The sequence below is a fragment of the Mus caroli genome, unplaced genomic scaffold, assembly GCF_978045245.1.
Source record: "Mus caroli unplaced genomic scaffold, Mus_caroli_1 scaffold_8, whole genome shotgun sequence".
Classification (NCBI taxonomy): Eukaryota; Metazoa; Chordata; class Mammalia; order Rodentia; family Muridae; genus Mus; species Mus caroli.
This window is the reverse complement of record NW_028227263.1, coordinates 128,151,468-128,295,646: the sequence shown is the minus strand read 5'-3', so window position 1 is coordinate 128,295,646 and position 144,179 is coordinate 128,151,468. Positions and strand designations below refer to the sequence as shown.

Sequence of the window (144,179 nt, the reverse complement as noted above, 5' to 3'; positions counted from 1 at the left end):
ATTTTTGGGCAAATGGATGTATTTGGAGGATATCATCCTCAGTGATGTAACCCAATCACAAAAGAACCCACATGATATGCCAACTCAATTCCAACAAATTAGAAAGAGTAATCTGCAAATTCATCTGGAATAACAAAAAACCTAGGATAGAAAAAACTCTTCTCAAGGTTAAAAGAACCTCTGGTGGAATCACCATGCTTGACCCAAAGCTGTACTACAGAGCAATTGTGATAAAAACTGCATGGTACTGGTATAGTAAGAATTGGGTTCTGATGATGCCAAATAACCATGACTTCAGTTGCTTATGTATTTTAGCTTGCCTCCCGCCATCTGATTATCTCTAATGCTCCCTGCCCTCGCTATATCTGCCTGTCCTTCCGGTAATCCTGGTTGAGTCAGAACTCCTCAGAGTCCAGCTGTTTCTGTGATCCTGTAATTCCAGGATTCTGTGATCCTGAGAATCTGGGTGTGTTATTGTTCCTGGGAGGCAAGCTGCTTCTGAGACCCTGAGATTCTGGTTTGACCAAGCTCCTGTGATCCTGGGAACCTGTGATCCTTGGTGTGCTAGGCACCTGGGATTGGGGCCTCCTCTAGGGGCTGTGTGAGTGGCTGCTGAGTTTGTGGCAGACAAGAAGGAACCCAAACCACTGGTTGGGCATGGTTCCTGCATCCCTGGATCCTGCTGGTCCAAGTTACTCTGGGTGGTGTTGGAATAGATATTGTGTTCTACTCATTCCTTATCCTAAGATCCTGGGCATGCTAAAGCACCTGGGAGTGGAGACTTTTCTGTATTCTGTGGGAATGGCCAAGGAGTTCAAGCCCAAGAAAATCAACTGTGTTTAGATTCATATTGTCCAGGATGCCCTTAACATTCTCACCATCTTCTAGCTTCTCCTGAGTTTTGAGTGCCCAGGTGAGTTAGTACACCTGTCTTCAGTATGACCTCTCAACCATTCATGAGTTGCTCCCATTTGTTTGCATTTATTTAAATTAATAAACTGATTCTAATCAAATTCTACATTTCCTTCTTACTAATTGACAATGTTCCACAGCATCAAGGAAATAAAAAAATCTTGGGTTCATAATGGCTCAAATGTAGTGAGCTCTTAATTAAGCACCCCATTCAGTTCCCAGCTTCTCTGTTCCATGACTCCCAAATTCCTGAGCCTCCAATGCAGGGATGCATCTTCTATCCTCTTCTGGACTTCATGGTCACACAGAGTTACATTATGCATACTGATTTCATATGCTCAATAATAATTTGGAAAGCTGAGCTGGCCTTTCATCAATATAAAGAGTGATGCATGCTGGTTGTTTTCCTATACCTTAATCACAGAATTCAGAAGAGGAAGGCAGGGAGATCTCTGTAATTTCCAAGCTAGTTGGTACTATATAGTGAGATATAGCAGTGTCAGAACTATGTGGACAGGACAAACTCTGGTTGAATCAAAAAGAAAGAATAGCAACAAAGAACCAAGATGTGTCTTCTAAAGGAACAAAATGAGCAGAACCTACGGACTGCAGATCCAGTAAAGACCATTTTTTAAGGTGATCGCTTACCAAATCTGCCTTTTTCTCTATGGAGCACAAAAAGACAGTTCCAATCTCTGTTAGTTTTTTAACTCCCAAGGAAACTGTCACTGTGTATCTGTGCTCATTGAAGAAAGATGTCCTCAATGTGGCCATGATTCCATATGCTTTGTGCAGCAGAGTCTATGGGGTTACATGGTTGGAGGGTAAGCTGGATGTAAAGAAATAAAACATGGGAAGGCTGCACCTGACTTGATCCTCAACTCCTAATATACGTATTTTCTGCCTAGATACAGGGCATATTTTAGAATTTACCAATCAAACAGCCATAGAAGCCATAGAATGTGATCAAATTCCCCCTCCACTTCCTCCCAGTATTCCTTACCATGATACTCCCTTCACACAACAACCTGAAACATTTCATGCAGCCCACTAACTCAACAAGTTTTCAGTGGGCTGCTGTATCTTGGCCAATCTGCTGTTTGAATTCTATTCAGAGAATCTGCACTTACATATCTCTCCAAACTCACTCTTTGGCTTCTTTGCACCCTACAAATTTCCAAATCCATTGTCCACATCCACATTTGGTGCCACACTGGTTTCAGAGTAACTGCTTAGAGCCCTACTATTATGGGTATAATTCTACTTGTTTTGTTGCCTTTTGAGTCAGAGTGTCTCTACTAGTGTAGGCTGTTCTAGACTTACTGAACATCAAAGGGCTCAGGTCTCTTCTTGGCTGGTACACAAAAGCACAGTAGCTGGGTCGGCAACATGGGGTCTTACCAGCCCTCTTGTTCTGCTATCCATGAGCCCTGCTTGCTTATGTTTTCCAGTGTTAACATCTATGGGGAAACATCTGCACTGCTCCTGCCTTTTCTCCACACTGCCTACTCAACTCTGGGGATGTGTTGGACCTCAACTTCCAAACATGTACACAAGCTGCAGAATGATCACAAAAAGCTTTTCATCTGATAGCTCCCTCTCTCCTCCATGAGAATAGCCACCCACAACACATCCATCTTATACAAAATATATTCAGGACACACACTCACCTGACAAACACTAGGTCTCTTTATCTTGTTCAGATTTCTCTCTATTTGAACAGTTCTTAAGGGAACACACCTTGTATACCTTGTCCAGGCAGGAACCTCAAAGCTCCACCCACACTTTGGTTCCTCCCATTCTGTGGATCTTCAAATTTAGTAGATAAACACACCCTTCAGTGAAAGTGGGATTTTGGCCCCACCCTAGAGAGTCCTTGTCTTATTGATTGAATTATTATTTTTTTTTAATTTGTAAGTCGGTGTCTGTCAGTGCAGAAAGCTCTGTCTTCACCATCTATAAGTGGTCTAGTTCTCCCAAGAAAATAAATTCCTGGCTACTTAGAGTAAAACTTCCTACAATACATTGCATCAGCCTTGCTGGCTATAAACCTTAATTCAAAGGACTCCGGAATCAGAAGCAGGTCATCTCTGTGAGTTCTAAGCTGCCTTTCTCTACATACCACTTTACAGGACAAATACAGCTACACAGAATAAAACAACCTCAAAATTACAAATATGAATCTATAGATATGAATATTTATGTAATCACATTCTTTGTCCTCCCCCAAGCTCTTATTTATATCTATGCCCATCATACTTCAAAAGCATTCTCTTTCATAAAAAAAAATTAAAAGGAAATTTAAGTTTCAATTTTTAATCTCCATATTAAGAGCACAAACCACACCAAATAATGGAGTATGCTCAAATCAAAAAGTATTCATCTGACCACATGTCCTACCTAAGTGTTATATTGCTATTCCCAGAGTATAACAACCTCTAAGTAACCATCAATAAAACTCATAGTTTAGCTAGGCACCTTATATCCTTTATCTGTCCATGAGTTCTAACACGAAGGGGAGTTGGGTTTTGTCAAAGGATTTTTCAGCATCTAAAGACATGATCATGTGATTTTTTTCTTTACTATTGTTGACATGGTGAAATACAAGTATGGTTTTTCCTGTATTGCAGCAACCTCATATCTCTGGAATGAAGGCTACTTGATCATGATGAGTGATTTCTTTGATGTGTTCTGTGATTGTTTGCCTGAGCATTTTGCTGAGTACTTTTTTTTTTTTTTTTGGTTTTTTCGAGACAGGGTTTCTCTGTGTAGCCCTGGCTGTCCAGGCACTCACTTTGTAGACCAGGCTGGCCTCGAACTCAGAAATCCGCCTGCCTCTGCCTCCCGAGTGCTGGGATTAAAGGCGTGTGCCACCACGCCCGGCTGCTGAGTACTTTTGCATTCATGTTCATACGGGAAATTTGTCTGAAACTCTATTTCTTTGTTGAATCTGAGTATGGTTTAGGAATCATGGTGACTGGGGGCTCATAGGATGAGTTTGACATTGTATCTTTTCTTTCCTTTTTGTGCAATAGTTTTAGGAATATCGGTATCAGCCCTTCTTTGAAAATCTGGTAGACATCTGTGCATAAACTATCTTACCCTGACGTTTTGTTACATATGGGTGACTTTTAAGGTGTGCTTCTATTTAATAGTGGTTATAGGACTGTTTATATAGTTTACATGATCTTGACTTATCTTTGGTAAATACTCTATCTAGAAAATCATTCTCTGTATTTAGATTTTCCTGTGATGTGGAGCATAGGCTTTTGAAGCAGGATCTAATGACTCTGAAAATTTCCTCAGTGTCCATTACTTCCCTGTTTCATTTCTGATTTTGTTGATTTGTGTGTTATCTAGTTTGGCAAAGAATTTGTTTACCTTCTCTATTTGCTGAAAGAACCTGATTATTCTTGATTTGTTGTATTGGTTTTTTTGTTTGTTTGTTTGTTTCTGATTGATTGATAGAAACAGTCCTGAGAGTGACTATATCCTGCCAACTACTTCCCTTGGGTGTCTTTCTTTTCTTACTAGTGCTTTCACATACACATTTAAATTATTGGTATTTCAACTCTCTAATTTCTTTATTAAGGCACTTAGTTCTATGAAATTTTCTCTTAGCACTGTTTTAATGTTTCTTCTAAATTTGAGGATATTGTGAGCTCATTTTCATTGAATTATAGAAAGTCTTCAATTTCTTTACTTCTTGCCTGACTCAGTGACCATTTAATAGACTTTTTTTTCAGTTTCCATGAGTATGTAAGTTGTCTTTTGTTTCTGTTGTTCAAGTTCAGCTTTAATCTATAGAAGTCTGATAGGATACAAAGTTATTATTTCTCTATGCTGAGGCTTGCTTTATGATAAAGCATGTGTTTAGAGAGGGTTCCATGCAGTGCTTAAAATAAGACATAGTCTTTGTGTTTGATTGAAATGTTCTTTAGAACTGTTAAGTTCATTTGTTTCATAACCTCTGTTAGTTTCATTATTTCTGTTTATTTTATTATTATTATTATTATTATTATAACTATTATTATTATTTATTATTATTATTCCTGTCTGGATAAACTGTTTGATGGGATTGGGGTTTTGATGTCTGCCACTGTTAATGCTTGAGGTTCGTTGTATGAGTTGATCTTTAGTATAGTTTCAATGAGACATGTTTAGTAATGTTTCACTTAGAAATGTGGGTGCACAAGAAGAAGGAAAACCAAACTGTAGATGTTTCAGTCTTTCTTAGAAGGGTAAACTAAATGCTCATGGGAGACAAATTGTGGAGCAGAGACTGAAGGAAAGGCTATCCAGAGACTGCCCTACCTGGCGATCCATCCTATATACAGTCATCAAACCCAGACAATATTGTGGATGCCAAGAAGTGCATGCTGACAGGAGCCTGATATATTTGTCTCCTGAGAGGCTCTGCCAGAGCCTGATAATTACAGAGGCCAATTCTCACAGCGCACCATTGAACTGAGGATGGGATTCCCAATGGAAGATTTAGGAATGAAGGAGCTGCGGGGGTTTGTAGCCACATAGGAAGAACAACAATATCAATCAACCAGGCCCCCCAGATCTCCAAGGGACTAAACCACCAACCAAAGAGTACACATGGAGAATCCCAAGGCTTGAGCCACATATGAGACAAAGGATGGTGTTGTTCTGTATCAATGGTAGTAGAGGCCCTTGATCCTGTGCAGGCTCATAGCTCCAGTATACAGAAATGCCAGCATGGGAAGGTGGGAGTCGGTTGGGGAACCCCCCTCATAGAAGCAGGGGGAGGAGGAAGGGATAGAGTGTTTTTAGAGGAGAAACTTGGAAACGGGATAACTTTTTAAATGTAAATAAAGAAATGTTGAATAGAAATATACAAAAAAGAAAGGAAGAAAGAAAGAATGAGAGAGAGAGAGGAAGGAAGGAAGGAAGGAAGGAAGGAAGGAAGGAAGGAAGAAGGGAAGGAAGGAAGGAAGGAAGGAAGGAAGGAAGGAAGGAAGGAAGGAAGGAAGGAAGGAAGGAAGGGAGGGAGGGGGGGAGGGAGGGAGGGAGGGAGGGAAGGAGGGAGGGAGAGGGATGGGGAGAGGGACAGGAGGAGGAGGGAGAGGGAGAGGGACAGAGAGAGAGAGAGAGAGAGAAATCTTGGATTTTTTCTTTGAGGTGTACAAGGTTTAATTCCCCATCTCTTTTGAGTACTTATGGCTGGAAGTCTATTTTACTAGTTATTAGTATGGTGACTCAAGCTTTTGGGGTCCATTTGCTTGCATAACCTTTTCTATTTTTTTTTTTTTTTTACTCTGAGATAGTCTATCTTTGTTGCTTAAAAACTAAAGAAGATCCCCATTGATATTGAAAGTCTACTGCTAAGACTTGGCTGTAATTTAATCTCCACCCAGGAAAATCTCAGCAGCTCCAATTTCATCCCCAAATATCCAGTGGATACTCTCCCTGTCCCACTGTGTGGCCCCCTACCCACCTCTGATTCTCCAGAACTGGGATTAAAGGTGTGATCCACCACACCTGATTTTGAGGACATCATTATTACTTCAGCAGACATATTCAATTCAGATTTGATAGTGTCTGAGAAAATATCATAGCCTTTGCCCCATCATTGGGTGTTTCCAGCTCAGTAGAAATTAGGCCTACCCTAATCAATAACCACATCGAGAAATGGGTGCCATCTTATTCTGTCATGCAGGGGTTTCTTGCCCACTGGGGTCACCTCTTAATTGTCACCTCCTTTCTAAACAATTCATGTAGTCGTCAACTCACCAGGAACCAAGTGGGATGCTGCAGCTTCCCCGGTCCTGTCTGTTTGACCTCTACTCAAAGGACCTGCACTTAAATATCTCTACAAGTTTGAAACTCAGTTTCCCTCCCAATATTTCCATCCACCCACTCCACAGAACTTCAGATGCATCATGCTTACCCACACTTTGGTGCCACTCAGGTTTCAACCTTACATCATGTAGGCCTAGTCTTTTTTTTTTTTTAATATTTTTTATTAGGTATTTTCCTCAATTACATTTCCAATGCTATCCCAAAAGTCCCCCATACCCTTCCCCCAACTCCCCTACTGACCCATTCCGACTTTTTGGCCCTGGCATTCTCCTGTACTGGGGCATATAATGTTTGCATGTCCAATGGGCCTCTCTTTCCAGTGATGGCTGACTAGGCCATCTTTTGATACATAGGCAGCTAGAGTCAAGAGCTCTGGGTTACTGGTTAGTTCATAATGTTGTTGCACCTACAGGGTTGAAGATCTCTTTAGCTCCTTGGATACTTTCTCTAGCTCCTCCATTGGGGGCCCTATGATCCATCCAATAGCTGACTGTGAGCATCCACTTATGTGTTTGCTAGGCCCCGACCTAGTCTCACAAGAGACAGCTATATCAGGGTCCTTTCAGCCAATGCTTGCTAGTGTATGCAATGGTGTCATCGTTTGGAGGCTGATTATGGGATGGATCCCTGGATATGGCAGTCTCTAGATGGTCCATCCTTTTGTCTCAGCTCCAAACTTTGCCTCTGTAACTCCTTCCATGGGTGTTTTGTTCCCAATTCTAAGGAAGGGCAAAGTGTCCACACTTTGGTCTTCGTTCTTCTTCAGTTTCATGTATTTTGCAAATTGTATCTTATATCTCAGGTATACTAGATTTAATTACTCCTGCTTATTGTCTTTTGTTTTTGTTTTGAGACAGTCTTTCTATTAGTTTAGCCTGTTCTACAGATGACCTTGGGTCAGCCTCAGGACAATGTTCAAGACTTAATCATTGTTCTATAGCAAATATAGGGTGACAATAGGTTAGTGTAGAAACTGAAAATTAAGGGAAAATTGGCCTTTGTCTCATGAAGCTCCAGCCTGGTAGACATTGGGGCTGCATCTCTAGTTACTTTCTCAGGAAATAGATTTCTACATAGTCTACTTTCTTGGTTCCTACCCATTATTTCTCATAGTAAGCACCTATCCTTAGAGGCCAACATCCTGTTCAGTTTTCAACCACCTTGCTTGCCCCCTTATTCAAGCACCCTCTCTATCTTAGGCCATCTCCAATATCTAAATGGCCTTTGGAGATCTCTTTAAACATTGTAGTATCTATGCAGATGCTCCAAGGCTCCTCAACAGACTGCTGAGGATTTTGAGGTTTTGGTGCAGAGGTCTCTGCTCCCAGATTGTCCCTAGGCTAGATAGTATTAACTGGAAAATGCTGGTGTCTTTTTGTGAAGGAATAAACTGTTTTTAAAGCAATGCCTAGGAAACTCAGCTTGTTTCCCAGGAGTCCTGCCACTCACAAATGAAGGAATACAGAATCTCCAGCTGATCATTGACTTATTCTCAAAACCTGTCTTTGGGATGACCTCACATTACTAGGCCAAACCCTGAGAAGCCTTCTTGACATCTCTCACACGCACTATTGTCTCGCCAGCAAGAACACAGGCGTGAGAAACCAGATCCTTCTGCAGCAACTTTATTACATCAGTTTCAACATGAAGAGGAAGACCCCAAGCACCAAAGAGGTGCTGCTTATATACACCTTACTGTGACATGTCCACACCTGATTGGCTGCTCTCCCAGAGCCTCATCACCATGCCCTGGGATGGGCCGTGACTTGGCACGAAAACACTCTTGCACATGAGCACATTGCGTGTTTACCAATTAGGCCACGCAGGCACAGCAGAAACTGCTTCCCACATCTCCCCCTTTTTGTTTTATTAAAACGAGGCTGGTCTAGGCCTCTGCAGTTACGCCCATCTGCTGTGGACCCTGTTTTAGGTCGTTCCTCTAATGTCACAGCCTTACCTATACACCTGTGCAGCTCTTATGTTAGTTGTGGCTTATTTTTTGGCAGAGAGAATGTCTGTCTTAGATTGCCCCCTGCAGCAATGCCCCTTACCCGTCCTTGGGAGACAAACGGCATTGGTTTGATCCCTGTCTTAGGTTGGTGACATGCCCAGGGAGTCTTATCTGTCACTGACTACTTCTCTATCATGCCAAGCCACACTTGGGAAGATTGTCCTGTCTGCATGCGGCAGGTGCATCAAAAGGCCAGGATGTTAATTAATCTATGGCCAGATTTTGATTGCTGCAAACAAGCCTCATGGGTGAAGGTAGAGGTCTGATCCCCAGTGTGCAAGCATAGGGGCCCTACACAAAACCATTCCTTGGGCTCATCACCCAGAGAGGTCTTGGCCAGCTCCCGTGTCGTTTTTCCTGGGGGAAGGAAACTAGGACACTGAACCTTCATGCAATCAGACGTGCCTTCCACAGGATGCCAACAGCAAGCTATCCTCTGTGCAGTGCTTAGCCTTGCAACCCATGGCATAACGCAGCATTATAGGTTGGTCTGTGCACGAGGAAAGTTGCCCGTCTCTGGATACCACAGTGCTGTGTGACAATAACTGCTAGATGGCCTAGGGTGAACTCTACGAGCAAGGCCATCCAGGTTTTAAAGAAAAATTTTAGTGGAGAAATCATGATCACCCTGTCACATGCAATGAGGAAACCTCAGCAATGTACAAGGGCTGATCAATGATCATTGAGTCTCTCTCATCCCAGTGCAATGGATCCGCAGATCCATGGGATGCAAGAGCAGAGAACTCAGATGCCGAACCAAATTTTAGGGGAGGCCCCTTATTCAATGGCCACAAGTGCTCGAGTGATAATGACTTTGTCACGTTTCTGTTGAGATCTGAGTTTGCAAACCAACCATAGCATAAACACTATCCCACAACATAAGGCTGCGCCAAACAATATAGCCCCCACCCACTCCTTAAAATAATAAATTACAAAGACAAGCCAAGAGGTAAAATCTTCAAGAGTCACTGGTTCCACTCTGGTCCCATTGAGGTTCAGGATATGTATCTGCAGCCGCATCTGCAACCTTTCCAGCTCCTGCGACCAGTTCCCCTTCAGGTGATTCGATAGGTCTGTACTCCCTAGTCTCAATCATCAGGAGCAAGATGATCATCTTGGGGTTCATCTTGCTCTTTCACAGTCCTTGTCAGTCGCGTCCAGACCTGCAGCTGTTGTCGATAATCCTGAGGAAATACAAACAGACCCTCTCTCCCAAACCAATTGAGAGCGCTCCTCTCTTACCTGATTCAGTGCCTCATTGTCTCTCTGGAGTTCTGCAACACTGTCAACACTGGTGGGCAATGATTTCCATGCCCTTATGGCAGCAGCTGAAACCTGAGCATATGCTCCCCAATTATAATTTGTCTGATTAGCTGCATATGGTCCCTGACCTGTCAGCAGATCAAATGTCCAATCTCTCTGATCACCTTCAACTGTGGCATTAGCCCTTGCTTGCGTTTGAGAGGCATCATACCATAAGGTTTTCCATTCTAAATACTGCCCCATATTGGTGAGCACAGCCTTTGCCACCATTTGCCAGTCTCCCGGAGTCATGGCCAAAGTAGCAAGTCTTTCGACTTGAGATAAAGTAAAATTGACCCTAACTCCATAATTATGGACCGACTCAGCAAGTTCTTTGATCTGTATGTGCTCCACAGACGTGTGAACGCGTCCTCCATCTGCTGCCTCAAAGATAGAAAACATCTGTTATAATTTTTGCCGCTCGTCTCGAGGGATAAAAGAATCTGAGCAAAAATTTTCTGCATAAGGTGGAGGGGCGCTAGGGCCCGGAGACCAAACCATACCCTGACTTAAGCCACCATTTCCTTTTAACTTCCTCCTTGGCTCGCTATTTCTACCCTCATCAGGGTGGTATCTTTCTTCCCCATAGTGGGCTGCTTCTTCCTCTAAGTCTTCTTCCTCCGAGGGACTAAGTTCTTCACTTGAGCTTGAGCTATCAAGTCCTAAACCCTCAAGTTCTTTTAATGAATAAAGGTTCTTCCTCTCGGGGGACTCCTTCCCCTTCTCTTTTCTCTTTTCCCCTTTATCTTTCCTCCTCTTTCTCTCTCCCTTCTTTTTCTCTCCCAGGGCGTCCTTTCCATTTTCTCTCTCTTCCTCGGATCCAGAATCCTTGGAAGGGCCTTGTTTCTTAGATATACCTTTTTTTCTTTGAGCTCTCAATCTTTTACCCTGCTCTGTTTCTGACATGCTGTCATGAACCTCCTCCAGCACTCCCTGTCCTGCTTTCACTATAAGGAAAAGGATTAGTGCTATAAGAACAATTACAAAGGTTTCCATTACCCCTTCTAATTGTAGAGAAAGACCAGAACCAAACATGCCTCTCAGAACCTTAAAAAAACCAACCTGACTGCAGTTCTGAATCCGCCCCGCGAATGGAGGGTCTCCGATGGTAAGGCAATTCCCGGGTTTCAGAGCCAATTCTCACATGCAGTATTGTCTCGCCAGCAAGAACACACGCGTGAGAAACCAGATCCTTCTGCAGCAACTTTATTACATCAGTTTCAACATGAAGAGGAAGACCCCAAGCACCAAAGAGGTGCTGCTTATATACACCTTACTGTGACATGTCCACACCTGATTGGCTGCTCTCCCAGAGCCTCATCACCATGCCCTGGGATGGGCCGTGACTTGGCACGAAAACACTCTTGCACATGCGCACATTGCTTGCTTACCAATTAGGCCACGCAGGCACAGCAGAAACCGCTTCCCACAGACATCTACAAAGTATTACAATTAATCATAAAAACAACTGCAAATTCTTCAAAAAAAGGATGAGGTGAGGTCTTTGTCAGGGTATTGGCCAACACCTTTGAGATTCTAAAAACAAACATCAATATTTTGAGGGAACAAAAGAAAAAATAGGAAGCTATACTTTTCTTATGTTATGCCTTATTTTGTGTATGACTTTGGTCTTTATCTTACCAGGGTCCACGTGTGGATATTAGAAAAGATCACATGGAAACTTGTTTGCCATTCCACTATGTGGACATAAACCTCGGGGTTGATGGCTCAGTCTTTGATTGTGTTATCACACCAGTTTCAGTTTTTTTGTTTTGTTTTGTTTTGTTTCTATTTTCAGGATGAGCTCAAACTCACTGTATGACTGAATTTCTCATTTAACTCCTGAACAAATGTTGCCATTAGAGGTCAAGATCTCTTTTTTGAGCCTTTATAATACCCTTTCCCCCTTATATTGAATATTTCATGGTAACACTCTGCCCTATATGAATAGTTCATCCCTTTTTTCTTGGAAAACTTCTGTCTTCAGGGGACAATTTGCCCTGTATACTTTTATTGTCACTATATCTTCGTCTCTGTCCCTGTATCTGTCCCTGCCCCATTCTGTGTGTGTGTCTATCTCTGTCTCTCTCTGTCACTCTCACTATCTCTCTGCCTCTGTCTCTGTCTCTCTCTCTAATTTTTTGAGAAAGTGTTTCTCTGTGTATGCCTTGCTCACCTAGAACTTGCTCTGAAGAACATGCTGGTCTCAGACTCACAGAGACAGAACTGACTCTGCCTCTCAAGTGCTGGGAATAAAGTCCTCAGCCTCCCCTTCCCAGTCTTTATCCAGATTCTTTGGCTTCTACAAAGACACTGGTCCTACAGCTGATCATTTTATAAGCCAGAGCATTTATATTGTAGATGACTTGACCAGTGCACTTTCTATTGAAAAAAATTCTTACCTATACTTTTATTTCATATCATGCCTTTTGTATCCTAAATGGGCCTCAAAATTTCTGGGTAGTTGATGATGACCCTGAGAAACTGGGATTATCAGCATGTCCCACCACTCAGTAGACTTCCTAGTAAAGATGGTGCTATTTTACACACAGAGTTCCAACACAATAATTTTTTGGTTGATTTGCTGAGAGACCACAATGGAGGAATAAGGACATTAACCAACCCATACAATTTTTGACCCATAATTTGTCAGGTCTAAAAGAAATTCAGGACAAAGATTGACCAGAGAGCAAAAAACAGCCCAATTTGAGACTCATTCCATGGGAAAGGATTAAATCCCTAACAACATTATGCTTGCACACAGGATCTTAGCATAACTGTCTTCTGAGAGGCTCCATCCAGTAGCTGAAACAGAGGTAGAGAACCAGAACCAAACACTCAATAGAGCTCAGGGACTCTTTTAGAAAAGCTGGTGAAAGATTGAAGGCTCTGAAGGAAAACAAACAGAGTCAATAACCTGAATATTTGAGGGCTTCCAGAAGACTGAAGCACAAATCCAGAGCTACCTTAGGATAGACCTAAACTGCACATATGTAACAGATAGGCAGCTTGGATTTCATGCATGTCCCCAAACAACTGGAGGGGAGACTGTCCCTCAATATGTGTTGCGTCTGTGGATTTCGTTTTCCTAGCTGGGATATCTTACTTGACCTCAGTGGGAAAGGATAAGCCTACTCCTGCAGAAATTTGATGACCAGAGTGTAGTGATCCTCATGACTAGAAAGAGAGAATGCGGTGAGAAGTTGTGGGGTATGTGGAGACTCGGAGGAGAAAGGGGTGATACTTAGGTGAAAAGAGAATAAATAATTAACAATAAAAGAAAGAAAATATCACATTAGAACCAATCGACAGTTCTCCCCACATTGTACCCATGCAATGTCAGGTGCTTTCTCTCTCTTTCTCTCTCTCTCCCTCTCTCACTCTATCTCTCTTTCTTAAATCATTTTATTTATTTACATTCCAAATGTTGCCCCCCAACCTGATTCCCCCTTCTGGATTGCTTCAGTTCATCACCCCTCACCTTTGGCTCTGAGATGGTGCTCCTCTATCTTTACTCCCTATATGATCCCAACCCTCACTCCTCCATTCGTCATGACACTACACACCCCTCCCATATTCCCCTTACCTGGGGCATCAATGATCTACAGATTAGGCAGATCCTCTCCCACTGAAGCCAGACAAGGCAGGCCTCTGCTACTATATGCCAGGAGATATGGAGCAGCCCAAGTATGCTTTCTGGTTGATGATTTAGTCTCTGGGTCAGGGTTAGTTGACACTGTTGATCTTTCTATGGGGTTACCATTCCCTTTGATTCCTCATGCATTCCCCTAGTTCTTCAATGGGGGGCCCTGTTCTCAGTCCAGTAGTTGGCTGTTTGTATCTACACGTGTCTGAATCAGCTACTGGTAGATCCTCTCAGAGGACAGCCATGCTAGGCTCCTGTCTGCAAGCACAAGGAGACATCAGTAATAGTAATCATAGTATTAGGGTTTTGTGCCTGCCCATGGGATAGATGCCAAGTTGGGCTAGTCACTTGATGGCCTTTCCTTCAGTCTCTGTTCCAATTGTGCCTCTTCATTTTTTAGACAGGAAAAATTCCATGTCAAAATTTTAGAAGGTAGGTTGGTGGCTCCATCCCTTCACTGAGGACCCTGGCTGTAGGTGATCTCTTCCGGTCCCATCTCACAATTATTGAGCATTTCTGCAAAGATCATCTGCCTTGAATGTGGGAGCCTCTCACATTCTAGGTCTCTGGTACATTCTAGAGGTTCCAGCCAACTCCTGCAGCTGAATATTTCCATTCATTCTCCTCACCCACAGAGGAATGGATACAAAAAATGTGGTACATTTACACAATGAAGTACTACTCAGCTATTAAAAAGAATGAATTTATGAAATTCCTAGGCAAATGATTGGACCTTGAAGGCATCATCCTGAGTGAGGTAACCCAATCACAAAAGAAGTCAAATGATATGTACTCACTGATAAGTGGATATTAGTCCAGAAACTTAGTATAGCGAGATATAAGATACAATTTGCAAAACACATGAAACTGAAGAAGAAGGAAGACCAAAGTGTGGACACTTTGCCCCTTCTTAGAATTGGAAACAATCACCCATGGAAGGAGTTACAGAGACAAAGTTTGGAGCTGAGACAAAAGGATGGGCCATCTAGAGACTGCCATATCCAGGGATCCATCCCATAATTAGCCTCCAAACGATGACACCATTGCATACACTAGCAAGCATTGGCTGAAAGGACCCTGATATAGCTGTCTCTTGTGAGACTAGGCCGGGGCCTAGCAAACACATAAGTGGATACTCGCAGTCAGCTATTGGATGGATCACAGGGCCCCCAATGGAGGAGCTAGAGAAAGTATCCAAGGAGCTAAAGAGATCTGCAACCCTGTAGGTGCAACATTATGAACTAACCAGTACCCCGGAGCTCTTGACTCCAGCTGCATATGTATCTAAAGATGACCTAGTCGGCCATCACTGGAAAGAGAGGCCCATTGGACATGCAAACTTTATATGCCCCAGTTTAGGGAAATGCCAGGGCCAAAAAGTGGGAGTGGGTCGTTAGGGGGGTTGGTTGGGGGTACGGGGGACTTTTGGGATAACATTGGAAATGTAAATGAGGAAAATACCTAATAAAAAGTAAAAATTAAAAAAAAAAGAAAAAGAAAAAAAAAGAAAAAGGAAAAGGAAAAGGAAAAGAAAAAGAAAAAGAAAAAGAAAAAGAAAAAGAAAAAGAAAAAGAAAAAGAAAAAGAAAAAGAAAAAGAAAAAGAAAAAGAAAAAGAAAAAAAAAGCTGAAGTGGAGGGCAACCACATAGGAAGGACAGCAGTTTCAAATAACCTAGTTGCCTAAGAGTTCCCAGAGACTGGGCCACCAATCATGTAGCAGACATGGGCTGGTTTGAGTCCCCCAGCACATAAGTAGTAGAGGACTGCCTGGACTGGCCTCACTCGATGAAAATTAGTCAGATCCTTTGGAGACTAGAGGCCCCGGGGAAGAAGCATGCATTATTTAGCTTTTTGAAATTTAACTTCTAGAATTCTTTATATACTTTGAATATTGGTCCTCTAACATATGTAAGGTTAGTGAAGATCTTTTATCAATAATTATGTTGCCATTTTGTCCTATTGGCACTATCCTTTACCTTACAGAAGCTTTTAAATTTCATGAGATTCCATTTGTCTGTTTTTGATATTAGAGTCTGAGCCATTGGTGTTCTATTCAGGAAATTTTCCCATGTGCCAATATCTTCAAGGCTATTTTCCATTTTCTCTTCTATTGGATTCAGTGTATCTGGTTGTATGTTGAAGTCCATGATCCATTTGGACTTGTAGTTTGTATAAGATGAGAAATAAGATAAGATGTATAAATATGGATCAATTTGCATTCATGTACAGGCAGAACTCCAATAAGGCCAGCACCACTTGTTGGAGATGCTTCCTATTTTCCCCACTGTATGTCTTTGGGTTCTTTGTCAAAGATCAAGTATGCACAGCAGTGTAGGTATATTCAAGACCTTCAATTGTATTTGATTTATCAACAGGTCTGTGTCTATACCAATACCATGAGGTCTAATCACTACTGCTCTGTAGTACAGCCTGAGATCTGGGATGATGATTTCCCCAGAAATTCTTTTATAGTTGAGATAACTTTTGGGTACATTAGGTCTTTTGATTTGCCATATTAAGTTGAAATTTGTTCTTTTCATGTTTGTTAAGAATTTTGTTGGAAGCTGGGCATGGTGGTGCATGCCTTTAATCCCAGCACCTTAGGAGACAGAGGCAGGTGGATTTCTGAGTTCAAGGCCAGCCTGGTCTACAGGCTGAGTTCCAGGACAGCCAGGGCTACACTGAGAAACCCTGTCTCGAAAAACCAAAAAAAAAAAAGTAAATAAAATTTTTAAAATTAAAAAGTAAAAATAAAAAAAAATAATTTTGTTGGAATTTTGATATGGATTACTTTAAATCTGTACATTGCTGTTGGCTGTGTTCACCATGTTAATCCTCCCTATCCCTGAGCATGGTAGATCTTTACATGTTCTGAGATTTTCTTCAGTTTCTTTCTTCAGGGATGTGTAGTTCCTGTCATATAGATCTTTCACTTGCATTGTTAGAGTTACACCAAGATATTTTATATTACTGTGGCTATTCTGAAAGAATGTAGATTCCTTAAGTTCTTTCTCAGCACATTTATTATTTGGATAAAGGAACACTACTGATTTGTTTGAATTAATTTTATAATGAGCTACTTTCCTGAATTTATTTTTCATCTGTAGATGTTCTCTGGTAGAACTTTGGGGTTTGCTTTTTCATCCTATCATATCATATCAGCTACAAATAATGATATTTTGCCTTATTCCTTTCCAATATGTTTCCCCTTTACCTCTTATTGTTCTCTAACTTCTCTTGCAAGAACTGTGGATTCTATACTGAATAGATTGGCAGAGTTTGGGTAGCCTTGCCTTGTCCCTGATTTTAGTGTGACTGCTTCATGTGTCTATTTAATTTTATGTTGACTGTTGGCTTCCATATAATTGCTTTATGTTTAGGTATGTGCAATGAATTCCTAATATCTGTATGACTTATAACAGGAAGGGGTGTTGCACATTTTCAAAGGCTTTTACAGCATCTAAAAATATGAGCATATCATTTTTTCTAGTTTATTTATATAATAGATTGTTTTGATGGATTTTTGTATACTGAACCATGCCTTCCATCCTGGGATGAGGCCTACTTGATCACAGTGAATAATGTTTTTAATGTGTTCTTAAATTTGTTCTGAGAGAATTTTATTGAATAGTTTTGCATTGCTATTCCTAAGCAAATTTGGTCTGAAGTTTTCTGTTTGTTGGGTCTTTGTATCATTTAGGTATCAGAGTCACTGTGGCTTCATTCAATGAATTGGGTCGTATTCTTTCTGTTTCTGTTTTGTAGAATAGTTTGAGGAGTGTTGGTATTAGTTCTTTTTTGAAGGTCTGGTAGAATTCTGCAATAAAACCATCTGGTCCTGGGATTTCTTTAGCTGACAGGCTTTGAATTTCTACTTCTGTTTCCTCAGGAGTTGTGGGACTCTTTAGATAGTTTACCTGATGTTGATTAATATTGGTAAGTTGTGTCAGTCTAGAAAATGATCCCATTTCTTCTAGATTTTTCAGTTTTGTTGCATTTAGGCTTTAGTAGCAAAATCTCATGATTTATTGAATTTCCTCAGTTTCTGTAATGTCTCATCTTTATGATTTTCTTAACTTGGATACTGTCTCTCTGCTCTTTAGTCAGTTTTGGCAAAAGGTGTATTTATCTGTGAATTTTCTCCCAGAATCAGTTCCTGATTTTGTTGATTCTTTGTATCTTTCCCTTTCTTTCTTATTGGTTGATTACAGTCCTGAGGTTGGCCATTTTCTTCCCTTTACTGCTCTTAGATTTTTTCCATAAATATAGGTAAATAGAGAATTAAATAAATCATTCCCCGACACATACAAAGGCACATACACACACACACACACACACACACAAATAGAGAGAGAGGGAGACAGACAAACAGAAAGACAGAAACAGAGACTGATATTGTGTCCATTAAACCAACAATTAATGACCTGACTGTGATGCTTACACTAGAGGATGTTTCTTATATTCAGTGTTGAACAATCTCTAAGTAACCCTATAGGTGGAACAACAATATGAACTAACCTGTACTCCAGAGATCATGTCTCTAGATGTATATGTAGAAGAAAATGGCCTAGTTGGCCATCATTGGGAAGAGAGGTCCCTTGGTCTTGCAAATATTATATTCCCCAGTAGAAGGGAACGCCAGGACCAAGAAGCCAGAGTGGGTGGGTAGGGGCGCAGGGTGGAGGAGGGTATAGAGGACTTCCGGGATAGCATTTGAAATGTAAATGAAGAAAATATCTAATATTTTTTTAATTAAAAAGAAAAAGTTATTCAATAAAATCCTCACAAACAAAATCCAAAAACACATCAAAATGATGATCCCTCATGATCAAGTAGGCTTCATTCCAGGGATGCAGAGATGGTTTACTATAAGGAAATCCATAAATATAATCCACTATATAAACAAACTCAAAGACAAAAACCACATGATTATCTCTTTAGATGATGAGAAAGCATAAGACAAAACCTAACACCCATTCATGATAAAAAGTCTTGGAAAGTTCAGGAATTCAAGGTTCATACCTAAACATAATAAAATCAATATACAGCAAACCAGTAGCTGTAAAATCCAAAATGAACTCAAGACCACCCAGTACTTTCCCCCTTTGAAAAGGACTTTCCAAACTGTACTAGCAGGCCAACTGCAGAGCTAGATAAGGAAGCTGGCTGACTAAACAAATGTAAACACATAGTTTTAGTGGTCAAAATGATTAAGCCTGCAGCTACCAAAACAATATTAGCTCTTCTCAGAGAAATAACCATAACAAGATTAGCAATTCTCCTGCCTCCCACTGCCCAACTCTGAATTCTGATGAAGACCACAAACCACCCTGACCTTGTTGCAAGAATTCACCTGACATTAATAGCTGTGACATTAATAGCTGATCCATAAGTTCAAAATGCACTATTGCTTTGCTGACCAAATCATAATAACCCACCATGGGGGCAAGCAAAGTGAGTCACTAGGCCAAAGGGTTACTTAGTCACTATACAAACCAACCAATTCCTGAAAGGGTTAAATGCTACACCAATGAAAACCCTGTTACCTAAATCTGCCCCTTACAAAGATATAAAAAGCATGTTCTTCCTTTGTTCTTGGTCTTGTAAGACCCCAACTCAATATGTCTCCCAGGTCCCTAGAAACAAAGCCAACATGAAGCTCTTTGTTCTCTTACCTGGCAGCCTGAGAAGCTGATAACCACTTTGGTGAGCCACCCAGGCGCCTGCCTTATTATGTAAGGGACCTACCAGGAATGATTGCCAAAGATAGCCTGTAACCCCTCCGCCAGAGATGAGCTATAACTCATCACCCCCATTCTTATGATGTTTACTCAGCTTCCCCATCCCTTGTGGAATGTTTGCCAAAGAAAGCTTATAACCCTTACGTCAAAGATGAGCTGAAACTCATCATCCTCATTCTTGCAGTGTTTACTCAGCTTCCCCTTTCTCTGTGGTTTCTTTCCTTAAATACGCCCCCTTCCAGCTACACGGGGCACCACGGTTCTCTATCTCTGTGGGGTGCACAGGGTGCATGAATGTGGGCCTGAGAGTTCTTGAAATAAAAATCCTCATGCTGTTTGCATCAAGACTGTTTCTCGTGAGTGATTTGGGGTGTCCCCTTTCGTGAGTCAGAACATGGGGGAGTCTTCACGTTGTGGGTCTTTCGGTCTCTCCTCTGGCCTGTGTGCTGAGAAGGGAGACCCCAACATGTTGGATCAATAAAATCCTCATGTGTTTGCAGCAATGGCGGGGGTCCCTGGATCTCTGTGATCCTTGTAAGGGTCTTTTGACAAACTCCAACATACCTGACATCAAACTAAATGAAAAGAAACTTGAAGTAATCCCACTAAAATCAGAGACTAGACAAGGTTGCCCACTTTCTCCCTACCTCTTCAATATAGTACTTGAAGTTTTTGCCAGAGCAATAAGACAATACAAGGAGATCGAGGGGATACAAATTGGAAAGGAAGAAGTCAAAATATCACTATTTGCAGATGATATGATAGTATATATAAGTGACTGTAACCACCCCCAGCCTGAAGCAGGCTGATCCAGACATTGATCTTGCTGCCACTAAGAAGATTACCTAGGGTGGAGCCTTCCTCCCTAGATCACTCTATTGTTCAGCCACTGCCACTGTTCTCCTTCAAGACACTGCTACCTGCTGAGAGGCCTTTGATTCTGGAGACTACACCCTATCCTGCACATCATCACCTGCAGCTGGTTCCAGGCTCCAAGAATGGATTAGTGGGGGATGGGCCCCCCCTTTATAAGCACATTTGGCATTAAACATTTGAGCTTTGAACATAAATCTTGACTTAGCTCCATTTTTCTCTTGACCACCTAGTTCCCCTCTCTTTTCAGTCCTAGCTTGCCTCCCAGGTGAAACCCAGTCCATGTGAGCTGCAGGTCGGAATCCAACATTCTGGTGCCTGGGCCAGGGACCTGAGGAATGGCAGAAAAAGCTGGAGGAACGCTGCTTGGTATGGAGCTCCATGGGAAGAAAAAGAAAAGGATCATATCGGGCACTGAAGCAACAGGTACACATGCTAGCACTAGCTTAAAACTTCATATTTTAAAGTGTTGCTAGAGGTGTGGGAGGATATGGGCTAAGTTTGGAATCAATGCTAACCCAACGCTGGTTTCCACTTAGGTGCAGCAAATTATATGGAACTAGGAACTGATTAGGCGATTGTCTGCAGTTTTCAAAAACAGCTTTAGGTGAGAGGAAAAGGGGTTTAAAATAAATAATCAGGCAGATGTCCGCAGTCAGGAGCTGCATCAGGCATCAGGAACAGGGTTTGTAATAATAAAATAATAGAGAGGAAAATAGATTTTGAAACTCTCCCAGAGGCAGAGAAATATTCAGGGGATGCCCAGCCTTTTGCTTTTCTGGCCCTTACAGCAGAAGTTCTCTGCCCTCTTTGTGTTGTCTAATGTTTAGTCTATTGTCTGGTGCACCTCGTGTCAATCCATGTGTGTTTTTGACTAGTTGTCTGAATGACTGAATGTTCTGTGTTTCATGTTGGAAAATAAAGATGACTAAAATTTTATCTGCTGGTTCAACAAAGTGACCACATGCTTTAGCCAAGGATCAGGCACAGCAGGGGAGCCACTGCTGGAAATGCTGCTTTCAAAGAAAGGGAGTCTGCAGCCTATTTTTGACACAAAAAAGCTGATAGATGGTTTTTTCCTGGAGGGTTCTCTGCAATCGTGATTATTGTGTTTGGCAAGTGACAAAGTGCTTTTTTTTAATCTTATAATTATAGCTAGAAAAATTGAAATTCTTTGATTTGTCTAAATTTATTAGACTTGTGTAGCCGCTTCATTTGTTTTTTTACTGGTCTTAGAGATGTAATATGCTCTGAGTGTCTTCATCATAGAGTATTAGCTTATAAATTTTTGGGTATAATCAAATAGGTGTAACACTGGTTACTAGAAATTTAGCTTTAAATTAGTAATTCAGATATGGAGTCTTTTCAACTCGTGGCATAAGGCAGGCCAAGAGACTGGGTCTCTAAGGATACTTCTAGTTGAGATAATATTTAATGTGATTCTTATCCTAGAAAGTAGAATTAAAGGTAAGATTTAAAGCAATGTCTCTTTAATGAAGCATTAAAATTTGCACTGTCACGCATTCATAGGTATAAATTGGCAGCCAATTTTTGTAACATGATAATGAAGTTGTAATGTTTATTCTAAGGTGATAAATTGTTTTGAAATTGGGTTTTGCTTTCCCAAAGTTGTAGTTATAGTCTAATATTGCAAAAGAAACTTAAAAATTCTAAAATCTGTTCTCACAGCAAGAGGAAGATTAGTTCATCAACTGGACACACATCCTGATTCTTCCAGTAAGTATGACTCTGACATTGATTATACCTAAATATCCTCTTTAGCCAAAAAGTTAATTTGGAGCACAACCTCCTCGCCCAGAAAAGATACAGCATTTCTGTGATTCTCAGTCACCTCCCCCACACCTGGAGTTCTAAGTCTAATCTTGATCATGGCTAATTTGGAATTGAATGGAGTACCAGGACTTCCCCAAAGAAGATTTGTACTGTTGCTTTTCACTGTCTCAACTTTGTTTTTCAAACAGGTTAGTCAACGCCCTTCAGCCTAACTGCAGCAGGTGTGCAGCCTCACCTCCAGCCACACAGGTGACAGATATTAATCAATATGAAGAAGCATTTTAAGTACATATTGTGGCTTTGGTCTGAATTGGAAATAAGATGTGCTAATGAGAGCTGGACAGTCAAAGATGGGCACCCAGATTTCAGAAACATACCAATCTAAGACAGAGGTACATGGTAAAAGGCCACAGCTGTTGATAACACACCACAGACCCATGTTTTGTGTGAAATAAACACAAACAAGCTGCACATAGCCTCCAAGAAGGAATTTGGATAGTTCAGGAAGATCTAAGATTTCCTAAGACAGGCAGGACCGCCAGCCACCATAACTCAGGCAGGACTATAGAGCATAAATAAATTTTATGCCTCAGTCCAGCTTTTTTTAATATTAATAACAGGGGAGAAATTTTAACCCACCCACCCCCAGCCTGAAGCAGGCTGATCCAGACATTGATCTTGCTTCCACTAAGGAGATTACCTAGAGTGGAGCCTTCCTCCCTAGATCACTCTATTGTTCAGCCACTGCCACTGTTCTCCTTCGAGACACTGCTACCTGCTGAGAGGCCTATGATTCTGGAGACTACACCCTATCCTGCACATCATCACCTGCAGCTGGTTACAGGCTCCAAGAATGGATTAGTTGGGGGATGGGCCTCCCCTCCTTTATAAGCACATTTGGCATTGAAAATTTGAGCTTTGATCATGAATCTTGACTTAGCTCCATTTTTCTCTCGACTACCTAGTTCCCCTCTCTTTTCAGCCCTGGCTTTCCTTCCAGGTGAAACCCAGTCCATGTGAGCCTCGGGTCAGCTTCTGACAAGTGACCTTAAAAATTTCAACAAAGAACCCCTAAACCTGATAAACAGCTTCAGTACAGTAGCTGGATATAAAATTAACTCAAAGAAATAAGTGTCCTTTCTTTACACAAAGGATAAAGAGGCTGAGAAAGAAATTAGAGAAACAACACCCTTCACAATAGTCAAAAAATATAAAATACCTTTGTGTGACACTAACTAAGGAAGTGAAGGATATGTATGATAAGAACTTCAAGTCCCTGAAGATAGAAATCGAAGATCTCAGAAGATGGAAAGATCTCCAATGCTCGTGGATTGGCAGCATCAATATAGTAAAAATGGCTATCTTGCTGAAAGCAATCTACAGATTCAATGCAATCCCTATCAAAATTCCAACTCAATTCTTCACAGAGTTAGAAAGGGAAATTTGCAAATCCATCTGTAATAAGAAAAAACTTAGGATAGCAAAAACTATTCTCAACAATAGAAGAACCTCTGGTGGAATCACCATGCCTGACCTCAAGCAGTCCTACAGAGAAACTGTGGTAAAAACTGCATGGTACTGGTACAGCAACAGGCAGGTAGATCAATGGAATAGAATTGAAGACCCAGAAATGAATCCATATACCCATGGTCACTTATCTTTGACAAAGGAGCTAAAACTATCCAGTGGAAAAAAGACAGTATTTTCAAGGATTGGTGCTGGCTTAACTTACTGTTATCATGTAGCAGAATGTGAATTTACCCATTCTTATCTTTTCGTACAAAGCTCAAGTCTAAGTAGAACAAGGAACTCCACCTAAAATCAAAGACATGGAAACTTATAGAGGAGAATGTGGAAGGAAACCTTGAAGATAGGGGCACAAGGTGAAAATTCCTGAACAGAAGAATGGCTCTGGCTGGTGCCATAAGATCAGAAATTGACAAATGAGATCTCAGAAAATTTCAAAGCTTATGTAAGGCAAAAGACACTGTCATTAAGACAAAAAGGCCACCAACAGATTGAGAAAGGATTTTTAACAATCCTAAATCCAATAGGGAACTAATATCCAATATATACAAAAATTCAAGAAGCTGAACTCCAGAAAATCAAATAACCCCATTTAAAAATGGGGCAGAGAGCTAAACAAAGAATTTTCAACTGAGGAATACCGAATTGCTGAGAAGCACCTGAAATAATGTTCAACATCCTTAATCATCAGGCAAACACAAAACAAAACAACCCTGAGATTCCACCTCACACCAGTCAGAATGGCTAAGATCAAATATTCAGGTGACAGCAGATGCTGGCAAGGATGTAGAGAAAAAGATACACTCCTCCATTGCTGGTGGGATTGCAAGCTTGTACAACCACTCTTGAAATCAGCCAAGGGGTTCCTCCAAAAGTTGGATATAATACTACCAGAAGATCCAACAATACCTCTCCTGTGCATATACACAGAAGATGTTCCAACTGATAATAAGGACACATGCTCCACTATGTTCATAGCAGCCTTATTTATTTATTTATTTATTTATTTATTTATTTATTTATTTATTTTTAGTATTTTTATTAGGTATTTTCCTCAATTACATTTCCAATGCTATCCCAAAGGTCCCCCATACCCTACCCCCCAATCCCCTACCCACCCATTCCCACTTTTTGGCCCTGGTGTACCCCTGAACTGGGGCATATAAAGTTTGCGTGTCCAATGGGCCTCTCTTTCCAGTGATGGCCGACTAGGCCATCTTTTGATACATATGCAATTGGAGTCAAGAGCTCCGGGGTACTGGTATGTTCATAATATTGTTGCACCTACAGGGTTGCAGATCTCTTTAGCTCCTTGGATACTTTCTCTAGCTCCTCCATTGAGGGCACTGTGATCTGTCCAATAGTTGACTATGAGCATCCACTTATGTGTTTGCTAGGCCCCGGCCTAGTCTCACAAGAGACAGCTATATAAGGGTCCTTTCAGCAAATGCTTGCTAGTGTATGCAATGGTGTCATCAGTTGGAGGCTAATTATGGGGTGGATCCCTGGATATGGCAGTCTCTAGAAAGTCCATCATTTTGTCTCAGCTCCAAACTTTGTCTCTGTAACTCCTTCCATGGGTGATTGTTTCCAATCTAAGAAGGGGCAAAGTGTCCACACTTTGGTCTTTGTTCTTCTTTAGTTTCATGTGTTTTACAAATTGTCTCTTATATCTCGATATACTAAGTTTCTGGACTAATATCCACTTATCAGTGGGTAAATATCATTTGCGGTTTTTTGTGATTGTGTTACCTCACTCAGGATGATGCCCTCTATTTCCAACCATTTGCCTAGGAATTTCATAAATTCATTCTTTTTAATAGCTGAGTAGTACTCCATTGTGTAAATGTACCACATTTTGTATCCATTCCTCTGTTGAGGGGCATCTGGGTTCTTTCCAGCTTCTGGCTATTATCAATATGGCTGTTATGAACATAGTGGAACATGTTTCCTTCTTACCGGTTGGGACGTCTTCTGGATATATGCCCAGGAGAGGTATTGCGGGATCCTCCGGTAGTACTATGTCCAATTTTCTGAGGAACCGCCAGACTGATTTCCAGAGTGGTTGTACAAGCTTTCAATCCCACCAACAATGAAGGAGTGTTCCTCTTTCTCCACATCCTCGCCAGCATAGCAGCCTTATTTATAATAGCCAAAAGCTGGAAAGAACCAAGAGATCCCTCAAGAGAGGAATGCATACAGAAAATGTGGTACATTTACACAATATAGTACTACTCAGCTATTAAAAACAATGAATTTAGGAAATTCTTATGCAAATGGATGTGTCTGGAGGATATCATTTTGAGTGAGGTAATCCAAGCACAAATGAACTCACATGATATGCACTCACTGATAAGTGGATATTAACCCAGAAACTTAGACCACCCAAGATACAATTTGCAAAACACATGAAATTCAAGAAGAAGGAAGACCAAAGTGTAGATATTTTGTTCCTTCTTAGAATGTGGAACAAAATACCCATGGAAGGAGTTACAGAAACAAAGTTCGGAGCTGAGATGGAAGAAAGGACCATGCAGAGACTGCCCAACCCTGGAATTCATCTAATAAACAACCAGCAAACCAAGACACTATTGCATATGTGAGCAAGATTTTGCTGACAGGACCCTGATTTAACTGTCTCATGTGAGGCTATGCCAGTGCTTTGCAAATCCACAGAAGTGGATTCTCACAGTCATCTATTGGATAGAACACAGGGCCCCCAATGAAGGAGATAAAGTACCCAAGGAGCTAAAGGGGTCTGGAACCCTATAGGAGGAACAACAATATGAACTAACCAGTGCCCCCAAGAGCTCTGTTGCTAGTTGCATATATAGCAGAGGATGGCCTAGTTGGCCATCAATGGGAAAAGAGGCCTTTGGTCTTGTGAAGATTATATGCCCCAGGACAGAGGGATGCCAGGACCAGGAAGTAGTAGGGGGTAGGTTGGGGAGCAGAACTTGGGGGTATAGGGAACTTTCAGGATAGCATTTGAAATGTAAAATAAGAAAATATCTAATAAAAAATATTGGAAATGTCAAGAATTGAAGGCCCATTCCTAAACATACTAGAAGCAAATTAATGCAAACCAATATCCAATATCAAATTAACTCTAGAGACACTTGAAGCAATCCCACTAAAATCAGGGACAAGACAAGGATGCACACTCTCCATATATATTCAATATAGTACTCAAAGTTCTAACTAGAGCAATAAGACAATAAAAAAGATTTAAGTGGATACAAACTAGCAAAAAAATATTAAAGGTATCACTAATTGCAGATGATATAATAGTGTACATTAGTGACCCAAAAATACTACCAGAGAACTTCTACATCTGATAAACAGCAAAGTGACTGAATGTGAAATCAACTCAAATAAATCATTAGCTTTCCTTTATACCAATGATAAACAGGCTGAGAAAAAATTAGTGAAACAACACCCTTCACACTAGGCACAAAAAATATAAAATATCTTGGGGCAGTTCTAACCAAAAAATGAAAGATCTATATGACATTAACTTCAAGTCTCTCAAAAAAGAAATCAAAGAAGATCTCAGAAAATGGAGAGATCTCCCAATCTCATAGATTGGCAGAATTAATATACTAAAAATGGCCATCCTACTAAAAGCAATCTACACATTCAATGCAATCCCCCCAAAACATTCTGACACAATTCTTCAAAGACATGGTGAAGAACACCTTTAATTCCAGCACTCAGGGGCCAGAGGCAGGCAGATTTCTGAGTTCGAGGCCAGACTAGTCTAGACAGTATGTTCCACCACAGCCAGAGCTACAGAGAGAAACTCTGTCAAAAAACAAACAAACAAACAAGCAAAAAAGAATAACAGTAATAACTCTCTTTTTGTATCCATTCCTCTGTTGAGGGGCATCTGGGTTCTCTCCAGCTTCTGGCTATTATAAATAAGGCTGCTATGAACATAGTGGAGCATATGTCCTACTTACCATTTGGGACATCTTCTGGATATATGCCCAGGAAAGGTATTGCACGATCCTCTGGTAGTACTACGTCCAATTTTCTGAGGAACCACCAGATTGATTTCCATAGTGGTTGTACAAGCTTGCAATCCCACCAACAATGGAGGAGTCTTCCTCTTTCTCCACATCCTCACCAGCATCTGCTGTCACCTGAATTTTTGATCTTAGCCATACTGAATGGTGTGAGATAGAATCTCAGGGTTGTTTTGATTTGCATTTCTCTTATGATTAGGGATGTTGAACATTTTTTCAGGTGCTTCTCAGCCATTCGGTATTCCTCAGGTGAGAATTCTTTGTTTAGCTCTGAGCACTAATTTTTAATGGGGTTATTTGATTTTCTGGAGTCCACCCTCTTGAGTTCTTTATATATATTGGATATTAGTCCCCTATATGATTTAAGATAAGTAAAGATCCTTTCCCAATCTGTTGGTGGCCTTTGTGTTTTATTGACAGTGTCTTTTGCTTTGCAGAAGCTTTGCAGTTTCATGAGGTCCCATTTGTCAATCCTCGATCTTATAGCACAAGCCATTGCTGTTCTATTCAGGAATTTTTCCCCTGTGCCCATATCTTCGAGGGTTTTCACCACTTTCTCCTCTATAAGTTTCAGTGTCTCTGGTTTTATGTGAAGTTCCTTAATCCACTTAGATTTGACCTTAGTACAAGGAGATAGGAATGGATCGATTTGCATTCTTCTACATGATAACAACCACTTCTGCCAGCACCATTTGTTGAAAATGCTGTCTTTCTTCCACTGGATGGTTTTAGCACCCTTGTCGAAGATCAAGTGACCATAGGTGTGTGGGTTCATTACATTTACACAATGGAGTACTACTCAGCTATTAAAAAGAATGAATTTATGAAATTCCTAGGCAAATGGTTGGACCTGGAGGGCATCATCCTGAGTGAGGTAACACAATCACAAAACAACTCAAATGATATGTACTCACTGATAAGTGGATATTAGCCCAGAAACTTAGTATATTGAGATATAAGATACAATTTGCAAAACACATGAAACTAAAGAAGAACAAAGACCAAAGTGTGGACACTTTGCCCCTTCTTAGAATTGGAAACAATCACCCATGGAAGGAGTTAGAGAGACAAAGTTTGGAGCTGAGACAAAAGGATGGACCATCTAGAGACTGCCATATCCAGGGATCCATTCCATAATTAGCCTCCAAACGATGACACCATTGCATATACTAGCAAGCATTGGCTGAAAGGACCCTGATATAGCTGTCTCTTGTGAGACTAGGCCGGGGCCTAGCAAACACAGAAGTAGATGCTCACAGTCAGCTATTGTATGGATCATAGGGCCCCCAGTCGAGGAGCTAGAGAAAGTATCCAAGGAGCTAAAGAGATCTGCAAACCCGTAGGTGCAACATTATGAACTAACCAGTACCCCGGAGCTCTTGACTCCAATTGCATATGTATCAAAAGATGGCCTAGTCGGCCATCACTGGAAAGAGAGGCCCATTGGACATGCAAACTTTATATGCCCCAGTACAGGGGAACGCCAGGGCCAAAGAAATGGGAATGGGTGGGTAGAGAAGGGGGGGAGGGTGTGGGGGACTTTTGGGATAGCATTGGAAATGTAATTGAGGAAAATATGTAATAAAAAAAACTCTTTTTTTCGGGTTTTTTTTTTTCAAGACAGGGTTTCTCTGTGTAGCCCTGACTTTCCTGTAACTTACTCTGTAGACAGGATGGCCTCAAACTTAGAAATCAGACTGCCTCTGCCTCCCAAGTGCTGGGATTAAAGATGTGCACCACCACTCCCAGCTGCAAAAATAATTCTTAGAAATTAATGAACTTCTGGAGGAATCAACATCCCTTTCTTCAAGATAGACTACATCGAAATAGTAATTAAAAACTGTATCGTATTGGAAAAGAGATAGGCATGTTGATGAATGAAATAGAATTGAAGATGCAGAAATAAAACCACACACTTATGTTCACTTGATCTTTGTAGCCTGATGCAGTTCTCGACTGCCTGAATCAGGCTGATCTGGATTTTGACCTTGCTGCCACTAAGAAGGAAATTACCTAGGGTGGAGCCTTCTGACCTAGATGGCTGTTTTGTTCTGCCACCTGTCACTGTTCTCTCCAAGACACTGCTACCTGCTGAGAAGCACCTGTTACATTCCAGAGGAACATCCTATTCTGCACATAACCTACAGGCTGGTTCCAGACACCAAGAATGGACTGGCAGGGAATGGGCCTTCCCCTTTTATAATTAGACTCTCGTAGTAAACTTGAGGGCCTTGAACAGAATCCTGTCTTAGCTCCATTAACCTCTCACCTTTTAAGTCTCTTTCAGCCCCAGTCTGCCTCCCTGGTGTACCCAGTCCTTGTAAACCGCAGGCTGGCATACAACATTTGACAAGGAACCCAAAAATATACAATGGATAAAAGAAAGCATCTTCAATAAATGGCCCTGGCAGTCTATACACTTAAAAATGAATATAGAGACATATTTGTCACAGTACACAAATCTCAAGTCCAAGAGGATGAAGGACCTAAACATAAAACCAGACACATGAAATCTAATAGAAAAGAAAGTGAGAAGGAGCCTTGAACTCGTTGACACAGGAGGAAATTTTCCAAACAGAAATTCAAAATGGGACCTCTTGAAACTGGAAAGCTTCTGTAAGTCAAAGGACATAGTCAATAGGACAAATCGGAAACCTACAGACTTGGAAAAAAATCTTCACTAACCCTACATCCAATAGAAAAATAATATTCAAAATATATAAAGAACTCAAGAAGCTAACCACAAAAAAATAAATAAATAAAAAATGGGATATAGGATTAAAATGTTGAAAAAATGTTCAAAGTCTTCATTGGTCAGGGAAATGCAACTCAAATAGGTCTTGAGATTCTACCTTACAATAACAAGAATAGGTAAGATCAAAGCCTCAGGTGACAGCACATGTTTGAGAAGATGAGAAGAGAGGGGAAGACTCATCATTTGCAAGTGGGATTGCAAACTGGTACAACCACTCTGGAAGTCAATCTGGAGATTTCTCAAAAAATTGGAAATAGATCTACATGTAGACCAGCTATACCACTCTTGCAAATATACCAAGAAGATGCCACACCATGCCACAGAGGCACATGTTGCCCTATGTTCATAGTTTCCTTATTTGTGATAGCCAGATGGTGGAATCAATCCAGATGTCCCACAACAGAAGAATAGATACAGAAAATATGGTTCATTTACACAATGATATACTACTCATCTATTAAGAACAAGGATATCCTGAGTTTTGCAGGGGCTAAAGGAGGGAACTGAAAAGTATCATCCTGAATGCCATAACTCAAACCCCAAAGGATATGCATGGTATGTACTCACTAATAATTGGATGTTAGCCAAAAAAGGTACAGACTACCCAGGATACAGTCCACAGAACTCACAGTTTAACAAGCCAAAGTTCTAAAGTGAGTATAATTCAATCCCACTAGGGAAACAAAAGCTAGCAATCACAGGAGCTAGGACAAAGGGACCTGGGACAGAGGGACCTGGGTGGGAAAGGAGCCAGACAGAGGATGACGGGTACATGATCAGGTATTGGGTGGGGAGAACAGAAATGAAGCCCTGAGGGCCAAAAAAATGGAAACTAGCAACTTTGGGAGGTAGGAGGTAGGGGGACACTCCAGAAAGTAGCCACGTCCTGGCGGGGGTGGGGGGCAGTGAGAGACTCTCAGGTCTCAAAGGAGGAATCTGAGATAAAATGACCTACAGTGAGGTGAGGGAACTTGTAAAGCCCACTTCAAGCAGAAAGATAGGACATCAAGTGAGGGATGGGGTTAGAATCCCACAGCAATAAACTCTGACCCAGAATTGTTCCTGTCTGAAAGAACTGCAGGGACAAAAAATGGAAAAGATCCTGAGGAGAAGGAGGTCCAGTGACAGGGCCAAATTGGAATACAGCTCAAGGGGAGGCACCAGAGACTGACACTATTACTAAGGTAATGGTGTACCCACAAAAGGAGGCCTATCATAACTGCACTGGAAAAGACTAAACAAGCACTTGAAAGCATCAGATACAGATATTTATGCCCAATAATTGACAAAAACTACTGACACTTGTGGTTGAATTGGGAAAAAGCTGGAAGAAGCTGAGAAGGAGGTTGACCCTATAGGAAGGCAGCAGTCTCAACTAACCTGGATCCCCAAGATCTCTCAAAAACCGGGCCACCAACAAGGCAGCATACACCAGCTGATATGAGGCCTTCAACACATATACAGCACAAGACTGCTGGGTCTACACTCAGTCAGAGAACATGCATCGAATTCTCAAGAGACTGGAGGAATTAGGGAGTAGGGATGTCTTCTATGATCGGAGGGGGTGAGGTGGGGACATCCTCATGGAGATAGACAGAGGAAGGATGAGATGTGGAACAGTCAGTGGGGTGATTAGGAGGGATAAAAAATCTGGACTGTAAAAAGGATTACATAAAGTTTACATTAAAAAGGAATATTATCATAAATGTAAAGAAAGAGTCCAAGATTCTCCTTCTTTCTGCTGGACAATCTGTCTAAAAACAACTACTAAAGGGCAATGAAACAAGCAAGATCCAATGGACCCCATTCCACCATCTTCTAAACAAGAAGATTGATGATTTAATTATCCTGGATATCAGAAGGCTCTTACACCTAACACATATGCCCCCTGTTATTGAATTTCTATACCAAGGACTTAGCCTTAATTGAATCTCCCTATACAGGACCATCCCACAGGCTCCTCTTTGCATCCTCTCACAGCCAGTAGACATTCACACCCTGTGGCCACACCCAGTCTGTAGCCACACCTTAACACCTAATGGAAACCTAGCCAAATGGGAGAGAATTTTTTGTTTGCTTTTCTTTCTTTTTTTCTCTTCTCTTCTTTTCTTCTGAGACAGAGTTTTTATGTATGAACTGTGCTGTGTGTAAGTCAAACTGAAGACAAGGCTGAACTAGAATTCATAGGGATGCACCTGCCTGTTCCTTCCCACACAGGGCTAGGATTAAAGGTGTGTAATAAACAACTGATCTATCCTTTGGGATTTCCTCCCATCTTGGGCTCCATCCAGAAAAAAAAAATGTCCCTACTCTCTAGTCACCATCTCAAGAAATGGGTCTCTTCACATGCTGCTGCCCAGAGGACATGCACAATCCTGCCCACTGTGGTCACCTCTATATTTCTACACTCTTTCTCTTTTTAGACAGGGCAAGATCCATGTACATGTAACTGACTTCCTGGATCTCACTATACAGATAAGTGAGGCCTCATTATCACAAAGCTCCACATGCCACTGGTTCTTAAATCCTGGGATTAAAGGTGTGGTCCACAAACCAATATGGTTACAAGTTCTAGATGAAGGAGGGCCTGCTCAGCCAAAAACCATCCTGAATGCTACACTTTTGAGCCAGCACACCACCACTATACCTGATCTAGGCAATCTGGAGCCTCAATTGGTCCCAAGGTTTCTCGATATCTCATTGTTAGTTCGTTCTAGTCCTGCATGTATGTTTAAATGGAGAATGCCTACAGTCCCTTCATCCTATGATCAGGCCTCTCCATCTGTTGATACAGGATTTCTGTACAACCCTGTATCTAGAATGAAGAATAGAGCACCTAGAGGTCTCCTGAAGCTCATTCATAGACTTCCCCTATCTGTGCGTGTCACTGGTCCTCCATGTTCACATATGGGATAGACATGAAATATACTAATTTTAAATAATACCTTCTGCCTAGTATAGGGCATAGGTTAAACTTCACCAATCAAACACCCATACAAGCTACAAAAAGTTACCAATACTCCTCCTCCACTGTCTCACAAACTTCCCCACCATGATATCTCCTTCACACAGCAACCTAACATATTTCATGCAGCCCACAACCTGACTAGGAATCCAGAGGGTTGCTGCAATTGCTCAATCCTCTGCTTGAACTCTACTCAGAATATCTGCCTTTAAACATCTTTCCAAACTTGGAATTCAATGCCTCACCAAAACTTTGATGCTCCTCTGGTTGGAGCCTCATCTTATAGAGCCAAATTTTTTTCCCTTGGTAATCTTTCATTTTATTTTATATTTTATTACTTTAGTTCACAGTCCAACATTTTCTTTCCTCTCAGTCCTCCCTTCCACAGTTCCTCATCCCATTCCTCATCCCCTATGTCCAAAAGGATGCCCTCCCCACCATACCTTTCCACCCCTTGGATCTCTCTAGGTTTAGGCTTCTCTTCTCCCATTGAAGCTAGACTAGGCAGTCCTCTACTATATATGTGTCGGGGCCTTGGACCTGCTCATGTATGCTCCCTGATTGGTGGTTCAGTGTCTGAGAGATCTCAGGTGTCTGGGTTTGGTGAGACTGCTCATCTTCCTATAGGGTTGGCCTCCTCCTCTGATTCTTCGAGCATTTCTCTAATTCAACCACAGGGGTCCCAGGTTTCTGCCCAATGCTTGGGTGTAAATACCTACATCTGTCTCAGTCAGCTGCTTGATGGGCCTCTCAAAGGACAGCGATGATAGGCTGCTGTCTATATGGGCATCATAGCATCAATAATAGTGTCAGGCCTTGGAGACTCCTCTTGACATGGATCCCAAGATGGGCCAGTCACTGGAACTCCACTTACTCAGTCCCTTCTCCATTTTTTGTCCCTGCAGTTTTTTTTTTTTTTTTTTTTTTTTTTTTAGACAGAAACAATTCTGGGTCAGAGTTTTTGACTGTGGGATAGCAATACCATCCCTCCACTGGATGACCTGACTTTCTACTGGAGGTGGACTCTATGACTTCCCTCTCTCCACTGGTGAGGATTTTATATAAGATAAAAATATTCCCTCCCTTTGAGTCTTGAAAGTCTCTCACCTCCAAGGTATTTTGTACTGTCTACAAGGTCCACCACCTCCCACCCTCAGAGGTTGCATATTTCCATTTATTCTGCTGGGCCTCAGGGCTTTTCTCCTGTCTCCCCCAAACCACTGCCTATACCAGATCATGGTTCACTTTTTCCCTCCCCTTATCCTCTCACACCCAGATCCTGCCTTTGTCTCCTGAATGCTGAGATTAAAGGTGTGGTAAAACCCAACCAACTTTCTACACTCTTTATACTATACAAATGTCTGCTTCTGCATTCTGTCTTCTCAATTGAGTGTATGATAGCAGTATGTGCATTTGTAAATGTATGAACATATAAGCCTAGAAGAGTGTGGAAGAGGCTGCAATGGATGTCCTGAAAGTGGAGAGACAAAGAACAGGAATATTGGGAACTGAAATCTGCTCTCTGAACTGGTACCCAAGATTTTAATTTTCTTGATATTGTGACACTGTGTAAAGTAGAATGGGAGAGAAGTGGAGTTGTATTCAAATCACATTATTGATTTAAGGATAAAATATAAATAACATAAAAGGAGATTACTTCAATTCATTAATTGACTATAGATGATAGTGAAACTAGTGATTTAGTACACATTTTGAATCTCCACACTTAGGAGAAGAAAGAAAAAAAGATAGAATGGTAAGGCCATGCAGTGGTCAGCAGGCCTTGCTGTAATTGGAAGACCATATTGATATGAGTGGCTTGTACTTTCTTCTAAGTCAATGCTAATGGTTCTGCCTGCCTCTGTGGGCCTTGTCTGGGTCCATCATTCTCCTCCTGCTGGGGGCCATGTTCCTGTTCTGTGTTTTCTTAAGGAACCATGTGGTTGCCAATGATATATGCTCACATTGACTGTGAAGAGTAACAAGGATATTGCTGTGATATCAATATCTGCATCCTTAGAGTTGAGAGGGAATGACATTGAAATATTCTTTGCAAACAATAACCACATCCCAACAAAATCCACCCCTTAAAAATAACAAACTAGACAGTAAGTCAACAAAAAATAACTTTTAAAATGTGGTAGGATAATGAAGTGTAGCTCTCCACAGTTGATGGCTTCTGGCAAGGGTGATAGATGTCCAGTACTCTGTTCTACTTAAGGAGCAGTTCATGAAGACTATGACCATGCTCCAGTGAGTATGTACCTGAAAAAAAATACACTGAGCATTTTTTTCTGCAGCCTACATCTTGTATTCCTTGGATAGTGCTCCGTACAGACTTGACCAATGCTGGAGAAGATACATTGCTGGTCTGAGGAATTAATCTAAGTGCTGAATTCAGGAAGAAGGCTCAAAAGAGATGGTCTCTGACACATGACGAAGGTGGATTCTGATTTTGTAGCAAGAGTTGAATAACTGAGCAGGGGAGGAGTGCTGATACCCAATGGTCTCTCATACATAGAAACTGAACTGGCTGACACAGTAAGGGGGACACAAAATTTGGGAAATCCAGAACTGCAACTAGATAGTTGATCTTGCTTTGCAGACAGTTTCCTACCATGATCTTGCTTTGCAGACAGTTTCCTACCCTTCTCCTGTGTGGCTGACCCCTAATATGGCTCTTCCTGTAGCAGTTCTTTTTCAAGAATTGATCAATGGGGAGAAGTTTGATTTCTAGTCTGAAGAGGTAAACAGTGAACAGATTATCAGAGGACCGGTGAGGTCCAATTGCATCTTGTACACAGAAAATGTGCTTGCAGAGAAAACAGGAAGTTCAGAGTCTTTAGTGTAGGCCTATCTTAAGTTTCACATACAGGATTTCAATAGTTTTTGCTCCAGGTCTAATAGGAAAAAAATACAGAATAAAATCAAGGCCTTGTACACCATTTGGGTCCCCAAGATTCTGGATGAAAAGCCTGGTACTGGTGATAACCCAGACATTATTGTGAATGCGAACAAGTTCTTGGTGACAGGAGCCTTATATAGCTGTCTCCTGAGAGGTACTAGCAGTGCATGACAAATACGGAGGAGGAGGCTCTCAGTCAGTCACTGGACTGAGCACAGGGAACCCAAAGGAGGAGCTGGAGAAAGAACCCACGGAACTGAAGATGTTTGCATTCTCACCAAATGGTGCTGGCACAACTGGCGGCTATCATGAGAAATGATCCATTCCTATCTCCTTGTACTAAGGTCAACTCTATGTGGAGCAAGGAACTCCACATAAAACCAGAGACAGTGAGATGTATAGAGGAGAAATTGGGGAAAAGCTTCTAAGATATGGCCACAGGGGGAAAATTCCTGAATAGAACAGCAATGGCTTCTGCTGTAAGATCAAGAATCGACAAATGGAACCTCATAAAATTTCAAAGCTTCTGCAAGGCAAAAGACACCATCAATAAGACAAAAAGGCCACCAACAGACTGGGAAAGGATCTTTACCTATCCTAAATCAGATAAGGGACTAATATCCAATATATATAAGGAACTCAAGAAGGTGGACTCCAGAAAAGCAAGTAACCCCATTAAAAATGGGGCTCAGAGCTAAACAAAGAATTCTCACATGAGGAATACGAATGGCTGTGAAGCACTTGAAAAAATGTTCAACATCCTTAATCATCAGGGAAATTCAAATCAAAGCAACCCTGAGATTCCACCTCACACCAGTCAGAATGGCAAAGATCAAAAAATCAGGTGACAGCAGATGCTGGCAAGGATGTGGAGAAAGAGGGACACTCCTCCATTGTTGGTGGGATTGCAAGATTGTACAACCACTCTGGAAATCAGTCTGGAGTTTCCTCAGAAAATTGGACATTGTACTAAAGGAGGATCCTGCAATACTTAAGGACACATGCTCCACTATATTCATAGCAGCCTTATTTATAATAGCCAGAAGCTGGAAAGACCCAGATGTCCCTCAACAGAGGAATGGATACAGAAAATATGGTACATTTACACAATGGAGTACTACTCAGCTATTAAAAAGAATCAATTTATGAAATTTATGAAATTTCTAGGCAAATGGATCATCCTGAGTGAGGTAACCCAATCACAAAAGAACTCACATCATTTGTTCTCATTGATAAGTGGATATTAGCCAAGAAACTTAGAATACCCAAGATACAATTTGCAAAACAGAAGAAACTCAAGAAGAATGAAGACCAAAGTGTGGACAGTTTGCCCCTTCGTAGAATTGGCCACAAAACACCCATGGAAGGAGTTACAGAGACAAAGTTTGAAGCTGAGATGAAAGCATGGACCATCTAGAGACTGCCATACCTAGGGATCCATCCCATAATAAGCCTCCAAACGCTGACACCATTGCACACACTAGTAAGATTTTGCTGAAAGGACCCAGATATAGCTGTCTCTTGTGAGGCTATGCCAGGGCCTAGCAAACACAGAAGTGGATGCTCACAGTCAGCTATTGGATGGATCACAGGGCCCCCAATTAGGGGAGCTAGAGAAATTACCCAAGGAGCTAAAGGGGTCTGTAACCCTATAGGTGGAACAACAATATGAACTAACCAGTACCCTCCAGAGATCGTGTTTCTAGCTGCATATGTATCAGAAGATGGCCTAGTTCGCCATAATTGGAAAGAGAGGCCCATGGGTCTTGCAAACTTTATATGCCTCAGTACAGGGGAACGTAAGGGCCAAGAAGTGGGAGTGGGGGGTAGGGGGGTGGGGTGGGAGGGTATGGGGGACTTTTGGGGTAGCATTGAAAATGTAAATGAAGAAAATACCTAATAAAAAAAAAGTTCCATAAAAAAAAAAGAAAGAAATACAACGTGGAAACTGAACAACACTCTACTCAACGATACCTTGGTGAATGAAGAAATAAAGAAAGAAATTAAAGACTTTTTAGAGTTTAATGAAAAAATTAAGCCACAACATACTCAAACTTATGGGACACAATGAAAGTAGTCCTAAGAATAAAACTCTTAGCCCTGCCTGAGTGCCTGCAAAAAGAAACTAAAGAGAGCATACACTAGCACCCTGACAGCAAACCTAGAAGCTCTAGAACAAACAGAAGCAAATTCACACAAGAGTAGACACCAGGAAACAAACTTAGGGCAGAAATCAACCAACTGGGAACAAAAAGAACTATACAAAGAATCAACCAAACCAGGAAATGGTGCTTTTAGTAAATCAACAAGATAGATAAACCCTTACCAGAGTAAATAGAGGGCACAGGGACAGTATCCTAATTAACAAAATCAGAAATGAAAATGGAGACATAACAACCGAATCTGAGGAAATCCAAAACATCATCAGACCCTACTACAAAAGGCTATACTCAACAAAACCGGAAAACATGTACAAAAATGTACAACTTCCTAGACAAATACCAGGAACCAAAGTTAAATCAGGAACAGATTAATGATCTTAACACTCCCATTTCCCCTAAAGATATAGAAGCGCTCATTAATAGTATCCCAACCAAAAAATGCCCAAGAGTAGATGTGTTAAGTGCAGAGATCAGACATTAAAAGACCTATTTCCAGCTCTCCTCAAGCTATTACACAAAAGAAACAAATGGTACACTACAAAATTCATGCTATGAAGCCACATTTAATCTGATACCTAAGCCACACAAATATCCAATAAAGAAAGAGGACTTCGGACCAATTTCCCTTATGTATATAGATACAAAAATACTCAAAAAAATCCTCACAAACTGAATCCAAGAACATATCAAAATGATCATCCATCATGACTAAGTAGGCTTCATCCCAGGAAGTCTGGGAATTGATTTAATTTATGAAAATCCATCAATGTAATCCACTATATAAATAAACTCAAAGAAAGAAAATCACATGATCATCTCATTAGATGCCGAGAAAGCATTTGAGATAATCCAACACCCCTTAATGATAAAAGTCATGAAAAGATCAGAATAAAGAAAACCCAAATTGAGACAACGCTGGAGATAGAAACCCTAGGAAAGAAATCTGGAACCATAGACGCGAGCATCAGCAACAGAATACAAGAGATGGAAGAGAAAATCTCAGGTGCAGAAGACTCCATAGAGAACATCGGAACAACAATCAAAAATAAATAAATAAATAAATAAAAAATCCAAAAAGATCCTAACTCAAAACATCCAGGAAATCCAGGACACAATGAGAAGACCAAACCTACGGATAATAGGAGTAGATGAGAATAAAGATTTTCAACTCAAAGTACCAGCAAATATCTTCAACAAAATTATAAAAGAAAACTTCCCAAATCTAAAGAAAGAGATGCCCATGAACATACAAGAAGCCTACAGAACTCCAAATAGACTTGACCAGAAAAGAAATTCCTCCCAACACAAAATAATCAGAACAACAAATGCAGTAAATAAAGATAGAATACTAAAAGCAGTAAGGGAAAAAGGTCAAGTAACATATAAAGGCAAACCTATCAGAATTGCAACAGATTTTTCACCAGAGACTATGAAAGCCAGAAGGGCCTGGACAGATGTTATACAGAAACTAAGAGAACACAAATTCCAGCCCAGGCTACTATACCCAGCCAAACTCTCAATTACCATAGATGGAGAAACCAAATTATTCCACGACAAAACCAAATTCACACATTATCTTTCCACGAATCCAGCCCGTCAAAGATAATAACAGAAAAAAAAAAAAATACAAGGACAGAAACCAAGTCCTAGAAAAAGCAAGAAGGTAATCCTTCAACAAACTTAAAGAAGACAGCCACAAGAACAGAATGCCAACTATAACAACAAAAATAAAAGAAAGCAACAATTACTTTTCCTTAATATCAATGGACTCAAGTCCCCAATAACAAGACATAGACTGACAGACTGGCTACACAAACAGGACCCAACATTTTGCTGCTTACAGGAAACTCATCTCAGAGAAAAAGATAGACACTACCTCAGAATGAAAGGCTGGAAAACAATTTTCCAAGCAAATGGTAGGAAGAAATAAGCTGAAGTATCCATCCTAATATCTAATAAAATCGACTTCCAACCCAAAGTTATCAAAAAAGGCAAGGAAAGGGCACTTCATACTCATCAAGTTAAAATCCTCCAAGAGGAACTATCAATTCTGAATATCTATGCTCCAAATACAAGGGCAGCCACATTCATTAAAGATACTTTAGTAAAGCTCAAAGCACACATTGAACCTCATACAATAATACTGGGAGACTTCAACACACCACTTTCACCAATGGACAGATAATGGAAGCAGAAACTAATCAGGGACACAGTGAAACTAACAGAGGTTATGAAACAAATGGATCTGACAGATATCTACAGAACATTTTATCCTAAAACAAAAGAATATATCTTCTTCTCAGCACCTTCCGGTACCTTCTCCAAAATTGAACACATAATTGGTCACAAAACAAGCCTCAACATATACAAAAATATTGAAATTGTCCCATGCATCCTATCAGATCACCATGGACTAAGGATGATCTTCAATAACAAAATAAATAATAGAGAGCCAACACACACGTGGAAACTAAACAACACTCTTCTCAATGATACCTTGGTCAAGGAAGGAATAAAGAAAGAAATTAAGGACTTTTTGGAGATTAATTAAAATGAAGCCACAACATACCCAAATTTATGGGACACAATGAAAGCATTTCTAAGAATAAAACTCATAGCTCTGAGTTCCTCCCAAAAGAAACTAGAGAGAGCACATATTAGCAGCTTAACAACACACTTAAAGCTCTAGAACAAAAGGAAGCAAATTCACCCAAGAGGAGTAGACAGCAGGAAATAATCAAACTCAGGGGTGAAATCAACCAGGTGGAAACGAGAACTATTCAAAGAATCAACCAATCAAAGAGCTGGTTCTTTGAGAAAATCAACAAGATAGATCAACCCTTAGCCAAACTCACTAGAGGGCACAGGGAAAGTATTCTAATTAACAAAATCAGAAATGAAAAGGGAGACATAACAACAGATCCTGAAGAAATCCAAAACACCATCAGATCCTTCTACAAAAGGCTATACTCAACAAAACTGGAGAACCTGGATGAAATGGACAAGTTTCTAGACAGATACTAGGTACCAAAGTTAAATCAAGATCAAGTTAATGATCTAAACGGTCCTATATCCCCTAAAGAAATAGAAAAAGTCATTAATAGTCTCCCACCAAAAAAGCCCAGGACCAGATGGGTTTAGTGCAGAGTTCTATCAGACCTTCAAAGAAGATCTAATCCCAGTTCTTCACAAATTATTCCACAAAATAGAAACAGAAGGTACTCTACCCAACTCATTCTTTGAAGCCACAATTACTCTGATACTTAAACCACAAAAAGACCCAACAAAGATAGAGAACTTCAGACCAAATTCCCTTATGAATATAGATGCAAAAATCCTCAATAAAGTTCTCGCTGACCGAATCCAAGAACACATCAAAACAATCATCCATCCTGACCAAGTAGGTTTCATCCCAGGGATGCAGGGATGGTTCAATATACGGAAATCCATCAACGTAATCCAGTATATAAACAAACTCAAAGACAAAAACCACATGATCATCTCGTTAGATACTGAGCAAGCCTTTGACAAAATCCAACACCCATTCATGATAAAAGTCTTGGAAAGTTCAGGAATTCAAGGCTCATACCTAACCATGATAAAAGCAATCTACAGCAAACCAATAGACAACATCAAAGTAAATGGTGAGAAGCTGGAAAAAATCCCACTAAAATCAGGGACTAAACAAGGCTCTCCACTCTCTCCATACCTATTCAACATTGTACTTGAAGTCCTAGGAAGAGCAATGAGACAACAAAGGAGATCAAGGGGATACAAATTGGAAAAGAAGAAGTCAAAATATCACTCTTTGCAGATGATATGATAGTATACATAAGTGACCCTAAAAATTCCACCAGAGAACTCCTAAGCCTGATAAACAGCTTTGGTGATGTAGCTGGATATAAAATTAACTCAAGCAAGTCAATGCCCTTTCTGTACACAAAGGATAAACAGGCTGAGAAAGAAATTAGGGAAACAACACCCTTCTCAATAGTCAAAAAGAATATAAAATACCTTGGACTTTAACTAAGAAAGTGAAAGATCTGTATGACAAGAACTTCAAGTCTCTGAAGTAAGAAATTAAAGAAGATCTCAGAAGATGGAAAGATCTCCCATGCTCATGGATTGGCAGGATCAACATTGTAAAAATGGCTATCTTGCCAAAAGCAATCTACAGTTACAATGCAATCACCATTAAAATTCCAACTCAATTCTTCAAGAAATTAGAAAGGGCAATCTGCAAATTCATCTGGAACAACAAAAAAACTAGGATAGCAAAAACTCTTCTCAAGGATAAAAGAACCTCTGGTGGATTCGCCATACCTGACCTAAAGCTGTACTACAGAGCAATTGTGATAAAAATCTGCATGGTACTGGTACAACGACAGACAGGTAGACCAATGGAATAGAATTGAAGACTCACAAATGAACCCACACACCTATGGTCACTTGATCTTTGACAAGTGAGCAAAAACCATCCAGTGGAAAAAAGACAGCATTTTCAAAAAATGGTGCTGGCACAACTGGCAGTTATCATGTAGAAGAATGCGAATTGATCCATTCCTATCTCCTTGTACTAAGGTCAAATCTAAGTGGATTGAGGAACTCCACATAAAACCAGAGACACTGAAACTTATAGAGGAGAAATTAGGGAAAAGCCTCGAAGATATGGGTACAGGGGAAAAATTCCTGAATAGAACAGCAAAGGCTTGTGCTGTAAGATCGAGAATCGATAAATGGGACCTCATAAAGTTGCAAAGGTTCTGCAAGGCAAAAGAAACCATCAATAAGATAAAAAGGCCACCAATAGATTGGGAAAGGGTCTTTACCTATCCTAAATCAGATAGGGGACTAATATCCAATATATATAAAGAACTCAAGAAGGTGGACTCCAGAAAATCAAATAATCCCATTAAAAAATGGGGCTCAGAACTGAACAAAGAATTCTCACCTGTGGAATACAGAATGGCAGAGAAGCACCTGAAAAAATGTTCAACATCCTTAATCATCAGGGAAATGCAACTCAAAACAACCCTGAGATTCCACCTCACACCAGTCAGAATGGCTAAGTTCAATAATTCAGGTGACAGCAGATGCTGGCGAGGATGTGGAGAAAGAGGAACACTCCTTCATTGTTGGTGGGATTGTAAGGTGGTACAACCACTCTGGAAATCAGTTTGGCAGTTCCTCAGAAAATTGGACATAATACTACCAGAGGATCCAGCAATACTTCTCCTGGGCATATATCCAGAAGATGTTCCAACCAGTAAGATGGACACATGCTCCACTATGTTAATAGCAGCCTTATTTATAATACCCAGAAGGTGGAAAGAACCCAGATGCCCCTCAACAGAGGAATGGATACAGAAACTGTGGTACATTTACACAATGGAGTACTACTTGGCTCTTAAAAGGAATGAATTTATGAAATTCCTAGGCAAATATATGGACCTGGAGGGCATCATCCTGAGTGAGGTAACACAATCACAAAGGAACTCACACAATATGTACTTCCTGATAAGTGGATATTCGCCCAAAAACTTACGATACCCAAGATATAATATAGATTTTGTTAAATGCATGAATCTCAAGAAGAACGAAGACCAAAGTGTGGACACTTTGTCCCTTCTTAGAATTGAGAACAAAACACCCATGGAAAGATTTACAGAGATAAAGCTTGGAGTTGTGACGAAAGGATGGACCATCTAAAGACTGCCATATCCAGGGATCCATCCCATAATCAGCCTCCAAACGCTGACACCATTGCATACACTAGCAATCGTTTGCTGAAAGGACCCTTATATAGCTGTCTCTTGTGAGACAATGCCGGGGACTAGCAAAAACATAAGTGGATGCTCACAGTCAGCTATTGGATGGATCACAGGGCCCCCAGTGGAGGAGCTACAGAAAGTACCCAAGGAGCTAAAGGGATCTGCAACCCTATAGGTGGAACAACATTATAAACTAACCAGTACCCAAGAGCTCTTGACTCTAGCTGCCTATGTATCAAAAGATGGCCTAGTCGGCCATCACTGCAAAGAGAGGCCCATTGGACTTGCAAACTTTATATGCCCCAGTACAGGGGAACGCCAGGGCCAAAAAGTGGGAGTGGGTGGGTAGGGGAGTGGGGGGTGTATTGGGGACTTTTTGGATAGCATTGGAAATGTAAATGAGGAAAATACCTAATTAAAAAAAAAAAGAAGATGGAAAGATCTCCCATGCTCATGGATTGGCAGGATTAATGTAGACAAAGGCTATCCTGCCAAAAACAATCTACAGATTCAATGCAATCCCCATTAAAATTCGAACTCAATTCTTCACTGAGTTAGAAAGGGCAATTTGAAAATTCGTCTGGAATAACAAAAAATCTAGGTTAGCGAAAACTATTCTCAACAATAAAAGAACCTCTGGGTGAGCCTGCCTCACCATGCCTGTCCTAAAGCTGTACTACAGAGCAATTGTTATAAAAATTGCATGGTACTGGTACAGCGACAGACAGGTTGATCAATGGAATGGAATTGAAGACTCAGAAAGAAACCCATATACCTATGATCACTTGATCATTGACAAGGAAGCTAAAACCATCCAGTGGAAAAAAGAAAGCATTTTCAACAAATGATGATGGCAAAACTGGTGGTTATCTTGTAGAAGAATGCAAATTGATCCTTTCTTATATACTTGTACATCCCTCTGCCCAAGAATTTCGCAAATTCATTGTTTTTAAAAGCTGAGTAGTTCTCCATTGTGTAAATGTACCACATTTTCTGTACCTATTCCTCTGTTGAGGGACATCTTGGTTCTTGCCAGATTCTGGCTATTATAAATAAGGCTGCTATGAACATAGTAGCTAGAGAAAGTACCCAAGGAGCTGACGGGGTCTACAACCCTATAGGTTGGACAACATTATGAACTAACCAGTACCCACAGAGTTTGTGTCTATAGCTACATATGTAGCAGAAGATGGCCTAGTTGGCCATCTTTGGGAAGAGAGGTCCCTTGGCCTTGCTAACTTTATATACCCCAGTACAGGTGAATGCCATGGCCAAGAAGTGGGGGTGTGTGGGTAGGGGATCAGGGCAGGGGGGAGGGTATTGGGGACTTTCAGGATAGCATTTGAAATGTAAAGGATGGAAATATCTAATATAAAATTGAAAACAAAAAACAAACCAACAAAATCCTTAATTGAAATGCTGGTGGGATGGTATTAGTGGGTAGATGTGCTTGCAGTTAAGCCTCTCTATATAAATTTAATCCTGGGGATCTACATGGTAAACATGCCATTCAACTACTGGAGTTATTTGCTCACATTTACATGAATGTTCTGGCACATGTACCATTATCATAATAATGAGTGTAATTTTTTAGTGGAAGAGAAGGGAGTGAAGGAGGAGGAGAAGAAATGTAGGAGGAGGAGAGAAAATTGAAGAGAGAATATGTGAGTTGTGAGAGAATAAGTGTAAAATGATCTATGTATGCATACATGTTGATAGAAACTAATGGGGAAATGAGACTTTATTACACAAGCAGCAGATGAAATGCATGCAGGGTCTGCTGGAAACTCTAGGCAATATAGCCAGGGACATGGGATAACAACTTGACCCGTCTAGCAGGTCCAGTTTTTTGAGGGTCTCGAGGGGACCTTCTCTTAAGAACCAAATTGGGGGGTAGAGAGAGACGAGAACCTTGTGCAAATAACCACACACGGAAGCAGTCTGAGTAGCATCAAGGTCCCAGTGTATTAGCCAGGCCCAAGGTTAAGTGCACAAGCAAAAGGGGAAGTGCCTTTCAGCAGGAGGGGTGGGGCAGTAGAATTGCACAAGCAAAAGGGGAAGTACAGGTACTTATCAGCGGGAGAGGTGGGGCAATAGAAATCTTTTCTTTTGGCAGCTACATGGGGAAGCAGGAACTTGGTGGTATCAGGGTGTGGTCAGGACATTGGCGATGACTTAGGGATGGAACATTCTGTGGTTGTTTTCGGAATGGTGTGTTGGGGGCCCACTTTTGACACCCTTTTCTTCTGGGGGGGGGTGGAGAGGCCCAATTCAGAGATCAGGACAATAGCGTTGTCTTAATAGCTCCCAACAACAACTGGTAGAAGATAGAATGACAAGTGACCATTAATAATTTCAAGAGCAAAGAAAAATAGGAAACTTGGCATAGCCTAAAAGAATATGAGATCACTTTATATCTTCCATAGTTTTGGAGTTCTTATGTTCTCTTGGAATATTTAAGAATATGAACTAAAAATCACCTGTACCATTTGTGTATGTGGCCAACATAATATTTTTCCAACCATGACAAAGTGTAAAAAAAAGTGTTTGGGAAAGACAACAAAGATGAATGCATTCTGAGGATTATATTTTTCAAAGGTAATACAGTTAGGAGTCACAAGCTATTGCCATGGATCTAGGTGTATGTGGCCAACATAATATTTTTCCAACCATGACAAAGTGTAAAAAAAAAGTGTTTGGGAAAGACAACAAAGATGAATGCATTCTGAGGATTATATTTTTCAAAGGTAATACAGTTAGGAGTCACAAGCTATTGCCATGGATCTAGTAAAGAAATGAACTCTGACCATGTAAATGAGTTTGCAAAGCTCCTTTTGTTTCAGGAATATTGTTACCAAATAGAAAACTTCCATGTAATCAACAGAGAATGTGGCTCAATGTGTGAGCTACATATTATCACATTACGTTCTAACCTTGTTTCTCATTTTTATGTTGATAGCTACTAAGACAATACAATAGGGTGTGACATGCTATAGTTCACATGGAATTATCATACCATTTGTAAATAGTCTATGAATTGTCCAACAACAACTCTAAAATACCAGACTTTTGAACCCACATTACACTGTTAAAACAAATATAATTTTTGCATGTTTTAACATTGTTAACTTAAATCATAAATATTAAAAAGAGAGAAGATTCTAAAACAATAAATAAAACCCAATCATGAAAACAGGCAGAAGAAATTCAAAAAGACAAATGGGTAAAATATAACATAGTAAACTGTTCTGCTTTTTAATGTTGAAAAGTTAAAACTAAAGATTAGAAAAAGAGATTTATTTTATGTGTATATTTATTGTTAGCCAAGTGACTCAGTGCACCTCATGTGTGCAGTGTTCATGAAATTCAGACAGGAGAGTCAGATCCCCTAAATCTGCAGTTATAGATATTTGTAAGCTGCCAAAAAGGAGCTTATAGATTGGTCATGTAACTTGGTCCTTGTGCATGAACAAAAATTGATCTTAACTATTAAATTATTTTCCAAGTAATTAATATCAAGGCTATATGAGGTAATTATCTCCTTCTTCCCCAGGGTTCTCTGATCATCACCTAATGTTGTCTCTGTGTCTGTGCCTCTGCACCCATCATCAATTGGTGTAAACTCATCTAATGATGACTTGGCTAGGCACCAATCTAGGAATATAGTAGAATATCATTAGGAATTATTTCAATAAGGTCTTGCTAGCAGTGTCTGTATCTCCGGACTATCTGGTATCCCTTTCATGGTCACACAGGCAGTGTGAGACATAGGCTGCTTCTTGTGTGAGCATCAAATTAGACCAGTCATTGGATGTGATAGCTGTAAGCTGTGAGCATCCACTGCCCCCAGCACACCTTGAAGCAAGACAGATTGTAGATGGAAAATTTTGGGGCTGGGTTGGTGATACAGTTCCACTACTAGAAGACTTGCCTGGTTACAGAAGAAGGAGAGAATCCTTCATAACCTGGATTCCTAACTAGGGACACCCTCACAAATTCAGAAAGTTTCCACTGCACTACATTTCCACTCCACACTTCAAATGCCCCCAAATCCCTGCCATCTCTCTTCCACACTTTCTCTCTCTCTCCATCCCACCCTACCTTGCCTGATAATTTACTCATCCATTCCCTACTAATGCCTATTTCACATCTGAAATCTATTCCTGTCCCCATCTACCCTAAGTACATTTGTGCATCCCTGGTAAAACCATTCTTGTTTCTTAGCCTGTTTGGGTTTCTGCATTGTAGCATGATTATCTGTTACTAAACAGCTAATAACCACTTATAAGTGAACACATATCCTACTAATCATTCTGGGTCTTGGTTACCTCCTTCAGGTTGATTTTTTCTAGTATAACCTTTTTCTGAACATTTTAGATATTTTCTTTCTTTGCATGTCAAATTTCATCCCCATTCCAGATTTCCCCTCTGAAAACCCCTTATCCTCTCCCCCTCCAGCCCCCGATCACAAACACAGCCACTTTCAATTCCTGGCCCTGGCATTCCCCTACACTGGGGCACAGAACCTTAACAGGACTAAGGTTCTCTCCTCCCATGGATGACTGATTACACCATCCTCTGCTTTATATGCCGCTGGAGCCATGAGTCTCACCGTGTGTACTCTATGATTAGTGGTTTAGGCCCTGGGAACTCTATGAGTACTGGTTGGTTTATATTGTTGTTCCTCATATGGGGCTCCAAACCCCTTCAGCTCCTTTGGTCCTTTCTCTAGCTCCTTCACTGGGAATCATGTGCTTTGTCCAATGGATAGAAGTGAGCATCCAGTTCTGTATTTGTCAGGTACTGGCAGAGCCTCTCAGGAGAGAGCTATATCAGGCTCCTGTCAGCAAGCACTTGTTGGCATCTGCAATAGTGTCTGGGTTTGGTGATTTTATATGGAATGGATGCCCAGGTGGAGCAATCTGTGGGTGGCCTTTCCTTCAGTCTCTACTCCACACTTTGTCTCTGTAACTCCTTCCATGGGTATTTTGTTCCCTCTTCTAAGAAGGATCAAAGAATCCACATTTTGGTCTTCCTTCATCTTGAGTTTCATATGGTGTATGAATTGCATCTTGGGTATTCCAAGTTTCTGGGCTAATATCCTCTTATCAGTGAGCACATGTTCTTTTGTGATTGGGTTACCTCACTTAGGATGCTATACTGTAGATCCATCCTTTTGCCTAAGAATTTCATAAATTCATTGTCTTTAATAGGTGAGTAGTACTCCATGCTTTGTAGCATGATTATATTTTATTTAGCATCTAATAACCACTTATAAGTGAACGCATACCATGCTTAACTTTTTGGGTCTGGGTTACCTCCTTCAGATTGATTTATTTTTGCTTATAACCTGGTTCTGAAATTTTATTTTTTATTAGATATTTTCTTTATTTACATTTCAAATGTTATCCCCATTCCTGGTTTCACCTCTAAAACACCACTTTCCCCTCCCCTTAACCCTCCCTCCTGATCACCAACCCACCCACTGGCCCTTGCATCCCCCTACATTGGGAAATAGAGCCTTCACAAGACCAAGGGCCTCTCCCACCATTGATGACTGACAAGGCCATCATCTGCTACATATGCAGCTGGAGCCATGAATTCTACCATGTGTACTCTATGGTTAGTGGTTTAGTCCCTGGGAGCTCTGGGGGTACTGGTTAGTTCATATGGTTGTTCCTTCTATGGGACTGCAAACCCTTCTGCTACTTAGGTCCTTTCTCTAGCTCCTAGCTCCTTCATTAAGGAGCCTGTGCTCTGTCCAATGGATGGCTGTGAGTATACACCATATATATATATATATATATATATATATATATATATATATATATATACACACACACATGTATATATGTATGTATATATATATATACTACATACACTATATATATATATTAGATATTTTCTTTATTTATATTTAAATGCTATCCTGAAAGTTCCCTATACCCTCCCCATGCCCTGCTCCTCTACCCACCCACTCCCACTTCTTAGCCCTGGCACTCCCCTGTACCCGGGCATGTAAAGTTTGCAAGACCAACAAGAGCATACACTCCTGCATTTGTCAGAAGCTGAAAGAGCTTCTATGGAGACTATATAAGCTCCTGTCAGCAAGCACTTTTTGGCATTCAAAATAGTGTCTGGGTTTGGTGATTGTATATGGGATGGATCCCCAGATGGATCAATCTCTGGATGGTCATTCCCTCAGTCTCTGGTCCATACTTTGTCTTGTAACTCCTTCCATGGATATTTTGTTCGCCCTTCTAAGAAGTATCAAAGTATCCACAGTTTGGTCTTCCTTCATCTTGAGTTTCATGTGATTTGTGAATTGTATCTTGGGTATTCCAAGATACTGGGCTAATATTCTATTATCAGTGAGTGCATATCATGTGTGCTCTTTTGTGAATGTGTTACATCACTCCGGATGATATCATACAGATCCATCAATTTGCCTAAGCATTTTATATAGTCATTGTTTTTCATAGGTGAGTAGTACTCCCTTGTGCAAATGTATCACATTTTCTGTATCCAGTCCTCAGTTGAGGTACATCTGGGTTTTTTCCAGCTTCTGGCTATTATTAAAAAGGCTGCTATTAACATAATGGAGCATGTGTCCTTATAAAATGTTGAAGCATCTTCTGGGTATATGCACATATTGCTGTATCCTCAGGTAGTACCATTTCCAATTTTCTGAGGAACTGCCAAACTGGTTTCCAGAGTGGTTGTACAGCTTGCAATCCCACCTACAGAGCAATTGTGATAAAAACTGCATTACATTGTTACACTGACAGGCAGGTAGATCAATGGAATAGATTTGAAGACCCAGAAATGAACCAACACACCTGTTGTCACTTGATCTTTGAAAAAAGAACTAAAACTATCCAGTGGAAAAAAGAAAGCATTTGCAACAAGTGGTGCTGGCTCAACTGGTGGTAAGCATGTAAAAGAATGCAAATTGATCCATTCTTATCTCCTTGTACAAAGCTCAAGTCCAAGTGAATCAAGGATATCCATATAAAACCAGATTCACTGAAACCAATAGAAAAGTAAGTGGGGAAGAGCCTCAAACACATAGGTACAGGGGAAATTTTCCTAAAGAGAACACCAATACCCTATGCTCTAAGATCAAGAATTGGCAAATGCGACCTCATAAAATTGCAAAGCTTCTCTAAGGCAAAGGACACTGACAATAGGACAAATGGGCAACCAACAGATTTGGAAAAGATCTTTACCAATCCTACATCCAATTGAGGGCTAATATCCAGAGAACCAAATAGCCCTATTAAAAATGGGGTACAGCACTAAACAATGAATTCTCAACTGTGGAATACTGAATGGATGAGAAGCACCTAAAGAAATGTTCAACATCCTTAGTCATCAGGGACATGAAAATCAAAACAACCCTAGATGACACCTCACACCAGTCAGAATGGCTAAGATCAAAAACTAAGGTGACATCAGATGCTGTCGAGGCTGTGGAGAAAGAGAAACACTCCTCCATTGCTAGTGGTATTGCAAGCTGGTAAAACCACTTTGGAAATCAGATTGGTAGTTGTTCAGAGAAATGAAAATTTCATTATGTCTTCTTGTAACAGCTGAGTAATACTCTATTGTGTATATGTACCATATTTTCTTCATCCATTCTTCAACTGAGAGATCTAAGAAAATGTGGTGCATTGGAAAATTCATGGCATTTATGGGAGATATGAGGGATATTGTCTCCAGCTTCTGGTAGTGTGACTAAAGCCACTGTGAGCATACTTGAGCAGGTGATTTGATAGAACTTTCACAAGAGTTATACAGCTGAGATTTAGTACATCTTTTCACATTTCTCTTTGGAAATACCCCATTAATTTCCATTATGACTGTACACGCTTGAAATTTCACCAACAATAGACTACTTACCTTCTTCACATTCCTGGCACAATGAACTCTTCTTTAGTTACTGATCTTAGCCATTTTTACAGATGCAAGATAGAGTATCATAGTAATTTTGGTTTATATTTTTCTGATGGTTAAAGATGTCAAACATTTCTTAGAGTGTTTCTCAGCCATTTAACATTCCTATATTGAGAATTTTCAGTTTATATTCGCATATGTAATTGGGTTGTTTGTTTTAATACCTAGTTTTAGATTTCTTTACTTATTTTGGAAATGATACCTCTATCAGATGTGGTATTGGTGAAATTTTTCACATTCTCTCACTGCCTATTTATCTATAACACATCTTAATTACCATTCATAAGAAAATTTTTCTTAAGCTGTTCAAAGAAAGTCATCAGTTTGCATGAGAAATAATACACTGCAATATATTTTTTTCTTGATCAGCATAACAGGATTTAGGATGAATGAAACTAGACCAAAGAAGAGGTAAAAAGATACTTTTTTGCTTTGGTATTGCATATTGGTCTATGTGAAGTATAAATGCATTTTTTCTACAATAAAATTCAGAATAGAAATATGACAATTATGTGCTAATACATCTGCATTGTTATACTCACACAGAGGAGATTAAATGTATAAAAACAAGTCAAATAATAACAAACATGGTTTTGTTTAGACAGCTCAGAAGGTACTGGCCAGAGTTTATTAGGAGAGTAGAACCCATTCAGCATATTTGCTTCATATATCAAAAGTGAGAAATTGACTTTATAAGATAATTGTGAATATTCTTTGGCTGGTGTAAGAGGAGAGGTCAGGGGCAAGGGCTCTGTGTCACGGGTTGGACATGAGCTCCCTCTTTACTCAGTGCTATGATTGATTACATAGCAATTGTACTACCCCAGCTTACCTAGTGCTGGACTTATAGCAGGGAGACACCATACATTGTTCATAAAGACACGTTAAACATATATTTACTGAGTAGAGTTTTTCAAAAATATTAATAAGTTGTCTTCAGTGCTTGGTATTTTAAATAACTGGCTTTCTATAGTTGAAGATCAGAGAACAAGGATAACTAGGATCCCTAAAGATCAACAGCAAGGGAGAAATAGTGGGGAAGCTTGAAGATAAAAATTCACCTACATGCCTCAGCCACAGACGAGAGTCTACAAAAACAACGTGAAGAATAAAGCAAATACAGTGTAGAAGATAAAAGCTTACAAATGTGACCACAAGCATCGCAATGCTATGGGCTGCTCTGATCTCAGCATAGCCCCTGGTGCCTTGATGGTGAGAGAAAATGTACTGCAGTCTCTCATAGTGTCTATACAGGATAATTACCATGGAAACACTGGTCCAGACCATGATGCTGATAAATATGGCATCATGGACAAACCACAAGAACAAAATGCCTACACTGAAGCCAGATGTAAAACATAACCACTTATATTTAATGCCAGTTTTATTATGTGTGTTCTGTGGACCACTGACTTTCATTGGAATGTAGACATTATATAAGACACCAAACAACCAACAACTACAACAGGAATAGCTTATGACCTTGGACCTTCTTCCTCTGACCATCAGCTCACCAAAATTGCCAGGAAGAAGAGTCACAAACTGATAGGTGCTCAAGACACAGGTGGAACACAAGTTTATGCTTCTTGCTACCATGTGTAGGAAGTATTCAAGTTTACATTGAAGGTCATTCATTAGATTCCTTTGAGCAACAAACACATTGTTTGAAAACACAGCCATGAATAGAATTAAGATGCTGGACACAGCCATGTTAGTACAAATCACTTGCTTGGGTCTCAGCTGACATCCAGTCAAAAGTGGAGAGAAATTATGGACAAACAGAAGGATGTTAGCCATAGTCCCTATCCCAAACTGACAAAACAACACGATCTGAAGTGCCACTTCCTCAGTGGTTTTCATGGCTTCATTCTGAGAAAACATTGAAAGACTTCTGTGCCAACTGGAGGGGTGACCATGAAGAACACTGCTGTCCTCAGGACTCTGGTCTACTGTCCACACTTATCAGTTGATCTGAGATGATTTATTCTAGTCAGAAGGGAGAAACTACTACATTCCATTAGAGAATCTTTGCTTGCGAATACTGCATGGACATTAACTCAAAATACGATTTTCTGCAATTGAATTCCTCTTATTTTGAGAAGAAATTTATACATATGTTGTAACTATTTCTCTATTGATCAAAAACATAATGACATTTTGACACAATACAGACTTTGAAGGTGAATTTGTGAAAAGTAAAACATTGAAGTACACTGTTCAATCATTAGAATGCAATCATTCCTCATAATACGATTATATATGAAAAAATATGTATATGTTACCAATAAAAAGTTGCATAAATGAATAAAGTAGCAAGAAAACAAAGTATCAAAATTTCAGAAAATCAAACTTGGAAAATATAAAATATTTCAAAAGAGTCACTAGTATTCTTATCCTGTACATAAGCCTCAATTTATACATAGAGTCTGTATATCGGAAACATTCCTGAGGACTAAATAATTTTATTTATTCATAACTCCATGCATCTTGCCTCTTTTACTATGGAATCAGATGCTGGAGATATGTGTGAATCATTCTCAGCTTCCCTCAGCTACTCTGAAATACATTAACACTGTCACACTTTAACCCATGTACACACAGATTATTTTGGAACTCAGATTTGAAAGCTTGTGTTTGTTTTCCATAGGAGGAATCAGTTTCAATCCATCCACTGAAGTCTACAAACATATATATAGCCATCACATTGAATGCTGTTTTCACCTGAGCATTAAGACATGAAACACATTTTGGAAGAAAACAAAGGGCTGACCTATTCGAATTGAACTGTGGAGTTCCAAAGGAAAAAATGATTAGTGTTGCCTTTAGATGACAGTGAACATCGTGAAATAGAAAAGAGACTTTTAAACAGAAGTCATTGGTTCCCACTTGCCCAGTCACATCAACAGTGTGGATACTCAAAGAAAGAAGGCCAGCCCCTGATCTCAGTTAGGTAGAAGCATACATTAAATACCTATCTATATATCTCTTTGTCTGATGAAATAATGCAAGGAAATGCTTACCTGCCCCTTAGTTTCTTCTTAATGCTATGAAGGTTAATGCAGGTGAGCCCAGGTTGCCAGACCCTATAAAATGACAATATAGATGTATTTAACAGCCTAGAGAGGGTCAATTACTTTGTCATTTGTGGTGTCACTGGAATTGTCTGCATGGAGACTTTGGGATACCTAAGATGAAGGGATAAACATTTATCCCCAAGACAATTCATCACTTTCACCTTCTAATGGTTAATGATGATATTTGCCAGTTGGCTAGATACTAATAAGTAGCTGAGCAGAAGATAGGAAAAGTTTTCCAAGTTTCCTAGGGGAGAACTTTTGAAAGTTCTGTACTCTGTTGCAGTCAGAAATTGAAGAATGTACTCCAGAGTACAATGTATTTGTTTATTGCATTTTCATCAGGTACATTCTACAGCACTGTGGCACTCTTCTAAAATCCCCCTGACAACAAGTAATTTCATAACTATTATCAACACCTGATCTAGAGTGTAGTGTTTGCTATGGAGTTATTTCACTCCACCTATTCCCTCATGTTGCACAAGAATGTTTAATATGTCAAATTACCCCCTGACACCAAGGTTTCCCTCATGAATCCTATGGTTATGGCAGTATGGTTTTGTCTGGAGGTAGATTGTGGCTTGTTTTCTGATAAACCAAACTATAGAGCCTTGGGTACATGCAAAGCCTACTAGCTGCTGCTGATTTCTAGAAAATCTGCTATCTAAGAAGCAGTTCTGATCACAGAGAACAGGCGATGGATAGAACAAGTCATTAAGAGATAAATATAACCATCAATATTTATTGCAACTCTAGTTAGAATAGACAAGAAGTAAAAATAGCCCAGGTGCTTATCAACTGATGAACTATGAAATGTGGGGCACTTACAGATCAGAATAGCATTCAGCTGTAAAGAATAATGTACAAAATCAGGAGGTAAATAGTAGCACAAGAAATAACAACTGTGTGAGATTTTCCGGAAACAGAAAGATAATTATCTTTCCTAGGGAAGGGATAAGGACATCAACCCACCCCCAAAATTTTGACAAAAATTTACCCTCTCTACAAGAAATGCACAGACAATGTTGGAACAGTGGTTGAGGGAAAGGCCAACCAACAACTGGCCCAACTTGAGATCTATCCCATGGGCAAGCACCAACCCCTGACACTATCAATGACACTCTGTTAGGCTTGTAGAACGCAGTCTTGCATAACTGTATTCTGAAAGACTCCACCTGCAGGTAATTGAAACAGAATCAGAAAACTGGAGTCAAACATTGGATGAGGCTTGGGGAGCTTATGGAGGAGTTGACAAGAGATTGAGGGACCCAGAATGAATAGGAAATCCACAGGAAGACCAACTGAATCAATTAACCTGGACACTTAGGTGCTCTCAGATGCTGAGCCACCAAAAAAAAAAAAAAAAGAGTATTTCTTCATGGGATGACCTAGTATCACCGCATATGTGTAGCAGATATTCAGCTTGGTCTTCACTTGGGTCCTGAACCAAAGCAGAGGCTATCTGTAAAGATGTTGCCTGTCTATAGAATACATTGTTCTAGATGGGCTGCATTAGTAGGAGGGGTAGGGAGAGACTGAAGAGAGGTAACTGGGAGGCAGGACAATGATCAGGATGTAAAGAAAGTACATAAATGAAAATAAAATAATTTAAGAAAATAGATACCAAAAAACCAAACAAACAAACAAAAAGATTTCTCAACAGAGGAATCTCTAATGACCAAAAAGCACTTAAGGGGTTCAACATCCTTAGTCATCAAGGAAATACAAGTCGAAATAACTCTGAGATTCTATACTCTGCTTGTCATAATGGCTTACATTAAGAAGCTCAAGGAACAGCTTGTGCTGTGAGGTTCAGGAGCAAAAAGAACACTCCTTTCCTGCTAGAGGGTGAGAAAACTTGGGTAACTGTGAATATCATTAGCAAAGTTCCTCAGAAAAATTGAAAGCAATCTACCTGAAAGCCCACTTCCACCTGGTTGTATTCACAAAGGACTCTCAGTCCTACCAGTATGATGCTCACTCAGCTATGTTCACTGCACCCTATTCATAAAAGCCAGAATCCTAAACTAAGCAGGTGTCCCAAACAGAAGAATGGATAAATAAAATGTGGTACATTCATACTCAGAACATTATTCACCCATTAAATCCATGGATTTTGCTGGAAAATGAATGGAAATAGAAAGTATCCTGATTGATGTAACCCAAGCCCCAAGGACACACATGGTGTTTGGTTTTTTTTTTTCTCATAAGTACATAGAAGCCATAAAGTAGAGAATGTCCATGCTACAATTCACAGACCGAAAGAGGCTGAGTAGCAAGGAAGACCTAAGGGAAGATGTTTGAAACTCATTGAGGAAGAAAAGTAAAATAGATATTGGAAGTTAATGGAGAGGGGGAACTGTGTGGGAGAGAGTATGGGAGGGGAGCATAAGCAACCAAGTTTGGGGAGGAGAGAAGCAGAGAGAATTGGGACTGGTGAGGAGGGGAATCTTTGGATGAAACCAGGACAAAGGAAACACCTAAGAACTTATAAGGGTGACCACAGATAAGACTCTTATCAATAGGAAATGTGAAACCTGAAACAGACACCTGCAGTAACCAGGACAGGTTGTCCTTGTTGGACACAAACGTACCCACAAAAAACCTCTACCCACTCTTTGTTCAGTCTCCAGATGTCCAGACAAATACTTCTATACTGTAGTTTTCCATGGTGGTGATGGGGGCGGGGGGGGACAGTCCACCTTAGTTTGTAATATTAACTATGTGGTTGGGCTTCAAATGCCCTGATAGAGGTGCTAGCACACCTCCCAAGCTGATATCCCACCCTCTTTGTCCAACTTGTTTCTCCTTTTCTATTTCCCACCCTGCAGTCACAATTATCCAAATGTGAAACCATTACTTCCTAGCCTGCAGGCCTGGCCCTCCCATCCTGATTGGGTTTCAGGTGCCATTTGTGTTGTGCTTCTCCTTGCACCCCTAACTTTGGCCATCTATATCTTTGGTCAGTAGGCCTTCATGAGGGCCTGGTAGACTTAGGCATTGGTCTGTCGGTCCAGAGAAAGGCTGGCAGAGACAACACCCACTCAAAAGGAGAACAAGTATTAGGGAAATGGGTTATGAACACAGAAATACTTGAAATGCCTGAGTGGTCCGTGTTCCATGGGATAAGGTGTACTAGGTATGCATTGGTACAACCCAGCAGTCCCCAGGTTGGAGGAACTCTGAAAGGATGAGCTTCCCTGGGCCACTCACTAAGCTGGAATCCATTGGCAGCCTGTGCATGGATGTTCCTTGTGGGTTTGCCACCTCTTACTTGCCTCCTCCTTCCCTCTTGCTTTGCAGTGGACATCCTCATCATGGATGATGACAATGTTTCCAACTGCTCCCCCCATCAAGCTGTCCCCAGCCCAGTCTGCACATCTTCCTTGGCCCCTGCCCCAATCATAGCCACCAGCACCCTACATTTGCACTGACTGTGGGAAAAGGCTCAGATTCACAGGTTACGGCAACAATGCATGCACACAGACAAGTGACCCAACTCCTTTACCAACTGCATCAAGACCATCTTGCAGAGTTCGCACCTGGTGCAGCACAGGAGCATCCACACAGGCAAGAAATCATATGCCTGTTCAGAGTGCTGCAAGTGCTTTAGCTGGAGCTCCAAACTCGCACAGCACCAGTACATCCATGAGGGCAAGAAGCCTTATACTTAACCCAACTGAGGTCTCAGCTTCACACAGAGCAACAGCCTGGCCAAGCACCATCACTTCCATGGTGGTCTAAAGCTCTTCATGTGCCTGAGTTGCAGCTATGACTTCAGCCAGCCCAAGAGCCTGGCACTGTAGGAACAAAATAAAGAGGGGGGGGGACTGGGGAGAAGTGAGGGCAGAAAGGGGGCCCAAGTCCGGCCAGAGTTCCTGTGCTCTGGACAGGCGGACGCAGGCAGAGATGCCTGCACTTTCCACTAGACCCTGGGTGAGTATCTAAGGTTGACCATACTCGGCAGGAGGTGGAAAAGGGGCAGCCCCTGACCGGGACCCAGAGCTACCTTGCTAAAGCCCTGGGGTTGTAGGTGAGAGGGATGAGGGAAGGAGTTTCCCAACACTGACCAGAGTGGCGCAGCAGATCTTGATGGAGCAGACTCTCTATGGTTTAAGAGCTTTATTGTAGAAATGCAGGGGAAAGAGAGAAGGTGAGAGGGGAGAGAAGAAGGGGAGAGAAGGGGGGAGAAGGAGGAGGAGGAGACAAAGAGGAAGGGAAAGAGAGAGAGAAGTGAGAGAAGTGAGAGGTAAAGGGACAAAAGACTAAGAGCAAGAGAGTGAGGTGGAAGCCTAACAGCTCCCTTTATGGTCTTTACTGTTGCTAGGTAACTAGGGAGAAGTTTAGCCTGAAGGTCAAAAGCTTGGGCCATTGCTTACATGACTACTGACCATGCTTCTCTTGTGGGGGCTGTGGGAGGTTGTACCTTAGGCAGGGGCCAGAGTTCCAGGAGCATGAGGGAATGCCTACCATGTCATGTAGGTGAATTATGACCATTGGGGTTCAGACCTCAGCTTGACTGGAGACCAGCCTGCAATTCCCCACATGGCACCCCACATGGCACCCCACCTGCGGTTACACCCAGAGCTGTCAGGGCCAGGTGTAGCAGCTAAGATGCTGGAGGCCAGCGTGCAAAGTGCCAGAGCACCTGATAAGGCCACAGCAGCAGAAGGTAAAATTACGATCCCAAGTAGGCAATGGCGAGGACATCATCTTGGTGGGCCGGCCATGGGATGGTGCTGCAGCACTCTGGCCAAGGTGGAGACACAGGCAACAGGGACACAGTGCAGGGCACTGGTGCCTAAGCCATAACTGTGCATGGAGTGCAGGAAGGGCTTTGGGTACAGGGCTGGGCTCCTGGCCCAGCTTATTCAGCACGAGGACAGGGTAGAGTTAATGGGTGCTGAGGAACTTGCAGGCATCTTTATGGAATGTGGTGAAGGATTCCTGTACCATGCTGCAGAGACACAAGAGGATTCATGCAGTTGAATTGCCTTCAGTTTGCAGCAATGGTAGACAGAGGACCAGGTGGCTGGTGTGCTGTGTGCAGAGAGTCAGGGTGGGGAGACCTGTTAGGGATGGAGATATCCAGGGAGGAGGATAGACAGGACTCCTCGGGTTTTCAGGAGACTACCAGTCAGCAAGACCACAAGGGAGGCCCAGAAAGAACCAGACTGAAAGGAGCAGTGGTATTGTCTCTCTTTCCTTCATTCATACTGTTCTGGGTGTAAGGGGACCCACAGCTATCAGGTTCTCAGGACTGCCTTACTGCCCAGGGGACCTGCCTTTTGTAGGTTCCTAGTCTGAGAGCCAGAGACTGAGAGAACTGCAAGATCAATTGGCACTAGATGCTTAAGGGAAAGTCCACCCCTACTACAGTTGTCAAGCTGTTGTGTCCTAAGGAATGGAGGGATCCTGGCTTTATACATTGAGAGGGTCTTCCTTCCCTTCTAGAATTTTCTTTTAATCATACCGTTTTGACCCCTCTCATTTAATATATCTTTCTGCCCCATAGGTCCTTATTAATTTTCTAGCCGAAGCCTTTGCTCTTTCTCCTGGATTTGCAGTAGCAGAGGCGTGAAGTAGCCTCCTCTTCCTAGCATGGTCTTATTGGGAGGATGGGTTCCTTTTTTCCCTGTCCTGGCAGTGGAAGAAGGGATGTTGGGCAATAAATAACATTATTCAGTTGTCCCAGCACTGCCTGTTTCTTGAGTTTGGGATGGAGAAGAAAGAATGGTTAAATGGAGCCGTGTTCACTTTGGTGCACACAAGTGACAAACGCCAGATGAGGGGTGAGCATGTTGGGCCCAGGATGTCCCAAACCAGTTCCAGAAAGAGACATGTTTACCAAGGAGTCCCTTGCTGACCTGGTAAAAGGTCACTGTTGAGAAGGTTGTTTGTTCCTGCTGGAAAAGTGATGGCTTATGGAGGACATAGAAATAGCACACCTTGTCATCTAGTAGCACCCACCATCTGTTACCTGGCATCCACATATGAACTGTATGTCTCCATTACTGGGGATCCAACCCAGGACCTGAGGCAAGCACACTACCTCTGAGCCACATCCTTAGTCTCCATTTTCCTTTTACAATCATCTAAGTTTCCATAAACTGCATTTATATGTTATTGTCTAGAGGGTACGCATCTCTTAATCTCTGTTCCTCTTATCCCCCTTCTCCCCTCTCCTTTTCCTTTCCCCACTCTAGCCCTCAAACTTGCTACATAGCAGTGGGTAACCTTGAACTTCTGATCATCCTGCCTCCCCCTGCTGAGTGCTGGGATCACAAAATTTGCCACTAGGCTGGGTTTTAAGTGATGTTAGGGATAATATCCACATCTTTCCACATGCTAGGCATGTACTCTACCAACTAAGCCACAAGCTCTGCTCTCATCAGTTCTTTTTAATAGCCCCCAAACATCTGTGTGGATTTAAGTGGTTCAGTTCTTATTCGTTTCTGACTCTCTTCTGCTTACCAATGCCACTGCAGGAACCCATCCCCATGAAAGGAACATGTACATGCATGTTCCGCTCCCAGAAACAAGCTTTTCATTCTCACTGTGAGACTTGTGGGGGAGTCAGGCCAGTCACCTGACTTTAAGGCCCTCTTCTTTTCAAAACAGGGTCTCATTATGCAGGCTCTCCTGTCCTGGAACCCACTTTATGTGCCACCAAGTTATACTGCCACCCAAGTGCTTGGAATAAAGATGTGTTCCTCTACACCGGGAAACTTTTGTGCTTCCACAAGTAACACGCCTAGAACATTATCTGGCTTCAGAAATGCTATTTGCATTATGAGGTTCAAAAAAAAAAATCAGTCTGAGTCCCATGGGAATGGCTGAATGTTTTCCTGGTGCTCCAGGCATAACAATGGTATCCAGAGTAGATTTCCTGTTTTTTAATGGTGATGGCTTTTCCATCTACTCTATGGGAATGCTCTGGTACCCCATGCCTCAAAATCCTTGTAAGATGGGCAGAAGCTACCCACATCTTAGGTGTCATGAAGGTCTGTACATGCGTGCATCACAGGAGCACAGCAAGGAGACAGTCCAGAGGGGTAAAGAGTTCATTTTTCATGTGTAGTGTCTATGTGTGTATATGCATATTTTTAGACACATGTATACATGTGTGTGGGTCTCCATGCTTCTGTGTGAATGTGCACATGGAACTATTTCTCCCTTTAGTTGATTCTATGAGAATATTTTCTTTCTCAATCTCCCAGCACTGGGATTACAAGCATATACCTACACCTGGCTTTTTATATGGGTTGTGTGTATCAAGTTCAGATGCTCATGCTTCCATGATAAGCCCTTTACCAACTGAGTCACTGCACCCCATCTCATCTCTGCCCTTACACCACACCCACACAGATTGATATGACCCCGATGCTTTTCTAAATGCTGTGTTTATTTCATTCTTGATACATCCTCCAATGTGAGACAAACATTTCACAGATACTGCAGTCCTAGGACATGAAGGAGAGGGACCTCATGTCTTCAGTTTTTCCACCAGTTTCGGTCATCTTCATCAATAGCATACCAATCACCATCAATCACCACATGGGGCTTGACAAACTGAACTTCCTTCAGCTGTCTTCTCACTCGGGCATAGTACTCCTGCTTCCACAGACTGGGAAGAAAGGGATTTCATGCTAGGACCTACTGTCCTGGAAGCCATATCAAGACTACAACCCTTTTTGAGAACTCTCAATGTGCAGAGTACATCACTCCACCCCCATAGATTAAAAAGTCTAGGGAAGGGACTTCCAAGGCCCCAGCCCTAATGGAAGAAGGAGAATCACTTTCATTTCTTTGAAGATCTGGTAGGTTTCTCATGCTCCAGTGAATGACACCACACCCCTGTGCCTATGAACTTCAATAGTTGGAGGCAGTGGGTTACTAAACTAATTTAAAAAATAATAAAGTTGGGAGAAAGACATATTGGAGTACCATGAGAAGATCTTGTGGAAGTAGTGGCAGGTGTATATCATCAAAAGATGTTATATGGATGTATAAAAGTTTCAAAGAGTAAGCACATTATTTTGGTATTTGCAAACTTTATATGCGAGTCTGAGGCTAGCCTGATGCCAGGGCAGCCAGGACTATACAGTGAGATCCTGTCTTAGACAAAACAAAAAACAAACCCACCATGCAAAGTCCAAGATGGATAGCTACTCTAAGACCTCTCAGGTTACACGAAATGCCAGGGCCAAGAAGGAGTAGGATAGGAGAGCAGGGCAGGGGGGAGGGTATAGGGAACTTTCAGGATAGCATTTGAAATGTATATAAAGAAAATATCTAATAAAAATAAGTAAATTAATGTAAAAAAGAACAGTGAGGGACTGTTTGGGAAGGAAGACAATGGTGGGGTTGTATATGAGCTAAGAATATGAGAGAAAACAATGAATTCTTCATAAGAAAGCCATTCTTTTGCATGATAACATTCTAATTAAAAAAGAAAATTTAAAAAAAAACCTAAGATGGGCCAGGTGTTGTTGCACACAGGCTTAATACCTCAGGTAGATCTCTACGAGTCTGAGGCTAGCCTGATGCCAGCACAGCCAGGACTATACAGTGAGATCCTGTCTTAGTCAAAACAAAAAACAAACCCACCATGCAAAGTCCAAGATGGATAGCTACTCTGAGACCTCTCAGGTTAACCCTTTGGCCTTCATATATACAGGCACACATATTCATGTAAGCCACAGAATCCACACATATAATAGTAGGTCCTAAATGCACTGGGATCTACTCTGTCTTGGGCCTTGCCCCCAGATTTGAGGCACAGTGATGGGCAATGGCAAGGACAAGGGTAAGGCAAAGTCTCACCCATTCTAGTCAAGGAAAAGGGTATGCAAGGAAGGGGGAATGAGGAGAGAAGGGGGCACATGTGTAGGGGTAAGGAGTTGGAGGGGGAAGAAGGGAGGAAAAGGGAGAGAAAAGGGAAAGAGAAGGAGAGAAGGAAGGAGAGGGAGAGGGAAAGAGAGAGAAGGCGGGAGAGGAAAAAGGGGAGAGGGAGAACAAGCACAAACAGAGGCCAGCATTGGGTGCCTTTTCCCCATCGCTCTTCACTTTGACACAAACTCACCAAATCCAAGGCTTGCAGATAGGCTAGGCAGGATGGTTAACCTACAAACTCCAGCATCTTCTGGTCTCCACATCCCTAGTGCTAGGACTGCAGGTAAGTGCACCACCACAGCTGGCTTTTATATGGGTTCTAGAGACTAGCTTGTCTGGGAAACACTTTACAGGAGGAACAATCCCCCTCAAGACTGTACCAATTGCTAAGCCCATTCTCACCACTCTGCCTTGTAGCTCATTGTTAGATCTGGCTCTTTTAAACAACATTCTGCCTTTTGGTCTTGTTTGTGCATGTACCTTGTAATGTACTTATGTAAAGATTGCCAACCTCACTCAGCCAGAATTCCAAACTCTTTATTCCTTCCTGTGTGTCTTCAATGACACTCCATCCCTATAAGTCACTCCTGGGTCTTTTGCACTTAATCCATGTGCTGAAAATTCCACGTTGGATAAATCATAGCTATTATTTGGAGAACTTCCTCACCAGAGTCATTTCACCATCAGCCTCCTGGGCTGCTCACCCAATCTTCTCCAACCAAATTCTTTGTTTTTATTTTTTGAAACTGAGTCTTGTTACACAGGAATACCTGGCCCAGAATGTACTAGGTATAAGTGACCTTAAATTTGAAGCAATCTTCCTGCCTCTGCTTTCTTAGAGGTGGCACTAAAGACATGCACCACCTTGCTCAGCACTTCACCCAAATTATTTTCTTGGATTATAAGTATACTTGGGCATGTGAAACGGTTGCCAATCCTGACAACCTGAGTTTTATCCCAAGAATCAACATGATGAAAAGAGAAAACTAACTTTTGCAAGTTGTTCTGTCTCCAAAAACACACATAAATAAATGTTAGTATTTTAAAATGTATGTGTATGTATTTGTGTCTGCCTGTGCCTATTTCTACTATGCACTTGCAGTGCCCAGAGGCCTGGAGAGGGTATTAAAACACCAAAACTAGGATATAGGCTGTTATGAGCCACCAAGTGTGCTCTGGGAACTCAACTCAGTTCCCCTGCAATATCAGCAAATCTTTAAAGTTATCTACTCATTTTTCCAACCCCATTTTAACCCACTCCATTTAATAATGAGTGGGAGACATTATTTTCAGGACACAGGAACTCATCAGTGGCTATTTTCAATATTTAACATGCAAGACAAACTTGTCTATTTTTGATTGAGGTGGGGTCTGAGACTTATGCTGTCATAGAACTTACTATATGTAGTCAAAGATGACCCCTTATTTGTGGCCATTATCTTGATTAAGAGACTGACAACGGAGGGTCACAAGTCCCCTCTGGTCCACGACAGTACCTGAGTAACTTGGGCACGGAGTCTGCGGACACCCCTCAAGGTCACCACAGGATTCTCCATGGGACCTGAGGACCTCTGGTGAGTGGAACACAACTTCTGCTCCAATCCAATCATGCAGGACCTGAGACTGCATTAATTAGGGAAGCAGAAAACCCAGCCTGACCAGGGTACAAGTCCCCTCCAGCTGGCGCCAGCACCAAGGCACCTTGGGCGTGGAGTCTGAGGACACCACCAAGCTCCTCACAGGACACTCCACAGGATCTTAGGACCTCTGGTGAGTGGATCACAACTTCTGCCAGGAGGCAGGTTCGAACACCAGATATCTGGTCACCTTCCCTACAAGAGGAGAACTTGCCTGCAGAAAGTACTCTGACCACTGAAACTCAGGAGAGAGCTAGTCTCCCATGTCTGCTGATAGAGGCTAACAGAATCACCTGAGGAACAAGGTCTAACCAGACACAACTATAACAACTAACTCCAGAGATAACCAGAGGGCGAAAGACAAACATAAGAATCTTATTAACAGAAACCAAGACAACTCACCATCATCAGAATGCAGCATTCCCACCCCATCCAGTCCTGGGCACCCCAACACACACGAAAAGATAGACCCAGATTTAAAAGCATATCTCATGATGATTGTAGAGGATATCAAGAAGGACTTTAATAACTCAAAGAAATACAGGAGAGCACTGTTAAGCAGGTAAAAGACCTTAAAGAGGGAACACAAGAATCCCTTAAATAATTGCAGGAAAACAAGACCAAACAGGTGATGGAATTGAATAAAACCATCCAAGACATAAAAAGGGAAGTAGACACAATAAAGAAAACCCAAAGTGAGGCAATTCTTGAGACAGGAAACCTAGGAAAGGAATCTGGAACTATAGATGCGAGCATCAACAACAGAATACAAGAGATGGAAGAGAGAATCTCAGGTGCAGAAGATCTCATAGACAACATCTGCACAACAATCAAAGAAAATACAAAATGCAAAAATATCCTAACTCAAAATATCAAAAAAAAATCCAGGACACAATGAGAAGACCAAACCTATGGATAAAAGGAGTAGATGAGGATGAAGATTTTCAACTTAATGGGCCAGCAAGTATCTTCAACAAAATTATAGAAGAAAACTTCCCAAACCTAAAGAAAGAGATGCCAATGAACAAACAAGAAACCTACAGAACTCCAAATAGACTGGACCAGAAAAGAAATTGTGCCTGACACATAATAATCAGAACAACAAATGCACTAAAGAAAGATAGAATATTAAAAGCAGTAAGGGGAAAAGGTCAAGTAACATATACAGGGAAGCCTATCAGAATTACACCAGACTTTTCACCAGAGACTATGAAAGTCAGAAGATCCTAGACAGATGTTATATACACACTAAGAGAACACAAATGCCAGCCCAGTCTACTATACCCAGCCAAACTCTCAATAACCATAGATGGAGAAATCCAAGTATTCCATGCCAAAACCAAATTCACACATTATCTTTCCATGAATCCAGCCCTTCAAAGGATAACAGAAAAAAAAAATACAAGGACAGAAACCACACCCTAGAAAATGCAAGAATGTAATAGTTCAACAAACCAAAAAGAAGACAGCCACAAGAACAGAATGCCAACTCTAACAACAAAAATATTAAGAAGCAACAATTACTTTTTCTTAATATCTCTTAATATCGATGGACTCAATTCCCCCAAAAATGGCATATACTAACAGGCTGGCTACACAAACAGGACCCGACATTTTACTGCTTACAGGAAACCCAACTTAGGGAAAAAGACAGACACAACCTCAGAGTGAAAGACTGGAAAACAATCTGCCAAGCAAATGGTCTGAAGAAACAAGCTGGAGTAGCCATTCTAAAATCAAATAAAATCCACTTCCAACCCAAACTTATCAAAAAAGATGAGGAAGGACACTTTATACTCATCATAGATAAAATCTTCCAAGAGGAACTCTCAATTCTGAATATCTATGCTCCAAATGCAAGGGCAGCCACATTCATTAAAGAAACTTTAGTAAAGCTCAAAGCACACATTCCATCTCACACAATAATAGTGAGAGACTTCAACACACCACTTTCATCAATGGAAAGATCGTGGAAACAGAAACTAAGCAGGGACACAGTGAAACTAACAGAAGTTATGAAAAAATGGACTTAACAGATATCTACAGAACATTTTATCCTAAAATAAAAGGACATACCTTTTCTCAGCACCTCATGGTACCTTCTCCAAAATTGACCATATACTTGGTCACAAAACTATTGAAATTGTCCCATGCATCCTATCAGACCACCATGAACTAAGGCTGATCTTCAATAACAACATAAATAATGGAAAGCCAACATTCACGAGGAAACTGAACAACATTCTCCTAAATGATACCTTGGTCAAGGAAAGAATAAAGAAAGAAATTAAAGGCTTTTTAGAGTTTAATGAAAATGAAGCCAAAACATAAACAAACCTATGGGACACAATGAAAGCATTTCTAAGAGGGAAACTAATAGCTCTGAGTGCCTCCAAAAAGAAACTAGAGAGAGCACACAATAGCAGCTTGACAACATGCCTAAAAGCTCTAGAAAAAAGGAAGCAAATTCACCCAAGAGGAGTAGACAGCAGGAAATAATCAAACTCAGGGGCAAAATCAACCAAGTGGAAACAAGAAGAACTATTCAAAGAATAAACCAAACGAGGAGCTGGTTCTTTGTGAAAATCTACAAGATAGATAAACCCTTAGCCAGACTCACTAAAGGGCACAGCTACAGCTTCCTAATTAACAAAATCAGAAATGAAAAGGGAGACATAACAACAGATCCTGAAGAAATCCAAAATACCATCAGATCCTTTTACAAAAGGCTATAGTCAACAAAACTGGAAAACCTGGATGAAATGGAAAAAGTTCTACACAGATACCAGGTACCAAAGTTAAATCAGGATCAAGTTAACGATCTAAACAGTCCCATATCCCCTAAATAAATAGAAGCCATCATTAATAGTCTCCCAACCAAAAAAGCCCAGGACCACATGGGTTTAGTGCAGAGTTCTATCAGACCTTCAAAGATCTAATCCCAGTTCTCAAACTATTCCACAAAATAGAATCAGAATGTATTCTACTCAATTCATTCTATGAAGCCACAATTACTCTGTTACATAAAGCACAGAAAGATCCAACAAAGTTAGAGAACTTCAGACCAATTTCCCTTATGAATATTGATGCAAAAATACTCAATAAAATTCTCACTAACCGAATCCAAGAACACATTAAAACAATCATCCATCCTGACCAAGTAGGTTTTATTCCAGGCATGCAAGGATGCTTTAATATGTGGAAATTCATCAACATAATCCATTATATAAACAAACTCAAAGACAAAAACCACATGATCATCTCCTTAGCCGCGGAGAAAGCATTTAACAAAATCCAACAGCCATTCATTATAAAAGTCTTGGAAAGATCAGGAATTCAAGGCCCATACCTAAACATGATTAAAGCAATATACATCGAACCAGTAGCCAACATCAAAGTAAATGGTGAGAACCTGGAAGCAATGCCACTAAAATCAGGGACTAGACAAGGCTGCCCACTTTCTCCCTACCTCTTCAACATTGTACTTGGAAGTCCTAGACAGAGCAATTCAACAACAAAAGGATATCCAGGGGATACAAATTGGAAAAGAAGAAGTCAAAATATCAGTTTTTGCAGATGATATGATAGTATATATAAGTGACCCTAAAAATTCCACCAGAGAATTCCTAAAGCTGATAAACAGCTTCAGTGAAGTAGCTCGATATAAAATTAACTCAAACAAGCCAATGGCCCTTTTCTACACAAAGAATAAACAGGCTGAGAAAGAAATTATGGAAAAAAACACCCTTCTCAATTGTCACAAATAATATAAAATACCTTGGCATGACTCTAACTAAGGAAGTGAAAGATCTGTATGATAAGAACTTCAAGTCTCTGAAGAAAGAAATTAAAGAAGATCTCAGAAGATGGAAATCTCTCCCATACTCATGGATTGGCATGATCAACATTGTAAAAATGGCTATATTGCCAAAATCAATCTACAGATTCAAAGCAATCACATCAAACTCCAACTCAATTCTTCAACGAATTAGCAAGGGCAACCTGAAAATTCATCTGGAATAACAAAAAACCTAGGATAGCAAAAAAATCTGTTACGGATTAAAAAAAAAAAAAAAAAAAAAACCTCCAGTGGAATCACCATGCCTGACCTAAAGCTTTACTACAGATCAATTGTGATAAAATCTGCATGGTACTGGTACAACGACAGACAGGTAGACCAATGGAATAGAATTGAAGACTCACAAATGAACCCACACACCTATGGTCACTTGATCTTTGACAAGTGAGCAAAAACCATCCAGTGGAAAAAAGACAGCATTTTCAAAAAATGGTGTTGGCACAACTGGCAGTTATCATGTAGAAGAATGTGAATTGATCCATTCCTATCTCCTTGTACTAAGGTCAAATCTAAGTGGATTGAGGAACTCCACATAAAACCAGAGACACTGAAACTTATAGAGGAGAAATTAGGGAAAAGCCTCGAAGATATGGGTACAGGGGAAAAATTCCTGAATAGAACAGCAAAGGCTTGTGCTGTAAGATCGAGAATCGATAAATGGGACCTCATAAAGTTGTAAAGGTTCTGCAAGGCAAAAGAAACCATCAATAAGATAAAAAGGCCACCAATAGATTGGGAAAGGGTCTTTACCTATCCTAAATCAGATAAGGGACTAATATCCAATATATATGAACTCATATATATTCAATATATAAAGAACTCAAGAAGGTGGACTCCAGAAAATCAAATATAAAATACCTTGGCATGACTCTAACTAAGGAAGTGAAAGATCTGTATGATAAGAACTTCAAGTCTCTGAAGAAAGAAATTAAAGAAGATCTCAGAAGATGGAAATCTCTCCCATACTCATGGATTGGCATGATCAACATTGTAAAAATGGCTATATTGCCAAAAGCAATCTACAGATTCAAAGCAATCACATCAAACTCCAACTCAATTCTTCAACGAATTAGCAAGGGCAACCTGCAAATTCATCTGGAATAACAAAAAACCTAGGATAGCAAAAAAATCTGTTACGGATAAAAAAACCTCCAGTGGAATCACCATGCCTGACCTAAAGCTGTACTACAGAGCAATTGTGATAAAAAAAAAAACAAAAACTACATGGTACTGGTATAGCAACAGACAAGTAGACCAATAGAATAGAATTGAAGACCCAGAAATGAAACCACACACCTATGGTGACTTGATTTTTGACAAGGGAGCTAAAACCATCCAGTTGAAAAAAGGACAGCATTTTCAACAAATGGTGCTGGCACAACTGGTGGTTATCATGTAGAAGAATGCAAATTGATCCATTCCTATCTCCTTGTACTAAGTACTCTAAGTGGATCAAGGAACTCCACATAAAACCAGAGACACTGAAACTTATAGAGGAGAAAGTGGGGAAAAGCCTCGAAGATATGGGTACAGGAGAAAAATTCCTGAATAGAAGAGTAATGGCTTGTGTTGTAAAATTGAGAATCGAGAAATGGGACCTCATAAAATTGCAAAGCTTCTGCAAGCCAAAAGACACCATCAATAAGACAAAAAGGCCACCAACAGATTGGGAAAGGATCTTTACCTATCCTAAATCAGATACGGGAGTAATATCCAATATATATAAAGAACTCAAAAATCTGGACTCCAGAAAATCAAATAACCCCATTAAAAATGGGGCTCAGAGCTAAACAAAGAATTCTCACCTGAGGAATAACGAATGGCTGAGAAGCACCTGAAAAAACGTTCATCATCCGTAATCATCAGGGAAATGCAAATCAAAACAACCCTGAGATTCCATCTCACACCAGTCAGAATGGCTAAGATCAAAAATTCAGGCGACAGCAGATGCTGTGGAGGATATGGAAAAAAGAGGAGCACTCCTCCATTGTTGGTGGGATTGCAAGCTTGTACAACCACTCTGGAAATCAGTCTGGGGTTCCTCAGAAAATTGGATATAGTACTACTGGAGGATCCTACAATACCTCTCCTGGGCATATATCCAGAAGATGTTCCAACTAATAAGAAAGACACAAGTTCCACTATGTTCATAGCAGCCTTATTTATAATAGCCAGAAGCTGGAAAGAACCCAGATGCCCCTCAACAGAGGAACAGATAGCAAAAATGTGGTACATTTACACAGTGAAGTACTAGTTAGATATTTTAAAAAAATGAATTTATGAAATTCTTAGGCAAATGCTTGAACCTGGAGGGCATCATCCTGAGTGAGGTAACCCAATCACAAAAGAACTCATACAATATGTACTCACTGATAACTGGATATTAGTCTAGAAACTTAGAATACCTAAGATATAAGATACAATTTTCGAAACACATGAAACTCAAGAAGAATGAAGACCAAAGTGCTCCTTCTTAGAATTGGGAACAAAACACCCATGGATGAAGTTACAGAGACAAAGTTTGGAGCTGAGACAAAAGGATGGACCATCTAGAGACTGCCACATCCAGGGATCCATCCCAAAATCAGCCTCCAAACACTGACACCATTGCATATACTAGCAAGATTTTGCTGAAAGGACCCTGATATAGCTGTCTCTTGTGGGACTAGGCCGGGGCCTAGCAAACACATAAGTGGATGCTCACAGTCAGCTATTGGATGGATCACAGGGCCCCCAATGGAGTAGCTAGAGAAAGTACCCAAGGAGCTAAAGGGATCTGTAACCCTATAGGTGGAACAACATTATGAACTAACCAGTAGCATGGAGCTCTTGTCTCTAGCTGCATATGTATCAAAAGATGGTCTAGTCTCCCATCACTGGAAAGAGAGACCCATTGGTCATGCAAACTTTATATACCCCAGTACAGGGGAACGCCACGGTCAAAAATTGAGAGTCGGTAGGTAGAGGTGTGGGGAGGAGGTTATGGGGGACTTTTGGGATAGCATTGGAAATGTAAATGACAAAAATAACTAATAAAAATATCAAAAAGAAAAAAGAAAAAAAGAAAAGAGCCTGACAACAGCTACTGTTGTAGATGTGAGTCACAACTGTTGGCAAAATTAACCATCTTAACCATTTGGATATATTAGTGGCATTACACACATGTAGTGCAACCACTGCTACCACCTTCTTCATAACTCTCCCATCATCCCATATTGAAAAGCCTGTAGATGATGTCAACTCTAAATTTTCCTTTCCCTTTTAAATTTTTTTGGCAGTGCTACAGAAGGAACCCGGGACTTTGCATATGCAAAAAGGGGGGGGGGCTCTTCTCTGGAGTTTTAAGCCTCTAACCTTCTTTGTTGTATCCTTTAGCAACTTCCAGTCTTTCTATCATGATGAGTCTACCAACACCTAGAAATTTTATATGAAGAGTGTCACACAATATTTGCCTTTTATGAGTACTGATTTCACTTAAAGTCATTGTGTCTTAATCATGTAGGAGCAAGCATCAAACTCCCTTTTTTGAAAACTGCCACTAAGAACATGGATGTACACATGTCTTTTTTTTGAGATAGGGTCTCACTGTGTAACCTTGGCTGTCCTGGAACTTTCTCTGACAGTGGTTATCACCCTGTGGATCCAGAGCCTCCCACCTTGGGTCTCACATACCATAATAGTAGCAAAATAACAGTTATGAAGTAGCAACAAAATAATTTTATGGTTGGGGGTCACCACAACACAAGGAGGTGTATTAAAGGGTCACATTTAACATCACATTAGGATGGTTGAAAGCCACTGTTCCGGATAAAGACAGTTTCCAAGCCATGGTCTCGCCTCAACTATTTTCAATTGCTTCTGTTTCTCCAATTAACTTGTCAGAGTGTCTGGGTTTACGTCTCAGGAGACAATTTGGAACTTACCCAATTATCTACAGGTTAGAGACAGGGCTTTGGAACGCAGAGCACAGCTTCAACTTCCCTGATGTACTGAAGTCATTCTTCACCAGGTTTAGACTGTTCAGGTGAGGGTTGCAAGAGAGGGCCAATGACAATGCCTCACAGCATTTGGAAGTCAACCTACATGCCCCCAACCTACCAGAAGACCAAGAAGGAACCCATTAATGATGGACCCTCCACTTGCCTGGCCTGTAAGAGTTCAACCCAATGCTTACAGGTGAGAGGGACTCCATGCAGAGCCTAACTTAATTGCTCTTGGAGAGAGCCCAAACATTCTCATTTCTAAGTTCTGGTTCTGGCTCGGATTGCTGCTGGGTACCTCAAAGTGCCTTTGTGAAACAGCCCAGCTACACTGAAATTGGGAATATGACAAGAAATACAGAAATACTTGCTGATACTGCGCCAAATACTCAGTAGGGTGGGGAGCTGCATGAAGTCTGGACATGCTCATGGTACAAAGTTGCATGGGTACTGCTCTTGTTGAGGGCGCTCTTAAGAGATTATCACACCTAGGAGATCAGAGCTTAGTCAGAGACCATGACATAGGAGATAAAGCTGAAGACTTTAAAGGTTTAGGGTTTTAGGAAAATGGATGAAACTGGCAGTTAGCATAGTAAGTGAAGTCAGTCAGATCTGGAAAGTCAAATATTGCATTGTTTTTCTCTTGTTTGTGGAACCCAAATTGTAAGTAGATACATAAAGTCATATGTAGATGTGATATACTAGATACATAAATATGTGCCACTAAAGAAGATGTGAAGGTGATTCTAGGGGAATGAAAGCAAACTAATAGGGTGGGAGGGGAGGGGTATGAGAGGGGTATGGGGGGAGAGAGAGGGGGGCGGGGGGGAGAGAGAGAGCAAGGGAGGGAGGGAAGGAGGGAGGGAGGGAAGGAGGGAGAGAGGGAGGGAGGGAGGAAGGAAGGAAGGAAGGAAGGAAGGAAGGAAGGAAGGAAGGAAGGAAGGAAGGAAGGAAGGAAGGAAGGAAGGAAGGAAGGAATCCTGAGCTTTTGTCCCCACCGGCAAGAACACGCTCAGGACAACCGGAATCTTCTGTGGCAAAAGCTTTATTGCTCACTTCTTCAGGAGCCAGTGGAGAAGAGAGAGGAAAATGGCGGAGCCCCATCCCTTTTATGGAGGATTGTCCTCTGCCTCGGACGTATCGCTCCCTGATTGGCTGCAGCCCATCGACTGGAGTTGTCGTCACGGGGAAGGCAGAGAACATGGAGTGGAAAGCTACCCCAGCACATGCGCAGCTTGCTTGTTTACTACTTAGAATACGGGTGTCAGCGCCATCTTATAATGGCGAATGTGAGGGCGGCTCCTCACAGGAAGGAAGGAAGGGAGGGAGGGAGGGAGGGAGGGAGAGAGGGAGGGAGGGAGGGAGGGAGGGAGGGAGGGAGGGAGGGAGAGAGAGAGAGAGAGAGAGAGAGAGAGAGAGAGAGAGAGAGAGAGAGAGAGAGAGAGAGAGGAAGAAACAAACAAACAAAAAAACTTGGTCAATGTACATTATATACTTGTGTGAAAGTGTACTTGTGAAACCCAATACTATGTAGGATGAATGTATGTAGTAAAAATTTAGGACTTTATCCTAAGAGCAGCATGCCAGAGAGAATATGATCAACAAGGGGCACTGGAGCAATTAATCAGTGACTAAAAGCATCTGCTGCTCTTGCACAGGACTTGGTTTGGCTCTCAGCCCCACACCAGATGGCTTACAGTTACCCATTAACTTTGGCTCCAGGAGATCTGCTGCCTTCTCCTGACCTCTCCTGTGGGTACAAGCATGCATGTGATGCAACTAGAGATGCAGCCAGGTGTGCATGCATGCACACACACACTTATACAATAAGCTTTAAATGAAAAGATCAAGTGACCATGGAGCTGGGAACGGCAGCACACTCCCATAATCCTTACACTGAAGAGGCTGGGACACAAGGATCGTAAGCTTGGCCTGCATGGAGAGACTCCACTTCAAAGGGGCGAGGGCAAATCAGATGATAATGATATATCAGATACTTTAAAGGTTACGATTATTTGTTCTGTGTATATATATGCATGTGGAGGGGGTCAGATGAGAACTTATTATAGCTTGTTCTCTCCTTCATCCATTTGTATTCTAGTGATGGAATTCACATTGTTGGATGCCTGCTGAGCCATCTCACTGGCCCATAGTCTAGTAATTACATAAATTAGTTTTATTTCTATTTTTGTGTGTTGTATGTGTGGGAGTGTATGAGTGCATGTGTGATTGTGTATGCATGCACACTCACGTATTAGATCTCACAGAACTCAATGTAGCCCAGGCATCAGACCGAAGATGATCCTTCTACTTCATCCTCTTGTGTGCTGGAATTACATGTGTGAGCCACCATACTTTGGTAGGACTCTGGTCTAACAGACTCCCAGGTGGATGACATGATGACTAAAGACTTAAGAACCACCACTGTTCCTAGTTGTTCTGTATTCATTCTTCCTGCTCAATTAAATGTGCTGGACCACCAAAGTATTAGTTTCTGTATTTCCAGCACCAAGGGCGAAGTTCAATGAGCATCTATCTGAAGGTTCCCCACTTGAAGATCTGGGACACCCAGACCCATGACTCCGAGGTAAATACTGTATGACTTTATGAAGTCATTAACATGACAGCATCACCCTGGTTTCATGTTCAGGTCCTCTCAACTCCACTGAACTCATCCCCTAAAAGAGGTTACCCCAGGAAGCTACCCAAGTCTCCTCAGGGAGCTGATACTTTGCTTCAGTCCCTCACACAGGGTTATGACTCCTTTGTCACCCAGGGTGTTGTTACCAAGATCCAAACTTTTTAAGTGCTTGGTTGTTGTGATCATACAGGCCAGGTCCTCACAGCAGTTCTGTGTAAGTTGGCAGTCCACTAGTCTGCAAGAGACACAGAAGACCCACATACTTTTGCAGGAGTAACAACTATAGCAGGAGTAAGATTTACAAATACTCAGAACATATGGCTTTATTTCCTTTTAACAGAATGTCTTGGGGTCAGTGAGATGGCTCAGTAGATAGAGGTACTTGCCACCAATACTGCTGACTCTAGTTTGATACCCTGGATCCACATATGGTCGAAGGGGAGAACTGTTTCCTGCAAACTGTCCTCTGACCTTGTTGCAATAAAAGTTCTCACCCAAAATTAAACAAATATAATTTAAATAGAGATGGTCTTTATTCTCTCTGTGGTCTACACATGGGTGCATATGTGTATGGGAGTGTAGGGGTAGTCACATCTGTGCACATGTATTTGAAGGCCTGAGATTGGCATCAATACAATCAACAAAAACACTTCATTTCTGAGTACCTTAAGCTTGCCATTTTAAAGAGACTTGCTGGCCAGTGAGCCACTGGGATCTTTTTGGCCATCCTTCACTAATACTGGGTTTACAGGCACAGGTTGGAGGCTTTTACAGGGATTCTGTGACTCTAAATGTAGGTCTTTATGCTTACTCAGCACGTTCTGTATCCATGAAGCTAACTCTGCAGCCTCAAGAGGTAGCCTTTCTAACCTATTCTCATGAATGGTACAGAGTAGATGTTATGTTATCCTGGGAGAGGGATAGCAGTGGGAAAGAAAATGCAGTGGTTGAACGGAGGCATCTTTGGAAAAATAACTTGTATACCAATTGAGTCTCAGCTACAGAAGGGGCCAAAGTTATCCACAGGCTGAGAGACAGGCAATGACTGAAGAAGTTGTTAACAGAATGCCAGGACAGAGAGTAAAGGACACAGAAACTCATTTTATTATACCAACAGAAGCTGGGATTTCCCAAACGGGTTGAATCTTATGCTTCTGTTGCAGAGTGGGGTGAATGGGGAGTGACCACACAAGAACAGCTGAATGGTTTTGGGGGGGATGGGTCAGAGTCTATTTTATATAGCCCTGCCTGTCCTGGAACTCACCATGTAGAAATCATGCTGGCCTCTTAACACACAGAGGTCCTCCTGCCTCTGCCTCCTGAGTGTTGGGATTAAAGGCATGTGCTAACATGCCTGGCTGCTTACTTGAGTTTGATATTTCAAAGATTCTCAAAATTTTTGTACATCTGAAACCCAGAAACCTCTGAATATGAAATTTAGTATCACAATGATGCCCACAAGGGAAAAGTCTCACATCAAACTTCATATGACAGCTCATGGCTATAACATATCTGCACTTGAAGCTCTGTGTGAAACCACTTTTACACTCTCTGTTTAAGGAATGTATGAAATATAAATCCTCTTTACATTTAGATTTGGGCCCTAGTCCCTAGGTTTTGGGGTGTGACTCAGTAATAGAGCACCTGCCTAGAGTCCCTCAGTGAGGGCCTGGGAAGTGTCACTCAGTGATAGTGTATATGCAATGATCTTGGTTCCACTCCTGGAGTACCTCAAACAGCACCCCACTCAAAAAAATTTCTGAAGTCATGAACAGATTTTAGGGATCAAGGATGACAACTCATAATTTTGCCTTGGGGTCCCTGTTCATAGTAATTCCTTCTTTCCTTCAACTCTGTGAACTCAGCTCCTCACTTTATCTACTGTGATTGCCAGGAAGATGAGTACTTGACCTTAGAGTTGGTTTTTGATTCTCACATCTCCTTATCCATCTCTTGCTCTCCAAAATCCTGGTAGCAGAGATGACCCTTAACCCCCACTGTTCACTCACTCCAGTTCTTGAAGGTAACAAGTAGGTTCCTTTAAAGCTTCACACAGTAGCTTCATTGCACTATACCCTATGGGGTTCATGGTCAGTCTCAGGTGGGTCAGCTTTGTGTTGTTTTCAAGTCTCAATGCCAGGAAGCTGTAAGCATCATCTACAATGTTGCAGTGATTCAGTCTGTGGAGACAAATAGAAGAGAAAGATGACCACTGTTCTTTCCCATGGCCTTGGATAAGAGACTCCTCTTGGCCTCAGTTTACCCTTCTGTAGGATGGGACTCCTATTTATATTGCCCATTGCTGTCAGCCTCAAGTGGAGGATGATTAAAGAAGTTGGTCGTTACTGGGATAGTTACTAGCCTTAGGCCATACTGGAAGAGTCTCAAACTGACCAGGCTGGCAAGATGGCTTAGCAGGTTAAGAGTGCTTGCTGTCAAGCCTGAGACTGTCAGCCTGAGTTCGTTCTCTGGGAACTACATGGTGGAAGAAAATAACTGACTCCTATCATCTTTGCCACCCATATACATGCTGTGCAGGCACACACACAGGCACAGGCACATGCATGTACACACCCTCTGACCCTCTAGTCCTCCTGTATTTTTAATAGGATGAAAATATTAAATTATTATTTTATTGTATATATGTGGGGCTGTACTTATGCTATGGTGCATGAAGGGAGGTCAGAGGATAATTGGTTCAAGTTAGTTCTCTCCATCCACTGTGCAATCACAGGGATCACATTCAGACTGTCAAACTTGGCAGCAAGTGCCTTTACCTAATGACCCATCTTGCCAGCCCCTATTTTTATATTTTTTGAGACAGGATCTTTGGTAGACTAGGCTGGCTGGGAACTCATTTTGTTGATGAGGATAACCTAGAATTCCTACCTCCACATCCTGAATATTGTCATTACAAGTAAGTGTGACCCCATGCAGCTAAGCTTATATCCTTTAACAGACTTCCTGGATTACTCGGACATGCTGAACACATATATGTGTTTTCAATTGAAGGTATGTGCATCAGCAAGGATGTGCCACAGGACCATTTGTGAGACCCAGGTCTCCTTCCATCATATGGGTCCTGGGGATTGAACTCAGGTCATCAAGCTTGGCTGCTACTTCCTTCACCAGCTGCCTCATATCATATGTTTTGTTCACAAGAAGTTATTAGTGGGCTAATTGTTCAAAGGGAATGAACAAGAAGAAGCACCCCATACCCCCAACCAGAATAAACAGCTTGCATTAATCCGAGTTAGCAAAAAATTCGTTCTTTATCAGACTTAAGATTTATGGTTGAAGTTTTTAAAATATTTACATGGGACAATTGTTACACAGCAGCTGAGGAGAATGTCTTCCTACTGTGGCCAGGACGAGTGGTGCTTCTAGGAGCCTCCAACACCATGTATCTGTGGTCTTAGCCCTGAGTCAACTGCTGCCTCCTAAAAAATCTTTTCCTAGGTCCATGTGTGCATGTGTGTGCAGGCCCTTGACAGTTGTTCCTCAAATGAGATCACAAGTCTCATGAGGTTACATAAGATCCTGCTCTCAGAAATCTCAGACTGGAATGATGGCTCAGTGGGTAGACTGCCTTAGACAGTTGTCTAACCTGTGTCTGGATCCCTAGAGTCCAGCACATATCTGCATCCCTGTACCACTAATGGCAGATGGGAGTGCCTTAAAGCTAGAAGGTTGGCTGCTGTTGTCTTCCTTGATGGATCTCCACCATCTAATTACACTGAGGCAGAGTATCTTCCTTGAACATAGCTAGAGCTTGCCAATCTAGTCTGGCATATGCAGTGGCTAACAACAGAGACCCCCAACTCAAGAAGGTGGAAGGAGAGACACAGTGGCCGAGGGTATCCTCAGTGTAGCATGCACATGTCTATACTCACATGGATGGGTGTCTCACACATGAATGGTCACCCCCTCCTTGATACACCAACAGCCCAACTAGAAAGTGACTGAAGTATTGCTAATCACCAGGAGACTAGGACATTCCTAGTGATGTTCTAGAGAACACTTGTCAGGCGCAAGCCACTGTAGCTGGATCCACAGTAGACGTGAAGAAAAGCATTGTTCCATGGAAAAACACAAAGTCAGAGTTGAGTGGCTGATGAAATAACAATCTAAGACCCTAGGAAGAAAAGCCTGTGTCACCAGGAATAACAACTTCGGACTGGGCAGACAACGATACTTAGGGAATACAGCTCCACTATATTTGAAGGAAACCTTTTCCGCTACAAGAAAACAAAGACAGATAGGATTTACAAGGACAGAGCAAAACACAGAAACAGAGAGGGACAGGACTCAACCCAGATGGCTACCCACAGGCACAGGCTATATGCCTGTGCATTCAACAATATCTGTATCAAACATTACAAAAAATGCTGTGCCTGAAATGAACATATAAAGCAGTTTTTTTGGTCCATATTCAGTAATATGACTACATACCATATATACTTCACTATGTCATTAGAAGACATAGTGTGTGCAGAAAAATGCGTACAGGATATTGCAAATACACCATCTTATATTTTTGTAAAACACTGTAAATCTTGAGATTACTGGGTAAAGTTGTTTGCAGGAGGACCTGAGTTCACATCCTAGGAATCCATAGACATGCAGGTCAGACTTAGGGACCTCCTATAATCTCAGTGGTTCTGAGGCAGAGATAGGTCCACTGAGCTAGCTAGCTGGTATAGATGAATTAACAAGCTGGGTTCAAGCTGGACTCTAAACAGAAAGCGACTGAAAACAACAGCAAACATTCAGCCTCCACATACACATGCACATACATCTGTACACACACGTACACATCCTCTTAACCACCTCTCCCCATAAATATACACATGCAAATTAAAAAACAAAGGTTGCATTGGGAAAGAATCTTGAGGGCTAGTAAAATGACATAGTGGGTAAAGGGGCTTGCGGCCAAGCCCAATAATTTGAGTTTGACCCCAGAGACCCACATGGTAGGAAGGAGAGAACCAACTCCTGCAAGTAGTCCTCCCAACCTACATGTGAGTGCTGTGGCATTTTTACTCATCCCCATATATAATCATGTAATAAAAGCCCAGAATCATCTTCAAAACATATACACAAGTAGCAATATCAAAAATGTTTCATACTAATGAGGGTCAAAGAACCAGAGCCCTAAACATACTGGGAGTGCTGAGAGGAATATGAGCCTACGAACCGCCCCCAACTTGAACAATTGGTTCCCCGTTAGTAGTGCCCCCTAGGGAGACTGTGGAACCATTAGGAGGTAGAGCCTTACTGGAGGAAGCACACAGCTGGACTTGGACTGTGAGGGTTACAGCCTCATCTCACTTCCTGTTCTGCTTCCTACCATGTATTTTAAAAAAAAAAAAAAATGTGCTCACCAGCTTCCTGCTCCTGCCATTTTGTTTTTCCTGACTGCTGCCACGCCATCCCCATGGAGCTGGAATCCCTCTCTCTGGAACCACGAGCTAAGACAAACCACAACCCCCTTTCTTCTTAAAGTTACTTTTTGTCAGGGTGTTGCATCACAGCAATACAAAAGTATCCAATACACTGGGGGAAGCTGCTTCCAATGCACCGCATAGCATCACTACCGTCACTCTAACTCCCACACACCAACCTCCCACCCACATCTTTCCCTTGTAGAACACACACACCTATTCATCTGAAAGCTGTGATGGCCTCCCAAAGAAACTAACCAGACTCACATCAGCCGCTGGAGAGCACATTCTGGATTCCTCAGGAACTGACACAGCAGTTGCACTCCTTCAGTCCCCAGGCTGTTGTTTGACAGGCACAGGTGAGTCAAGTTCTGGTTGCTGAAAAGGGATGAGACCAGAAGGTGGCAGCTGGCATGTGTGAGGCCATAGCTGTCCAGTCTGCAAGGAGAGCCCCCATACCCACAACAGAGAAAACAATGAGGTCCATTCTTAAATGTCCCTCCTCCAAACTCGCATTCCAACATTTATTATGATACTATTCACAACAGTTAAACTATGGAGCCAACCGAAGTGTCCAGCAACAGAAGAATTTATATGGAAACTGTATATATAGTTAATGGAATATTAATGGAATATTTTTCCAGCCATCACGAGTATGATAGTTGCCATTTGTAGAGAAATGGAGACAACAAGAGACAAACATATTAAGGGAATCAAGCCAATTTCATTTGTGGTTCCTAGACTTAATGTTTTATTATTTAAAAATGTTTACGTGTATTTGTGCAAGTCTGTATGTATCTATATGCATGTTATATGGGTGGCCGAAGGGGGCACTAAATTCTCTGGAGCTGGAGTTACAGGTGATTGTGAGATGGCCAATGTGGGAACTTCAGAACTCTGGAAGAGCATCAAGTGTTCATAACTGCTGAGCCATCTCTCCAGCCTCACACTTTTAAAAAGTGAATTTATTATGTGCCTGCATGGGGCACAGTGTGAGGGTGAGTTCAGGAGTACATGAGCATGTTCACGCACACGTGCACATAGAGAACAACTGAAAGGAGTCACTTTTCACTATGTGGGTTCAAGAACTAAGCTAAGATTGCCAAGGCCTGGTACTGATCCCGCCAGCCAGCCCATGATTTTATGTGCACATACAATTGTATACATATAAACATCAGAAAAATACAAAAGAATGTGTCTGGAGAATAAAAGGAGATAGTGGGTGGGCACATGGGTGAGAGAAAGGAGAATATCTGTGCATGAGTGTTATGTTAACATACAGGATGTGCATGTATAGGGGCTGGATGGATAGCTCAATGGTAAAGAGAGCTTGCTGTTCTTCCAAAGGGCTTGAGAGTTCAGTCCCCATAACCTATACTGAGTGGTTCACAACTACCTGTAACTCCAGCTCCTAAGGATCTTATACCCTCTTCTGTCCTCCCCAAGTACTGCACTAACACACAGACACCAACAAAATAGAGATCTTAGTAAGCACACACACAAAAACATTCATTGAAACTTTCCCTCAGCAGCAGGCATCTGTACCTACTGAGTCATCTCACTGGCCTAAGATTTCTTTGTTCCTGTCCATCTCACTGAACACCACTATGAATCTATGGGAGGAAACTCCTCTATGTGTGACAATAGATTATGTAAACTGTTTGATTACATATTTGAAGTAATTGACATATTTACTAATGTGAAATCTATTTTATTACCTCATACTTAGCCATTCAAAGGAAAGCTGCCAGACTAGAAAACAAAGCTTTATAGACCCCTTCTCATAGGGCTGTGGCCAAACTAACCACTCCAACAAACCTAAATTCTTAAGATGGCCTGTTGCGTGTACCTGTTTTTCAGTATCACTAATAATGGTGAATAAAGAAATCAGCTGGATTGGTCCAATGTCCAGAAACCACGTTGACATTGTCATTTCTTCTGTTTCTGGCCTGTAAGATTTTATTTATGTGTGTATATGTATGCAGGTGCAGTGCCTGCAGAGGCCAGAGGAGGGCACTGGAGCCCCTTGAAGCTGGAGTAACAGGTAGTTGTGAGCCATCTAATATGGGTGCTTGGAATCCAATCCAGTGGTGAGTGCCCTTAAGTCAGAGCCATCTTTTCAGCATTGTCTCTGGCCTCTAAAGGGCGACTTGTACTGTGTGTTTTCAGTGACATTAATTAGAGCTATGACAGGTGCCACCACACAGCTCTGAATGGTGACTGTGGATCAGAGTTTCTGTTTTGCCCATTGATAATAGTTCATCCATGAATGAGTGACTTATCCTAAACCTGCCTCCTTGCTTACCAGTGAGACTAAAGATGGTGGCCACTCCATAGCTGTTTAGAGAAGGAAGGCAGGCAGGCACTGATGAGAGCTGATAAATCTCATTTCAATTTCAGTGGTGGTTTCTACAATTATTACCTCTTCACTCTCCTCTCTGCACACAGGACAAATGGACAGTAACAACTGCCCCAAATTTCCATGTAGAAGCATGTCTATAAAACAACATTCTTAGACTTGTCTCTTCTCTGTTGGCTCCTTTGTCTCCCCAGGTCAGAATTATTTGGCATTCAAGATGATCCCTCTGTTAGGACCCCTCCTCATCTTTTGGGCATGTGGAGTGTGTGTATGTATGAATGTGTGTGTGTGTGTCTGTGATTGCACATGTATGTGCAGGTGCAAATGTCTCTGCACGCATGCTTGAAGCTCAAAGTTGACATTGGGTATCTTCCTTGCTCAATCTCCATCTTTTTATCGAGGCAGGGTCTCTCTGACTGAACCCAAGGCTCATCAGTTTGTCTAGTCTGAGAAGCCAGATTGCGCTGGAGATCCCCTCTTCCTCCTCAGTGCTGTATGTAACCCACCAAGCCCATCTAGCATTTACAGGGATTCTGGTGATCTGAATTCTGGTCCTCATGCTTGTACAGGGCTTCTTCAACAGTCACCTCCCCAACACTTCTTTCTGGTTTGTACTATGTGTAATAGAAAGGAAGGGGAAGAGTGAGGGAGAGCATGAGAGAGTGCGAGAATGAGAGAGATCTTATTGTGTAGCCCAGGCTGACCTCAGACTTGCTATGATCCTTCTATTTTAGCCTGGGTTCTAGTCATATACAACTATACCCTGTTGGGTATTCTAATTATATAACTGTGCCAACCATGTACATGCTCTGCTTTGGGCTTGAGCAACCAAGAAGAAAGTCATTGGTCACTGAACAAGTGGATAACTATAACTGTGGAGTCAAGTGTGAACTAACCCACTTAGCTCATATAGGTATCACACTCTAAAAGAGCTTTGTTAAGACATAGGTCTTTGACTGACACCCACTAGGCTCCATTTCAACAGAAGGGCTGCCATGATTGAGTGAATGGGGTTTCTTGTATGTCCCAACACCAGGACATTCCCATGAGGCCATAGCTACCATCCTCATTCTGGAGAAACACTCCCCAGCCCCACCCACCTCTGGGGCATCTCAGATGCAATAGAGTCATGGGATGAGAGGAAGGGAAACTCACATCAACTTTTGCAGTGGACACGTTGAGCTACTCAAGGCATTCCCAAGGGATATCATGCTTTTTACTCCCACTGTATTTTTGGCCAGGCTGAGACACTTTAGGCTGGAGGATGAAATAAGAAGCGTGGAGATCATCTCATAGCCAATGAGGGTTAACTCACAGGAATCCAACCTGTAGAGAGAGGCAGCACAAGATTATTTTCTTGTCCCTCTTTGGTAACCCTCTCTCTACTTAGCTCCTTAGGAACTAGAAGAGACTGTTCACACAAATAGTTTTACTTCTTTCTCTCTTCCTTATAGCAGCCTGTCAACACTGTCAACCAGCACATCACACCCCCATAGATGCATTACACCATCTATATTTGCCAAATGGAAAAGAAAAGCATGGGCTGTCAAGTTCTCAGCGAATGAAGGGGTCTCATCACACATACTGAAAACCTGAGTATGAACCAGGACCCATGTGGTACAAGGAGAGAACACATTGCTCTGAGTTGTTCTCTTAACCACACATGCTATATGAACACACACACACACACACACACACACAAATCTAATTTAAAAAATAAGCAAACCAAAGTGTCAGCTCCTTAACGTGTCTTGATAGGGAACACTTCACAAGATGGCCTGTGTCAGCTCTCATTGAGAAAGTTCACCATAGTTACATAACCATTCAAAAAAATGCCTGAGGTTACCTGTGACCTTCTTTTTGAGACAAGGCCTTGTGTTAGCCCAGGTTAGCCTCCATATTGCTAAAAAGCTGAGGCTGACCCCCTCCTTCTGCCCTAACCTCTGGAGCACTGGGATTACAGGTTTAAGAACTATGCTTGGGTTTGTGCACCTATGAGGACTGAACCCTGTACTTCTTGTATACTCTATGAGCCTGTTACCAGCTGAGCTTTTCTACCCCTACCACTTTACCACCCTCCACCACCTTTTCTAAAAACAGGCTATCTAACTAGACAAAGTAGATTGGCTTCAAACTTGCCATCCCCATGACTCAGCAACAACAGTGTTAGGTTACAGGTATATACTCGGTTTTTTTGTTTGTTTGTTTTTTGTTTTGTTGTTTTTGTTTTTCGAGACAGGGTTTCTCTGTGTAGCCCTGGCTGTCCTGGAACTTACTTTGTAGACCAGGCTGGCCTTGAACTCGAAAATCCGCCTGCTTCTGCCTCCCTAGTGCTGGGATTAAAGGTGTGTGCCACTACACCCAGCTTTATATTTTTTAATGTGTATGTGGGCACACACACACACGTGCCATAAAGGGCATGCAGTCAAAGGACAACTTTTAGGAGTTCCTGTTTTCTCTTTCTTCCCTCCCTACCCCCCCCTCCCTCCATCATGGGGGGGGGGGGTCTGGGAATTAAACCCAGGTCATCAGGCTTGGTGGCAAAATCCTTTATCCCCTGGTCCTGTTTTAAATGCTCACAAAACACCGGATTCTTATAAACATGGATGCAATATTTATACCTTAAAATGTGTTTGAAATGTTCAATTTGCTTGCATGTAGCACATTCTTTTGTCCTGTCTCCCATCCCTAACTATAGCATTGCCAAATCACTATTGCCCCTGCCTCTAGAACTTCTCCATTTCTAACTCCCTAGAGCAGTGGTTTTCAACCTTCCTAATGCTGTGACCCTTTAATACAGTTCGTGTTGTGATGATCCCCAACCATAGTTATTTTGTCACTACTTCATAACTGTAAATTTTCTACTGTTATGAGCCATAATGTAAGTATCTGATACACAGGATATCTGATAAATGAGCCCCAAAGGGTTCACTGTGGGACCATGGAAGGCAGTCTGGTTTCTGGTTGAGATAGGTTTGAAAGATAGGACCCCACAGGTGACCCCTCAGGAGATAACCCTGGAAGGGACAGTAAGCATTTTGGCATGCTCCTGACATGAGGCTGCAGCTCTCTGTAATAATTCTGTGGCCATCAGTTACATAAGGTCAACACCCCAAGCCAATCCACAGATAGAGGACATGACCACAGACCACGTAGCCTCCAGACAGATCTCCATTTTAATGAGGCACCTAAAGGTCTGAGGGCTTAGACAATAAACTCCCCTTCCCAGACACTCCTCCCTGGAAAAGGTATTTAACCTCAGGCCTGCCCTGAGAAAGTGGGGTACAGTTTTTACTCATTGCCACTCTCCACCATGACAATAAATGTCTTTAAAACATGGACTGTCTCATTGGAATCCACTGTGAGAAGCAATGGAGCAGGCCTTTGTCTAAAGTGCCAGCCACCTAGTCTCTTGCACAAAGCCTCTCAGTGCTTCCAGCCATGACTTCTACCAAGCAAGCCCCCATTGAGCAAGCCAAGGACTCTCCTCCCCACAGTACTCAACCAGAGCTCTCCCCTCTCTTCCTTTTTGGCCCTGGGCTAGATCCAGCCCATGAGTCCCCAACTCCATTCTCAGCTCTTCTGCAGCTCCCAGCAGTGTCTGGGTGCCCAAGAGTCTGAGAACCTGATGGCTCCAACCTCTGTGCAGGCCTTGGGACCCCCTAGCTAGCTCCAGCAGTCCCCAAGGCTTCAGAATGCGCTCCTCCACCTTTGGAGCAGTGTCCAGCATCTTCACATAGCCAATACTAGCCCAGCACCAGCAAGGGGTAAGTGTAGCTAAGACTCTTGCCTCCCACTTCCACTAGTAGCCAGAGCCCTGGGGCAGAGTGGTTGCAGGTCACCTTTTAACCCACAGTTCACCACCCACAAGTTCCTATATTTTTCAACTTCCTGGAAATTATTCCAAATTTCAAAGTAAAAAGTCACACACTCACCTCAGAGTCTCCAGGGAGCACTTTGGATGTTTCAGTGCTTCACAGGCTAACTTCATGTCATCATCCTTCATGGGAGTGTTCCCTAGATTGAGGTAAAGTTCTGATTGCTAAAAAGGAGCTTCCAGAGATGTTTCAGGCCAGACACTACCTCTGCACTCTTAAACCTGCAGAAGTGGGAGGAGGTGAGAGAGAGAATGGTCATATTTAATTGTTCATTTAGTTATTAATCACATTTAATCAATAACACTCTTTTGTTTACCCATCTAGCCAGCTCTCAAAGCTGTAGCTCTTTGCATACAGTTTTTTTTTTCTGAGACAGAGTTTCTGAGACATAGCCTATACTGTGTGAAACTCTGTTATTCGAATGCTGGGACTGCATCCCTGTGTGAACACTCCTGTCAGTTAAGTTTCCGTTTTCTGAGATGGGCTCTAATTTATCCTAAGCTTGTCTCATACTCACTGTGTAGCTGTGGATGATGCTGAACAGGTTTTTAACAATCGTAAGGTTTTTGTGCGCATGTGCATCCGGTACCCATGGAGGCCAGCAGAGGGCACTAGCTCACCAGAGCTGGATTTAAGACTAGGAACCCAATTCTGGTCTTCTGCAAGACGCTACTGACCTTGGACTTCAGGTCCACCTTCCAGCACTGCCCAAGTGCTAGGATTATAGGCTTGTGCTCTCATGTATATTTTACGTGATTTTGGTGGTTGAAGTCTGCCTTATTGCATGCCAGACAAGAATTCTACTTACTAAGCCACTCCCCTCAGCTCTATTTGCCTTTAATTGTACAGCACTCCACAAAGTGCCAGAGGCCCTAGGAACAGGACATTAAGCAATCCTGTTTTTGGAGAGCTCTCTCCAGAGTGCTGGTTCTCACCTTTCCTAGTGCTGTGACCCTTTCATAATTCCTCATGTTGTAGTGACCCCCAACCATAAAATTATTTTCACTGATACTCATTGCTGCAATGTTACTATTGTTATGAACTGTAATGTAACTATCTGATATGCAGAGTACCTGATATGTGACCCTCATGAATGGGCCATTTGATCCCCAAAGGATCACAACCCACAAACAAATGAGAACCATTTGTTTACAGGGATACCATATAGCATCAAACACAAGACTTTGCTTCATTACTGGGTGTGGCCACACCTACCTGCTGTATCCATTTTTGTGTTTGTTTGTTTGTTTGTTTGTGTTTTGTCAACATGATAAAGCTAGACTCTGGGGAGAATGGCCCTCAATTGAGAAAATGCCTTAATCAAACTGTCGTCTAGGCACACCTGAAGGGCATTTTTGGTTAATTAATGATTTATGTATGAGGGACCAGAGCACTGTGGGCAGTGCCACCCCTGGACAGGTAGTCCTGTGTGCATAACAGGCTGAGAATAAAATGGGGAGCAAGCCAGTTAAGTAGCATTCCTCCACGACTTCTGCAGTTTGTGCTCTGACTTACCTCAAAGACACAATATGACCTGAGAGTTATGAAAGAAAACTTTCGCCCATGTAGCTTTTAGTCATTGTCTCAGATGGGGTTTCTATCCCTGTGATAAAACTCCATCACTTCAGCTTGTAGTCTATCATCTAGGGAATTCAGGGCAGGAACCCAATGTGCATTAGCAACTGAGAACTTGACCAGCCCCAAGCTGGATGCCATGTGGATTTTCCCTGGCTTGGGAGGGCAAGTTAAAGAGTGGGGTTCTTGTCTAAAGTAGAGCTGGGATTTATTCTCCTTCCCCAAGATATCTGGCATCTGTAGCAGGCTCAGATTTGTATTAGTGTTACAGCGTGAGGCTGACTCTCAAGGTTAGTGTTTCTTACAACAGGTAAGATCCCATAGCCTGAGGCAAACAGGCCATGTCCCTTCCTGTAGCTCTCACTGGGACAGAGGTAAGTGGTCTATGCTGTGACTTGACAGCTCTCAATTGGGTCCTTCATGCTCTTTGTCACATATGCTATCTGTACTAAATCATGTGTTGGGAAACTTCTTACTACTCCTAAAAGCCAAATTTCTCCTTTGTTTTGGGGATTTGGTCCAGAGGGACTCCTCAGTAGGATTTGCTGAGATGTGTTAATGAAGGGATGCCTCTGGAGAGGCTCCTTTGACTCAAGCCCAACATCCTTCTTGGGATGACTTGAGTATACTCTCTCATTAATGTGTATGTGTGTGAATGACTGTACATGCACCACATACATGCCAGGGCCCATGGAGGTGGCAAGAGGAAACTTGATTTCCTGAAGCTAGAGTTAGAGAGGCTGTGAGCTACCATGTGGGGGCAGGGAACAGTGCCTGAGTCCTCTGCAAAAGCAGCTGATGTGCTAACCACTTAGCTATCCCCTCCCACCCCTCTACCTCCTTTTCTCTCTTAATAAAGCTGCTCTCCAGTGTTTAAGAGGAAACCTTTCCATTTTAAAGGCCTCATTATGTTTGGATCTCTCTCCATTGTATTGTTCCTGTAAACTCTGCTCTTCCTTCCATCGAACATCCTCTTCTGAAGGGAATCACGTCAGCTTCTTCCCAGACTGACTGCTGTTACCCCTGTTGTATTTAACCATTAGCTGGTCACATATTTGTACAGTTTTAGAGTTATCAAAGAGTGATCAAGGAACAATATAAATCATATAACTTGAACAATTACCTCATGTTATATTATTGGCCTCAAAGTCCTCCTCTCCTGTTCTTCCTTTCTAACCAATTCCTACTTATATTTCAAAATCCACAGTAATTAAACTTGCCTCAAACCCATGTATCTCTTTTTATAAGGTCTTTTGCTCAGCTCCCATTTCATGCTTCTGGAGACTTGGTTCATGCAATAGATCTTTTATAGCATATCCTTTCAGAATAAATCTCCTCAGGGTTTATAGAAGAACCTTGTCTTGGCAGGATAAGCTCCAGCAAAGACTGCTTTCCCCAGGCTGGGTGGCACTTAGGTCATCTTCTGTATTCTGCAGGACTGATTCTACAGCTCAAGGCACAGTATCTTCATGGCCCATTGACTCAGGATGCTGTTACCCAAGTCCAGCTCCTTCAAGTTCCAGTGGCTGCCAAGCACAGAGCAGAAGTTTCCCCACCACTCCATGAGGAGGGGCTTACATTGTGTCCTGTGTCAATGAGGGGAAGAAGTGAGAGAAAATATGATTGAACAGGTAGATTTGAACATGAGTGACTGCCACAGCAAGGCCAGCCACAGGTTGTAGACTAGACTGTAAGGGAGCACCGGACAGCTGAGGAAATAAAGCCAGCTCAGTGGATGCTACCTGGTATGTGCTCTACAGGATCAGCCCTACAGTCAGACTCCTTTGATAGTTCAATATTCCCTGGGGATATGCTAGACCAATTAGAGGAGCCTCCAGTCCTCCAGTCACCTGTTGACTTAAATTCTGGCTCACTAATGGTGAAATGGTATGGTTATGTTATATGGCACTAAAAAATGATTGTATTTTTAAAATTGTGTAACAATGTGCATGAGTCTGTGCATGTATGTGTCTGTATGTGTGTGTGTCTGTGTGTTGTCTTCATGTCTCTGTATCTCTATATATGTGTTTATGGGGGCCAGAAAAAGGCATCAAATCTCCCTGGAGCTGGAGTTATTGGCTACTATGAGCCACCCAAAGTGATGCTAGGAACCAAATCCCCATCCTCTGGAAGAACAGTAAGTGCTCTTAACTACGGAGCCATCTCTTTAGCTTGGATTTTATTTTTACTCTGGAGATATGATCATTCCATTTCCATCTTCGAGTTGAGATTACCACTTCCTGTTAGTGATGACAGCTACCTGGACAAAAACAGTACAGGAAAAGCCAAGTATATGGTAAGGGAAGTGTGTCTAATTTCTAGTAGTGGCAAGAGGAAGGTTACAGGACCCCTGACATGAGACTCCAACTCTGATTCCTTGTCCTCCCTCAGCTGCAAGTGATCTTGGAGGATGCTAGAATATACATGGAAGTGGATAATTGAAAACATGTCTCCATGACAGCTCCCATGAGGACATTATCTGTGTGAGGTGGGACTTTGCTGTGAGGCCTGAGTACCTGAGATCAAACCCAGAGAACTCTGCGGTGGAAAGATCTATTACTGCTAGTTGTTCTCTGATCTCCACGCATGTCATGACATGCACACACCTGTGCACACACACAGAATAGACAGCAGACACACACACACACACACACACACACACACTAAAATGGAACCTTGTTTAAAAACAAAATTCTCTAGAAGTGGACAGTGGAATGGTCATGCCACCTGAGACTGGGAAGAGGGGAAGGGAAAGTTAGTCAAAGACTACAAAATTAATCAAAAGGAACAAGCTTAAATCTGCACATTGTTGTTTTAATTATTATATTGTGATTAATGAGGATATTAACATGTTACATATATACTTAAAAATTGCTAAGTGGTCTTAAAACTTGAACATTAATCCTTTCTCTGTAACCTGCTTACAGAGATGAAGGTATTTTATTATAAAATATTAAATATTGGGCTGGAGAGATGACTCAGCAATTAAGAACACTGACTGCTCTTCCAGAGGTCCTGAATTCAGATCCCAGCAACCACATGGTAGCTCACAACCATCTGTAATGGGATCTGATGCCCTCTCTTTTGGTGTGTCTGAAGACAGCTACAGTGTACTTGTGTATAATAAATACATCCTAAAATATTTAATATTAATTTTTATATATGTGTATTGCAAGCCTAGGACTATGTGCACAAAATGCAAGTGCCTGTGGAGGCCAGAAGAGGGCACTGGAGCACCTAGGCATGGAGTTGTAGGTGGTGAGACACTCCACTGGGTGCTGAGAACCAAAATCTCTATCTCTGGAACAGCAGTACATGCTCATAATCACTGAGTCCTCTTCTGCCTACTTTTGTCAATCTGTCCATCATTCTGACTATCAAATTTTGGAAATGATGGGCCCCAAAGCTGCTGCCAATCTTCAGAAATCAACTTTTAGAAGGGAAAGGCTGGAGCCTGGTGTCATCCAGAGGAGAACTTGTCCCCCCAGAAAGCAATTCCACACAGGGCAGACCACCTTGATGGAGAGACTGGAGGCCAGATGGCAATGATGGGCAGGGCTCATGCACTTTTCTTAGAACTACTTAAGACATGTAAGTCCCTGAAATTTTAACTTCACTTCAGGATCCAAAAGATAGGCTATGGGAAGGGGAGTCAAGGTAGACCTATTGACCTTTGATCTCTGACCCTCTTTCTACTGTGGCCTCATTGAATGATTCTTCTATTTCTGCATTTATTAATTTGGCTGTTCTAATAGGCTTAGTGGTGGAACCTAGCTTGACACCTCTGTCACCTGGAGTTCTGGGATTGCAGGTATGTACACAGTCTATGTGGTGCTAGGATTGAACCCCAGGCTTCATTCATGCTAGGCAACCACTCAACTGGATGAAATATATATCAGCTGAGCTATATCCCCAGCATGGTACTGTTTTAAAAGGGTTTTTTTTCTCTAGATAATGACAAACTGGACTCAGGTCAAGTCCCATTAGTAAACAAGTCATCTTTTAAGTACCATCTAGTATCCCAAATATTTCCAAAGGTCATGTTTAAGCATAGTAATATACAAAAATTATTAACTGGCTTTGGATAAAAATCATCCGATACTCACTCTTGGAGAGCAACAACAGGGCACAGCTCATGAGTGTTATCCACTGAGAAGAGGTCTCTGATATCCACCCAGATTGCCTTCAAGTTCTAACAATGCTTGAGACAGTAGGAAGATACCTTAAAGTCCATCTTCTGGTTAATCAGCAGCCACACTTCTTGGAAGCTGTTGAGAGCCATGTGAACAAAGTCCTGAGACTCAATAGATAATAGAAGGCATCCAGGGTGTCCACCGGGCTGGTGCCATTGACCTGCTGACCTATCAGAGAGACCCAGTGTTGGAGCTCCTGCTCAACAGTTGGAATCATGGGACATTCAAACAGAACCTCCAGAGCTTCAAGATATCCTTGTTCATGAGGCCAAATAAGAAACGCTTCATCCTGAGGAAGTGAGTATTGTCGGTTCTCTTCACCTCCATGATGCTCCTTTGGTTTTTAATGAAGCAAAGATGCTGATTCCATTCCCCTAGCCCTTCTAAAACATAATATAAGGCAGCAAAGAAATCCTGCAGGCTGAGGTGGAAGAAAATATAACACTGCTCACTGTTGTGGCCAACCTGGAGAAGGATGTTCATGTGAAAGAGGGTCAAGATCTCAGACTTCTTTAGGCTATAGGTCTTCAGGTCATCATCTTAGAACACCGACCTTATGGCCCACACTCCTTCAGCTGCCATCGTGCACAAACCCACTAGAGTAATTTGTTCTTCCTGACTGAGAGCGCTCTGGGAAGGCCTTCTCAAGGTGAGTTGGTGGAACACCAACATGGCATACAAACCAGTGAGAGTCTGGCAGGGTAGGGTGCATCTCTTTCCCAAATTCTTCTGTAGCTGTAGAGCATCACAGACCAGGGAGCATTCAGAGGGGACCTGGCATTGGTCAAACAGCTGGTGATTTTCTATCAGAGAGTGGAAGACTTGCATTCTCTCATACTCATTCGAGATGTTCTCGAGGACCAGCTGAGATCTCCTTGATGCAGACAGTGCTTCAACCAGTATATAGAGGGGGGACACAACCATTGACTTGAGTTTTTCTAAGCCTGTGTTTCTGGTGGTACCGATGAGAAAGGACTGGGGTAGGAGGGCCTTCCTCAGGAGGCTGTACATCAGGATATATATGGGCTATTCATCCTTCCAGTCTCTGGATAGTGTCATATCATCATGTTGGAGGACAGAGTCCATATCATCCAAGCCATCTATGACAAGCAAGAGTCTTTCTGGTTGAGACATGATGTTTGTCACTGGAGCCCAGGAGTCTGGCCACTCCTTGGCAATCAACTGTACCAAACTGCTCTTCTCTGTCCACTTTATTTCTCTAACAGAGAAATTAACTGTACCAAACTGCTCTTCTCTGTCCACTTTATTTCTCTAACAGAGAAAAGACATAGGACATTTTTTGGAAGAGTTTATCCTGTGCCCAGTCCAGAACAATACTTCTGGCTAAAACTGACTTTCCAACTCCTGGTCTTCCATGTAGGATAATGGTGTGAGGCTGGAAGGTTTTCTGGTATGGTTTAAAAGCATCAGACAATAATTTCACCTCTGGGCTGTCATAGTATAGATCCACACTTGTGTCGAACTTAGCTATCATATGGGTCTTGTAGTCTTGTAGGTAACCTCCATTATCTGAAGTCAGATAAGAGGACAGAAGCAAAAATGTGAACAAAGTCTTATTTTTAGTGAAACTGACATGTATATCTACACCGTGAGCATAAGTAATATGGCTTAAAACATCTCAAGACAGATGGGAGGAAATCTGAATGGATTTATCATAAAGAGATAGTGGAAGTTTAAGGTGATTAATATGCTAATTGCTTTTAATTGACCACAAATATATTTATAATGAATCAAAATATGTTGTACTGAATACATACAAATATGAGTTGACACACACTCTCTTTGGTTTTAAGTCAGATAGCTATATATAATGTTCTTGCTACTTCATTACCTGTTTTGAAAGAAGAGGTTCATAACTCAAGTTGGCCTCAACTTTGCTATGTAGACAACAATGGCTTTGAACTTCTGATCCTCCTGTCTATGTCCCAACTCCCAGGACTACGGGTGTGAACCACCATGCTTAGTTTTATGTTGCACTGAGGACTGAACCCCATGGCTTTATTCATGTTCACCCCGCCAACTTATTTATATCCATAGTTCAGTCTAGGTTATTCTGAGCCATGTTTTTCTTATGAGATCCATGTAGACTGGGCTCTCTTTGGCTAGTGAGCTGTAGCGATTTGACTTTCTCTCCAGCCCATCTGTGACTATAAGTACACTGCCATCATACCCAACTTTTTATGTTACTCTGGGGTCCTAAAATCAGTACCTCATGCATGCAAGTTCTTAATCTCTATTTGCTTAATCAGACCAATGCATTATCTTTATATTGAACATTAGCCATGCTAACAGATTTAGGTTTGAATGGAGTGTCCGAAGGCAGCCTACAGTTGAACCTAAGATTATCTGGCTTTGCCCCCACCCCACCTATAGACTTAACTATTACACCTATGCTCCAGACTGCCAAATAAATCCTTTCTTCCCCAACTTACTTTTTAGTTATGGTGTTTCGTTGTAGCAATAAAAACCCTGATGATGACAGATATAAATTTCTTTAACAAGGTAGTTATTGAACAAGTGACATGACAATGATACTATGTGCACCATAGTGCCTGGCCCATAGTGAATGGCTCAAGATGCCATCAATATTTATATCTAATAGTATGGATTCCAGTCAGGGAGAGGTGGTGCACAACTGTAATCCTAGCATTCAGGAGGTAGAGGCAGGTGGATCTCTGCAAGTTTGAGGACAGCTTAGTCTACAGAGCAGTTTCCAGTACAGAAACAGTCTTGAAGCCTTACTCATACAAAATAGCATCCAGGGATCCATCCCATAATTAGCCTCCAAACGATGACACCATTGCATACACTAGCAAGTGTTTGCTGAAAGAACCCTGATATAGCAGTCTCTGGTGAGACTAGGCCGGGGCCTAGCAAACACATAAGTGGATGCTCACAGTCAGCTATTGGATGGATCACAGGGCCTCCAATTGAGGAGCTATAGAAACTATCCAAGGAGCTAAAGAGATATGCAACCCTGTAGGTGCAACAACATTATGAACTAACCAGTACCCGAGCTCTTGACTCTAGCTGCATATGTATCAAAAGATGACCTAGTCGGCCATCACTGGAAAGAGAGGCCCATTGGACAAGCAAACTTTATATGCCCCAGTACAGGGGAACGCCAGGGCCAAAAAATGGGAATGGGTGAGTAGGGAAGTGGGGAGGTGGGGAGGTGGGGAGGGTATGGGAGACTTTTGGGATAGCATTGGAAATGTAATTGGGGAAAATATGTAATTAAAAAAAAAAAAACAACAACAACAAAAAAAACACCCCAAAATATCAGTTCTTCAACATGGCTGAATACAGGCCCAACCTGCAGTCTAGACCAGTGGTTCTCAACATTTCCCAAGCTTTGATTCTTCAATCATGTTGTAGTAGCCCCCAACCAGTTATTGCTACCTCATAACTATACTTTTGCTACTCTTGTAAGGCACAATATAAACATCTGATATCTGATATGTGACCCCTGTGAAAGGGTTGTCTGACCCCCAAAAGGGTCGTGACCTACAGGCCTACAGTCATGACTCCCAGCATTGCCTCCCATCAGGATCTTGAAGCAAAGTGGGATGCATCTTGGACTCTCTTGTCCAAGGTGGTCAGATTCTCAGTTCTATTAAGCATACAATGTAAATATCTCATCCAAGTCCCATCACTGCTTTTAATCAGTGCCTCAGTGGACATCATATGCTTAGGGCTAGATTAACCACTAACGAAGAAGAAAGAGCAAAGAAAAAAAATCCCACCAGTGAGGGAATAGAGAAAGAGCAGCTTGCTCATGCAATGCATTAGGCTTCTTGGTCTTGCAAAGATCATATGCCCCGGTACAGGGGAATGCCAGGGCCAGGAACCAGGATTGGGTTGGTTGGGGAGCAGGGCAGGGGGAGTAGAGGGGGCTTTGGGATAGCATTTGAAATGTAAATGAAGAAAATATCTAATATAAAATAAATTGAGAAAAAATTTAGGTGTAGGGAGCATTTTCCACGTATGTATGTATGTATGTATGTATGTATGTATGTATGTATGTATGTATAGGATATGTATGCCTGGTGTCTGAAAAGGTCAGAAGTAGCCTGAAATTTCTAGGAACTGGAGTTATAGATAGTTGCAAGCTGCTCAATGAGTGCTATGAATTGTACCCCAGACCTCTACAAGAGCAGCAATTACTCTAACAATTGTACTATCTCTCCAGCTCTACAATGGAATGAATTTACTTATATTTCACTATGTAAACTTGAATGGCCTGGGACTTATATAGATCCACTTTCCTTTGCCTCTTGAGAGCTGTGATTAACGATAGAATATTGCAAGGCAACACAAGGAATGAAACAATAATGACATTTACAATGGATATTTTTTCTGAGACAGGGTTTCTCCATGTAGCTCTGGCTGTCCTGGAAGTTGCTCTGTAGACCAGGCTGGCTTCAAACTCACAGAGATCAACCCATCTCTGCCTCCTGAGTGCCAAGATTGAAGGAGTGAGCTACTACCATCTGGCTATACTAATGGAATTCTATTTATTCAGTAAAATGGATGGAACTGGCAAGTGCCATTAGGCAAAATGCGCAAGGCGCATGCTCCCCTCACCAGAATATTTTGAGGATTGAACTTTGGTTCTAGTGCAGGAAACATTTCTTTGACTATTTTATTGTCTTTTCAATATTCAACCTTATTGACAACAGCAATGTACCCAAACACATATGCAATTTGATGCAGTCAATATCAAGAGCCTTGCTGATCATTCCTCAAAAAGAAATTGTCAAGGTGCTATTAAATTCATGATAGTATCAATGGAACCAAGAAATCCCTCACCCACAATCTTGTAGACCAATATAAAGAGTCATATACCCTGAAAGAAACAACATTAAAGCCAGTGGGGATAGTGGTAAGAGGATAGACACAGATAACATTCAACTGGGGCTGAAGCACTCAACATTACTATCAGGTAAATTTGAAAGGTTTGTGCATATACAGTATGAGATATGTCATAGGTGTCAAGAACATGTGTGCATATTGATATGGATATGAAAGATAAACCTTAGGTTTCCATCCTCAAAAAATCATTCACTATTAATAACTTATTTTTAACTTGTAATTACATGTCTATGTGTGGGTATGAATGAGAGCCTTGTGCCAGTAGAGGACAAAGGTGTTGGATTTCTTGGATCCAGAATTACACATAGTTCTGAGAACATGATGAGGATGCTGGAAACCAAACTCCAAACCTTCATGCACATACATAAGAAATCAAAGGTCTAATTCTTAAGATCAAAACCTATAGAGCATGTGGCTTTAAATGTGGCCATCTTTACACCCCACCCTATTGGCAAACCTAATGTCTGCTCTTGCTCTGATCTTTTGTCTTTCAGGATGATTTAGTGTCATATTCTGAAGGAGACATTGTGCTTTTTGCAACAAGGAGAGTGAATAAGTCAGTCTAATTGTCACAGCTTGGTATGAGAATACTTCATGTCCAAACTACATAAAGGATTAAGGCACATAATTCTCTGCTCAGATTACGTTCCATGTAGTCTGTGATGTCAGGTCCCTTGCCTCACAAGTTCAGTAAAACAGCCTACATAGGCAGGCAAAGGTGCTCCCATTTGCAATCTAACTACATGTTAGATTGTGCATTCTACATGTGCATTCTACACTAGTTCTTCTGAGTGCCTTAGGATAGCTGTGACTATGAGGTGTTGGGTTATAGGCATTAAGGGTTATCCTTGGTTAGTCATCTCAATGCCTTCAAATTTCAGACCTGTTCTAACAGCTTGCTATTCGAATGTAATGAGCTTGTAAATAAAACTTATAATTGCAGGTGTGTTCGGCTTTGTGTGTGCCAGCAGAGGACATATGTGTGAGATTTCTTGGAGCCTGAATTACATGTAGCTCTGAGAACCTGATGTGGATAATCAAACTCCAATCCTGCATGCATACATATTAGAATTCTGTGGTCTTCTTGTGAGGCTATGCCAGTGCCTGGAAAATACAGAAGTGAATGCTCACAGTCATCTATTGGATGGAACACAGGGCCCCCAACGGAGGAGCTACAGAAATTACCGAAGGAGCTGAAGGTGTCTGTAACCCTATAGGAGGAACAGCAATATGAACTAACCTGTACCCTCTGAACTCATGTCTCTAGCTGCATATGTAGCAGAAGATGCCCTAGTTCTCCATCATTGGGAAGAGAGGCCCCTTGGTCTTGCAAAGATTATATATCCCAGTACAGGGAAATGCCAGGGCCAGGAAGCAGGAGTGGGTAGGTTGGGGAGCAGGGCAGGTGGGGCGGGGGGGGTATAGGGGACTTTCAGGATAGCATTTGAAATGTAAATGAACAAAATATCTAATAAAAATTGTTTAAAAGTAATTCTGGAGCCGGGCATGGAGGCGCACTTGGGAGGCAGAGGCAGGCAGATTTCTAAGTTCAAGGCCAGCCTGGTCTACAAAATGAGTTCCAGGACAGCCAAGGCTACACAGAGAAACCCTGTTTCAAAAAAAAATAAATAAAATAAATAAATAAATAATAAATAATTCTGGAATATAATTCCTCAGATCAAAACCAATAAAATATGCATTTAAGTATAACCATCTCTACACCCTAACCCAGCCTGCAAACCTGACATCTGTTCCACTTCTTCTGATCCATGGTCTTTCAGGATTGTTTTACTGTCATTTTCTGAAGGAGATATTGTGCTTTCTACAACAGAGAAGGAGAATGAATAAGTCAGTCTAATTGTCACAGCTTGGTATGAGAATACTTCATGTCCAAACTACATAAAGAGTTAAGGCAAGTAAGTCCCTGCTCAGATTATGTTCCATGTAGTCTGTGATGTCAGGTCCTTTGTATCACAAGTTCATTAAAACAGCCGACATAGGCAGGCAAAGGTGTTCCCATTTTCAACCTATAACATGTGCATTCTACACTAGTTCTTCTGAGTGCCTTAGGATAGGTGTGACTATGAGGTGCTGGGTTATAGGCATTAAGGGTTATTCTTACTCATCCTCAATGCCTTCAAATTTCAGACCTGTTCTAGCATCTTGCTATTATAATGTAATGAGCTTGTAAATAAAACTTATAATTGCAGGTGTCTTCGGTTTTGTGTGTGCCAACAGAGGACAGATGTGTGGGATTTCTTGGAGCCTGAATTACATGTAGCTCTGAGAACCCTATGTGGATAACCAAACTCCAATCCTGCATGCACACATATTAGAATTCTTGGGTCTAATTTCTCAAATCAAAACCAATAAAATGTATATTTAAGTATACCCATCTGTACACCCCTACCCAGCCTGAAAACCTGAAGTCTGTTCCACTTCTTCTGATCCATTGTCTTTCAGGATTGCTCTACTGTCATTTTCTGAAGGAGACATTGTGCTTTCTGCAACAGAGAGGAAGAGTTAATAAGTCAGTCAGTCTAATTACTCGATCTGTCTAATCTACAAAGGGGTTTAAAGCAAGCCTCTACTTAGTTCATGCCCCTAGTTGTCTGTGATGTCAAGCCCTTGCCTCAGAAGTACAAAAAAGCAGCAGACATAGGCAAAGATACACACCATTTGGAACATAACATGTACATTCTGCACTAGTTTTCTGTGTGGCATAGCTTAGGTGACACAATGAGGTATTGGTCACAGGATTTAAGGGTTAGTTCATCTTCATTAGTCTACCTTAATGCCACCCAATTTCAGAACTGTGTACATACCTATTCGCTTAATACTTGTAATTAGAGCTATCTTCTCCCTTTGTGTGTGTTCATGTGCATGCACGTGGTCTCTTTCCTCTGTAGGCACCTACTTGTTTTTGTTTTGTTTTGTTGAAAAAAATTTGTACATGTCTGTGTATGTGTACATGTGCCCTTTCAGGCCAGAAGAGGACAGCAAACTATATGGAACCATTTTTAAGGGAAGTTCTGAGCCACGTGAATGTGGGTTCCTTGAAGGAACATGACTTTGCTTTTTGTTCAAAGCTGAGATACCATTTTATCAACTCCCCCACCCTTAGGGAACAGAGAATCGGAAGAGAAGCTGTGAACTGCTGTTCCCTGGACATAATACAGCTGTTGGGCATATGAAGACACTCAGCTATGGCTACCTGTGCAATATCAAGACACTTAAAATTGAATCAGAAATTGGGTAGCGGCTCCTGAGGAAGTGTTAGCATTTGGAGTAACTTTTCTGTTGGAGCTTGTCCTCTGCTTGGTTATCAGAGCTCTCTCTGTGTAGACAAGCAAGTCCATGTGCACATTTGTGTGTACACATATGGACCAGAGTTTGACTTTCCATGTCTTTCTTGCTCACTCACAATCTTAATGTTTAAAAATGTCTATATCTTTAAGAATGCCTTGCCTGTATGCATGTCCCTGTAACCTGTGTAGGCTGTGCCCTCTGAGACCACAAGAGAGCAGATTCCCTGAAACTAGACTTAAAGATATAAGCTGGCAAGTAGTAGCTGAAACCTGAACCGAAAAGTGGCCAAGTGATCTTCCCGTCTCTGCTTTCCTGGTGGTGGTATTATTGCCACAACCCCTTTAGCAGGCAGAGTTAGATAGCCTGTCAATTGAATTCTGGTCCTAGAGTTCAGGAAACCTTTATATGACTGAACAAGACAAGCTTCAAGATACAGCCTTATTAATAACAGCTTTATACCCAAACACAGATGCAACTTTATGCAGTCACTATAAAGAGCATAGCTGATCATTTACCTCCAAGAAATTTATAAGGCTATTTTAAAATTCATTTTGGAATCATTTGAACCAAGAACTCCCATCCTCCAAAACTTGCTGACAAATACAGTAATGTACCCTGAAAGAAAACACTTAAGCAAGTAGGGATAGCTGTATGAGGACAGGCATAAAGAACAGTCCACTAAGGCTCAGAAACCCAAATAACCCTTCCAGACCTCTATCTCAACAATGTAGAAGTATTCATGTACATATTTGTGTGGTATGCAATCAGTCTTAAATGTGTGTGTACATGTAAAGTAGGTGCCAGAGGTCAATATTAGGTTTCTTTCCTCAGGAAATATCCACTATTAAAGCAAAGACTTATTTTTAACTTGTAATAACATGTCTATGTGTGGGTATGTATGAGCCACGTGCCAGCAGAAGACAGAGGTGTTGGATTTCTTCGTCCGCACTTACATGTAGCTCTGAGAACTTGATGTGGGTGCTGGTAACCAAACTCCAAAACTGCATGCACATACATGAGAATTCAAAGTTCTAATTCTTGAGATAAAAACCTATAGAGCATGTGGCTTCATGTGTACCCATCTTTCCACTCGACCCTGCCAGCAAACCTGATGTCTGCTCAACCTCTGGTCCTTAGTCTTTCTGGATTGATTTACTATCGTTTTCTGGAGAAGTCATTTTTCTTTCTTCAAGAGGGAGGAAGAGTTAATAAGTCAGTCTCATTGTCCTCTGCTTGGTATAAGAATACTTCATGTCTAAACTACATAAAGGATTAAGGCAAGTAAGTCCCTGCTCAGATTATGTTCCATGTAGTCTGTGATATCAGGTCCTTTGCCTCACAAGTTCAGTAAAACAGCCGAAATAGGTGGGCAAAGGTGCTCCCATTTGCAATCTAACATGAGCATTCTACACTAGTTCTTCTGAGTGCCTTAGGATAGGTGTGACTATGAGGTGCTGGGTTATAGGCATTAAGGGTTGTCCTTGGTTAGTCATCTCAGTGCCTTCAAATTTTAGACCTGTACTAACAGCTTGCTATTAGAATTTAATGATCTTGTAAGTAAAACTTGTATTTACAGGTGTCTTCAGTTTTGTGTGTGCCAGCAAAGGACAGATGTGTGGGATTTCTTGGAGCCTGAATTACATGTAGCTCTGAGACACTGATGTGGGTAACCAAACTCCAATTCTGCATGGACACCCATTAGGATTCAGGGTTATAATTTCTCAGATCAAAGCCTATAAAACATGTGGCTTTAAGTGTACACATCTTGGCGAGAAAGCATCCTGGGGGAGCCATCTTGGTTCCCAGATCCCTCCAAGACTGTCTATGCAGGTGAAGAGTGTGGACTAGAGAAGCTAACAGCTTCTGGGACAGGCAGAAGCCACACAACTACTGAGGCAGACCCCATTTTGGGCTCCAGACATCCGGGCACCTTCCCAGCCAGAGAAGAGGTGTCCACCCCTCACAGGACAGCTTTGTCGGGGCACCTGGGGGAGCCATCTTGGTTCCCAGTTCACTCTGAGACAGGTCTGCGCAGGTGAAGAGTGTGGACTACAGAATCTAACAGCTTCTGGGACAGGCCAAAGTGACACAGCTTCTGGGACAGGCCCTGTTTGAGGCCTTTATCTTCTGCCAGGAGGCAGGTCCAAGCGCCAGATATCTGTGAACCTTCCCTGCAAGAGGAGAGCTTGCCTGTAGAGAGTGCTCTGACCACTGAAACTCAGGAGAGTGCTAGGATCCCAGGTCTGCTGATAGAGGCTAACAGAATCACGGGAGGAACAAGCTCTAACCAGACACGACTATAACAACCAACTCCAGAGATTACCAGATGGTGAAAGGCAAACGTAAGAATCTTACTAAAAGAAACCAAGACTATCATCAGAATGCAGCACTCCCACCTCAGCAAGTCCTGGTGATCCAACACACCCAAAAAGCTAGACCCGGATTTAAAAGCATATCTCATGATGATGGTAGAGGACATCAAGAAGGACTTTAATAACTCACTTAAGAAATACAGGAGAACACTGCTAAAGAGTTACAAGGCCTTAAAGAAAAACAGGAAAACACAACCAAACAGGTAGAAGTCCTTAAAGAAAAACAGGGAAACACATCCAAACAAATGATGAAAATGAATAAAACCATACTAGACCTAAAAAGGGAAGTAGACACAATAAAGAAAACCCAAAGTGAGGCAACTCTTGATATAGGAAATCCTAGGAAAGAAATCTGGAAATATAGATGTGAGCATCAACAACAGAACACAAGAGATGGAAGAGAGAATCTCAGGTGCAGAAGATTCCATAGAGAACATCGGCACAACAATCAAAAAATACAAAATCAAAAAGATCCTATCTCAAAGCATCCAGAAACAACGAGAAGACCAAACCTACGGATACTAGCAGTAGATGAGAATGAAGATTTTCAATTTAAAGGACCAGCAAATATCTTCAACAAAATTATAGAAGAAAACTTCCCAAACCTAAAGAAAGAGATGCCCATGAACATACAAGAAGCCTACAGAACTCCAAATAGACTGGACCAGAAAAGAAATTCCTCCTGACACATAATAATCAGAACAACAAATGCACTAAATAAAGATAGAACATTAAAAGCAATAAGGGAAAAAGGTTAAGTAACATATAAATGCAGGCCTATCAAATTACACCAGACTTTTCACCAGAGAATATGAAAGCCAGAAGATACTGGACAGATGTTATACAGATACTAAGAGAACACAAATGCCAGCCCAGCCTACGATACACAGCAAAACTGTCAATTACCATAGATGGAGAAACCAAAATATTCCACAACAAAACCAAATTCACACATTATTTTTCCATGAATTCAGCCCTTCAAAGGATAATAACAGAAAAAAAAAATACAAGGATGGAAACCACGCCCTAGAAAAAGGAAGAAAGTAATCCTTCAACAAACCAAAGAGAAGACAGCCACAAGAACAGAATGCTAACTCTAACAACAAAAAATAAAGCATAGAAATAGAAAGCAACAATTACTTTCCCTTAATTACTCTTAATATCAATGGATTCAATTCCCCAATAAAAAAGAGGTAGACTACAAGTCCCTTCCAGTCAGCGCCAGCACCAACGCACCTTGAGCACAGAGTCTGCAGACTCCCACAAGGTCCCCACAGGACTCTACATGGGACCTTAAGACCTCTGGTGAGTGGAACACAGCATCTGCCAATAGGCAGGTTTGAACAGCAGATATCTGGGCACCTTCCCTGCAAGAGGAGAGCTTGCCTGCAGAGCGTACTCTGACCACTGAAACTTAGGAGAAAGTTAGTGGCCCAGGTTTGCTAATAGAGGCTAACATAATCACCTGAAGGACAAGCTCTAACCAGAGACAACAATCACAACCAACTCCAGAGATTACCAGATGGCAAAAGGCAAACATAAGAATCTTACTAACAGAAACCAAGACCACGCACCATAAACAGAACCCAGCACTCCCACCCCACCCAGTGCTGGACACCCGAAAAGATAGACCCGGATTTAAAAGCATATCTCATGATGATGGTAGAGGACATCATGAAGGACTTTAATAACTCACTTAAAGAAATACAGGAGAACACTGCAAAACAGGTAGAAGACCTTAAAGAGGAAGCACAAAAATCCCTTAAAGAATTGCAGGAAAACATGACCGAACAGGTGATGGAATTGAATAAAATCATTCAAGACCTAAAAAGGGAAGTAGACAAAATAAAGAAAACCCAAACTGAGGCAAAGCTGGAGATAGAAACCCTAGGAAAGAAATCTGGAAGCATAGATGGGAGCATCAGCAACAGAATACAAAAGATGGAAGAGAGAATCTCAGGTGCAGAAGATTCCATAGAGAACATCAGCACAACAATCAAAGAAAATACAAAATGCAAAAAGATCCTAACTAAAAACATCCAGGAAACCCAGGACACAATGGGAAAACCAAACCTACGGATACTAGGAGTAGATGAGAATGAAGATTTTCAATTTAAAGGACCAGCAAATATCTTCAACAAAATTATAGAAGAACACTTCCCAAACCTAAAGAAAGACATGCCCATGACATACAAGAAGCCTATAGAACTCCAAATAGACTGGACCAGAAAAGAAATTCTTCCTGACACATAATAATCAGAACAACAGATGTATAAAGATAGAATATTAAAAGCAATAAGGGAAAAAGGTCAAGTAACATATAAAGGCAGACCTATCAAAATCACACCAGATTTTTCACCAGAGACTATGAAAGCCAGAAGATCCTGGACAGATGTTATACAGACACTAATAGAACACAAATGCCAGCCCAGCCTACTATACCCAGCCAAACTTTCAATTACCATAAATGGAGAAACCAAAGTAATCCATGACAAAACCAAATTCACACATTATTTTTCCATGAATTCAGCCCTTCAAAGGATAATAACGGAAACAAACAATATAAGGATGGAAACCACGCCCTAGAAAAAGGAAGAAAGTAATCCTTCAACAAACCAAAAAGAAGACAACCACAAGAACAGAATGCCAACTCTAACAACAAAAATAATAGGAAGCAACAATTACTTTTTCTTAATATCAATGGACTCAATTCCCCAATAAAAAGACATAGACTAACAGACTGGCTACACAAACATTACCCAACATTTTGCTGCTTACAGGAAACCCATCTCAGGGAAAAAGACAGAAACTACCTCAGAGTGAAAGGCTGGAAAACAATTTTCCATGCAAATGGTCTGAAGAAATAACCTAATATCTAATAAAGTCAACTTCCAACCCAATGTTGTCAAAAAAGACAAGGAGGAACACTTCATACTCATCAAAGTTAAAATCCTCCAAGAGGAACTCTCAATTCTGATTATCTATGCTCCAAATGCAAGGGAAGCCACACTCATTAAAGAAATTTAGTAAAGGTCAAAGCACACATTGCACTTCACACAATAATAGTGGGAGATTTCAACACTCCACTTTCATCAATGGACAGATCATGGAAACAAAAACTAAACAGGGACACAGTGAAATTAAGAGAAGTTATAAAACAAATGCATTTAAAAGATATCTAAAGAATATTTTATCCTAAAACAAAAGGATATACTTTTTACTCAGCACCTGTTATCTTCTCCAAAATTGACCATATAACTGGTAATTAAACAGGCCTCAACAGATACAAAAATATTGAAATTTTCCCATGCATCCTATCAGACCACCATGGACAAAGGCTGATCTTCAATAACAACATAAATAATGAAAAGCCAACATTCACGTGGAAACTATACAACACTCTTCTCAATGATACCTTGGTCAAGGAAGGAATAGAGAAAGAAATTAAAGACTTTTTAGAGTTTAATGAAAATGAAGCCACAACATACCCAAACTTTTGGGACACAATGAAAGTATTTCTAAGAGGTAAACACATAGATCTGAGTGCCTCCAAAAAGAAACTATAGAGAGGACACACTAGCCGCTTGACAACACACCTAAAAGCTCTAGAAAAAACGGAAGCAATTCACCCAAGAGGAGTAGATGTCAGGAAATAATCAAATTCAGGGGTGAAATTAACCAAGTGGAAAAAGGAAGAACTATTCAAAGATCAACCAAACGAGGAGCTGGTTCTTTGAGAAAATCAACAAGATAGATAAACCCTTAGACAGATTCACTAGAGGGCACAGGGACATTATCCTAATTAACAAAATCAGAAATGAAAAGAGAGACATAACAACAGATCCTGAAGAAATCCAAAACACCATCAGATCCTTCTATAAAAAACTATACTCAACAAAACTAGAAGACCTGGATGGAATGGACAAATTTCTAGACAGATACCAGGTACCAAAGTTTAATCAGGATCAAGTTAACAATCTAAAGGGTCCGATGTCCTCTAAAGAAATAGAAGCAGTCATTAATAGTCTCCCAACAACAACAACAACAAAAAAAACAGGACCAGAAGGGTATAGTGCAGAGTTCTATCAGACCTTCAAAGAAGATCCAATTCCAGTTCTTCACAAACTATTCCACAAAATAGAAGCAGAAGGTACTCTACCCGACTCATTCTATGAAGCCACATTTACTCTGATACCTAAACCTCAGAAAGATCCAACAAAGATAGAGAACTTCAGACCAATTTCCCTTATGAATATCGATGCAAAAATACTCAATAAAATTCTTGCTACCCGAATCCAAGAACACATTAAAACAGTCATCCATCCTGACCAAGTTGGTTTTATTCCAGGGATGTAGGGATTGTTTAATATATGGAAATCCACAGACAAATCCACTAGAATTGTGGCTGCTGCTCTGCCCTCCCAGGCAGAGGCTGCAAGGGAGTTTCATAAATGATTCCACGTGACGGCTGAAACATTACACCGCCGTTTCACGTTAACCAGGAAAGAAGCTCGTGACATTGTCACCCAATGTCAAAACTGTTGTCAATTTCTGCCTACTCCTCATGCAGGGGTAAACCCCCGAGGCATCAGGCCATTACAGGTCTGGCAAATGGATGTCACTCATATTTCCTCCTTTGGAAGAAATCAATATTTACATGTTTCCATTGACACCTGCTCTGGTGTTATGTTTGCTACACCTTTAACAGGTGAGAAAGCCTCTCATGTTATACAGCACTGTTTAGAAGCTTGGAGTGATTGGGGCAAGCCCACAATCCTTAAAACTGATAATGGGCCAGCATATACCTCTACTAAATTTCAGAAATTTTGTCATCAAATGGATGTCATTCACCTGACTGGTCTTCCTTATAATCCTCAAAGACAAGGCATTGTGGAATGTGCCCACCGTACACTCAAGTCTTATTTTATAAAACAAAAAGGGGGAGTTGATGAGACTCTGCCCTCAGTGCCAAGAGTAGCTGTATCCATGGCACTCTTCACACTTAATTTTTTGAATCTTGACGAGCAAGGTCACTCTGCAGCTGATCGACATAGCGCAGACCCTGATAGACCAAAAGAAATGGTGAAATGGAAGGATGTCGTATCTGGTCTGTGGAGAGGCCCGGATCCTATTTTAATAAGATCCAGGGGATCTGTCTGTGTTTTTCCACAGAGTGAAGACAACCCATTTTGGCTGCCAGAACGACTCACCCACAAGATATTAATCAAGGATGGTGTGGAAGATGCTGACCTCCCGAGGACTGCTCCTGATTCTGACAATGCCCATCATACTAGGAACCTGAGACAAGTTCAGCATTGATTAGGAGTTCTCTGGTGGAATTTTTTGGGTCACTTATATATACTATCATATCATCTGAAAAAATTGATATTTTGACTTCTTCCTTTCAAATTTGTATCACCTTGATATCATTTTGTTGTCGAATTTATCTGGCTAGGACTTGAACTACAATGTTGAATAGGTAGGGAGAAAGTGGGCAGCCTTCTCTAGTCCCTGATTTTAGTGGGATTGCTTCCAGCTTCTCACCATTTACTTTGATGTTGGCAACTGGTTTGCTGTAGATTGCTTTTTATCTTGTTTAGGTATGGGCTTTGAATTCCTGATCTTTCCAAGACTTTTATCATGAATGGGTGTTGGATTTTGTCAAATGCTTTCTCCGCATCTATGACTAATTTAAAAAAATCAGGTGACACCAGATGCTGCAAGGATGTGGAGAAATAGGAACACTCCTCCATTGTTGATGGGATTGCAATCTTGTACAATCACTCTGGAAATCATTCTGGCAGTTCCTCAGAAAATTGGACATAGTACTACCGGAGGATCCTGCAATACCTCTCCTTGGCATATATCCAGAAGATGTTCCATTGGTAATAAGGACACATTCTCCACTATGTTCATACCAGCCTTATTTATAATAGAGAGAAGCTGGAAAGAACCCAGATGTCCCTCGACAGAGGAATGCATACAGAAAATGTGGGTACATTTACACAATGGAATACTACTCAGCTACTAAAGACAATGAATTTAAGAAAATCTTAGGAAAATGGATGGATCTTTAGGATATCATCCTGAGTGAGATAATGCAATCCCAAAAGAACACATATGGTATACACTCATTGATAAAGGGATATTAGCCCAGAAATTTAGAATTCTCAAGATACAACTTGCAAAACACATGAAATTCAAGAAGAAGGAAGACCAAAGTGTGGATACTTAGCTCCTTCTTATGATTTTAAACAAAATACCCATTGATTGAGTTACAGTGACAAAATTCAGAGCAGATCTCGAAGGAATGACCATCCAGAGACTGCCCTACTTGGGCAATACACCCCATAAACCACCCACCAAACCCAGACACTAGGCAGTTGCCAGCAAGAGCCTGCTGACATTAGCTTGATATAGCTGTTTCCTGTGAGACTATGCCAGTGCCTGGCAAATACAGAAGTGGATGCTCAGTCATCCATTGGACTGAGCACAATATCCCCTATTAAGGAGCAAGAGAAATACCCAGGGAGCTGAAGGGGACTGAGATCCCATAGAAGAAACAACAATATGAACTAATTAGTACTGTCAGAGCTCCTTGGAACTTGTCTTAGTCAGGGTTTCTATTCCTTCACTAACATCATGACAAAGAAACAAGTTGGGGAGGAGGGTTTTTTTGGGTAAAATTTGTGATGTACCAGAAAATGTTCCAACTGGTAAGAAGGACACATGCTCAACCATGTTCATAACAGCCTTATTTGTAATAGCCAGAAGCTGGAAAGAACCCAGATGCCCCTCAACAGAGGAATGGATACAGAAAATGTGGTACATTTACTCAGCTATTAAAAAGAATTAATTTATGAAATTCCTAGGCAAATGGTTGGACCTGGAGGGCATCATTCTGAGTGTGGTAACTCAATCACAAAAGAACTGCCTCTTCCTCTCAGGTGCTGGGAATAAAGTCCTTACCCTTCCCTGCCCAGTCTTTATCCAGATTCTTTGGCTTCTACAAATACACTGGTCCTACAATTGATCTTGTTATAAGCCTGAAAATTTATATTGTAGAAGACTTGACCAATGTACTTTCTATTGAAAAAAATTCTTACCAAAACTTTTATTTTATGTCATGCCTTTTATATCCTAAATGGGCCTCAAAATTGATGGATAGTTGATGATGACCCTGAGAAACTGGGATTATAGCATGTCCCACCACACAGTAGACTGGCTAGTAAATATGGTGCTATTTTACACACAGAGCTCCAACACAATACTTTTTTTTGGTTGATTTCTGAGGGACCTCAGTGGAGGAATAAGGACATTAACCAACCCATGGAATTTTTTACCCAAAATTTGTCAGGTCTAAAAGAAATTCAGGACAAAGATGGACCAGAGAGCAAAAAACCAGCCCAATTTGAGATTCATTCCATGGATAAGATTAAATCCCTAACAACATTATGCTTGCACACAGGATCTTAGCATAACTTTCTTCTGAGAGGCTCCATCCAGTAGCTGAAACAGAGGCAGAGAATCGAACCAAACACTGAATAGAGTTCAGGGACTCTACTAGAAAGGGTGGGGAAAGATTGAAGGCTCTGAAGGGTATAGGAACTCCAGAGGAAGAGCAACAGAGTCAACAACCTGAATATTTGAGGGCTTCCAGAGACAGAAGCACAAACCCAGAGCTACCTTGGGATAGACCTAAACCCTGCACATATGTAACAGATAGGCAATTGGATTTCATGCATGTCCCCAAACAACTAGAGGGGAGATTGTCCCTCAATATGTGTTGTATCTGTGGATCTCATTTTCCTAGCTGGGATGTCCTACTTGGCCTCAGTGGGAAAGGATAAGCCTAGTCCTGCAGAAATTTGATGTACTGGGGTATAGTGATCCTCAATTGGGTCTCCCTCTTCTCAGGGGAGACTAGAAAGAGAGAATGGGGTGAGAAGTTGTGGGAAATGTGGAGACTGGGAGGACAAATTGGTGATATTTAGGTGAAAAGGGAATAAATAATTAACAATAAAAGAAAGAAAATATCACATTAGAACCAATCTGCAGTTCTACCACACATTGTACCCATGCAATGTCATGTGCTTTCTCTCTTTCTTGCTCTCTCCCTCTCTCACTTTCTCTATCTCTCTTTCTTAAATCATTTTATTTATTTACATTCCAAATGTTGCCCCCCATCCTGATTCCCCCTCTTAGAGTTCTTCAATTTATCACCCCTCACCATTGGCTCTGAGATGGTGCTCCTCTATCTTTACTCCCCATATGCTCCCAGCCCTCACTTCTCCATTCTTCCTGACACTACACACCCCTCCCATATTCCCCTTACCAGGGGCATCAATGATCTACAGATCAAGCAGATCCTCTCCCACTGAAGCCAGACAAGGCAGTCCTCTGCTACTATGTGCCAGGAAGTATGGAGCAGCACATGTATGCTTTTGGGTTGATGATTTAGTCTCTGGTTCAGGGTTAGTTGACACTGTTGATCTTCCTATGGGTTTACCATCCCCTTTGATTCCTCATGCCTTCCCCTAGCTCTTAAGTAGGGGTCCCTGAATGATCTCAGTCCAGTAGTTGGATGTACATATCTATACATGTCTGAGTCAGCAACTAGTAGAGGACAGTCATGCTAGGCTCCTGTCTGCAAGCACAACCAGACATCAGTAATAGTATTAGGTTTTGGTGCCTGCATATGGGATAGATTACAAGTTGGGCTATTCACTTAATGGCCTTTTCTTCAGTCTCTGTTCTAATTTTACCTCTTTAATTTTAAGACAGGAAAAATTCTGTGTCAAAATTTTTGAAGGTAGGCTGGTGGCTCCATACCTCCACTGAGGGCCGTGGTTGCAGGTGAACTCTTCTGGTCCCATCTCACCACTATTGAGCATTTCTGCAAAGCTCATACCAATTGAGTCCTGGAAGCCTCTCACATTCGAGGTCTCTGGTATTTTCTAGAGGTTTCACCCAACTCCTGCAGCTGCATATTTCCATTCATTCTCCTCACCCACTGGGCTTCTCTCCTGTCTTCTCCCATACTGGATTCTTCCCCCATTTCTGCCCTTCACCCTCCCACCAGTTCCCCTCATTCCTTCCATATCCTGTTATTATTTTGTTCCTCCTTCGAAGAGGGATTATAGTATACTCACTGCTTCCTTCCTTTTTTTAAACTTCTTAGGGTCTCTCTCCAAGGTATTTTGTAGTTTATGGCTAATATCCACCTATACGTGTGTATCTACCATGCATACACTTTTAGGCCTGTGCTCCCTCAGTCAGGTAGATATTTTGTAGTTAAATCCATTTGTTTGCAATATTCATGATGTCCTTGTTTTTTTTATAGCTGAATAGTACTCCATTTTGTAAATGAAACACATTTTCTGTATCCATTCTTAAATTGAGGGACATCTGGGTTGTTTCCAGTTTCTGGCTATTACAAATAAGGCTGCTATAAATATAGTGGAATACCTGTGTTTTCAGTATAGTAGAGCATTTTTTAGGTATATGACCAGGAGTGATATTACTAGGTCTTCAGGTTCCTCTTTCATTACATCCTAAACAGCATGTGCTGGCACTGGAGTCTTTGATCTGAGACATGCTGGTTGCTGTAATGTGGAATCTTATGGTTATTTTAATTTTCATTTCCCTGATGACTAAGGATGTTAAACATTTCTTTGAGTGTTCTCTGCCATTTGATATTACTCTGTTGAGAATTCTGTTTACCTTTGTACCCAATTTTTAAAATAATTTTACTGATTCATATTCCAGCCATTGGGAGAAGACAGGAAGTCCAGAAGAATCAAAGGAAGTATGCAGCCTCTGTGTTTAGAATGTACAGGGACCCTCTGGAAAATTCTACAGAGGAGGTTTGAGACTCTCGGGACCCAATGGGAGTGACCTTATCCAAAATGTCCAACAGTGGGGAGAGGGAACTCCAAGAGTCCACCTCCAGTAGATAGTAAGGACCTCAAGTGGAAGGATAGTGTTACCAACTGCAAATGTCAAAATTTCTGACCCCAAATTGTTCCTGCCTAAAAGAACTATAGGGACAAAAATAGGAAAGTAACTGAAGAAAAGGAGGTCCAGTGGTCGGCCCAAATTGGGATCCATCTTATGTGCTGCTACCAATATCTGACAGTCATACTGATGCTATGATGTGCTTACAGGAGCTTAGCATGCCTGTCCTCTGAAAGGCCCTAGAGCAGCTGACTGAGGCATATGCAAATACTTATCCCAACCATCTGGAACCCCTAATTGAATTAGGAGAAGGATTGAAAAAGCTGAAGGGGAGGGCAACCACATAGGAAGGAAAGCAGTCTCAAATAATCTGGATGCCTAAGAGTTCCCAGAGACTGGGCCACCAATCATGTAGCAGACATGGGCTGGTTTGAGACCCCCAGCACATGAGTAGTAGAGGACTGCCTGGACTGGCCTCACTCGATGAAAATTAGTCTGATCCTTGAGAGACTTGAGGCCTCAGTGAAGAAGAATGCATTATTTAGCTTTTGAAATCTAACTTCTAGAATTCTTTATATATTTTGAATATTGGCCCTCTAAAAAATGTAGGGTTAGTGAAGATGTCCTATTGGCAGTGTCCTTTACCTTACAGAAGCTTTTAAATTTCATGAGATTCCATCTGTCATTTTTGATATTAGAGTCTGAGCCATTGGTGTTCTTTTCAGGAAAATTTCCCCTGTGCCACAGAGTTCAAGGCTATTTTCCAATTTCTCTTCTATTGGATTCAGTGTATCTGGTTTTATGTTGAAATCCCTGATCTATTTGGACTCGTGGTTTGTATAAGATGATAAATAAGATAAGATGTACAAATATGGATCAGTTTGCATTCACATACAGGCAGAACTCCAATTAGGCCAGCATCACTTGTTGAAGATGCTTTCTCTTTTCCCACTGTATGTCTTCGGGTTCTTTGTCAAAGATCAAGTATGCACAGCAGTGTAGGTGTATTTCAAGACCTTCAATTGTATATGATTTCTCAACAGGTCTGTGTGTATACCAATACCATGAGGTTTTTATCACTACTGCTCTGTAATACAGCCTGAGGTCGGGGATGATGGTTTCCATAGAAGTTCTTTTATCATTGAGATAAACTTTGGGTAACTTAGGTTTCTTGATTTGCCATATTAAGTTGAAAATTTTTCTTTTCATGTTTGTTAATAATTTTGTTGGAATTTTGATATGGATTACTTTGAATCTGTAGATGGCTGTTGACTGTGTTCACCATGTTAATCCTCCCTATAATTGAGCACTGTAGATCTTTCCATCTTCTGAGATCTTCAGTTTCTTTCTTAAGGGATGTGTACTTCTTGTCATTTAGATCTTTCACTTGCATGATTAGAGTTACACCAAGATGTTTTATATTACTTGAGGCTATTCTGAAAGGATGTAGATTACCTAAGTAGTTTCTCAGCACATTTATTATTTGTATAAAGGAATAGTACTGATTTATTTGAGTTAATTTTATAATGAGCCACTTTCCTGAAATAATTTTTCATCTGTAGGTGTTCTTTGGTAGAATTTTGGTGGTTGCTTTTGCATCCTATCTTATCATGTCATCTGCAAATAATGATATTTTGCCTTATTCCTTTCCAATATGTGTCCCTTTTACCTCTTATTGTTCTGTTACTTCCCTAGCAAGAATTGTGGATGCTATATTGAATATATAGGCAGAGTTTGTGTAGCGTTGATTGTCCCTGATTTTAGTGGGATGGCTTCATGTGTCTATTTAGTTATATGTTGGCTGTTGGTTTCTTTATGATTGCTTTATATTTAGGTGCGTGCAATGAAATCCTAATCTCTGTATGTCTTATAACAGGAAAAGGTGTTGCATATTTTCAATGTCTTTTAAGGCATCTAAAAATATGGGCATATAAATTTTTGGAGCTTATTTATATAGTGGATTGTGTTGATGGATTTTTGTATACTGAAACATCCCTTCCTTCCTGGGATGAGGCCTACTTGACCACAGTGAATGATGTTTTTAATGCGTTCTTAAATTTGTTCTGAGAGAATTTTATTGAGTAGTTTTGCATTGCTATTCCTAAGCAAATTTGGTCGGAAGTTTTCTTTGTTTGTTGGGCCTTTCTATCATTTAGGTATCAGAGTAACTTTGGCTTCATGCAATGAGTTAGGTAGTGGTCTTTCTGTTTCTGTTTTGTGGAATAGTTTGAGGAGTATTGGTATTAGTTCTTTTTTTGAAGGTCTGGTATAATTCTGCAAAAAAAACCATCTGGTCCTTGTATTTCTTTAGCTGACAGGCTTTTGATTTCTACTTCTGTTTCCTCAGGTGTTGTGGAGCTCTTTAGATAGTTTAGCTGATGTTGATTAACATTTGTAGGTTGTGTCAGTCTAGAAAATTATCCCATTTCTTTTAGATTTTCCAGTTTTGCTGCATATAGGCTTTAGTAGCAAGATCTCATGATTCATTGAATTTCCTCAGTTTCTGTAATGTCTCCCCTTTATGATTTTCTTAACTTGGATACTGTCTCTGTGCTCTTTAGTCAGTTTTGTCAAAAGGTGTACTTATCTGTGAATTTTCTCCCAGAGCCATGTCCCAGTTTTGTTGAGAGTGGAAGTGTGCTGTTTATTCTGTACAAAATGAGAGCTCTTTCCAAAAATGTGTGACTTTTGAAGCCTCCAAGCCAACTAACTCATAAACCACATGAAGCTCCTTCAGCTTTCACAGGGGGCTCAAAGTCACAGTCAAGTGAATCTGCAGGAAGTCAAGTGGGAGCAGAATTCAAAAGTAACTTTCCAGAAAAGAATTTTAAAGTTGGAATTTCAGAGAATAAATTTAAATTTAGGCGTGTGGATCCAGAAAAAAACACCTTCCTTTACCTTTCAGGGTATCTCTAATACAGAATTTAAGTCAATCAAGGATGGATTTATTGGAGAGATCAGGAAATCAAGGCCCATTCCTAAACGTCCTAGAAGCAAATGACTGCAAACAAACATCTAATATCAAATTAAATGTAGAGATACTTGAAGCAATCCCACTTAAATCAGGGACAAGACAAGGATGCACACTCTCCCCATATATATTCAATATAGTACTCAAAGTTCTAACTAGAGCATTAAGACAATAAAAAGGGATCAAGGAGATGGAAAAGAAGAAATAAAGGCATCACTGATTGCAGATGATATAAGAGTGTCCATGAGTGACCCCCAAAATACTACCAGAGAACTTCTACATCTGATAAACAGCAAAGTGACTGAATGTGAAATTAACTCAAATAAATCATTAGCTTTCTTTATACCAATGATAAACAGGCCGAGAAAGAAATTAGGAAACAACATCCTTCACACTAGCCACAAATAATATAAAATCTTAGGGTAACTCTAAACAAACAAATGAAAGATCTATATGACAATGCCATCAAGTCTCTCAAGAAAGAAATCAAAAAAAGATCTCAGATTATGGAGAGAATTCCCATGCTCACGCATTGGCAGAATTAATATAGTAAAACTGTCCATCCTACTAAAAGCAAACTACAGATTCAATGCAACCCCCCAAAAAATACTGACACAATTCTTTAAAGAGAAATTCTCAAATTCATCTGGAAAGACAAAAAACCAAGAATAGCAAAAAAAATTCTTTTGTTTGTTTGTTTGTTTGTTTGTTTTTTCAAGACGGGGTTTCTCTGTGTAGCCCTGGCTGTCCTGGAACTCCCTCTGTAGACCAGGCTGGCCTCAAACTTAGAAATCCGCCTGCCTCTGCCTCCCAAGTGCTGATATTAAAAGCGTGTGCCACCAAGCCTGGCTACAAAAATAATTCTTAGAAATTAAAGAAAGCCTGGCATGGTGGCACATGCCTTTAATCCCAGCAATCAGGAGGCAGAGGCAGGCTAATTTATGATTTCGAGTTCAGCCTGGTCTACAAATTGAGTTCCAGGATATCCAGGGACATGGAGATAAACCCAGTCTCAGAAAAAAAAAAAAAAAAAAAAAAAAAAAAACAGAAATTAAAGAACTTCTGGGGGAATCTACATCCTTGACCTCAAGCTAGACTACACTGAAATAGTGATAAAAATAACTGTATGGTGTTAGGACAGAGATAGGCATGTTGAAAAATGAGATAGAATTGAAGATGCAGTAATAAAACCACACACTTATGGACACTTAATTTTTGAGAAAGAAACCAAAAATATATAATGGAAAAAAGAAAGCACCTTCTATAAATGGTCCAGGTGTAACTGGAAGTCTGTACACTTAAAAATGAATATAGAGACATATTAGACACAGTACACAAAGCTCAAGTCCAAGTGGATGAATTATCTAAACATAAAACCAGACACATGAAATCTAATGGAAAAGAAAGTGAGAAAGAGCCTTGAACTAATTGACACAGGAGGAAATTGACACAGGCCCGCAAGGTCAGAGGATCTAAAGACTGGGCAGACCTTTGAGATTCTTTCATGGGTAATATATTTAAGCCCTGGTGTCAAGGAATTTTAATCCAACAATATGGGGGCTCTCTCTGAGCAGATTCAAAGACATTCTATGTCTGTGTGGTCTGTCTGGAACACAGACTTGCAACACGTTAATCACTCTGGCTGGAACTCTTGAGTTTTGTTCAGTTTTTCACTTCTTTCTTTGGAGTATCCTGGTTCGCCAGAATACCAGGCAGGGAGGATGAAACACAGGTGATTTTCACATCGAGCTTCTTTCCTTGGGATATGTGGAAGCTGATGCACACCAGGTGGAAAGGTATGATACAAAGTTCAGAATCGGTGGGTCAGCATGACTATGTGGCATTCCTAAGGTTAAAGATTGGCTGTTGGGCTCCTGAGATCAGATGGAGAAGATGAAGCATTGAAAAGAAAAAAGACTCCTCTGTTTTGTGCTGAGGTTAGTAAAGCTGTTTGGACATAGTAGACCACAATTTAACTAAGGTGGGAAGTACAACACTTTAGCACCTACATTTAATTGCACACAATGACATTTAATTGAGAGAAAGAGAAAGTAATGAATTAGAGAAAAATTTGACAGAATGAGTCAGAGATAGGATGCATCAAACACTCAGGAGTATAGCTACTTGAGAATATACCAGAGAGAGGCAGTTGAGTGAGTTGAGTTAATTGAGAGTCAGTGCCCTGAGTGCAGATCAGGTCAGTGGAGTTGAGTTTTTCTGTCTGTGAGTTTATTCAGTGCATGTCAGCACAGGCACTTGAAGCCAGAGAATAAGAAAGAGGCAGAAGACTAGCACTAATTGACAGTTAGTTTAGGGACAAGCAGAGAAATTCAATGATAAGCTAACAGAAGGTAGATTAAATAAGTCAGATTGCAAAGAAGATTGAATCAAAACAGTTGAATTGAACCAGCAAGACAGGGTTCAGGAAGAGCTTTAAAATATGAGTTATTCAGCAGAAAGACTCCAAGATGACAGTTACATCAAAGGAAATAAGAGATACATTTATATCCTGGTCATTATTGTAGTGGTCAAACACAGAGAGGGATGATTCAAGCAAGGCATAATAACTTCCTGGTTATCTGGTGAGTTGGTCTTGTGAATAAAGTTTGTGTATGATATGTAGGATTGGTTGGGTTTACATTCGTGAAAGAGAGAAGGCCCTTGTGGAGGAGATCCTCTGGTAGCATTCAGGAGATGGTTTGTGTGGGTTTGGAGGTAGAGGCTTGTCAAAGGCCCAGCTTGATGGGTATAGGGCCTTGAGAAAATACAGGAGAAGTTTGCAAGTTTTCAACATAGGTGTGAATACAGAGATCCATAGGAGTTCAAGAATCATAGAGGACATGGGGAAAGTACTGCTCAGACATCAGGGTGCTGGTTCAGTTACTACTACGCTTTGTGGACTGTTCATCAGTTCAACATGAGGCATTAGCCTCATATTATATAAGAAGTCTAGAGAAATTCATGTGGAGGCCTGAGTATAGAATCTAGGGACTGTGGGGTCTTCTCTTATCTATTTTTATTTTATTTCCATGTTCTCCTGTGCATAGAGGTCTCCAACTGGGAATTAATTTCCATGCAATGCTAAATCTGAAGGTCTCTCAGGCTTCCCTTTGCTATCTGATCCACAAATAATCAGAGGACACTCTGTAACTCCAAGAAACAAATCCTTTAGGTCTCCAGTGAACCCAGACTATGAAGCTTCTCAGGTTGCTTCAGGTCTACCAAGTCAACAATTTCTCCTGGCATCCCAAGTGTCTCTGGTGTCACAAGTTTCTTCCAAAGATTCAAGGAGGCAGAGGATAGACCTCACTGTATTCATTAAGAAAAAAGATAGTCCTGGAAGAATATTTTGATATGCTCAAATATCCATGCAAGGCACAACCAATGGTACTAGCTCAAAGCTTGGACTGATTGACCACAATATCAAGTAATGGCCTGTCTTAACTCTCCCCTTCTAGTGAGGTAGATATTCCCCATCACCTAAGCACACACTTCCCTGACTGTCCATGTCCTTGGCCCATTTCCAGCTTTTAGAAGATTTGTTAAGGTGTATCCCGGGCTCGATATACATTGCCTGAGGTCTTGCAATGTATAAATCTGGTACAGTTGGGTGGCATAGACACTGGAACCACAAATTGTCTGGGAGACATGGACATCAGGGCACTCCTCCAAATTTCTGACTCTTAAAAGACACATCCTTACACTATGGCTTTCATGTCTAAGTTGTTCTGTTTCCTTGCTTCTTGGGTCCAGAAACCTTCGTGTTATGCAATGTGATTTGTAAGGTTAAGTACAGATTCCAAAGACTGAACTACCTGTATCCTCTGCCAGTGCAGTTTCTGCACACCCAATGCATTTGGATATTATCAGTCCTCTGATAATCTGTCCACTGATTACCTCTTCAGACTAGGATTCAAACTTCTCCCCATTGATCACATCTTGAAAAGAACTGCTTCAGGAAGAGCCATATTAGGGGGCAGCCAAACAGGCAGAAGGGTAGGGAACTGTCTGCAATGCAAGACCAACTATCTAGTGGAAGTTCCGGATTTCCCAAATTTTGTGTCCCCCTTACTGTGTCAGCCAGTTCAGTTTTTATGTTTGAGAGACCACTAGGATATCAGCACTCCTCCTCGGCTTAGTTATACAACTCTTGCCCCAAACTCAGAATCCACCTTCTCCATGTGTCAGAAACCAGCAGTTGTGAGCCCTCTTTCTGAACTCAGCACTTTTAGTAAATCCTCAGACCAGGAATGCATCTTCTCCAACACTTGTCAAGTCTTTATGGAGCTCTATCCAAAGACTACAAGCTACAGAGGCAGCAGAAAAATGAATTGGGTCAGTTTTTTCACCTACATATCTAGTGAAGCATGGTCATATTCTTCATGAACTGCCCCTTAAATATAACTTGGTGGTGTCCCTCTATCACCCTGGCAAGATATTGGCAACTGTGGAGAGATACACTTCAGTATCCCACCACATTTAAGAGGTTTTTTCCTCTTGACTTCCTGCTTAGTTTGTTAGTTTTTAGGGATGGATTGGGTTGGCATGTAGTTATTGCTAGTCAGAGAATATTTCCCTGTCATTCTCTCTCAACTGTAAGGATGGAGATACCGATATCATAGCAATAATATCCTTGCTGCTCTTCATAGTCAGTGGGAGCATATATCATTGGCACCCACATAATTTCTTTAGAAAACACAGAGCAGGAACATGCCCCCCAGCAGGAGGAGAATGATGGACGCAGACAAGGCTCATAGAGCCAGGCAGGACCATTGACATGGACTTAGGTGAAAGTACAGGCCACTCACATCAATATGGTCTTCCAGTAACAGCAGGCCTGCTGACCACAGCATGGCTTAAGAATACAGCATAGACTACTTATATTTATTAGATACGGCACTTCTTCTTGGAGACCAGCATGGCCTTATCATTCTCTCTTTCTTCTTTCTTTTACTGAGTATGGCGATTCCTAGTGTGTACTAACACACTAGTTTTACTCTCACCTATACTCAATTAATAAGTTGAAGTAATCTTCTATTGTGTTCTTTGTACTTTATCCTTAAATCAATAATGTGATTTCTTTTGTGTTTTGTTTGTTTCTTTGTTTGTTTGTTTCTTTGGAGCCAGGGTTTCTCTGTGTAGCTCTGGCTGTTCTGGAACTCACGTTGTAGACCAGGCTGGCCTCCAACTCAGAAATCTGCCTGCCTCTTCCTTCCGAGAGCTGGGATTAAAGGCGTGTGCCACCACACCTGGCTTTTTTTTTAACACAATAATACACGTCTCTCATACTTTACACTGTGTCACAACATCAAGAAAATTAAAATCTTGGGTACCAGTTCAGAGAAACCAGTTCAGTTCCCAATATTTCTGTTCTTTGTCTCTCCACTTTCAGAACATGCAGTGTAGCCTCTTTCACACTCTTCTAGACTCATGTGTTCATACATTCACAAATACACATACTGCTTTCATACACTCAGTTGAGAAGACAGAATGCAGAAGCAGACATTTGTATAGTACAAAGAGTGGAGAAAGTTGGTTGGGTTTTACCACACCTTTAATCTCAGCATTCGGGAGACAAAGGCAGGATCTGGGTGTGAGAGGATAATGGGAGGGAAAAAGTGAACCATGATCTGGTATAAGCAGTGGTTTGGGGGAGACAGGAGAAAAGCCCTGAGGGCCAGCAGAATAAATGGAAATATGCAACCTCTGAGGGTGGGAGGTGGGGGACCTTGTAGAAAGTACAAAATACCTTGGAGGTGAGAGACTCTCAGGACTCAAAGGGAGGGATCTTATATAAAATCCTCACCAGAGGAGAGAGGGAAGTCATAGAGTCCACCTCCAGTAGAAAGACAGGTCATCCAGTGGAGGGATGGTATTGCTATCCCACAGTAAAAAACTCTCACCCAGAATTGTTTCTGTCTAAAAAACAAACAAAGAAAGAAACAAATCAAAAAACTGCAGGGACAAAAATGGAGAAGGGACTGAGTAAGTGGAGTTCCAGTGACTGGCCCATCTTGGGATCCATGTCAAAAGGAGGCTCCAAGGACTGACACTATTATTTATGCTATGGAGTGCTTATAGACAGCAACCTAGCCTGGCTGTCTTCTGAGCAGCCCATCAAACAGTTGACTGAGACTGATGTAGGTACTTACACCCAGGGATTGAACAGATGCCATGAAATCCTGTGGTTAAATTAGGGATATGTTCAATAATCAGAGGAGGAGGCCAACCCCATAGGATGAGAAGCAGTCTCACCTAACCCAGACCCCTGAGTTCTCTCAGAATCTGAAGCACCAATCAGGGAGCATACATGAGCAGGTCCTATGCGCCTGACACTTATACAGCAGAGGACCTCATAGTCTAGCCTCAGTGGGAGAAGAGAAACCTAACCCAGGAAAGACCTTGAGGGGAGGCCTGGTTTGGAGGGCATCCTCTTGGAGATGGGGGGGGGAGGAATGAGGTGAAAAATTGCAGGAGTGGGGACTGGGAAGAAAGCAGTGTTTGGACAGTGAAATAATAAAAGACATGAAATATAAAATAAAAAGAAAGAAAGGATTACAAAGGGGAAAAAAGGCATGGGCTTTACCACCAGTGTAGCATCAAAGGGTGTGTGAGAATTAAGGATTTGAATATTGCAAGTGGGTGGATCCAACGTGTGGGAGGAGCATTGAATTCCATGTTTGGAGAGATATATAAGGGCAGGTCTTCTGAGTAGAATTAAAACAGACAGAAGATTTAGCAAGTTACAGCAACCGTCTGGATTCCTGGTGAGTTGGTGGGCTAAATGAAATATTTAAGGTTGCTGTGTGAAGGGGATATCATGGTGGAGCCTCGGTAACTTTTTGTAGTTTGTATGGGTTTTTGTTTGGTGAAGTCTAAAATTTGCCCTGTGCATAGACAGAAGATATTTAAAATTAGTAGATTTTTCAAGTCTATCCCATACATATGAACACTAAGGACCAGCAAAATGCCTGGATTGGGCAATCTATGAATGAACTTTTAAGAGACCTCTAGGTGCTCTGTTCTTCATTTTAGGCACAGGTCTAAGTCCTGGGTTGTATAGAAAGCCCGACGTCAACTGATGGGGAGGCCTGCTTCTAGGATGAAGGGACTGTCGGCATTCTCCAATTCATTTTCCTTTAAACATATTTCCAGGAGTAGAAAGAACTCACAATAGGATATTGAGAGACCTTGAGATCAATGGAGGCTACAGATTGGCTAGACCAGGTATAGTGGTGGTATGCTGGCTCAAAAGTTTAACACTCAGGATAGTTTTTGGCTGAGCAGGCCCTTCTTCTTCTAGCACGTGTAACCATATTGGTTTGTGGACCACACCTTTAATCCCAGGATTTAGGAAACAATGGCAAGTGGGTTTTTGTGATCATGAGGCCTCACTTGTCTGTATAGTGAGATCCAGGAAGTCAGGGACATATACATGGACATTGCTCCAGTCTAAAAAGAGAATGTGTGGAGAACTGAAGAGGTGACTGCAGTGAGCAGGAATGTGCATGTCCTCTGGGCAGCAGCATGAGAAGAGACCCATTTCTTGAGATGGTGACTAGAGAGTAAGGACAAATTTTTTTCTGGATGGAGCCCAAGAGGGGAGTAAATTCCAAAGGATGGGACAGTTGTTTGTTACACACCTTTAATCCTAGCCCTGTATGGGAAGGAACAGGCAGGTGAGTCCCTATGAGTCCTAGCTCAGCCTTGTCTGCAGTTTGACTAACACACAGCACAGTTCATACAGAGAAACTCTGTCTAAGAAGAAAAGAAGAGAAGAGAAAAAAAGAAAGAAAGGCAAACAAAAAAAGTTGTCTTTCACCTGGCCAGGTTTCCATTAGGTGTTAAAGTGTGGCTACAGACTGGGTGTGGCCACAGGGTGTGAAAGTCTGCTGGCTGTGAGAGGATGCAAGGTGGAGCTTTTCTGAGGGTCCTGTAGAGGGAGATTCATTTAAGGCTATTTGGCTTTATTGAAGTTCAATAATAGGGGGCATTTGTGTTAGGTGTAAGAGACTTCTGATGTCCAGGGTAATGAAATCATCAATGCTCTTGGAATGATGAGTGTGGGATGGGATCTATTGGATCTTGCCTGTTCCATGGCCCTTTATTAGTTGTTTTGAGACCGATTGTCCAGTAGAAAGGAGGAGAATCTAGGACTCTCTCTCCTTTTTTTATTTTACATTTATGATAATATTCCTTTTTTAAGTATAAATTTTATTTAATCTTTTTGTACCTAGATTTTAGGCTATATTTTATCCCCCTTCTGTTCCACCCACTGACTGTTCTGTATCCCATACCTCTTCTTTCCTTCTCCAAAGGGATGTCCCCTATCCCCACCCCCTACCCTACCATTTGTCATTCTGCAAAATCTTTTCTAACTCTTTCAGGTGTTGATCAGATTCTTGGATTAACTTTTTGGATCTGTATGTAATGAATTTGGTCTCTTTAAAAAATTGTCCTGAAGTCAGCTTTGGCAGTGATGTATTTGTCTCTGATGTATTCTTCAAACTCCCTTTGTTTTTTTCCCTGTCACTGGAGGAGAACTTAATGCAGCGAGGATCTTCCTTAATTACTTTTTTCACTTCTTCCCATGTGGATGGTAAGGTAATCGCAGACGTTTCATCCAGAAGCTGCCTAAAGTGCTCCCTTTTCTTTTTGGTAAGTGCTTCGATATGTTCATTAAAAAGTTTCTCTTTCTCCTCTCTTTCCAATAAGAAACCAGATTCCCAGTGGTGGTCTTTCTGGAGGGTCCTCCTAGTATCAGACCAGGACACATCTGAAGAATGTACCGTGTCAGACAGAAGAGCCTTGAAGTTCTGGATAGCTTTCTCCCGTTTGTGCTGCTCTCTCTCCCGATCAATCTCTTTAGTTTGCTCAGAGCATGCCTTCTGAACTTCTCTTTCCCGTTCTCGAAGGCTTGCCTCTCCAGCTCTTTTTCTTTTTCTGAGTCTAAATTCTTAGCTATTTTCTCTGTGTACTGTTTGAAAAGTTCTTCTCTCGTTGATGAACTATCCACTGCTTTATGTCGTGAGTCACTTTCTACTTTGTCTTTTACTTTGCTCCATCGAGATTGACTATCCAAGTGATGATTAGATAACAGTTCAAAGAAATCGATTTAATCTTCTCCCCTCTCTTCTTCGAATCTTCTTTTTCTTTCTTCCTTGCAGCTGCCACAAATTCATTAAACAATGCTTCTCTATATTTCATCTTTTCAATTGCTTTGAATCTTGAATCTTTAGCATGTTTGGCAGCAAATTCACTAAAAGTAGCTCTGGGATTGAATTTTACTTCTTCCATCATTTTTTTGAAATCTTCCTTGGCTTGCAATATTTTGTTTTTCTTTTCCCTGCATTCTTCCTCTACTCTGGTCTTGACATGCTGATCAAACACCTGTTTTCTTTCTTTAGGATTGAGAAGCAAGTGCCGAGGGTCAAATACTATCTTGTGCAACTCCTTCTTCCATGTTGAAAAAGCAGATACCCCTCTCTCTAGCAGCATGTCCTTGAACTGCTTCATTCAAGCCTCCAGAGGGACAATGGCCCTTTCTCAGGCAGCTTTAATTTCAGCTTCCATGGCAGCTTCTTTCTCTGAATCAATGTCTTTATTATCATCTCTCTTCTGCTTTTTGGCTTTAATAGGCTCATCTTCATTCATTTCTTCCTTTAATTCTTGTTCTTCTTTAATTGCACTCATTGAGAACTGCCACTTTTGGATGGACAGCATTGTCGGAGCCGGGTGCCTTAGCTTCTTCATGTCTTCCAATCCTTTTTTATGAGGGGGCTCTTGAATAATTTTGTCAACATCCACCCTTCCAATCAAATCATCAGGCCGGTCCCACATAGAAAGGCGGGTGGTGGGATTGTAAAGAAAACCCTCTCATCACCAGTCTAAACAACACACCACGAGTACCAGGGATAGGAGTAGTAGCTACTGGCTTTGCCTTCTGGGCAGCCTTTTCTTCTTCAGTCATCTCTTCTTCTTTGGGCTCCTCCTTTATCTCCTTCACAGGCTCTTCCTTAGGATCTTCCTCCTCAGTCTCCATTGGCAATGGCTCTTCAGAGGCCTCCTTAATTGGTTCTTTAATCTTCTCATCTAATTTTTCTTTTTCCTTCAGTTCTTGGGGCTTCTCCCACGTGGATTCTAGTGTTCTATTATTATAATAGTTCGTCTTCCCATCTGCTGTTTTATATTCAGTCCACTCAGAATCTGCTGTTGCCCCAGCTAAGGTAGCAGGTGAAGCTGCAATGGCAACCTGGGGATGGATCATGGTACTATAGGAGGGGCCATTCCTGGGAGTACACCTGGAAGTGGGATTGGCATGCCAGGCAGGGGCACACGGAACAGAGGCACCATTACTGGTGGGGAAGCAGGTATTGCTGCTGCCGACTGAGGTACCGAATGAGGAACAGCAGGAGGTAACATCTGTGGGTGCGGCTGGGGTACGGTTTGCACAGGTGTGGCTGTAGGAGCAGGAGCTGAAACACTAACTATAGGCGTGGCAACTGAAACAGCAGAACTTGGGGTCTGGTCTTGTGTTGTGGGTGTTGATACTGTCTGTGCAACTGAAGTAGCAGTTGTCGGTAGCTGTGGTGGAGGATGGGGTAGATGTCAGTGTTGACGTGGACACTGCAGGTGCTGGGCTGGTAGGGGTAGGAGTGCCTACTGCTTGTGCTTGGACTTGTGCCTGTGCCTGTGCCTGTGCCTGTGCCTGTGCCTGTGCCTGTGCCTGTGCCTGTGCCTGTGCCTGTGCCTGTGCTTGTGCCTGTGCCTGTGCCTGTGCCTGTGTCTGTGTCTGTGCCTGGGCCTGGGCCTGGACCTGAGCCTGAGCCTGGGGTTGTGCCTGGGCCTGGGCCTGAGCCTGGGGCTATGCCTGGGCCTGGGCCTGAGCCTGGGCTTGTGCCTGGGCCTGAGCCTGAGCCTGGGCTTGGGCCTGAGCCTGGGCCTGAGCCTGAACCTGTGCTTGGGCTGCAAGCATAGGCATCAGTTCTGATTGCTGAATAACCTTAACTCCATCTGGCTTGGTCCATGCAGATTCACGAGTCCAAGCATTATAGTAATAAACCTTCCTGTCGGGAGTTTTATTTTCTACCCATATATCCTCAGTGGGAGGCAGTGCTGTAGCACCAGGAGAAGTCCCCGGAGGCATTCCTAGTGGGAACATGATACCTGGGCCTGGGCCCGGGCCTGGGCCTGGGCTTGAGCCTGGGCCCAGGGCCTGAGCCTGGGCCTGTGACTGGGCCTGGGCCTGGGCCTGGGCCTGGGCCTGGGCCTGGGCCTGGGCCTGGGCCTGGGCCTGGGCCTGGGCCTGGGCCTGGACCTGAGCCTGAGCCTGGGGTTGTGCCTGGGCCTGGGCCTGAGCCTGGGGTTGTGCCTGGACCTGGGCCTGAGCCTGGGGTTGTGCCTGGGCCTGGGCCTGAGCCTGGGGCTGTGCCTGGGCCTGGGCCTGAGCCTGGGCTTGGGCCTGGGCCTGGGCCTGAGCCTGGGCTTGGGCCTGGGCCTGGGCCTGAGCCTGAACCTGTGCTTGGGCTGCAAGCATAGGCATCAGTTCTGATTGCTGAATAACCTTAACTCCATCTAAATTGGTCCATGCAGATTCATGAGTCCAAGCATTATAGTAATAAACCTTCCCGTCGGGAGTTTTATTTTCTACCCATATATCCTCAGTGGGAGGCAGTGCTGTAGCACCAGGAGAAGTCCCCGGAGGCATTCCTGGTGGGAACATGATACCTGGAGGAGGAGGCATAGCTCCCATGGGTGGAGGCATGAAAGGTGGTCTCTGTAGGTGTGGTGGGCCCATAGGTGGAGGTATTCTTCCTGGAGGAGGCATTGGTGGCATATTAGGATCAAAAGGAGGCCTTCCAAAGGGGGGCCTGGGTGGTGGAGGAGGGCCTCTCATCATTCCGAAAGGAGGAGGTGGTCTCATGAAAGGTGAGCCTCACATCACTGCATTTGGTGTGGGAGCTGAGCCTCGGAACCTCAAGGCCTGCTGAGCCATCCTCAGCTCCCGCAGGTTGAACCACTCGCCTTCCCCTCTGTCCTGCCACTCTCCGCCATTACAGACAGCTGAGTTTAGGCCTCATTTTTTAACACACCATATTCTCAGTAATAGTGTCAGTCCTTGGTGCCTCCCCTTGAGGTGGATCCCAATTTGGGCCCTGTAACTGGATCCCCTTTTCCTCAGGCACTTTTCCATTTTTGTTTCTGCAGTTTTCTCAGACAAGAACAAGTCTGTGTCAGCTGTGGAAAAGCAACACCTTCCCTCACTTGATGCCTTATTTTCCGCTGGAGTTGGGCTCAACAAGTTCCCCACTGTAGGGTATTTCATCTAAAGTCCCTCCATTTGATTCCTAGGAGTTTCTCACCTCCCAGCTCTCTGTTTTTCTGGAGTGTCGCCCTACCTCCTATATACAAAGGTTGCCTCTTTCCATTCTTTTGCTGGTCCTCAGGGTTTCAGTCCTGTTCCCCCAACCCAATACCTGAACATGTTCCCCTCTTCCCCTCTCTGTCCCCTCTCCCACCCAGGTCCACCCTTCCCCCCTCCTGTCATTGTTTATTCTCCCTCCCAAGTGGAATTGAGGCATCCTCAATTTGGCCCTTTGTCGTGTTAAACTTTTTGAGTTTTGTGAATTGTATTCTTGGTATTCTCTAATTTTTTTGGCTAATATCCACTTATTAGTAATTACATACCATGCATACCCTGCATGACTGATGCATGCAGATCTGACTTATGCCATTCTGGATGATAATTTTTAGTTCCTTCCTTTTTGTTTTTGCCTGCAAAACTCAGGATGTCCTTGTTCTTAATAGCTGAGTAGTATTTTATAGTGTAAATGGACCGCATTTTCTGTATCATTTCTTCTATTGTGGGGTATCTGGGTTGTTTCTAACATCTGACTATCACAAATAAGGCTTTCATGAACATAGTGGAGCATGTGTCCCTGTACCGTGGAGTTTGGAGGTAGAGGTTTGTCAAAGGCCCAGCTAGATGTGTGTAGGGCCTTGAGAAAATACAGGAGAAGTTTGCAAGTTTTCAGCATACAGAGATCCAAAGGAGTGCAAGAATCATAGAGGACATGGGTAAAGTACTGCTCAGACATCAGGGTGCTGGTTCAGTTACTACTATGCTTTGTGGACTGTTCATCAGTTCAATATGAGGCATTAGCCTCATATTATATAAGAAGTCTAGAGGAATTGATGTGGAGGCCCAAGTATAGAACCTAGGGACTATGGGGTCTTCTCTTATCTATTTTTATTTTATTTCCATGTTCTCCTGTGCATAGAGGTCTCCCAATGGGAATTAATTTCCATGAAATGCTAAATCTGAATTCTCTCAGGCTTCCCTTTGCCACCTGATCCACAAAAAATCAGAGGACACTCTTTAACTCCAAGAAACAAATCCTTTAGGTCTCCAATGAACCCAGACTATGAAGCTTCTCAGGTTGCTTCAGGTCTACCAAGTCAACAACTTCTCCTGGCATCCCAAGTGTCTCTGCTGTCACAAGTTTTTTCCAAAGATTCAAGGAGGCAGAGGATAGACCTCACTGTATTCATTAAGAAAAAAGGTTGTACTGGAAGAATATTTTGATATGCTCAAGTATCTATGCGAGGCACAACCAATGGCACTGTCTCAACAGCTTGGATTGATTGACCACAAGATCAAGTCATGGCGTGTCTTATCTCTCCCCCTCTAGTGAGGTAGACAATACCCATCACCTAAGCACACACTTCCCTGACTGTCCATGTCCTTGGTCCAGTTCCAGGTTGTAGAAGGGTTGTTAAGATGTATTCCAGGCTAGATTTCCATTGCCCGAGGTCTTGCAATGTAGAAATCTGGTACAGTTGGGAGGCATAGACACTGGTTCCACAAAGTATCTGGGAGGCATAGACATCAGGGCACTCCTCCAAATTTCTGACTCTTAAAAAACAGATCCTTACACTGTGGCTTTCATGTCCAAGTCGTTCTGCTTCCTTACTTCTTGGATCCAGGAACCTTTGTGTTATGTGATGTGTTATATAAGGATAAGTACAGATTCCAAAGACTGAACTTCCTGTTTCCTCTGCCAGTGAAGTTTATGCACACCCGATGCATTTGGATGTCATCAGTCCTCTGATAATCTGTCCACTGATTACCTCTTCAGACTAGGAATCAAACTTCTCCCCATTGATCACATCTTGAAAAGAACTGCTTCAGGAAGAGCCATATTAGGGGACAGCCAAACAGGCAGAAGGGTAGGGAACTGTCTGCAATGCAAGACCAACTATCTAGTGGGAGTTCTGGATTTCCCAAATTTTGTGTCCCCCTTACTGTGTCAGCCAGTTCAGTTTTTACGTTTGAGAGACCACTGGGGTATCAGCACTCCTCCTCGGCTCAGTTATTCAACTCTTGCCCCAAACTCAGAATCCACCTTCTCCATGTGTCAGAAACCACAGCTGTGAGTCCTCTTTCTGAACTCAGCACTTATAGTAATTCCTCAGACCAGGAATGCATCTTCTCCAACACGGGTCAAGTCTGTATGGAGATCTATCAGAAGAATACAAGATGCAGGCTGCAGAGGCAGCAGGAAAATGAATTGGGTCAGTTTTTTTTTCACCTACGTATCTACTGAAGCATGGTCATATTCTTCATGAACCGCCCCTTAAATATAGCAGGGTGGTCTTCCTCCATCACCCTGGCAAGAAATTGTCAATGTGGAGAGATACACTTCAGTATCCCACCACATTTAAGAGTTTTTTCCTGTTGACTTCCTGCCTAGTTTGTTAGTTTTTAGGGATGGATTGGGTTGGCATGTAGTTATTGGTTGTCAGAGAATTTTTCCCTGTCATTCTCTCACAATTGTAAGGATTCAGATACCGATATCACAGCAATAATATCCTTGCTGTTCTTAATAGTCAATGGGAGCATATATCATTGGCATACATATGGTTCCTTGAGTAAACCAGAGCAGGAACATGGCCCCCAGCAGGAAAAGAATGAGGCACCCAGACAAGGCTCATAGAGCCAGGCAGGACCATTAACAGGGACTTAGGTGAAAGTACAGGACACTCACATCAATATGGTCTTCCAGTAACAGCAGGCCTGCTGACAACAGCATGGCTTAAGAATACATCATAGACTACTTGTATTTATTAGATACGGCACTTCTCTTGGAGACTAGCATGGCCTTATCATTCTGTCTTTCTTCTTTCTTTTATTGAGTATGGCGATTCCTATGGTGTACTCACACGCTAGTTTTACTATCACCTATAGTCAATTAATAAGTTGAAGTAATCTTTTTTGTGTTCTATATACTTTATCCTTAAATCAATAATGTGATTTCTTTTGTGTTTTTTGTTTGTTTGTTTCTTTGGAGCCAGGGTTTCTCTGTGTAGCTCTGGCTGTTCTGGAACTCACGTTGTAGACCAGGCTGGCCTCCAACTCAGAAATCTGCCTGCCTCTTCCTCCTGAGAGCTGGGATTAAAGGCGTGTGCCACTACAGCTGGCTTTTTTTTAACACAATAATACACGTCTCTCATACTTTACACTGTGTCACAACATCAAGAAAATTAAAATCTTGGGTACCAGTTCAGAGAAACCAGTTCAGTTCCCAATATTTCTGTTCTTTGTCTCTCCACTTTCAGAACATGCAGTGTAGCCTCTTTCACACTCTTCTAGACTCATGTGTTCATACATTCACAAATACACATACTGCTTTCATACACTCAGTTGAGAAGACAGAATGCAGAAGCAGACATTTGTACAGTACAAAGAGTGGAGAAAGTTGGTAGTGTTTTACCACACCTTTAATCTCAGCATTCAGGAGACAAAGGCAGGATCTGGGTGTGAGAGGATAAGGGGAGGGAAAAAGTGAACCATGATCTGGTATAAGCAGTGGTTTGGGGGAGACAGGAGAAAAGCCCTGAGGCCCAGCAGAATAAATGGAAATATGCAACCACTGAGGGTGGGAGGTGGGGGACCTTGTAGAAAGTACAAAATACCTTGGAGGTGAGAGACTCTCAGGACTCAAAGGGAGGGATCTTATATAAAATCCTCACCAGTGGAGAGAGGGAAGTCATAGAGTCCACCTCCAGTAGAAAGACAGGTCATCCAGTGGAGGGATGGTATTGCTATCCCACAGTAAAAAACTCTCACCCAGAATTGTTTCTGTCTAAAAAACAAACAAACAAACAAACAAAAACAAAAAACAAAAAAACTGCAGGGACAAAAATGGAGAAGGGACTGAGTAAGTGGAGTTCCAGTGAGTGGCCCATCTTGGGATCCATGTCAAGAGGAGGCTCCAAGGCCTGACACTATTATTGATGCTATGGAGTGCTTACAGACAGCAACCTAGCCTGGCTGTCTTCTGAATGGCCCATCAACAGTTGACTGAGACTGATGTAGGTACTTACACCCAGGGATTGGACTGATGCCATGAAACCCTGTGGTTAAATTAGAGATATGTTCAATAATCAAAGAAGGAGGCCAACCCCATAGGATGAGAAGCTGTCTCACCTAACCCAGACCCCTGAGTTCTCTCAGAATCTGAAGCACCAATCAGGGAGCATACATGAGGATGTCCTATGCCCCTGACACTTATACAGCAGAGGAACTCGTAGTCCAGCCTCAGTGGGAGAAGAGAAACCTAACCCAGGAAAGACCCAGGGTATGGGGAGGCCTGGTTTGGAGGGCATCCTTTGGAGATGGGGGGGGTGAGGAATGAGGTGAAGAATTGCGGGAGGGGGGACTGGGAAGAAAGCAGTGTTTGGACAGTGAAATAATAAAAGACATGAAATATAAAATAAAAAGAAAGAAAGGATTACAAAGGAAAAAAAGGCATGGGCTTTACCATCAGAGAAGCATCAAAGGGTGTGTGAAAATAAGGATTTGAATATTGCAAGAGGGTGGAGCCAACGTGTGGGAGGAGCATAGAATTCCACGTTTGGAGAGATATATAAGGGCAGGTCTTGTGAGTAGAATTAAAACAGACAGAGGATTTAGCAAGTTACAGCAAGCGTCTGGATTCCTGGTGAGTTGGTGGGCTGAATGAAATAATTAATGTTGCTGTGTGACGGGGATATCATGGTGGAGACTTGGTAACTTTTTGTAGTTTGTATGGGTTTTTGTTTGGTGAAGTCTAAAACTTGCCCTGTGCATAGACAGAAGATATTTAAAATTAGTAGATTTTTCAAGTCTATCCTGTACATATGAACACTAAGGACCAGCAAAATGCCTGGATTGGGCAATCTATGAATGAACTTTTAAGAGACCTCTAGGTGCTCTGTTCTTCATTTTAGGCACAGGTCTAAGTCCTGGGTTGTATAGAAAGCCCGACGTCAACTGATGGGGAGGCCTGCTTCTAGGATGAAGGGACTGTCGGCATTCTCCAATTCATTTTCCTTTAAACATATTTCCAGGAGTAGAAAGAACTCACAATAGGATATTGAGAGACCTTGAGATCAATGGAGGCTACAGATTGGCTAGACCAGGTATAGTGGTGGTATGCTGGCTCAAAAGTTTAACACTCAGGATAGTTTTTGGCTGAGCAGGCCCTTCTTCTTCTAGCACGTGTAACCATATTGGTTTGTGGACCACACCTTTAATCCCAGGATTTAGGAAACAATGGCAAGTGGGTTTTTGTGATCATGAGGCCTCACTTGTCTGTATAGTGAGATCCAGGAAGTCAGGGACATATACATGGACATTGCTCCAGTCTAAAAAGAGAATGTGTGGAGAACTGAAGAGGTGACTGCAGTGAGCAGGAATGTGCATATCCTCTGGGCAGTAGCATGAGAAGAGACCCATTTCTTGAGATGGTGACTAGCGAGTAAGGACAAAGTTTTTCTGGATGGAGCCCAAGAGGGGAGTAAATCCCAAAGGATGGGACAGTTGTTTGTTACACACCCTTAATCTTAGCCCTGTATGGGAAGGAACAGGCAGGTGAGTCCCTATGAGTCCTAGCTCAGACTTGTCTTCAGTTTGACTAACACACAGCACAGTTCATACAGAGAAACTCTGTCTAAGAAGAAAAGAAGAGAAGAGAAAAAAAGAAAGAAAGGCAAACAAAAAAAGTTGTCTTTCACCTGGCCAGGTTTCCATTAGGTGTTAAAGTGTGGCTACAGACTGGGTGTGGCCACAGGGTGTGAAAGTCTGCTGGCTGTGAGAGGATGCAAGGTGGAGCTTTTCTGAGGGTCCTGTAGAGGGAGATTCATTTAAGGCTATTTGACTTTATTGCAGTTCAATAATAGGGGGCATCTGTGTTAGATGTAAGAGTCTTCTGATGTCCAGGGTAATGAAATCATCAATGCTCTTGGATGGAGAATTTGGAATGGGATCTACTGCATCTTGCCTCTTCCATTGCCCTTTATTAGTTGTTTTGAGACAGATTGTCCAATAGAAAGGAGGAGAATCTCGGACTTTCTCTCCTTTTTTTTCTTTTTAACATTTATGATAAAATTCCTTTTTAAAAAATAAATTTTATTTGATCTTTTTTTACCTAGATTTTAGGCTATATTTTATCCCCCTTCTGTTCCACCCACTGACTGTTCTGTATCCCATACCTCTTCTTTCCTTCTCCAAAGGGATGTCCCCTATCCCCACCCCCTACCCTAAAAGACCTTCCCACTCCCTGGGTCTTCCTGTCTCTTGAGGGTTAGGCATATCTTCACTGTCTGTCCAGACCCACAGTCTCCTGCTGAATATGTGTTGTTGGCCTCATATCATCTGGTATATGCTGCCTTGTTGGTGGCCCCGTTTTTGAGAGATCTTTGTGGTTCAGGTTAGTTGAGACTGCTGGTATTCCTATAGGGTTGCCCTCTTCCTCCTCAGCTTCTTCTAGCTTTTCCCTAATTCAACCTCAGGGGTCAGCAGCTGTTGTCAATATTTTGGGTATAAATAACTTCAACTGACTCTTTCATCTGCTTGCTGGGTCTTTTTGGGGGCCAGTCATGATAGGCCTCATTTCTTAACACCCTATTCTCAGTAATAGTGTCTGTCCTTGGTGCCTCTCCTTGAGCTGAAACCCTATTCGGGCCCTGTAACTGGATCCCCTTTTCCTCAGGCTCTTCTCCATTTTTGTTTCTGCAGTTTTCTCAGACAAGAACAAGTCTGTGTCAGCTGTGGAAAAGCAACACCTTCTCTCACTTGATGCCTTATTTTCCGCTGGAGTTGGGCTCAACAAGCTCCCCACTGTAGGGTATTTCATCTAAAGTCCCTCCATTTGAGTCCTAGGAGTTTCTCACCTCCCAGCTCTCTGTTTTTCTGGAGTGTCCCCCTACCTCCTATATACAAAGGTTACCTCTTTCCATTCTTTTGATGGTCCTCAGGGTTTCAGTCCTGTTCCCCCAACCCAATACCTGATCATGTTCCCCTCTTCCCCTCTCTGTCCCCTCTCCCACCCAGGTCCACCCTTCCCCCCTCTTGTCATTGTTTATTCTCCCTCCCAAGTGGAATTGAGGCATCCTTACTTTGGCCCTTTGCCTTGTTATACTTTTTGAGTTTTGTGGATTGTATTCTGGGTATTCTCTACTTTTTTGGCTAATACCCACTTATTAGTAATTATGGCATTCTGGATGATAATTTTTAGTTCCTTCCTTTTTGTTTTTGCCTGCAAAACTCAGGATGTCCTTGTTCTTAATAGCTGAGTAGTATTTTATTGTGTAAATGGACCACATTTCCTGTATCCTTTCTTCTATTGTGGGGTATCTGGGTTGTTTCTAACATCTGACTATCACAAATAAGGCTTTCATGAACATAGTGGACCATGTGTCCCTGTGCGGTGGTGAGGCATCTTTTGGGTATATGTACAAGATTGGTATAGCTGGATCTTCAAGTAGATCTATTTCCAATTCTCTTGAAGAATCTCCAGATTGATTTACAGAATGGTTGTAGCAGTTTGCAATCCCAGCAGTACTTGAAGAGTGTTCTTCTCCACATCCTCTCCAACATGTGCTGGCACCTGAGTTTTTGACCTTACCCACTCTGATTGTGTAAGGTGGAATCTCAGGGTCATTTTTGATTTGTAATTCCCTGATCACTAAGAATTTGAACACTTCTTTAAGTGTTTCTCAGTCATTCCAGATTTCTCTGTTGTGAATTCTCGGTTTAGTTCTATACCTCATTTTTGATTGGGTTGTTCAGTTTTTCTGGTGGTTAGCTTCTTGGGTTCTTTTATATTTTGGATATTAGCCATCTATTGGATGTGGTGTTAGTGAAGCTTTTTCCCCGAATTTGTAGTTTGCGATTTGTCCTATTGACTATGTACTTTGACTTACAGAAGCTTTCAAGTTTTAAGAGGTCCCATTTTTCAATTCTTGATCTTAGAGCCTGAGCCATTGGAGTTCTGTGTAGGAAATTTTCTCCTGTGCCAATGAGTTCAAGGCTTTCTCATTTTCTTTTCTATTAAATACAGTGTTTTTTGTTTTATTGTGGAGATGCTTGATCTACTTGGACTTGAGGTTTGTGCATGGTGACAAATATGTATCTATTTTCCTTTTTCCACATTCAGGCAGCCAGTTAATCCAGGATCATTTATTGAAGTTGCTTTCATTTTTCTCCTGTATATCTTTGAGTTGTTTGTTAAAGATCAAGTGTCCATAAGAGTGTTGTTTTATTACTGGGTCTTCAGTTCTATTCCATTGATCATCATGTATAGCTCTGTACCAATACCATGCAGTTTTTATCACTATTGCTCTGTAGTATAGCTTGATGTCAGGGACAATGATTCCCCAAGAAGCTTTTTTATTTTTAAGAATTGTTTTCATTATTCTTAGGTTTTTTTTTCTTTTCCAAATGAATTTGAAAATTTCTCTGTCCACGTGTTTGAATAATTGTGTTGGGATTTATGATAGGGATTGAATTGACTCTACAGAATGCCTTGGTTAGGATGGCCATTTTACTATGTTAATTCTTCCAATCATGAGCATGGGAGATCTCTTCAATTTCTGAGATCTTCTTTGATTTCTTTCTTGAGAGACTTGAAGTCATTGTCATATAGATCTTTAAGTTGTTTGGTTACTTACTCCAAGATATTTTATATTATTTGTGTCTAGTGTGAAGGGTGTTGATTCCCTAATATCTTTCTCATCCTGTTTATCATTGGCATAAAGGAAGGCTAATGATTTATTTCAGTTAATTTCTTATCCAGTCATTTTAATTAAGTTTATCAGCTGTAGAGGTTCTCTGGTATTATTTTAGGGTCACTCATGCATACTGTCACACCTTCTGCAAAGAGTGATACCTTTAAAACCTCTTTGCCAATTTTGTATCCTCTTGATACATTTTGGTTGTCTTGTTGTTCTAGCTAGAACTTTGAGTACTGTATTGAATACATATTCAGTGTGTGTGCATCTTTCATCTTTCATCTTGTTCCTAATTTTAGTGGTATTGTTTTCAAGTATCTCTCCATTTAATTTGATATTGGTTGTTGATTTGCAGTAAATTGCTTCTATTAAGTTTAGGAATGGGACTTGAATTCCTGATCTGTCGAATAATTTTAACATGAATGTGTGTTGTATTTTGTCAAATGCTTTTTGTGTATCTAAAGAGTTTATCATGTGATTTTTTTTCTTTGAGTTTGTTTAAATAGTAATATACATTAATGGATTTTCATATGTTGAACCAACCTTGCATCCCAGGGCTGAAGCCTACTTGATCGTGGTGAATGATGGTTTTGATGTGTTCTTGGATTGAGTTTACTAGAATTTTATTGAGTAATTTTGCACAGATATTCAGAAGCAAAATTGGTCTGAAGTTCTCTTTTTTTATGTATGTCTTTGTGTGGTTTATGTATCAGAGTAATTAGCTTCCTAGAATGAATTCTGTAGCGTTTCTTCTATTTCATTTTATGAAATAGTTGGAGGAATATTGTTTTTAGTTCTCCTTTGAATGTCTGGTAGACTTCTGGGCTAAAGTCATCTTACCCTTGGCTTTTATTGGTTGGGAGTTTTTTTAAATGACTTCTTTCTCCTTAGGGTATATGGGTCTGTTTAGTGGTTTACTTACTCCTGATTTAACTTTGAAAAGTGGTATCTGTCTAGAAAACTATCCATTTCATCTAGATTTTCCAGTTTTGTTGAGTATGGGCATTTGTAGTAGGATCTGATGACTTTTTGAATTTCCTCAGTTTCTGTTGTTATGTCTCCCTTTTCATTTCTTATTTTATTAATTTGAATACTGTCTCTGTGCACTTTCTTAATCTTGCTAGGGGTTTACCTATTTTGTCTATTCTCTCAAACAACCAGCTTTTTTTTTTTTTTTAAGATTCTTTGAATCTTTCTCTTTGTTCCTATTTATTTGATTTCCACCCTGTTTGTGACTGTTTCCTAGAGCTCTCAGCTGTGCTGTTAGGTTGCTGCTGTCAGATCTCTCCAGTTTCTTTACCAGGGCACTTAGTGTTATGAATTTTCCTGTTAGTACTGTTTCCATTTTGTTCCATAATTTGGGTTTGGTGTGTCATCATTTTCTTTTCCTTTCATTTCTATTTTCTTTTTTTTTCTTTCTTCTTCTTCTTCTTCTTCTTTTTTTTTTTTTTGAGACAGGGTTTCTCTGTGTAGCTCTGGCTGTCCTGGAACTCACTTTGTAAACCAGGCTGGCCTTGAACTCAGAAATCTGCCTGCCTCTGCTTCCCAAGTGCTGGGATTAATGGCGTGGGCCACCACCCCTGGCTCCATCATTTTCATTGAATTCCTTGAAGTCTGTAACTTCTTCCTTCCTGCCTGCCTGCCTTCTCTTTCCTTCCTTCCTTCCTTCCTTCCTTCCTTCCTTCCTTCCTTCCTTCCTTCCTTCCTTCCTTTCTTTCTTCTTCTCTCTCTCTCTCTCCCTCTATCCTCCTTTCATTTTTCTTTCTCCACTGACTTTTTATCACAGAATAGAAACTTGTTCAGTTTCCATGTATATGTGGGGTTTCTGCTGTTTTGGTTATTATTGTAGAACAGTCTTTTGCATGATGATCTGATAGGATGCATAAGATTATTTCAATCTTTTTGTATTGGTTGAAACTTGTTTTGTGACCAAATATGTGGCCAGTTTTGGAGAAGGTACCATCAGGTGCTGAGAAGTATGTGTATTCTTTGGTTTTAAGATGATATGTGCTATAGAAGTCTGCCAAATCCATTTGGTTCATAATCTCTCTTAGTTTCACTGTGTCTGTTTAGTTTCCGTTTCAATGAATTATCCATTGGTGAGAACGGGGTGTTGAAGTCTCCCACAATTATTGTGTGGGGTTCAATGTGTGTTTTGAGCTTTTGTAAAGTTTCTTTCTATCAATGAGGATGCAATTTCCTATGGGGTATAGATGTTCATATTGAGACTTTCACTTCATGGATTTTTCCTTTGATGAATAGAAGTGTCCTTTCTCATCTTTCTTGATAATTTTGGTTGAAAGTATAATTTATTGGGTATTAGAATGGCAAGGCCAGCTTGTTTCTTGGGACCATTTGCTTGGAAGAACTTTTTCCAGCCTTTTCATTTGAGGTAGTGACTGTATTTGTTATTGAGGTAGGTTTCTTGAATGCAAGGAAATGTTGGATCCTGTTTGCATGTTCAGTCTGTTAACTTTATGTTCTTTTATTGGTGAGTTTAGTTCAATAATATTGAGAGATATTAAAGACAGATGATTGGTAATTCCTGTTATGTTTGGGTTTTGTAGCTGGCATTACGTGCATGTGGTTCTCTCCTTTTGGCTTTTTAAAAAGATGATTATTATCTTGGTTTTTTCCCTTTGGTGTTTGTACCGTTCTTGTGCTGGAGTTTTCCTTCTAGAATCCTCTGTAGGGCTGGATTGGTAGATAGATATTGTCTGAATTTGCTTTTGTCTTGGAATATTTTGGTTTCATCATGTATTCTGATTGAGAGTTTTGCTGGATATGGTAGCCTGGGCTGGCATTTCTGTTTTCTTAAAGTGTACATGACCTCTCTCCAGGGTCTTCTGAGTTTTAGTGTTTCTGTTGAGAATTCTGGTGTAATTCGGATAGGTTTGCCTTTATAAGTTACTTGGCTCTTTTCTTGTGACTAGGGGAATTTCATTTGTGGTCTCATCTGTTTGGTTTTTTTTTTCCCTCATTTCCTGTATGCTTATTGGCATCACTTTATTTAGTTTAGGGAAGTTTTGTTCTATATAAGTTTGTTGAGGATATTTGCTGGCCATTTGAGTTGGGATTCTTCAGTCTCTTCTCTACCTATTCTATTCTATTCTATTCTATTCTATTCTATTCTATTCTATTCTATTCTATTCTATTCTTCCTAGATTTGGTCTTTTCATTGTGTCCTGGATTTCCTGGATGTTTTGGGCTAGGAGATTTTTATGTTTTGAATTTTCATCGACAGTTGTGTCTATCTCTGCTATGATATCTTTACACCTGAATTTCTCTCTTCTATCTCTTGTATTCTGTTGCTTATGCTTACATCTGTAATTCTTGACCCATTTCGCCGGTTTTTCATTTCCAGGGTTGCCTCAATTTGTGTTTTCATTATTGTCTTTACTTCCACTTTTAGGTCTTGGACTGCTTTAATCTATTCTTTCACCTTATATCTTGTGTTTTCCTGTATATCTCATGCAATTTATTGTTTTCTCCTTAAGTGCTTCTACCTGTTTACATGTGTTTTCCTGTATTTCTTCAGAGAGTAATTTATATCCTCCTTAATGGTATCTATTATCTTCATGAGATAGGATTTTAGGACAGAGTCCTGATTTTCAGATGTGTTGGCACATCCATGGCTTGCTCTTATGGGAGAACTGGGTTCTTTCTGATGATGCCAATGTAGAATGGATTCTGTTTCATATGATCTTGCACTTGACTCTTGACATATGTTTATACCTAGTGTTTGCTGGTCTGATTGCCTCTGTCTGGTGCCTACCTCTTTTGTCCCTGGCTTGCTTCAGGTCACCTGGTAGGCCAGGGGCCTTGACTGCAGCACATGTCCTGTGGTGCCTTCTGACTATGCGGTATTCAGAGGGACATGCACACTGGTGAATTGCCCTAGCTGCAGTGGCCTTTTTGGATGCTTTTGAACTGTGGGATTTTCAAAGGGACAGAGAAGCTTCTGATATGTTGCCCTGGCTGCAGCAGATCTATTGGGAGACCTTCAGAATGTTGAGTCTTCAGAGGATTAGTAAAGGTGTTTCCCTACCTGTACTTGTTCTTTGTTCAGGGAGGCTTAAGGACTGTGAGTTCTGTTTCCCTGTGTGCATCAGAACTTTAGGGAGGCTTTCAGAAGGTTGGTAGGGTTACTGAGGATCCCCTGGGAAGTCTTCAGAATTTGGAGTCAGTTGTCCAGTTGCCTTGTTTGTAGAAGAACTCCTGGGATGTGATTAGTCATTTGTGTCAGGGGACATGTGTGAGCACAATGCCTGGGATTACTTCTAGCTGAGTTTTTTCAGGGGTGGGTTGCAGAGTAGCTGGTTATCAGTTTTTTTGTGAGCAGTTGAACTTCTGAGATGTCTTTAGGCTGTGGGGTCTTCAGTAGAGCAGACAAAATGGTGAGCAGTTACCCTGCATGCACAGGAACTCTTGGGATGCCTTCAGGCTGTGTTTTTTTTTTTTTCACAGAAGGTGCAGACTAGCTGGTGGTCTGCCTTAGCAGAAGTTGCCAGCCAGAAGGGCAGGAGCTAGGACATTTATACACTGGGAGAGAACATTCAATTGCCAGCCCATCTGGACTGACAATATCTTATTAACACCTGCGCTAAATGCATATTTATTGTAATATTGAAAATACTTGTAAGATTGGGAAATAGAGGCAGTTGTTCAGAAAGAATGTGGGTCCTGACTGATTCATGCTCCAAAATGTCCACAACAAATGCTGGATATGTGTGATGGGTAAATGGGTGCTCTCTGGAGCTTTTCTATTGTGTTTCCTTTTACCAGTTTCTCCAGTACAGGAAATCCAATAAGTTCAGAACACACCTATGGCCGAAGGTCCCTCCTTGCATCCAAAACTCCAAATGGCTTTGAATATACCCATAGAACTCAGTTCCCAAATACCTCAAGATCCTGCAAGGAACTTAACTTTTGAAATGTGTAAGAGTCCCCGATTGACCCCAGGAAGTACAATGCAATCAAGTTTTTCAGTCCCTGAAAGGAACCTATTTCATCAAGAGTCTCAAGGACCATCAAGACAATCAGGTATCCAAATGCAACCAGGTGTTGTAATGGGCCCAGGTTTACTAACTCTGAGAAGACTCTTGGGGCATCCTAGTCATTAGATACCTTCAAGACCATCAGTGAATTCTTGTTTCCATGTTCCCATAGGTTGGTTGCCACTGTCAGATAAACATGGTAACATACAAACTGGCCCTATGGCTTCAAGAAAGCGTCGAAAAGAACGCACTGTGTACTCCAAAGAACAGCAGCGGCTGCTGCAAGAACATTTTGATAAGTGCAAGTACCCAAACAAGAAGAAAATTTTGGAGCTGGCAGTATTAGTTGGTGTTACAAAGATGGAGATCGAGGTTAGCTTCTCTCTTTTTCCTCAATCCAGCAGCAACAATGTCCCCGTTCTCATTAGGCACTAGTATTCTGTGCTTCTGAAAGGCGTAGGGGAGGGTGGACAGATACAGGTGGTGGATATTGATGCACCCATTGCTGGGCCTCACATTCTCCAGTAACCGGGTACCAGTATCAACTAACATTATTCCCATGTAGGGTCTCAGTGACCTAGATATCAGATATCCTACTAAAACACAGGGCATACTAGCTCAATCTCCCCAGTTTGTTTTTTTCTACTGGGGCGGGTGATGTCAGGTCATACACAGGTCATGTCTACCTTACTACAATCTCAAAGGGATCTTGAGTCTCATGCTTTCTGTTGCTGACTTGTTATAGAAAATCTGATTCAAAAGTTTCACCTTGTGGTCCAGTTGGGGGCAAAGGGGTATTCTTTTGATGTTTGCTTTGTTTTTCAGATCTGGTTCAAGAACAACCGAGCTAAATACAAGCGGATGAACCTCCAGAGTATTAAACAAGCACTGCCAGAGACAAATGAAAGCTC

At 41.5% G+C, this 144,179-nt stretch overlaps 3 protein-coding genes and 2 pseudogenes across 6 annotated transcripts in view; 2 read left to right on the top strand and 3 right to left on the bottom strand.

Annotated features, from left to right (window-relative positions):
- Window positions 1-50,016: 50,016 nt before the first annotated feature.
- On the bottom strand, window positions 50,017-55,297 carry LOC147003490 (vomeronasal type-1 receptor 4-like). 4 transcript variants are annotated; one of them, XM_085841032.1, is made up of 4 exons: window positions 55,198-55,250; window positions 53,010-54,163; window positions 51,061-51,247; window positions 50,017-50,961 (listed from the first exon to the last, which is right to left on the bottom strand). In XM_085841032.1, the coding sequence occupies exon 2, from the start codon at window positions 54,056-54,058 to the stop codon at window positions 53,129-53,131; it is 930 nt and encodes a 309-aa protein (XP_085697158.1). In that variant the 5' UTR covers window positions 54,059-54,163; window positions 55,198-55,250; the 3' UTR covers window positions 50,017-50,961; window positions 51,061-51,247; window positions 53,010-53,128. The 4 variants fall into 4 exon arrangements, 3 of the variants coding, with proteins under 3 accessions (XP_085697158.1, XP_085697157.1, XP_085697156.1); XM_085841031.1 differs by having other exon boundaries at window positions 53,010-54,181; window positions 55,198-55,240; XM_085841030.1 differs by having other exon boundaries at window positions 53,010-54,308; window positions 55,198-55,215.
- Window positions 55,298-58,562: 3,265 nt separating this feature from the next.
- On the top strand, window positions 58,563-60,832 carry LOC110288422 (zinc finger protein 787 pseudogene; annotated as a pseudogene).
- Window positions 60,833-62,745: 1,913 nt separating this feature from the next.
- On the bottom strand, window positions 62,746-113,198 carry LOC110297408 (NACHT, LRR and PYD domains-containing protein 5). The gene is given in 21 exon segments (XM_085842478.1): window positions 62,746-62,878; window positions 73,566-73,736; window positions 76,328-76,498; window positions 78,273-78,443; window positions 81,975-82,145; window positions 85,222-85,392; window positions 88,002-88,098; window positions 88,101-88,165; window positions 90,929-91,105; window positions 93,626-93,824; window positions 93,827-93,955; window positions 93,958-94,957; window positions 95,001-95,242; window positions 99,066-99,107; window positions 99,110-99,121; window positions 99,855-99,875; window positions 100,350-100,430; window positions 101,032-101,112; window positions 103,026-103,103; window positions 105,526-105,656; window positions 113,122-113,198. Coding segments are annotated over 21 exon segments (3,420 nt in total).
- A 12,364-nt stretch (window positions 113,199-125,562) lies between these two features.
- Window positions 125,563-129,920, bottom strand: LOC147003489 (transcription elongation regulator 1 pseudogene; annotated as a pseudogene).
- Window positions 129,921-143,097: 13,177 nt separating this feature from the next.
- The window catches only part of LOC147003488 (oocyte-specific homeobox protein 5-like), a 1,569-nt gene continuing 487 nt past the window's right edge, over window positions 143,098-144,179 (top strand). The window contains exons 1-3 of the mRNA XM_085841029.1: window positions 143,098-143,314; window positions 143,441-143,640; window positions 144,094-144,179. The exon at window positions 144,094-144,179 is cut by the window's right edge and continues 487 nt beyond it. Coding sequence (XP_085697155.1) covers window positions 143,098-143,314; window positions 143,441-143,640; window positions 144,094-144,179 — 503 coding nt within the window. The remainder of the gene's footprint in view (window positions 143,315-143,440; window positions 143,641-144,093) is intronic.

What these genes read in the sequence shown, in the direction of transcription:
- LOC147003490 (XM_085841032.1), bottom strand. Translation starts at nt 54,058, where the DNA reads ATGTTTTCTCAGAATGAAGCCATGAAAACCACTGAGGAAGTGGCACTT.